Source organism: Gobio gobio (genome assembly GCF_949357685.1).
Source record: "Gobio gobio genome assembly, chromosome: 7".
Taxonomy (NCBI): Eukaryota; Metazoa; Chordata; class Actinopteri; order Cypriniformes; family Gobionidae; genus Gobio; species Gobio gobio.
Genome location: NC_137103.1, coordinates 47,019,253 through 47,163,431, shown reverse-complemented (window position 1 = coordinate 47,163,431; position 144,179 = coordinate 47,019,253). Strand labels below are relative to the sequence as shown.

General features: G+C 37.7%; 1 protein-coding gene across 1 annotated transcript; it reads right to left on the bottom strand.

Moving 5' to 3' along the window:
• Positions 1 to 53,252: 53,252 nt before the first annotated feature.
• ube2e3 (ubiquitin-conjugating enzyme E2E 3) lies at positions 53,253 to 114,675 on the bottom strand. The gene is made up of 6 exons (XM_079821593.1): positions 114,540 to 114,675; positions 112,792 to 112,998; positions 111,717 to 111,767; positions 63,869 to 64,001; positions 57,590 to 57,737; positions 53,253 to 54,051 (listed from the first exon to the last, which is right to left on the bottom strand). Exons 2-6 carry the CDS (start codon positions 112,989 to 112,991, stop codon positions 53,954 to 53,956), a joined length of 630 nt encoding a protein of 209 aa, XP_079677719.1. The 5' UTR covers positions 112,992 to 112,998; positions 114,540 to 114,675; the 3' UTR covers positions 53,253 to 53,953.
• Positions 114,676 to 144,179: the final 29,504 nt, after the last annotated feature.

The window sequence follows — 144,179 nt, the reverse complement described above, 5'->3', positions numbered from 1 at the left end:
TAATATTAAATAAAACATGGACAAATGTTGTATTTTGTAGGGGTTGAAACTATTAAAATATACTAAATCCAGCGGTGTAGAGTCATCATTATTTGACCGCTTTGAAGTGATGCTAAAGCGAGCGAGGATATATCATTTCACTTCATTCAATTCCTCCGTCCTCGCGTCTTTTCCTTGCGTCCTTCCCTCCCATCCTGAAGGGGTGGAGATAAGACGCGAGGAAAGGAAGCTAGGAAAGGAAACGAGGATGCACAAATAAGAATTGAGAAGCACCCTCTGTGTGTTTCGACCGCAGGAACCAGGGTCTAAATAAAGTTTGGGGTAAAAATGTCCCCCTCAAACCGGCCCTGCTTGCAAAGTAGTACTTTTTCAAAGTTCAGGAACTTTCGATGGGTGGGACTTGGGCACTGAACATGCTGATTGGTTCAAGCAGTATTTTATTTCAACCTAAAAGTTGTTCGCTATTCGAATCAACAATGGAGTTAAAAAAACAAAACAACCAAAGAGGAAGTTCAGACTTTATGAAGCTTATATGTGGAGGACGAAATGCACTGGGCTCTGGAAAGTCACACACAGTCCTACGTCACCCGACTAATCTTCACAGTACTTTAGACCGCGATGGAAACACAGGCAGCAGCAGGTCTGGGGGGAAAAGAGTTCCTGGGAAAAAAGTTCCTGGGACAAATTGTTCCGGGTCATTTCAGTGGAAATGGGGCTTATGTTGGAGGAGCATTACAATAAAGTGTTAGCAGATATAAGCAGACAGTCTACTAAACTCTAATTAGAGTTAGTTGACATGTAGGTACAACGTTACTTATAGTCAACAGAATGTCTAAAGGGCACCATCAAAATAAAGTGTTACCCAAAACCTTACTACATTGAGGAAAGAATTACAAAGCAACCACAAAATGGAAAGAAGAGGAGGATCAGAAAATGATAAATAACAAATCTGTGGAAGCTCCTAGAGATTAGCTCAAGAACATGATGCTCAAGTATTTCTACGCCATTAAGGTGAACAGGGCATCTAATAGCTTTCTGCAGTTGTTTTAGACATCCTTTGTCAGGTTGTCATTGTAGTGTGTACATTGCCAAAGTGAGTAAGACAGTATGGGTCACAGGGCTATAGACAACACGCCTCATTTATAATCAACCCTGCAGGCACTGAAGGAAAAGAGAGAGAGGGTTTGGAAGAGGAAATAAGTGGACGCATAGCTCATTTAGCACTCCTTCCTCTCCACCACGCTTTAGTGAAATGGTATATCACAGGAAGGAGCAAGACATGCCCAGTGGTGCTGGGCAGAGCTTGGGTAGGGCTGGGCTCAGGGTGGGCCATCTGCCAGCTAAGAAACATGATTATAAGCCATTTATATTTGGCACGTTGTCATCTCTGCAGACAATCTCACTGCCATTCAAAAGACTTTAGAAGCAAGCTCACATCATACATCATAGATGTCCCTGATATAAATGGAAGCTTTAATTGTATTCCAAATTCTCTCTTCCGGTTGGAGACGGTTCCCATGCTTTTTATTTCATGCTTGCTTGCTCTGCAGTGTATTTTCCCACCAGTTATTAAAAGCTTGTTCTATTCACAATGTTGTCTTATTTACCCTAAATAATCTCCACTTCCCTGTTGATGAAATTTAAATGACGTTTTATTTGGACTAAATAGAATTACATCTGGATCGTCTCCAATGTGAATCTAATGTGATACTGCATTATGTGACAGTCTAAATCCAGATCAGACTGGCTCAGACGTTCAGATTGTAAATTCTCTGCTTCTCCATATCATTGATTGACAGTTTATAGGCTCTCTAAATAGAGCCTTGCATATTGATGCTGACACGCATCTGTATTTAAAGCATTTAATGACATCCCATGTGCCTCATGCTATTGATTCTGTTGAAATGTATGTAAATTTAAATGTAGATAATTCATAATTGAGGTATTCTAAATAGTCCAATTAAAACACACCTATTCATAGCATAGCATGCCACATGCATTTTATAAAATGGATGCTGACTAGTCAATACAGTGTTTCAGCCATACTAAAATACAATAGTAACAGATAGTTGCAAATATGTTTCAAAAATAATGCTTATATATGTAATGCTGATCAAACTTATAAAACATTATAAAACGGCCTGCTCATGGGAACACCTTTTCAAAAAACAAATGCATTTTGATATAACATCCTGTGTTTTAATGCATCGTAAAGATTTAACCGTGGATAGGTGGAATGTATCATAAACATATGGTTGAAAACATGCAACTAATTATAAAGTGGATTATAAAACATTATAAGTACATCCATTATGCATTAGGCAAGTGGAAAGTTGCATGCATGTGAATGTCTGAGCCTAATTGGGTGTTTGGGTGTTTAACAGTGTACATAACGGCGTCTTCTAGCCTTGAGTGTTGAGGCAAACAGTATGCTTATGGGAGGTGCGTGCGAGCATGTGTACATGCACATGTGTTTATGTGTGCATGTGCATTTGTGTGCATTCACGGAGGACGCGGTGCAGCTGTTAGCTCGCTGATGCTGGAGGATCTGGGCTCTGGCCTCTGGAGGGGGGAAGTAGAGCATTAAAGCTGATGTGACGTGTTCGTCTCTCGCAGGCAGAGCGGTTCCAGCGGGGGCTGCCAGGTGGGAGCAGGGCTGCTGACTTCATGAGCTTTGTGCTGAAGAGCCACTGTCTTCTGAACCTATTTCAACCAGCTGCAGCCATGCCGAATACAGTGCCACCACCATATCCTCTTCTGCTGCACAATACACTCACACATCAGCCAAGCGTGAACACACACACACACACACACACACACATCAGTAATTGTTTCAACACAATGGAATACGCATACATTCAAGTCAATGTTATTTTAGTATCACTGATATACTATTATAGTTATCAATATTTTATTAATATTAGTTTAGTTAACATTATGTTTTCAATTTCATTCAAGTTACATTTTTAGTAATTGTGTTGTCTGTTTTTGTCATTTTTATTCGTGTTTTTCTTCTTGTATGTCTGTATGGTTTTTATTCATTATTATTTCAGTTTTAGTTATTTTAGTTCAACTTAAACTAAACAAAAATTTGAAATCTTGCCTTGGTTATAAGTTTGAAAGCCTGTGCACACCGGGACGATTATCGCAAGCTTATTGCCAGCGTTTTTCGGCTGTGGTAAGTGGCAACCTCCCGCAGTTTCTCTTGAAGCCAATACGGAAGTGACATATACTGCAATTCATCGACTGGCCGCTAGGGACAGGCTCCAGAAGGGAGCAGAATCTCATTGAGCCCCATGTTCAAATGCCCAACTTTACAGCAGATTAAAACATGTTTACAGCCTGGAACAAATTGTGGTTTTGGTCTATACGGTTACTATTACTGCCAGGGGGTTGAATTTCCATTTGAATTTTCATTTTTCAAGAATCATTTGTTTACATTATATAAAGCATTAAAGTTCTGCATAATTAAGGGCGTGGCCACTTGGAGTGACAGGTGGATAGCCATTTATCTGCTGTCTGTTAGACATTGCGTCACTTCAGCTCCGCCCACGTCCCGCCTTTTTGCCCATTTTCTGTTATCCGGGAGTGACGCGCGATGACACGTTGCCAAGATGGCAACGGCCATCACGTCCATACTTTGCGCTTCAAAACTGCTCATCAGAATCCTATGGGTGATGTCACGGACATTATGTCCATATTTTTTTACAGTCTATGGTTCACACCCAATCGATTTTTCACTGGCGATGCGCCGAGTGAACGTGCAAATTCAGTAGATGGCGCTCCCGGTACACAAGGTGGTGCTGCGCCACGTTACGCTTCTGACACTCGCTTGTCACACAGAAGAAGAAGAGAGACAGTATTTACGTGCTTGCCAAAACCATTCACACACTTTTAGCAGCTCACACATTAGCAGCTCATCTTCTTTTTTGTCTACTTACTTCCTCTTCGTCGTATCAACTTCATCTGCACTTTCAGTCTTGTGGACTTACAATGTGTCCGTTAAGTCCACGAGACCGCAGGGTGTCCCACTTGTCATTTTAGGTCTCATAAGGGTGCTCGCGAGCGCCCCCTTTGAGGACGATATGCGCCCTCGATGCGCACTTCTGCCGAGCGGATTACGCAGCAGACCTCTTTCCGTTAGTCAAAGCGGCATTTCGTCGTGAAAGTGTGGACTCAGAGGAAGACCGCAAGGTTTTAGGGTGTCATTTGGGACAGGGCCAATGTGTTTTTTTGTGCTTGAGCACCACCAAGTGGTGTTTTACTGTAACTTCCGCAGCTCCAGGCACGTGAACAAAAGCACAGATCTCATTGTTCGGCCTAGTTTTTAACGTCCAGCGTCAAAACAAAAAGCTTTTTTTTTTTTATTATTACACTTTTACGCTTGCCATTTTGCGCGTTGGTGTGCACACTCAAATTAGTTTAATAATAATAATCTTTTACATTTATATAGCACTTTTCTGGGTACTCAAAGCACTCAAAGGGGGTGAGATATTGCGCCAGAATGGCCACCACACACCAGCTTATTGGTGGAGAGGAGACCGAGTGATGAAGCCAATCAGTATATGGGGATTATTAGGAGGCCATGATGGACATTATAAATGAGGCCAATGGGCAAATTTGGCCAGGATGCCGGGGTTACACCCCTACTCTTTTTCCGAAGGACATCCTGGGATTTTTTTTTTTATGACCACAGAGAGTCAGGACCTCGGTTTATCGACCATTTGTTTAGTCACAAGGCATTAAACGTCGATGATAAACGTGCGCAAATATGAAATCATTATGAAATCATATGTTCAGTTGAAAGATTCTATCAACTGATTAGTTACACAGACAAAAAAGTATATTAATTCAATAACGAAAAGATATGTATGAATGAGTCAAGTCAAGTCACCTTTATTTATATAGCGCTTTTTACAATGCTGATTGTTTCAAAGCAGCTTCACAGTGTTAACAGGAAAATAATGCAACAGAATTTGATTCAGCTGCTCTGGAGAAAACAGTGATGTCATCCAGCTCAGTTCAATTATCATATAGTGACAATGCAGGCAGATCAGTAATATAGTTGAATATTTAGTGTCCCCAACTAAGCAAGCCAAAGGCAACAGAGGTAATTGAATCATTCATTTGACTGATTTGTTCAAAATATGATTCTTTCAGGAACAAAACAAGTATGACTGAATTATTCAAAGTTTTAGCTCAAATATAAGACAGTTTTCAATTGTTTAACATTTGTTGGTCATTGGTTCCCATTCTTCTTCTTTGTGCCATTTCTTAATTTATATTTTCTACAGTAACACTTTATTTTAAGGTGACGTAGTTACACACTACTACATGTACTTATAACAGTGAATGATGCACAAGTAACTAACTTTAAAGGTGCACTGTGTACATTTTAGCGGCATCTCACCCCTCCCTTTCGAAGCACATAAAGAAGCTACGGTGGCGGACACAGGACAAAGATGTCGTCGTCTGAGACAGCAGGGAGTAGGCTAGCGCTCTGTAGAGAAGTTTGTCCGTTAAGGGCTACTGTAGAAACATGGCGGCACAAAATGGTGACTTCACTGTAAGGGAACCTGCGGTGTATGTAGATAGAAATGACTCATTCTAAGGTAATAACAACATAACGGTACATTATGTAAGGTGTTTATACTCCACTGAAAACATAGTTATGTATATTATATTGCATTTCTGTCAATAGATCCTCATAAATATTACACACTGCACCTTTAAACCAAACCCTAACCATAACTCTACAGTAATTACATGTAGTTAAATAATATTAATCAGTACTTATCTAAGTAAGTGCAATGTAAAATAAAGTGTAACCTTTTCTATTAATCTAAAATGTGGAAAACTGGAAAGCTGTAGAAATAAAGAATGAGTAGAGTAGATGTTTAAAGTTTTGACTGGTTCATGAATAACCTTTCTAATACAATGCATGTGAGATGAACCAGTTCAAGATTTTCATCTACATCTCTTGTTCTTTTTAATATGTGTCAGACGACTTCCCCACACTGATCGTAGTTTCAGATCAGCTTCCAACTCTATAGTTTGCAATGCACAAAGAGATGATGTGCTTTCAGGGCGTGTTCATCACAGACACATTTTTGTATAGATGCCTTCATGCAGCTCCTTTCTCTTCTGCTTTTCTGACTTCCCTTTCCTTGTAAGGGTGTGCTGGACCTCCTAATAAGGCGGGTTTGTGAGAGGACAAGGGTCAGAGTGTTTTCCCACGTTTGCCTACAGTGAAATAGGCCCAATTGAGGAAACCAGACAACCAACATTATACTGTGACACCTCATTGCCAACATCAACATGATTAGTCAAAGCTTTCATGATCAGCTACCATTCAGAAGTTTTGGGGTGGGTAATTTTTTTATGTTTTTGAAAGAAGTCTCTTCTGCTTGCCAGGGATGCATTTATTTAACCAAAAATACAGTAAAAACTGAAATATTGAGAAATATTATTACAATTTAAAATTACTGTTCTGTATTAATATATTTGAAAATTGAATGTTTTCTGATATATCAAAGCTGAATTTTCAGCATCACAACACCAGGCTTCAGTGATCATTTAGAAATAATTTGAATATGATTCGGTGTTCCAGAAACATTTCTGATTATTATCAATGTTGATGCATCCTTGCAATAAAAGTAGGCCTATTCATTTCTAAAATCTTACTGACGCCAAACCTTTGAATGGTACTGTGTATATGAAATCCATATTTATTCAAGAAATATGTGGCCTATTTGTTTTTAAGGACATTTTTTGTTTAATAATACAAAAAAAAAAGACTACAGAAAATGTTCTGTGTTGATTGATGTCCAACGTAAAATATGGTCTAAAAGCAAAATCAATTCAGAACCACTGGAATAAAGTCTTAAACTCCTTAATTCTGGTAAAAATCACTATTCAATAAACGGCATTTCTGCCGAATAATATAGTTCATTATATATGTAGGCTGTTGACAGTTGCAAAACAATGTAGGAACAGGTTTATATGGGCATTATAATGTTTTTCGAATGTGGCTCATCTAATCAAAATTTAGAGTCAGAATGATAGTTTTTATAACCAGTTACAACTGGATGGCCCTGTGCAGTAAATCATAGAAACTTGCTTTACATTTGTGGAATGGAAAACGTTTGAAACCGGCATGTGATATACATTACTTTGGTATTGTGTGCAGCACAGCACATTGGACAGTAACCAGGTCAAGTTTTTTTTTTCTTAAGAAATCTGCACTTGATCAGTTTTATGCCTCTGATGACACTGTCAGGGGCCAGTTCTGTGTCAAAACCTGGGAGAAACGAGCCTTAGGACAATACAGAGTGCATACATGTAGTATTTAGGATAAACCAATCACACAAAACTTTCTGCATTTTCACATTTTCAAAAAAAGCTTGTTTCCTCACGGGGACCTCAATTTAGGTCCCCACAGTGGTGCATTCAGGTTGAAGTCCCCACCAGGACAGAAAAACATGAACACACACACACACACACACACACACACAAACACTGGCCCTTCCTGCATGATTCCACATTCTGCCACGCTGTGAAACTTACTCATTTCATACTTTTGTCTTTATTCTAGCACATTTTAATTGTATGCTTTGTGAGCTGTGCAATATTAAAATGAACAGTTCGACCATTTAAAAAAAAAATGTATCAACCATTTTCAGTTATCATGTGGTTCAAAGTCTATCATTTTCTTTTGTCTTGCAGGTGCCGGAGGAGGAGAAAACAGTGGGAGAACTTGATATCCTTCATAAATTGTTATAAAACGTTAACTTTCAAATGGTAACTTTCCTACTTTTCCTCTCTTCATGAATACATATAGGTACAGTATAGGTTTAATGTTTGAGCTGCTATTTTGTCTTTTCAAAATATTTCCAATACAGTAAATGGTATTGGGGGGTAAACAACTTGTCCAGTATATTTCATGTCTTCTGAAGTCATACAATAACTTAAGGAACATGCATTTGCAAATGAGATTTGAGAAATACAGTAGAGGAAAAAATGACCAATGAGCACCTCAAATTGTGGTCTGTTCAGTCTCACATAGCCTTGAAATATATTGTGCACAAGTCCTACGCATTACATGTATGGTGCTTTTTGGATTTTGGCCATATAAATCATCCATTTTCCTTGTATGGAAAGGAGCAGATTCAACATTTGGCCGAAGACTTACAGAAGATGAAAATAACACAATGAGGATAACAGAACCAGGTTATTATCATTAAAAATAAAATATTTACTTGAAATAAAATGAACATAACTGAAATCAAATAAAATGTATATGTAAAAAAGCTTATTTTATTCCAGCTAGTTGTCAAAGCAACATTTCTTATTGTTATTTAGTTTAAGTTGAAGTTCTAATATATATATATATGGGACCCAGAAAAAAAAAGTCTTTTGAATTTAGTATTTTTTTTATGTCATTACATTGTTTGGAGCATAAGAAAAAAATGGAAAAAAAACATTTTTGAAAAATGATATTTTATTCATATGTTATGATATGTCCTCTGTAGTTGACACCAGGACTGAGTTGTTAAAAAAATTTAATGACATGAAATTGCATGTATAGGCAAAAACAATGGGATTTATTTTTAACTCATCAATCAATTTTTAGGTTTCAGGGTTTTTTTTTTAAACAAACTTTATTTAAAGATGATTCTGAACTATGTTATGAAAGATATAATGAAATGCATTCATATACCATTTTACTTTATGAAATATGTGGGTAAAATGACAATACTTGGATTTTCCCATTCAATACAATGTATCTATTCACTGCATCTAATTTGCATATTAATGTGTTCTTGGTGCAACATGTAATGAAAAAAGAAGTGTAATAATGGGAGGAAAAATTGGCAACATTTTCAAAATAATAAATAAAAAATTAAATCCTGGTGTCCACTATAGTGGTCATTTATGAAATCAATGCCCTGTTCTGTAACAGAAAGTCATATTTTGATTAGAAACCCCATAACATTTTCCTGAGATGTTGATTTAGTATAACAAACAATTTGAAAATTAATCAGATTTAAATTATAATTAAAAAATATGATCATATTTCCATAAGAGTGCTCAACATTAATGTCAGCCATTTTTAAAGACCAAGAAGAAGTTGTTGTCCTGGTGAAACCTCCAAACATTTGGTATCCCTGCAAAGCCCCGAATGTGCTCTTTACTGGACATCCAGACTGTGACATGTGACATGTTTGATGTCAGAGAAATTCACTAAAATATAATGTCCACTACAGTGGACAAAAGTCTATTCTTGGGTCCCAGGAGGATATATATATATATATATATATATATATATATATATATATATATATATATATATATATATATATATATATATATATATATATATATATATATATATATATATATACACAAAAATACAACAAAAACACATCAAAAACACAACATAATTACTACAACCTTAACTAAAATTTAAATTAAAACAGAAAATATAAAACAATAAATCTAGTTCAAAATATTAACAAAAACTAAAAACTAAATAGTAGTATATCAATTATGCTAAAATAGCTCTGGACTGAAAGATGACATGTTTTTTTTCCTTTTTGGGTGAATTATTACTTGAAATTCACAACATTCCAATGGAAGACACTGACCATCGCACCGATGAGTGATGGGTCTGTACATATCGTTTTGTTTATTTGGAAACTGAGGAGTAATTCATTTCCTACTTCGATTTGTCAGGGGGGTTATAAATGAGCTTCTTGTGAAATGACAGCAATAACATAAACAAATGAGGGGTCCTGAGGCAAGGCACTGAGACATGGCAGTACAGCGCACACCCAGGTCGGCCCCAGCTGTTCTCGGGAGGAGCCGGAGGAGGAGAAAAGAGTGGGAGAAAAGAAGGACGAGGAAACGACGGAGGAACATATGGAATGTGCTGCCGACCGCTGTGTCCCTCAGAAAAGCCGCGAGCCATCACTGTTCCGACAGCTGGAGGTCATTAGCCGGAGGGACCAGTGCTACACACCACTACACTCACATAAAGCACACTGCATCTGAAGTGTGCATGGACAGAGGAATGCTGTAGTGTGTGAGGGTGAAAAACAGAGAAAGAGACTCGTCTACTTGGCCGACTACACTAACTGTTCCCTACTGTTTTAGTGGAAGACTGTAAATATCTGGAATAGTTTTAGAAGTTGTGGCGAATTGGGGCGAAGGAACTAGCGTGGCTCATGAATATTAATTAGATGTTATTTAACTAATAGGGCTGACTGATACGCTAAAAGGCAGGCAAGTATATGCCAGTACAAGGCAGGTAAATGTACACATCTCCTTCTGAGGATTTTTTTTTTAGCCTAACTGCTTAAAAATTTCACTTCTAGACAGAACTTTAAAATCAACACAAAATCGAAATTAAGTTTTTTGGCTTTTAGTATGAATATGTTAGCCTTACTGTTATTTATAAGCTAGTGTGCTCCAAAACAATGACAAAATGCGCATTTAGAAGCGTTCAAAACGTACAGTCACTCACTTCCGCCAATATGGATCAATGATTCTGATGACATCACTCTGCACTTCTAGCCTAGAAATCTAGACGCACCCTAGCATCAGCAAATATAATTTGCAGCCGCGTCTAGCAACTCTCCGTTGGCTTGCGAGCTGGAAAAACCAAACTCTGGTCAGGCCAATCACATCGTGAAAAGAGTCGGTGGGCGGGCTTAACATAATGACGGCAGAGTTGTGGCGATTCCATGTGCTACTTGTAAACAAAGAAGCTGGTGAACCGCGGTCTTTCGAATCGGCTTTGGCCGCGACTCTGGAACACTTGGAGTTAAGCTTTTCTTTGAGAAAAGAACAAAGAACGGCACTGAAGTCATTCTTAAAAAAGGAAGATGTGTTCAAAGTTTTGCCGACCCGATACGGCGAAAGTTTAAACTATCAACTAGCTCCGCTTCACCTTCTTCGTTGCTCTGGTTGGTTGTAGCGCTATCCTATTGCGTGCAGAGGGAATTTGAAAGACAGCCGTTTATCCCGCCCCTCGGATTGAGCCCTGCCAATGGTGAGTTCCCAGACCCAACATCTTGATGTGGGTCTGGCTTGTCAGGCTACTGCACTTCAGCTTCTCATCAGATTTTCTGTCCAATCAAATGCTCTCTAGAATCTGAAGCGTCCTGACCCCTATAAATAGATGCTCAAGCTGAGGCTGAGATCGGTCACTTGTTCACACATTTACTATTTTATATATGGTGAATGGCACATAGTGCAGTATATAGGGTATAGGGAATGACTCATAAAGTGTAAATATGCTTTCCAGTGTGACGTGAACCGCTGCAGCACACACACAGTCTTCTCTGGTCCAGAGACACGATAGCACAGAGAGGCGCAGACCAACGTATTGGAACCATTTGAATTCTGCACAGAATGCTAAATTTTAAAGCAATATGGAGGAGATTAAGAGGAAAAACGGTAACACTTTACAATAAGGTTGTATTAGTTAACATTAATTAACATGAATTTAACATGAACAACACCTCTGTTCAGCATTAGTTAAAGGGTTAGTTCACCCAAAAATGAAAATTCTGTCATTAATTACTTACCCTCATGTCGTTCGGCACCCGTCAGTCCTCCGTTCATCTTCGGAACAGAAATTAAGATATTTTAGTTGAAATCTGATGCCTCTGAAAGTCCTCCATTGGCTCAATGGCACTCTACACTCTCAAGACCCTTAAAAGGTACTAAAGACGTCGTTACAAAGTCCATCTCACTACAGTGGTTCTAAAATAACTTTATGAATCGGCGACAATAGTTTTTGTGCGCAAAAAAAACCTAAATAATGACTTACATAGTGATGGCGATTTCAAAACAAAGCATCATGAAGCTTCGAAGCGTTATGAATCACTGAGTCGATTCAGTGGTTTGAATCGCCAAATTTCAGCAGTTTGGCGGTTTGACACGCGTCATCATTCGGCTTAGTGATTCATAACGCTTCGAAGCTTCATGATGCTTTGTTTTGAAATCGTCATCACTATGTAAGTCGTTATTTAGGGTTTTTTTGCGCACAAAAACTATTGTCGCCGATTCCTAAAGTTATTTTAGAACCACTGTAGTGAGATGGACTTTGTAACGACGTCTTTAGTACCTTTTAAGGGTCTTGAGAGTGTAGAGTGCCATTGAGCCAATGGAGGACTTTCAGAGGCATCAGATTTCAACTAAAATATCTTAATTTCTGTTCCGAAGATGAACGGAGGTCTGACGGGTGTCGAACGACATGAGGGTAAGTAATTAATGACAGAATTTTCATTTTTGGGTGAACTAACCCTTTAATCTTTGTTAACATTAGTTAATAAAAATCCAGCCTTTTATGGTTTGTTCATGTTAGTTCACAGTGCATTAACTAATGTTAACTAATGAACCTTATTGTAAAGTGTTAACGGAAAAACGGTTAGATAGCATTGGCATTAGAAACAGCACTGCACACTTTTCAGAGTACACAACCTCAGCATGATTATGTCCACTGTTTTGCTTTAGTAACAGTTTTATATTAAATCTGAAAGGAGAATCTATTAGACTGAGGCTGTCAAATGTATCTTTGCCGAGCTCAATGGCTCTGGCCGAGCTGTTATTGACGTAATGCTATTGGTTATTTTAGAAAGAAAAAGAGCTGAAGAAAAAGAGAAAGAGAGCTGCTCGATATGTCCCGCCCTGTCTTCTTGTTTCAGTGTCAACACACGGAATAATGCTGCGCGTTTCAAGGCACTACAGTGGACCTTTAAGGAAAATGACACGTATACAGTAACATAATATAAATATAATTTCACTCACTTAGTCTATCACTTGAAGCAAAAATCCATCCCTCTGCCCTTTTAAATGTCTGAGTTAATAAAGCATGTCTTGGCCGTTTAGTGTAGCTGATCGCTGTAGCCTATGTATATCCAACTTAGGTATGGGGTCTTCCTTCATGTTTATTTTGTAGCTGCTGTTTGAATGGCAGCTTGAAAAATGTATTGGCGATCAAATATTCAATATTAGTACCCTTCATAATTAGGGTAGTTGGTACATTATTAGCATTAACAGTTCAAACTATTATCACGTAATTTACGTCTTTGCAATGATTGGTTGATATACCAAAGGAGGTTGTTTTCTCAACTGCTGAAAGTGAAATACTCAATAGTGATTGGCTGATTTTATTTTTTTTTCACCAACAAAAACAAACCTGAAATCGCCCCTATACCCCCAAATAGGTCATTATTTGAAGGGAAAGCCATTTGAAGTGGTGTCCGAAACCATAGTGGACGTAATCGAGTGCACTCATTCTATCCCACATTGCACCGCAATAACGTGTGTACAACCAATGTACGCTCAATGGCTGTCTAAATTCACTCCTTCAAGTGAACTGCATTAGTGGTCTAACATAGGGAATAGTGATTAAGGGTTTAGGAGGCGATTTCGGATTCAGCCATGGTCTTCTTATTGGGAGGTACGAGGGTCTGTGGATCTACCATTGGAGAAAGCATAATGGCTAACTTAACATGTGCCTTGTAATGTAACGTTATTGAATTTCATTCAGAGTTGTGCAACAGTCAGTGAGAAGTGCCGTAAACTGAATCATACCACACTGATTTAAAGGCTGATTTGATCTTCCTTCTTCCGTTTATTTTTTTTTTATTTGTGGGTATTTTAAAGTGATTTTAACATCCTAAAAGATGAAGTGTCCAGTAAGCCAATTTAGTCACAATCGGCGAATGAGGACAATGAGGCTTTAATGTCAAAGCACGAGCTCCTGTAACTATCATCTGTCGGACTTCACACAAATCTTTCGCACAAGCAGGGGATTCATAGAGCTGTAATGCGATATCATGCATGTCCTGACTCTAAGAAGGTCTTTTCACTCCTAATTACTTCTCTTTCACGTGCCATATGATCAAACAGACACGAGTCTGCTCCCTGTTTAGAGGCTGTGGTCGATAGCCCCCAGCTTAAAAAGAGAGGAAATGCAAACCATGCCCACCTCCTCCTTCAGTGCCCACTGGGGTCACCCAGCAGGGGAACGGTCCGGATGGGGCCCACAGCTTGAATCTCAAACAAAACTGTGAATATACAAACAACATAAACCTTTCTGAGATGCAAATGTTCCAACTACATATGCTACAATGCAAACTGCACAGGCCCAACAATATGCACAATTAATAACATGACATACTGTGTTTTCATGCCATCCGTCCTCCATACCGCTTATCCTCTGTAGGGTTGCAGGAGGGCTGGAGCCTATCACAACCTTTTGGGTCGAAGGCAAAGGGAAACATCAGTCCGTCATAATATAATATTTTAGAGTAATATTTAATCAAATTATATAATTTCATAAAATGTAAATAATAAAATATCCTCTTTTTTTATTACAAATTATAATTTTCTCAGACAGTCCTGAAAACACGTATTTTCAACCCGTCTAAGTTGACGTTTTTTCGAATTGATTTAAGTAGCAACAAAAGTAATCTTTGGTGCCACACTGATCTCATGGCTGATTTATGAGCATTTTAAAGATATTAAAAATTGTACTAGAAAATACAAAATTGTGTCCAGCAAGCTTATTTAGTCAAAATCAGCAAATGTGTACAATGAGGCTTTAACATAAAAGACATCTCGTACTTATATATAGATACAGTATATATATATGTATATATTTTTATGCTAGGTAAGACAATAAAATAATATCAAATAAACAATGACTAAAACAGGAAAGGTTTCGGTCCTTATAAACTATTTTCAGTGCTTTGGTTTAAGTTGATGTGTCTATTTATTTTTCTGTTCAAACAATGGATGCTTATATGGTTAGTTAGCATCGTTTTTCCCCGTGAACAGAGCAGACCCATGACCCTCCACGGTCATGGACAATCTATTGGTTTGGAGGTCTCAGTTTTAGGCAAAGAACAACTTTGAGCAGCTTAAATGAGGCAGCAAACACTGTAATTTCATGTTGTGTTGACAGCATGGCTTGAAGGCAAGCTTATCTCCATGCAGAAGGAGCCCCATCTGAGCCCATGATGGAGTTCCAGAACCAAAACGGGGCATAATCCGGCTCCACGGGGAGCCACAGTGGGACTGATTCACTTAACATTTACTTCCATTCAAATGAGGTCTACAGCCACTGCTTTAGGAGATGCCGTCATTAAGAGTGACTTTCTTAAATATAGAAACTGTACGACGTGTATTGTTGCAGGTGCAGCGAAACAGGATGAAACCGGACGAAAGGGCGAGAGAGCCATACTGAGTTTGCTTTGACCCTGCCTCAACGCGAGGTGTGAAATGAGGTCTTCGGGTCTGACCCCCTCATTCCTCCCTCGGCCTGGAATAATAATCATAAAAAAGGGAAAAATGCAGCCAAAAGCAGCAGCCCTGACAACAATGTTCCATTATCCTGTCTGTTTGTTATACAAATGTACCACAGGGACATAACAAAACAATGCTAACCTGTACCCACAGCGTTTCCCACTGTCAGCGGCCCTAAAGTAAGAGTAATCTAAATGAAATACCCCTGTGTGGTTGAGAACCAACGGCTCATTTATCACGGCGATCAAAAAGCAGGATGGCTGGCGCTGTCAGGGCCGCGCCACTGTACCGCCTGCTCCGTAATGACGGCAATAATGTGTTTATTTTGTGAAGAGAGCACGTGAGGGCACAAGTTTATTAATGTGCACTCAGGTGAGAGATCGATGAGTAAGAGAAATACAAAAGAAGCGCGGTCAGGCTGACGCTAAAATAAAGGACACCGTTTCTAATTCATCAAACGGGAAGATGAGTAGGCGGAAGAACAAGAGGAAGCCGAAGGAGGGGAGCGCCGCTCCGTTTGTGTACTCGCCAGTGTGTGTGCTGCTAATTGGTCCTGTGCAAAAGCACAGCTGGGGAACGTCTTCCGAAAACAATGTGCATGGAAGTCATAGACTGGTACAGCAGGACACACCAGCGGTTCCCAGGGACGGTGCTAAATCTGTCCCCTGCACACATTAGAACGAAGTAGATCTCTTGTTTGGGAACAAATGTTGTCCACCCACACTCTAATTTGAGACTCCTGCTGTATTTAGACTTAATTAAATGACTTTGCCTTATTTAAATAGTATTAAAATATCCCCAGAAGCTATGTTTGGATAAAAAATAACACCGCAAAACAAAACAAGCGTCTTTGTTTTAATATATTATCATCATCCCCTCGGCTTAAAGTGATAGTTCACCCAAAAACTAAAATGATCCCATAATTTACTCACCCTCAATCCATCCTAGGTGTAAATGACTTTCTTCTTTCAGACAATTTATATTAAACATATCCTGCCTCTTCCCAGATTTATAATGGGAGTGAATGGTACCATAGATTTTGAAGCCCAAAAAAAGCACATCCATCCCATTATAAAAGAAGGGAATTTTTTTGTTAGAAAAATGTCCATATTTATAACTTTATAAACTATAATCACTGGCTTCCAGTCACGGCCATATGCGAGTCTAGTTCCGGCATAAGAATGACCTCTGACCCGACGCAGATCAGAAATGCATGGAAGGCTTTGTAATTTTGCATATTACATTCATTTTGTTTGTAATAAATAATTATTGCTGGAATTCCTCAAGTATTTATGTTGCAAAAAATGACAGAAAACACCAGCTAATATGTAAACCTTTTTATGTCAAGCACACATTTATAAACGTCAGAAATCAAGGCAGCCATGTTCATATTAAAATGATGAATACACTTTAAGCATTAGAGGCACAAATCCCATGTTTTTACAGCGAGAATTATGTTAGATTATTATGTTAGAACTATTATATATCAAAGGATTAAGCATGAAAATGTCAATTTAAGCACATCAAATGTACATTTCCTGTCCTTGAACTTTCAACTGTGTCCAACATTTAATATTATCCAAAAATTAAAAATAGTGCTGTCAAATACATACGTGAATATTATATGTATATAATATGTGTGTGTGTGTGTGTGTGTATACAGTATATATATATATATATATATATATATATATATATATATATATATATATACATACAGTATATACTATATTGCTAAAACTTTTGGGATGCCTGCCTTTATATGCACATGAACTTTAATGCCATTCTTAATCTGTAGGGTTTAATATGGAGTTGGCCCACCCTTTGCAGCTATAACAGCTTCAAGTCTTCTGGGAAGGCTTTCCACAAGGTTTAGGAGTGTGTTTATGGGTATTTTTGACCATTCTTCTAGAAGAGCATTTGTGAGGTCAGGCACTGATGTTTGATGAGAAGGCCTGGCTCACAGTCTCCACTCTAATTCATCCCAAAGTTGTTCTATCGGGTTGAGGTCAGGACTCTTTGCAGGCCAGTCAAGTTCCTCCACACCAAACTCGCTCATCCATGTCTTTATGGACCTTGCTTTGTGCACTGGTGCGCAGTCATGTTGGAACAGGAAGGGGCCATCCCCAAACTGTTCCCACAAAGTTGGGAGCATTAAATTGTCCAAAATTTCTTGGTATGCTGAAGCATTAAGGGTTCCTTTCACTGGAACTAAGGGGCCAAGTCCAACCCCTGAAAAACAACCTCACACCATAATCCCCCCTCCACCAAACTTTACACTTGTCACAATGCAGTCAGGCAAATACCGTTCTCCTGGCAACTGCCAAACCCAGACTCGTCCATTGGATTGCCAGACAGAGAAGTGTGATTTGTCACTCCAGAGAACACGTCTCCATTGCTCTAGTCCAGTGGTGCCGTGCTTTACACCACTGCATCCGGCGCTTTGCATTGCACTTGATGATGTAAGGCTTAGATGTAGCTGCTCAGCCATGGAAACCCATTCCATGAAGCTCTCTACACACTGTTCTTGAGCTGATCTGAAGGCCACACGAAGTTTGGAGGTCCAGAAAGTTGGCGACTTATACGCACTGTGCACCTCAGCATGCACTGACCCCGCTCTGTGATTTTACGTGGCCTACCACTTTGTGGCTGAGTTGCTGTTGTTCCCAATTGCTTCCACTTTGCTGTAATACCTCTAACAGTTGACCGTTGAATATTTAGTAGTGAGGAAATTTCACAAATGGACTTATTGCACAGGTGGCAACCTATTACAGTACCACGCTTGAATTCACTGAGCTCCTGAGAGCGACCCATTCTTTCACAAATGTTTGTAGACGCGTCTGCATGCCTAGGTGCTTGATTTTATACATCTCTGGCCATGGAAGTGATTGCAACACCTGAATTCAATATGTGTGTGTGTGTGTGTGTGTGTGTGTGTGTGTGTGTGTGTGTGTGTGTGTGTGTGTGTGTGTGTGCGTGCGTGCGTGCGTGCGTGCGTGCGTGCGTGCGTGCGTGCGTGCGTGCGTGCGTGCGTGCGTAATATATACACATATTTTATATATGCAAACTTTTATGTTAGATGCAATTAATCACTATTAATTAATTTGACATTCACTAAATAAAATTAATAATCAGTTAGATTACTTTACAGTTTAGGTACATTGTTCAGTTGATAATCAGTTATATGGTTCTTTGTATCACATGTTATGTGCAACACTGTTAACATATGATTTAACTAATACAAAAATTAGAACATTATTCAAAATTGTTACACTCCGAATAACAAAATTAGGAACCCTGTTACAGATTTGGCCATTACCCATAATTTTATTTTGATACATTTTTTATGTTTATTGCTAGAAAATAACAAGGTTAAAAAAAAAAATAGGTTAAATAAAAACAAATATTTAACTAAAATGAAAATCAGGGTTTTAAGCTTTATTTATATAAATATAAAAATAACTTTTAAAAAAACATTTAGTAGGACCTTATGAAGACGATGATGATTAACATTTCCTAAAGTTTAAACAAATCCTTTCACTGACCATTTCCTAAAAATGAAGAAAATATAAATTTGTCTGAGATTTATATTTGACTGGTGTTTTCTCTCAGAGTGTAAAGTTAAACCTGATAAAATCATAAAAGAATGATAACAGCACCCACACATTTTCTGATAAACAACTGAATTTATGATCTTCAGCAAGCGCTTAACCTTTCATTTGAGCACAAGCATATGGTGGCCTACATGTTTGGCTTGTTTGTATTCAAGGTATGTGTAATCTTAACAGTGATAAAAGCAATCTTATCCACTTCTGATGTCATTTTCCCTTGGGAGTTCGAGCTAGATGGTTGATGATTTATAAATGGACCAGAGTGTACATAAGCAAGCTCATATTACTGTGAAAAGCTGCATCAGATGCTAATATAAACATGACTCAGGGCAGGCCTCGTCCCTGAGAGAGCTGTCCCACAGATGCAAGATGTGCCTTATCCTGCTGCGAGCGGGGATGGGAGTTTGTCTGTATGGAGTAAAGCTGGAAGTATGTGTGTTCATGGCTCTGGACAGCATATCATTACACATTCATAACATACATAAATGCTGGGAAAACTCCTTGTAAGACTCTAAAAACAACAACAGCAACAATCCCAACATGACTTGAACATTAAGTCATTTTAAGTCTCTGCTTTTTTTAAGTTTATAGTTTACTCTGAGACATGTTTTCTTTACTGGGAGAATTTGTAGATATTTATGAAATGGTCCCAGAAAGATGGGACACACTTCCTGTCAATTTCCACCCACCTCCAGCTATATTTTCTTACCAAGCCCACCCTCACCCCACGACAACCCTGAGCTCCTTTCCTCATGAGAGAGTCTGAAGAAGAGGTCTGTGAAGGGAAAGACAAAGTCAATGAGAAATAATGATTTAGATCACAAGGCAAAAAGAAAATGTAATACATTTATTTGCAAATCAGATATTGTTTTATCTAAAAAAAAATAAAAAAATCTAAAACAAGATTAATTTACTTTGATAAATAATAATAACTAAAAACCTTTGATTTCAAAGAATATATCTTGAATTAAGTTTATTTTTACTTATATTTAACTTAGGGGTAATTTACACCATTTTCAAGAATAGAAAGCTTTTTTTGCGGATTGGACATTTATTTAGACAACAACTGCATTTTACGGTCCTGAAAATGCCACATTTTGAAAACAGCTTTCAAACTGCAAGTTTAAACTACAAAAACGTGAATTTGTGAAAATGATTACACCATGCGCATGCATATTACGTATAATTATCTGTCTGTCTTGGCCCTATTTTAACGATCTGATCGCACGGGTGTGTCCGAATCCACTTTTTCTAGTTAACAACGGAAAACATTGTGCATGGTCCATAAGGGCCCTATTCTCTTAATGAGTCATGGGTGTGTTTTGGGCATATATAAACCAATCAGAGTCTCATCTCCCATTCACTTTAAAGGAACACTCCACTTAAAAAAAAAAAAAAACTGGCTCATTTTCCAACTCCCCTAGAGTTAAATAGTTGAGTTTTACCTTTTTCGAATCCATTCATCTATTTTCCTATTTAAAACTTGACTCTTCGCCAGAAAATTGGCTAACTTCTGTCAACATAACCAACATGACAACCTGGGGACATAGAAGCTGGGGACTATTTTCAGGCGCTGTGTAATATCATTGCACCTGCTGCACCCATGTACGGCACAAAGTTCTTTGATTATTACGCAGGAATGAGAGTATAGTTCCTAGCCATATCGGCCTAAAAAATCGCAATTTTTCATTTTCCGTCGGTCTTAGTACACGATGTAACTACACTCTAAAAAATGCTGGGTTAAAAATAACCCAAGTTGGGTTGAAAATGGACTAACCCAGCGATTGGGTTGTTTTAACCCGCTGTTAAAGCAATCCATTCGCTGGGTTAAAACAATCCAATTGCTGGGTTAGTCCATTTTCAACCCAACTTGGGTTATTTTTAACCCAGCATTTTTTAGAGTGTACAGAAGAGTCGAAATGCTAACGGTCTAATCAGATTCAATGATCTATAAGCTATGCTAAAAGTGCTACCGTCAGACCCGGAGATCGGCTGAATGGATTCGAAAACGGTAAAACTCAACTGTTTAACTCTAGGGCAGTTGGAAAATGAGCCTAAGGGTCGAAATGCTAACGGTCTAATCAGATTCAATGATCTATGCTAAGCTATGCTAAAAGTGCTACCGTCAGACCCGGAGATCGGCTGAATGGATTCGAAAACGGTAAAACTCAACTGTTTAACTCTAGGGCAGTTGGAAAATGAGCCTAAGGGTCGAAATGCTAACGGTCTAATCAGATTCAATGATCTATGCTAAGCTATGCTAAGAGTGCTACCTCCAGACCCAGAGATCGGCTGAATGGATTTGAAAACGGTAAAACTCAACTGTTTAACTCTAGGGCAGTTGGAAAATGAGCCTAAGAGTATAAATGCTAATGGTCTAATCAGATTCAATGATCTATGCTAAGCTATGCTAAAAGTGCTACCGTCAGACCCGGAGATCAGCTGAATGGATTCGAAAACGGTAAAACTCAACTGTTTAACTCTAGGGGAGTTGGAAAATGAGCCTACACTGTAAAAAATGCTGGGTTAAAAACAACCCAAGCTGGGTTGAAAATGGACTAACCCAGCAATTGGGTTGTTTTAACCAAGTGAATGGGTTGTTTTAACCCAGCAATTGGGTTGTTTTAACCCAGTGAATGTGTCATTTTAACCCTGCGGTTGGGTTAAATGTTTGCTTAAAAGAACCCAATCGCTGGGTTAAAACAACCCAATTGCTGGGTTAGTCCATTTTCAACCCAACTTGGGTTGTTTTTAACCTAGCATTTTTTAGAGTTTATTTTTAAAAAAAAGTGGAGTGTTCCTTTAAAAGTCAGTTGCGCTCGCACCATGGCAGATTCTCTATTTACATGGCGGAATTTGCGAGCAGAAAGACTGGACGCTTCCTCCATAGAGGAATCCTTTTATGTTTAATATTTAACAATGTCTGTGTGCTGCTGTGTGTCCCTGTATGTGTAATGAGCAGTGTAAGTACGTTGTGCACCCGCCTATAGGCGCATATTACTAACACACACTTTAAATAACACAAAAAATCCTGCACTATTGACTTATAGACCAGGTTTTTATTGGTCTATCTATCTATCTATCTATCTATCTATCTATCTATCTATCTATCTATCTATCTATCTATCTATCTATCTATCTATCTATCTATCTATCTATCTATCTATCTATCTATCTATCTATCTATCTATCTATCTATCTATCTCTATCTATCTATCTATCTATCTATCTATCTATCTATCTATCTATCTATCTATCTATCTATCATCTATCTATCTATCTATCTATCTATCTATCTATCTATCTATCTATCTATCTATCTATCTATCTATCTATCTATCTATCTATCTATCTATCTATCTATCTATCTATCTATCTATCTATCTATCATCTATCTATCTATCTATCTATCTATCTATCTATCTATCTATCTATCTATCTATCTATCTATCTATCTATCTATCTATCTATCTATCTATCTATCTATCTATCTATCCATCTATCTATTCATATTAAATTGAATAGTTTAGCATTCAGTTTTTTTAGGATTAATTTAGGGAATAGGGAATAAGATATAGGGAATGTCTTCACTGTTAGGAATAGAACAGCTTGTTCATTTGGCCTTTTATCTCCTTTTGTGTCCCACTGCAGTAAGATAATCATATGGGTTTGGAGCTTCATGAGGGTGAGTAAATAACCTTCACCTCCCTAGGCGCAATATTCTCATGTCCCACAGACACATTACTCCATTTGTATTTTTATTTTTATTAAAAGCCTACTTTTTTGTACTCTTCAAAAAAAAGCCTCTCTGAGGGGTGTTACCCCAATCCCACTGAGTCTGTTTTCCCTTCTGTTCATGCTATTGTGTGTAAAACGCCTGTGGAAACAGGGCCACCGGAGCATTATTTATGTGGCTGTTGAAATATTCAATACCTCAGAGGCTGCGGTCTGTACAAACATATTGAAATCAAATTGTGTTTTTACATCTGAGGAGCAGAAACATTAAAATTCACCGCATCTGACTGCGGTCATGCAAAGAAATCAATAAGTGCAGAAATTGTGTTTATGAGTTTGGTAATTATACTCGGCAAATGGTTCATCCGACTGAATTTGCATACACGGAGCAAAAAGCAACATGGGATACCGTGCAAAATTCAGCATTAAACATCAAAACAATGATCCATGTTACATTTAATTTGTTCTTCCGCCATGGTCCATAAAATTACAAAATGTCATAATACAAAACTTGTTCATATTTAAAGATCAAGAGACATTATTAATTCAATTCAGTGCAAGTCAAAATCATAAATTGGTGAAAAATTAAAATTCTGAAACAGGCTGTGAAGTGGGAGCGAAAGACAGATGTCTGAGAAATCTGGCTCAGGAAGTCCAGTGTTCCCTCACAAATGGACGTACATTAAGCCTATCTTCAAATGGCAGGCATATGTAAAGGGAGTGACCACATGTTCAAGTGAGAGTGGAAGGATATGGGCCGTGGACGCTCAGGGTCAGCAAGCTTTTGTGAACCTCGTCTCCTTGGCACTTCCTGTTTGATGAAGAATGCAGGGCTAAAGGAAAAGCCTGTTAGGATGACTTCAGAAATACCATATAAGAGTTTCCAAAAAACAAGTTATGTCAACCAAAGCTATTCTATGTTAAATATGCATGTTTACACATACTCATGCAGCATTAGGGAGGATGAACCCTCGCGAAGATAAGGGTGCAGGGATCTGGTGCAGAGGTCTGAAGTCTGATAGCAACACTTGTAACATTTTGCAACATCCTGCACAAATAAGATACTTTTTTTTTTCAACACAAAGACTACAATTGAACTGGTTTTATTATATATATATATATATATATATATATATATATATATATATATATATATATATATATATATATATATACAGATCAAGCATAGCATTACTCCTTATATAAAATTGTGTTGGTCTCCCTTTTGCTGCCAAAACAGCCCTGACCCGTTCAGGCATGGACACCACTAGACCCCTGAAGGTGTGCTGTGGTGTCTGGTACCAAGATGTTAGCAGCAGATCCTTTAAGTCTTGTAAGTTGCGAGGTGGGGCCTCCATGGATTGGACTTGTTTATTTAGCACATCCCACAGATGCTCGATTGGATTGAGACCTGGGGAATTTGGAGGCCAAGTCAACACCTCAAACTCATTGTGCTTCTCAAACCATTCCTGAACCATTTTTGCTTTGAGTCAGGGAGCATTATCCTGCTGAAAGAGGCCACAGCCACCAGAGAATCCCGTTTCCATGAAAAGGTGTACATGGTCTGCAATAATGCTTAGGTAGGTGGTACGTGTCAAAATAACATCCACATGGATGGCAGGACCCATGTGCCAGGCCACCTTCTTCCATTGCTCGTGGTCCAGTTCTGATGCTCACGTGCCCACTTTTGCCGCTTTCGGCGGTGGACAGCGGTGCACCTTTCTATCAGAACCAGCATTAACTTCTTGAGCAATTTGAGCTACAGTAGCTCGTCTGTTTGATCGGACCACACGGGCCAGCCTTCGCTCCCCACGTGCATCAATGAGCCTTGGCCTCCCATGACCCTGTTGCCGGTTTCCTTGGAGCACTTTTGACAGATACTGACCACTGCAGACCGAGAGCACCCAACAAGAGCTGCAGTTTTGGAGATGCTCTGACCCAGTCGTCTAGCCATCACAATTTGGCTCTTGTCAAACTCGCTCAAGTTCTTACGCTTGATCGGAATATATATATAGAATATCATCAAAAAGTTGATTTATTTCACAGACTGATATATTTCAAATGTTTATTTCTTTTAATTTTGATGATTATAACTGACAACTAAGGAAAATCCCAAATTCAGTATCTCAGAAAATTAGAATATTGTGAAAAGGTTCAATATCGAAGACACCTGGTGCCCCACTCTAATCAGCTAATTAACTCAAAACACCTGCAAAGGCCTTTAAATGGTCTTTCAGGCCCTGTCCCCACGAACACAAGTATTTTCAAAACCGCTTTTTCTACGCGGTTTGGCTGTTCGTCCACACGCAAACGCAGTATCCGGTTACTGAAACTGGACTTTTTTGAAAACTCCGGCCAGGGTGAAGATTTTTAGAAACTCCGGTTACAGCGTTGTCGTGTATACGGTGAAACCGGAGATTTCGGCTTGTTTCGACAAGTCGAAGTGTGCGCCGTTCTCTCCTTTGTTTGATGTCAGATTGTGCGCCGTTATCTCTTTTATTTACATGAGTGGAGTCTATGCAATGGCGGACGTAGCTTTTAATAACTCTGCTAATAGCGCTTATCACATGTATACAGATACATGCGCAGTTATCTCATTGTATTGCAGAACAGAGGCGTCAGAATGCAATAATCCAACATAGTAAGGCAAGTGTGTGAAGCTATTACAGTCCACTTGGGCCCTGCCCCTAGGTGTATATACAGTTACCTGTCCAGTAAAGGAACTTGTAGAAGGGTTTCACTGAGCCCATGGCATCCCTCAGTGCATCAGTGCCGTGGATGGGACCCATGTGGAAATCAGGCAGCCAATCATAGCGTGGTTTTGCGTTTTCATGTGGACAGAGATTTTTTTTAAATCGTGCTTGTGTGGACGTGATTGTTTTTTTTTAAACGGAGGAGGAAAAACTCTGGTTCTAAAAATACCCGTGTACGTGTGGACTAGGCCTCAGTCTAGTTGCTACACAATCACAGGGAAGACTGCTGACTTGACAGTTGTCCAAAAGACGACCATTGACACCTGGCACAAGGAGGGCAAGACACAAAAGGTCATTGCAAAAGAGGCTGGATGTTTACAGAGCTCTGTGTCCAAGCACATTAGGCGAAGGGAAGGAAAAGATGTGGTAGAAAAAAAGTGTACAAGCAATAGGGATAACCGCACCCTGGAGAGGATTGTTAAACAAAACCCATTCAAAAATGTGGGGGAGATTCACAAAGAGTGGACTGCAGCTGGAGTCAGTGCTTCAAGAACCACTACGCACAGACGTATGCAAGACATGGGTTTCAGCTTTCGCATTCCTTGTGTCAAGCCACTCTTGAACAACAGACAGCGTCAGAAGCGTCTCGCCTGGGTTAAAGACATAAAGGACTGGACTGCTGCTGAGTGGTCCAAAGTTATGTTCTCTGATGAAAGTCAGATTTCCTTTGGAAATCAGGGTCCCAGAGTCTGGAGGAAGAGAAGAGAGGCACACAATCCAATTGGGGTGCCATGTCATCTGCTGGTGTTGGTCCAATGTGTTTTCTGAGGTCCAAGGTCAACGCAGCTGTATACCAGGAAGTTTTAGAGCACTTCATGCTTCCTGCTGCTGACCAACTTTATGGAGATGCAGATTTCATTTTCCAACAGGACTTGGCACCTGCACATAGTGCCAAAGCAACCAGTACCTGGTTTAAGGACCATTGTATCCCTGTTCTTAATTGGCCAGCAAACTCGCCTGACCTTAACCCCATAGAAAATCTATGGGGTATTGTGAAGAGGAAGATGCGATATGCCAGACCCAACAATGCAGAAGAGCTGAAGGCCACTATCACAGCAACCTGGGCTCTCATAACACAGTGCCACAGACTGATCGACTCCATGCCACGCCGCATTGCTGCAGTAATTCAGGCAAAAGGAGCCCCGACTAAGTATTGAGTGCTGTACATGCTCATACTTTTCATGTTCATACTTTTCAGTTGGCCAAGATTTCTAAAAATCCTTTCTTTTGGTCTTAAGTAATATTCTAATTTTCTGAGATACTGAATTTGGGATTTTCCTTAGTTGTCAGTTATAATCATCAAAATTAAAATAAATAAACATTTGAAATATATCAGTCTGTGTATAATGAATGAATATAATATACAAGTTTCACTTTTTGAATGGTTTAGCTTAGCAATGCTTTTTGAATTAGTGAAATAAATCAACTTTTTGATGATATTCTAATTAAATGACCAGCACCTGTATATATATATGTGTGTGTGTGTGTGTGTGTGTGTGTGTGTGTGTGTGTGTGTGTGTGTGTGTGTGTGTGTGTGTGTGTGTGTGTGTGTGTGTGTGTGTGTGTGTGTGTGTGTGTGTGTGTGTGTGTGTGTGTGTGTGTGTGTGTGTGTGTGTGTGTGTGTGTGTGTGGGCATGTTTTTGTGAAATATCAGGACACAAATGTGTATAATGACATGGGTATGACATGGGTATTACAAAAAGAGGGTGAAATATGAGGACGTCATATGATGTCCTCACTTTTCAAAATGCTTATAAATCATACAGAACAAGTTTTTTTTCACAGAAAGTGAACTGCACAGTCTCCTGTGAGGGTTAGGTTTAGGGGCAGGGGCAGTGTAAGGGGATAGAAAATACGGTTTGTACGGTATAAAAACCATTACGCCTATGGAATGTCCTCACATTTCACAAAAACAAACATGTGTGTGTGTGTGTGTGTGTGTGTGTGTGTGTGTGTGTGTGTGTGTGTGTGTGTGTGTGTGTGTGTGTGTGTGTGTGTGTGTGTGTGTGTGTGTGTGTGTGTGTGTGTGTGTGTGTGTGTGTGTGTGTGTGTGTGGTGTGTGTGTGTGTGTGTGTGTGTGTGTGTGCAGACTTCACAATTTTAAAAATAACAGAAACGAATCTAAAATTGATTTGGGAAGTACAAATAAAATTGAAATTAAATGTAAAATTTCTAAACAATTGCCACAGTTTTACATTAACATTCTATGTTCATAAAGAGTTAAAGGGATATTTGACCAGTAAGTTAACTGCTAATCAGATGACAGATGTTATGTGCAAAAATGTAAATGATTTCTGAGACAGGTGTCAGCGTGCAGCAGGACTGATCGGAAGGGGGGACGTAGATCGAGGACAAGTGGTATGATGACAGATTCATGACAACATGTCTAGCCCCTCATCTTCCACCCACCCACACGCCCAGAAAGGTGCCAAGGTTTGCACCTCATCTCATCTCTTTTTTTTCTGAGCACTTTGGCACGTCTTTGCCACAGCCTCTGATAGCGGATAGCTTGCTGTTCTCATCACTTTATTCTCACAGGAAGGTGTCAAGGTTCCCACTGACGCTTTGACAGGCTTTGCCATTAGATGGGGGTGTGATCAGGGCGAGATCCAGTCGGAGGTGGTAATTAATGTACCAGTGCAGTTATTTATACCGTAATGTGCAGAGCTGTTCCATCAGTCATTTGCAGGACTCGGTTGGCTCCAGACTTGTACAAGAGGGAGAAACAGCACGCTTCGACTTTGGAAATGGATTCCGATGGAAGAGAGCGTTTTCTTGTTAATTACCCACAGAATGTATTAAGCTTGCTAGTGTGCATTAGCAAGCAGCAAGCTCTTTTCATGTGAAGTTTCTTCTTCATAAAGAAAAGTTCTGAGCGACAAATGAGGAAGTCTATTTCACCTGAAGAGTATCCACTAGTATCACATTACGCTACGATTTTCTGATCTCTGCAAAATGGACTTCAGGATAGAAGATGGGCTAAAAATTAAGTCCCAAAACTTACTGACTGACATTTCAAACAGTGGTACAAGAGGATGTGGGGCTGGTCCTTCAAGAGTCACTCTCAACCTGTCTCAAATATATCTATAAAGCCTATAAAAAACAGTCTTCATGTATGTCATGTAACACTTCAGCTTGTGATTCTTACTAAGTGGGGGTGATTTTTTAGGATTCTTTACCTTAAGTCTCTGAGATCCTGACACCTTGCACTTCTGGAGACTCCAGGCAGGTTGCAGTTCTGGAAAATGGTGGCGCTGAAGACTAAAGCCGCGTTTTCACCGCTGGAACTTTCCCCAGGAACTAGGAACTTTGGGGTGGTACTCGGTGTGTTTCGACCGCAGGAACCAGGGTCTAAATGAAGTTCCGGGTAAATATTTCCCCCTCCAAACGGCCCTGCTCCCGGGGTAGTACTTTTTCAAAGTTCGGGAACTTTCGGGGGTGGGACTTGGCCGCTGAACATGCTGATTGGTTGAACTCACGCAGCATTTTATTTCAACCGGCATTTTTAAAAGTCTTTTGCGAGGTTCGTTCTGCGTTCAGTAAATATCAGTCTTGCTCTTTCTGTCTGATGGCGCGCGTTCATCTCAGCAATTGCACGGTCAATGTCCGTAATAGCTGATAATAACATACGTTGTCTTATTTTAAATCTAGCTTTACGAGATTTCAGAATACTCTTTAGTATCAGTTCTTGTTCTTTTCCACCGTTTTGTTAATGACCTCTTTATTAAACCAATACATAACCAGCAAAAGCAGCGCTGCTTGCATCTCCTCGTTTTTGTTGCAGACAGTATCGTGCAAAAATGATTACTGTCCGTCACTGACTGGGAGGAGCAGCCGCGCGCAGTCCTACATCACCGGACTAATTTGGGGGGGGGGGGGGGGGGTTCCTGTAAAAAAAGTTCCTGGTACAAATTGTTTCGGGTAAACACGGCTTAAAGGGTTCCTGATGGTTTCACACTTAATTCTTCACCTTAAAGGATTAGTTCACTTCGAAATGAAAATTCACCCCATCTCATACAAGATGTCCGTGTCTTTCTTTCTTCAGTTGAAAAGAAATACATTTTTTTGAGGAAAACATTCCAGGATTTTTCTCCCCATCATAGACTTCCATGGCAACCAAAATGTTGAAGGTCCAAATCAATGCAGTTTCAAAGCGCTTCAGAGGCTCTGCGCGATGCCAGACGAGGAATAGGGTCTTATCTACCGAAACTATCAGTCATTTAAAAAATAAAAATGAATATAATTTTTTACCTAAATTGCTCATCTCCGCGACGTGCCAAGGATTACACAATCACGTCGGAAAGGTCACGCTAGACGTAGGCAGAAGTAGCGCCCCCGTGTTAACAAAGCGCTCGTGTGAAGACTAATACAAACGCCCTTTAGCAAAAAACTGTAAAAAAACGATGTTGGACGATTTTGAAGTTGAAGATGGAGTGTTTTTTGGTAAAGGGCGTTTGTATTAGTCTTCGCATGTTTGCTTTGGGCGGTACTTCCGTCTACATCTAGCGTGACTTTTCCGACGTGATTGCGCAATCCTTGGCACGTCGCAGAGCAGGGCAAGATGAGCAATGTAGGTTAAAAAGTATATTCTTTTTTTTTTTTTTTTTTTGAAAATGACGATGGTTTCGGTAGATAAGACCCTATTCCTCGTATGGGATCGCGCAAAGCCTCTGAAGCCCTTCAAAGTCCTTTGAAACTGCATTGATTTGGACCTTCAACATTTTGGTTGCCATGGAAGTCTATGATGGGGAGAAAAATCCTGGAATGTTTCCTCAAAAACTTTATTTCTTTTCAACTGAAGAAAGAAAAGCATGAATATCTTGGATGAGATGGGGGGGTGAACATATCAGGAAATTTTCATTTTTAAGTGATCCTGACACCTTGCACTTCTGGAGACTCCAGGTAGGTTGCAGTTCTGGAAAATGGTGGTGCTGGAGACTAAAGGGTTCCTGATGGTTTCACACTTAATTCTTAATTCCTTTGCAGTTAACATGTGTCTTTTCTTCGCCACCTGTTGTTGTCTGACCCTGCTGACCCAATGAGCATTTCACTGTCCAACGCTTATGCCTTAACTGCAAATTCTAGTATTGCATTAGTATTGTATCATTCTCATGGGTATTTCATAATTTTATGAAATTAGTAAATCTAGTAAATCTGAGTTAAATCTATTTTTTGACTCATTTTATCTGTAAAAGAAAACGTGCCTAATAATTCTGCACACCTGAATATAAGGTGTTTTTCATTTCCAGCCTTCATGAACAATTATATATCACTTATAAATGATTAAATACAAAATGAATAGTAGTTATTAAGGTGGTTTGGAATTGGTAAAATATGCCTGGGAAAAAAAATATGATCAGAAAATCAACGTGCCTAATAATTCTGCACGCAGTGTTCATCAGCTATACATTTCATGAGAGTGCAGTCTAACATTGACGAAGAGAAATAACATTTTCGGGGAATATGAATAATATAATATAATATGATATAATATTTTTACAGTATATATTATGTTTTATTTTTATTTTTTGTTTATGTTCCACAGAATAAAGTCAAAAGTTTAGAGTAATTGATAACAGAATTTACCATTTGAATATTCAGCTCAATTCTACAACGTTCTATGACTAAGAGTTTATGACAAAGTGTTTTCTGAGTGTTCCTGACACACTTCACACCATGTATCTCTTGAGATCAACTCACATGAATCACTGAGAGTGAATCATCTTGAAAAACAAGACATATCAGAGAGGAGCTTGGAGGAAATGCTGCAGACACCACGAATCCATCATTTTTTTCCCCCTTCTGCTCCCTGGATTGATTTAGCCTAACTGCAGAGCCCCAAATTATTTCAGGAGCAATTAAAAGGAAGCTCATTTTCAGCGAGGAGACATTAAAACTATCAGGGAAAATACGGTCTGACGTCTAGCAGAGACTTTTCACTTTCTGTCTCAGCAGCCGACTGAATCCAGCAGCGCTGATGACTTTGAGAGAGGAGGACGCGTGTCAGGACGTCTGGAGCCTGGAGTTTCAGCCTCACATTACTTCTGCAGATTGCCAATCTTTATGTGCTGCACGCGGGTCCCATGGCTACTCTTGCGATAAATGCCATTGGCAGGCTGGCAGCAGAGGGTACGAGCCTTAAAGTTAATGCAGATCACTGGGGAGACAAAGCAAACTGCAGCCTGTTTAGTAAACAACAGCATATTACAATAGAAAGATGCATTCCCAAAGAACATTACGGTGTAATAGAATTAGTGCAAAACGCTTAGAAAAACATTGTCAAGCAGTGTCAGAAATTGACTTCTTTTCTTCAGGGGCAACATTTGCTCCCTAGAATTGATTTTACAAGCATTTTTTTTTTAAAACCATTACCTCTTCTTTTCTAATTATGTAAAAACAGTGGCATCCATGTCAAATTAAATTCAATCAAATCACTTAAATTGATATGAAGACAAGTGTTGTACAAAGTTAACTAATCGGGTTTATTTCTCCCCAAAAAATTAAAAAACAGTGATATATTTTAGTTTTTTTTTGCTGAAAAATAACCAACAAATATTTTATATTAATTATATTATATTATACTATACTATACTATACTATACTATACTATACTATACTATACTATACTATACTATACTATACTATACTATACTATACTATACTGTATTGTATTGTTTTTTATTGTATTTATTATATTATTTCACAAAAATAAATTTTTGCTTTTTTGCAGAAAAATAAACAAATATTTGTATCAATTATATTATATTATATTTATTATATTATTTCTCAGAAATACATTTTTGCTTTTTTGCGGAAACAGTAAATAACAAATATTTTATATTAATTATATTATATTCATTATTATATTATAATATATTATATTATATTAATTATATTTTTATATTATATTTATTTATTTATTATTTCTCCAAAAATATATATTTTTTTGCTGAAAAATAAGCAACAAATATTTTATATTTATTATATTATATTTATTATATTACTTCTCAAAAAAATGTGTTTAACTTTTTTGTGGAAAAATAAACAACAAATATTTTATATTAATTATATTATTTTATATAATATAATATTTATTACATTATTTAAAAAAAAATTTTTTTGCTTTTTTGTGGAAAAATAAATAACAAATATTTTATATTATTTATATTATATTATATTTATTATATTATTTCTCAATTTTTTTTGCTTTTTTGCGGAAACAGAAAAAACATATTTTATATGAATTATTATATTATATTTTATTATATTATGTTATATTATGTTATGTTATGTTATGTTATGTTATGTTATGTTATGTTATGTTATGTTATGTTATGTTATGTTATGTTATGTTATGTTATGTTATGTTATGTTATGTTATGTTATATTATATTATATTATATTATATTATATTTATTATAATATATTATATTAATTATATTATATCAACAACACTCGGCTCAGTGAGAGACAGTAAAAACAGAAAATAAAGAATATGACTGACAGTTATGTCACTATGAAGTCTGCAGAAGCACAAATCTGTTACCAAAATCAATTAAGAAATATAGAAAATATTAGTTAACAGATAAAATGGGAGGTATTTTTTGCCCCTAATATTTAAAATATTTTGGGAAATTATATCACATTTGTTTCCATTTTTTCCCCACATCCTTATTCATTTCTGACCCTATTTTCAATCTACTTAAAGTAGAACACTTATAACACTGGCCTTGGGTAAGTTTGAGAAGTGAATTCAATAAAAGTCTTTGGTGAGGTTTTGCCTTTTTTTGACCACTCACAGAACATTGGCCGATTATTCACGTCTCCATTTGTGTACATGTGTAGAGTATAACTTAATAGGATATATTAGTTGGATGCATTGTGAATAACTTAAAGCATCATAAGCAGTTGTTCTGTTTGATGTTGTCCTCATTAACCCCAGGGATAATCGGTGTCTTTGAGGTTAAACCAAAGGTTAGGCTTGGGCTAATATGCCTCGGCTTTAATCTTGACATGCTTAAGAGGGCAGAACCCTGTAAAACTGCTCCACCACTGTTCTGGACTCTGTAATTCACCGTGACAGGGAAGCAGCGCTGTGTAATGTCCCGCCTCAAGTACTCGCTCTGAGATATCTGATAAGTCAGGTAGACACTCAACAGAAGCCAGCGAGGTGGGGTTTCACAGAAGTGAGAATTTTCACATTCCAACAGACCTCTCCCTCGTCGAACTGCTTTGGACGAACTTCAACAGTGAGGCCTTGTGAAGGGATTGAGAACTTTCTGTTTTGTGAAGGGCTCAAGGTTTGTATGAACAGGTTACTGCAGCTCCTAATAGATGAAATATCATCAGAAAAAATCTACAAAAGCCATCACTGGGGTCGTACCCCTACTAATATGTACCATGCAGTAGTAATGTGTACACTTTAGGTATAATATGTACCTTTTAGGGGTAAATGGGGTACAAAGGTATACATTTTTGAAAGGGTTTTATACCTTTTTTTCTGAGAGTGTACAGCATTTAACATAAAACTTTGCAAGCAACATATTAATATTACATTAATATACATAAATATTGAATTATATTATAGTATATGTTTAGCCAGTGGCTATTTTTTTCGAAGAGCTCCTCGAGGCTTTTTTCCATCTGTAGTCTTTGACGTGACGGCTCGGGATAGCTCATTACTGAAGCTGCCATCAGTCAATCATTGTTGTCAAGATGTCATTTTATCCAGTACAGAGATATAACAATTTAAAATGTTTATATATGTGTGTGTGTGTGTGTGTGTGTGTGTGTGTGTGTGTGTGTGTGTGTGTGTGTGTGTGTGTGTGTGTGTGTGTGTGTGTGTGTGTGTGTTACGAGGACACAAATTTGTTTAATGACAAGGGTATTACACTGGTATTACGACGTAAACATGAAAAATGAGGGCATTTCATATGTCCTCATATTTAAAATAGCTTTAAAAACATACTAAACAATGTTTTATTAAAAATGTAAAAAGCAGAATGTTTCGTGTGATGGGTAGGTTTAGGGGTAGAGTAGGAGGATAGAATGTACAGTTTGTACTGTATAAAAACCATTAGGCCTATGGAATGTCCTCACTAGATGGCAAAACAAACCTCTCTCTCTGTGTGTGTGTGTGTGTGTGTGTGTGTGTGTGTGTGTGTGTGTGTGTGTGTGTGTGTGTGTGTGTGTGTGTGTGTGTGTGTGTGTGTGTGTGTGTGTGTGTGTGTGTGTGTGTGTGTGTGTGTGTTTTAATCTGCCTCACACTAAGTTTTTTCATTTTTATTAATTAATTATTTTCATTAAAATGATTTAAGTTTCAGTTTAGTCCAGTTATTTTTATTTTTTTTTACCTCTTTTTACTTTATAACAATATAAAAACATGCCATTGATGTCAAACATTTAAATTCAGTCAAATAATATTTTTTTCTTCTGAAATTATTAAAACATTAATAATAGCATAAATATTGTCATTATAGTAATAATTATAATATATTTTAGCTTTTTTTGCTGAAAAATCAACTATATTATATTTATTATATTATATTAAATACCTCTTTTTACTAATGATATAAAAACATGCCATGTCAAAAACTTAAATTCAGTCAAATAATAGTTTTTTTTCCCCTGAAAAACAAACACTTAAATTAAAAATAGCATAATTATTGTAATTATAGTAATAATTATATTACATATTAATAATATTATATACATTTATTATTTCTCAAATAATACACTTTTGCTTTTTGGCGAAAAATCAACTATATTATATTAATTATATTAAATACCTCTTTTTACTAATGATATAAAAACATGCCATTGATGTGGAAAACAAACACATAAATAAAAAATAGCATAATTATTGTAATTATATATATTTTAATATATATATTGTATATATAATATAATAATATGCTTAAATTGCATACAAACACAATTGCATACAACATTTGAATATAAAATGTACATATAATGTAACAAATGAAATATAAAAATGTGGATAACATGTATTATTTGAATAAACAATTTAAAGAAAAAAAAAAGTGCCCAAATGTAAATGTCAAATAATTTTTCGTATTCGACAGAAGAACATCAAACCGGTTAGGAATGACATCACATGAGGGTGAGTATATGTTCATGTTCGGGTGAACTATCCCTTTAAAAACCTGGTCATAAATGACTGAGGCTGACGCATCTGGAAAGCTGGTATTGCTGATGGATCCTGCACATGGCTGAGGTAATCCATGAAAACCTGTTCTCTGTAATTGGCAGCATAGTGAGCTTCTCTCAGTGCTAAGCTGTGTGCTGTGGGTTTATTTATCTTCATGTGATTATTTTTTATAATCCAAGCTATTCTGGGGCATAGTGGCTCATCCAACGTTAAGTACAGCGTGAGTCACCTGAGAGCGGGCCGCACTAATTTAAAACACAAGCTCCAGTCGACCTGAGGGTGCAGTCGGATACTTCCTCTGAAGTTTCATGAGGTGAGGTCATGAAGAGGTCAGAGCATCTTCTCTATGTATCCCCTGTGGGTCTGCATCATGCACAGTGCTAGTCATTCTTCAGTTAAAGTCCAACACAACCTTTCCCCCGAAAATGGCCCAGTGGTGTCATTCCTTGTGATGAAAACCATCTGCTTTACTTGGTTTGATGGGGCCACGGTGGTTTAGTGTGCTAATAGTGCTGACTTATTTGGCAATAAGCATTTATTGGGGAGGGGGAAACCCCCTTCCGTAAGAACAAAAGCAGGCGGGGAACAGCCAGACGGACGTTTCTATCCTTATTTGGACATGCAGGCGATTCCTCTTCCTGCTGGCCTCGTCTGGATCTGAGATTCCTGTGTGATCTCTGCTCGGCTCACACGCTCCCAGCTCTGGATTACTAGACACTCAGGATCGTTCAAATGAACTACATAAAAAAGTACTTATCTTTCACAGGATGACGGACTGCAGGATAAGCTCACGTGCAAGACTATTTCTGAGAGAAACCTTACTTTGTCTCACTTCTCTTCCTGTGTTTCGTTTGCCTATTTTAATCCCCTTTTCCCAAATGTTGACACTGTCCACTCTTAAAATGAATGCTTCCCAAAAGGGATTTTCACAACAATGCCAGAGAAAAAACATTTTGGGTTCCTTAAAGAGCCTTTCAGTGAGTTTTTTTCTAATAACAGCTTTTCTAATAAAGGACATTTTAATAAAAAAACCAAGAACTATAACCTTTTGTGTAATTGAAAGAATCCAAGGATGTTAAAGCTTCTGTCCGTAACTTTTTTTGTGTTCAAGATTTACAAAAAAATTATATAATGAGAATGTACAACATGAATCCATTTTCAAAACCGTGTTTTTGTCTTACTCTGAATCATTATGGTACACGTATAATAAGTGTTTATATTGGGACTATTTCAGACCGGTCTGGTAGGAACCACTGCGGAGGAGCACAGTCCCTGCGTGACTCGCCATAGACATAAACAGAGAGAAGTAGCTCCGGCTGCAATGTCCATCCGCAAGACGCATGCAGTTCTGTTTATTAACCGCTAGAGCGCAAAAAGTTACGGACTGCAGCTTTAAATAATATTTGCTATATTGAGAGAAAAAAAAATTGTGCATCATTTGTTTATAATTTATTTTAAGTGCTTTAAAATATATCTTCCTGCTTAAAGGGACATTTCACCCAAAAATTCAAACTCTGTAATCATTTTCTCAGCCTCATGTCGTTGCAATCCCATAATTTTTTTTCTTATCAAATTTTTTTTTTTTTTTTTTTTTAAGAATGCCCTGGTCAAAATCATTTCTAAAATAATTCATAAAATAATTCTTAATTTAATTTTCAACAATTTAATTTGATTTAATTTTTAACAAATTTAAACTGAAAAAGTTATATAAAAATATAAATATTATAATAAATATTATACAGACATGTATAGCTACACTCTTAACAACAATGGTTCCAAACAGATTTTTTTAGCGATGCCATAGAAGAACCATTTTTGCTTCCCTAAGAACATTTTTCTTAGTGGGAAGAACCTTTTAAAAATCTTAAAGAACATTTTTCCACTATAAAGATTTCGTAAATGCTAAAGGTTCTTCATGGAACCATTAATGCCAATAAACAACCTTTATTTATAAGAGTGCACCTTGTAGTTTAACATTTATTTAAATAAATGTTCAATAGAAAATAGGGCTTTTCACACTATGCTTCACCCCAGGTTATTGCCGTTCTAAACCCAGCTTTTTAACCCTGAGTAAAGGAACATGTCACACTTGTAATTTAGTTTAGCACTGCTTTTTACCTAGGGTTATGAAACCCTGCTCTGCATGCAACAGCTTATGAATACCCAGGATTAAAGGGATAGTTGACCCAAAAATGAAAATTAGCCCATGATTTACTCACCCTCAAGTCATCCTAGGTGTATATGACATTCTTCTATCAGACGAATACAATCAGAGTTATATTAAAACATTTCCTGGCCATTATAAAAGTAATCCATACGGCTCTGGGGGGTTAATAAAGGCCTTCTGAAGTGAATCTGTGGGTTTTTGTAAGAGAAATATCCATATTTAACACGTCATAAAGTAAAATATCTAACTTCCGGCGGACCGCCTTCTGTATTCAACTTACGGAAAAAGCGTAACTGGTGCGTCAATGATGTCGGACGTAGCGTAAGCATTTTGAACTGCGAGAGGCGTTACACTTTCTGCGTAAGTTGAATATGGAAGGTGGTCCACCGGAAGCTATATTTTACTTTATAACGTGTTAAATATGGATAGTTTTCCTACAAAAACCCATCGATTTTGTCTGGCTATCAACAGACCAAGCTCAATTTAAGATTGAACATTGGTCTGGGGAGTCTGCTATGTATTTTCTACTGCACAAGAGGCGTGATAAACAAGCATAAATTAAATGACTCTGTATGCAATTGGAAAGACCTTCAACCAATCAGACTCTATCCGTCATCATGTTAAACCCACCAATAGCGCGCCAGGTGGATAAGCCAGTCTGTGATTGGTTCCCGCAAAACTGTAACAGAAGCAGTAGAAATTAATGTACAGGTTTCCAGACTGGGTTGCAGGGCGAAATCAAATTGCCGGCAGATCAGGCTGGGTTTACCCAGTCTGCATCGATTCACTTCAGAAGGCCTTTATTAACCCCCCAGAGCCGTATTGAGCACTTTTGTAATGGATAGATGCACTTTTTTGGGCTTCAAATTTTGGGCTGCCATTCACTGCCATTATAAAGCTTGGAAGAGCCAGGGCATTTTTTTTTATATAACTCTGAATGTATTCGTCTGAAAGAGGAATGTCATATACACATAGGCTTGAGGGTGAGTAAATTATGGGATCATTTTCATTTTTGGGTGAACTATCCCTTTAATTGTTAACCCTGGGTAAATTATAAACAGAGCAAAACATAACCAACCCAGGACTCTGTTTCCCTGGGGTTTAGAATGACCCAGGGTTATTTCAAGTGCGAAAAGCCCTAATGTGGTGTTAATTTTTGATTGAACTGTCGCTTTAAGTGGCGACATTTGAACATAATACACTCAGAATTTATGGAAAGAAAAAGGCATATTGCAAACGTTAAAAATGAAAGAATCCAGAGTGATCTCAAATCCTCATCCTGCATGACACTTTGACTTTTCCACTTTATGATGGATGCCATAAAAACACACAGGCTTGGAAACTCCCACCATAAGACACAAAGACAGCAAGAGAGAGAGAGAGAGAGAGAGTGAGAGATGGTGTTGTTGCCTTGTTTTGAATGCCAATTAGGGGCTAAAATAATTAGGAGGCGACTGTCTGCCGACTGGTTCCTCACACCAGCAATCTGTGTGTTTGAAGCCCAGATGAGCCTTTTTACAAGTTCTCACAAAGAGCCATTGTTAGGGACATTCTGGACAAATGTGTCCTGGCTAATTTGAAACATACTCTTTTAGGAATAAGATGCATTGGCTTTGAGTCTATAACAATGGAATCTGACCACAAGAAGTCACTTTGGTGTCAGAGATGATATGTATCATCAACACAGATACTCTCCGACAGTCGAAATTCCTCAAAGCCTGAGTGGGATGGGTGAGACGTGGTAAGGTTATGCAGACAGACAGTTCTGTGTTCTGTGTGAGTGGAGAAGTGAGAGGGGAAGGGTGTTCACTCTCACAATAACTATCTCACAGAAGGTGACATGCACAACATTAGGCAATGGATATGTTTTTAGTGTAAGCAAAACAGTCTGAATCTGTATTTTGTAATTTTTACAAGATTTTACTTCATCTCAATTTTTTTCATTCACAATACATCAGGTCATATTTCACCCTAAAAGCAAACTAAAGACATGTGAAATTATTTAGATCAAATAAATTAATTATTATAATTATTATTAATTAATAGTCACACACACACACACACACACACACACACACACACACACACACACACACACACACACACACACACACACACACACACACACACACACACACACACACACACACACACACACACACACACACACACACACACACACACACACACACACACACACACACACACACACACACACACACACACACACACACACACACACACACACACACACACACACACACACACACACACACACACACACACACACACACACACACACACACACACAAACACAATTACACTCCATCAAATCGATTAAACACATCCACAATAAAAGTTTGTGTTTACATTATATGTGTATGTATAATTATTATGTATATTTGAATACACACAAATACGTGTATATATTTAAGAAATATTTGCATGTATATACTGTTTATATCATATATATTATATAGAAATATACTGTAAATATTTTATATATAAATATAAAAAAGTAATATATACATGCTGTTGCTTCATTCATTCATGTCACACAGTCTCTCTCTCTCTGTGTGTGTGTGTGTGTGTGTGTGTGTGTGTGTGTGTGTGTGTGTGTGTGTGTGTGTGTGTGTGTGTGTGTGTGTGTGTGTGTGTGTGTGTGTGTGTATTTATACCCATATATATTATTATATATAAGTATTCTGATAAAACAAACACTGATTCAATTAAAAAATATACATTTAAAGAATACTTATACACTCTAAAAATGCTGGGTTAAAAACAACCCAAGTTGGGTTGAAAATGGACTAACCGAGCAATTGGGTTGTTTTAAGCAAACATTTAACCCAAACGCTGGGTTAGTCCATTCTCAACCCAACTTGGGTTGTTTTTAACCCAGCATTTTTAAGAATGTACTTTATACTTATAAAGTATACTTGTATTTAATATATAAGTGTGAATGTATGTATGTATTATTATTATTATACATATAGTAATGTACATATATTAGCACGTATATATTAAATATAAGTATATAAGTAAAATCAACTTTTAAAAATGTACTTTTATTTTAAAAAAAATTGTATTACAGTGTTTGTTTTATCAGAATCTAATTATAGGAATTAAGCTTTTTACTGTTATGAAAATTGGTACAAACAAGTCCTAAAATAGGTTGTGTGTATTTTATTGTGTTTATTTGTGTAAATTGGGGTGAAATGTGAGTTGGACACATTCTTGATGGGTTTTGTGCGATTCACTCATTTTCTCTTTGCAGTAGGCCTAATAAAAATGTCCTAAATAGATTCATCTCGTTCAGTTAAGACCTTCAATGATAAACATCTCTGGCGTCGAGCATTTTGCCAAGAAACTGAAGGAGGATTTCTAATAGTTGCACTGATGACTTTTTCCCTGGCATCTTTCCTGCAGATATAGAGAAAGGGGATCGCAGGCACTTCTTAAAGTTGACAGGTTAACAGTGCAGTAATCCCAGCAGCAGCTGCGATCTGTGGAAGCATCTAGTGTTGGTGTGTGACTGCTAAAACTGCCATTACAATAACCTCCCCGAGGAGCTACTTAGCGAGCTATCCGAGCATCATCATGAAGACAAAGGCTCTCCAATTTGTGGGCCAGGAGCCTCACGCATGTGGAATCAGTGCCATCTGTTGGCTGCGACAGCTTTACACTTAAAGCTCACCATATCAGCCAGGGGGAAGTTAGGAACAAAAGCATTAAGAGTCTTAACACTCATGCCAATAACAAACTATATTAAGAATTTTATTAAAAATATAAGGAATTTGGTGAAGAGGTCCAGAATTCCAGTCCAAAATATTTTTGAAATAGCTGCACCATAAAGACAAACTCAGCAATATGCACACATTTACCAAGCGATAAATGGGAACATAGTAATAAAGATCTTTCTATTTTCAAAAAACAGATATTTATAACACTTACCCAAACACTTCACGCTTAAAATAAAGGTTCCAAAAGGGGGTTTTCACAGAGATGCCATTTTGCCATTTAGTCAACAGTTCTTAAAAGAACCATTTTTGTTCTCAGTGTAAAGAACATTTTAAAAAATCTACAGAAACTTTGGTTACATTTCATTTTAAGGTGTCTTTGTTACACTGTAATTATACATTTAAGTGCTGAGTTATATAACATGTACTTAGGGTTAGGTTTATGGGTTTATTTTAAGGTGTCATTGTTACAGTGTAATTATATGTTATAATATTAGGCTATATGTTTATATTAATCAACTACATGTACTTACTATTGGGTTAGGGTAGGATTAGGGTTTGGTTTGTGGATAGATGCATGTAATTATGCATAATTTATAGTTATTACTACACTGTAAACCCGAATAAGTTGGCCCAACTAAAAAAAAAAAAAAACGCAATCTGTTGCCTCAAATTTTTAAGTTAAGAAATGTAAAGTTTAAGTGATTTTTATTTTGTAATCATACATTTTAATTGCTCTGAACTTGAAATATTTGGGTAAGGTAATTCATACATTTAACTTAAAAACATCATGTAATCTTAACTTTTTAGTAGTGGAACTACTAGCTAATTCAATAAATGCCACCTTGCTAATTGGTTACACAATGCTTTGGTAGCATTAGCATAGCACTTGCTGAATGAGGACAGCAATATAATACATTTAACATAAATCTGTTATCAATCTAAGCTCATGCTCTTAGTTTGAGAACAGATTCATGATGGAAAAAACACATAACACAAACTCTTCTAAACTAGCATACAAAAAAAAACATTAAACACTGCTAAATCTCCCACTTAATGTTAATCTTGCACAAAAAAAAACATAATATAACACTTGATTTTGGCATTTACTGTCCCTTTTGAGTGTCATGGCAAAGCATGCTGGGAAATAGAAATCCCAGCCCAATTTCGATTAAATTTAAGTTAGTCTAAATTAAAAGAAACAAGTTCATATAACTCAAAACAATGAAACAATTCAAATTACTTCAAATGTGTCAGTTTTGAGAACTCAAAAGAAAAAGAAAGTTCTAAATACTCAAAAAAGTTTATTTTTTTGAACTAATCTGTTAAATTTGAGTTGGCTCTACTCAAACCAATATTTTTTTTTGAGTATTAGGGTTTACAGTGAACACTGTAAAATAAAGTGTTACCAAACTCTTTTCCACTATAAAGAACCTTTTGTGGAATGTTCCATTGATGTTAAAGGTTCATCACGTACCCATCCATGTCAATAAGGAAACTGAACATCTGAAAGAAAAGTTAACGTTTTTTTACAAACCTATTTTCTTTTGAGGATGTTCTAAGAAAGAGGTTTAGTCAGATTTAGCTATAGTTTACGAACATTTTCAGCATTTTTGATAAAACAATTTTAGAAACACTAACCCTCTGTGCGATCAGCTGTCTTAAAACACACGGTTGGTCTAAATATTATGATTCTGGAACATACTGGTTTGAGTGGGAGAGTTTCACACCTCTCAGTGCCTAAAATCAGAACAGTTGTTAATGAAAGAATGTGCCGAGACCTAATTGGGGTCTACAGGGATTGTACTTCATCTCAAATTCCTCGAAATGCTTGTGTCGTGTATAAAAATAGAGAGTGAGGAGTATTACCGATGGAACACACAACTTTTTAATGTGTTAATACAATATTATGTAAAAGCCAGCTATACTTACATAACCTAAAAAGCAAAGGGCATGTTAAGTTTAAAATTCTGAAGGCTATATGAAAAAACCTTAAAGTCTTGACTAAATGAAACCTATTGAACATTACAGTATGCGGTTCACTGAACATCATAACAATTTGACTGAATGTTGCAACAACTTTGGGGCATGTTGTCACATTGGGAAATTAATATGCTGATCTATAGCAACATTATATCTTAAATCTTAAATATCTTAAACACAAAATTCCTGTTTTTTAATTTATTATTTGAATGAATACATTCTATAAAATTACACCAAAACATGTTTTTAAATATTTATGAAAAGCAGCCTTGTGTTTCTAAGTTTACCCAAAACTTAGATTTCCGTTGAATTATAATTTTTAAACAGAATTCAAAACAATTTGATTTATTTTTTGTCACTATTCAAAAGTTTGGGGTCAGCAAGAATATTTGTAAAGAAATTAATACTTCTATTCAGCAAGGACACTTTAAATTGATGACAAAAGTGACAATCTTTTCAAACATTCTTCATTTCTTTAGTATTTCAAATAAATGCTGCATGCCTTTTGAACTTTTTATTCACCAAAGTATCCTGAAAATTAGTTTCCACAAAACTATTAAGCAACTATAAACAATTTTCTGTTACACTTTATTTTAAGGTGTCCGTGTTACAGTGAAATGATGTACTTACTATAGGCTTATGGTTAGGATTGGGATTTGGTTTAAGGTTCGTTACATGTAATTATGCATAATATATAGTTATTACTATAGTAACTACATGTAACAAGGACACTGTAAAATAAAGTTTTACCCAATTTTCAACATTGATAATAATAAGAAATGTTTCTTGAGCATTCAATCAGGATTTTAGATCCCGTGATACTGAAGACTATGGAGTGATGGCTGTTTTTACTGTATGTTAAAGGGGTCATGAACTGGCTTTTTTACTGTTGTCTGAGGTCAACTTATGACGTTCGCGTGGTTTTTACATTCAAAAACATCATAATGAATAAGTAATGGGCTATTTTTCTACCCTGGTTTTGAGCCTCTCTCATGGAACGCTCTGTTTTTATGGGCGTGTCGCACTGAAGACTTGGAAGTAAACGCCCACTGCTATGACTGGATAAGCTTTGCATATTATAGTGAGCGATCGGCTCCCCCGTGATTACAGGTGAGGAATTGTTTTGAAAGCGTGTGGGAAATGTTTTCCTTCAAATATCAGGTCAAGAGAGTGAACAACGCACATCAAGAAAGGAATGTTATTTCACGCCGGCAGGCGTTTTGGTAGCCCGTCTGGAAACACATAGACCCGGGACGTTGGGCTTTGCTCTGACAGCGTGGTAAGTTATGTTCAGTTAGACATGTACACATAGATATCAAACGATCTGTAACAATGCAATCCTATCACATATAAAAAAACATGTTTTACTCACATAAGTGTTGCTTCATGTAATCTCATCCCGTCTGCAAATCGAGTCTCTTGTTTACAAATGAATCCGTGGTGAAATGAAGGAACAAATGAGCAATGTCTTCCCCACGTGAGCGGATATACATTAAAAATAAAGTTCATCCATGCATTCATAATATTGGAATCCAAATGGAGCTTCTGCGGTATGTTTATTGCTTAGAAGTTTGATCCGGTTTAGCTTTATGTAGGCCTATTATCATCTCAGGCACGAGTCGGTGGGCGGGGCTACAGAATAAGGCGTTGTTCTTCTTGTGTTGAGGCGGTGTTTCACCACACTCTGACTTTTATAAATCAAAGGCTGAATGAAAAGTTGATTTCTCAATTCATGACCCCTTTAATCAAATAAATGCAGCCTGAGACTTCTTTCAAAACATTTGAACAAACTTTTCGAATGTTTAAAACCATCAAAGCACAACAGCTGGACTGTCTCAATCCCTTATAGCTGAAATCTGATTCTCTGTGTGAGAACCAGCCCCTGTACAAATTCTGGAGGTCAATTATTAATATACCTTTTCCGCTTGTGAAGTTGCATTTGTCTAAACAAAAGTAGATTTCATATCTTGAGGAACACTGAGTTTTTGTCCCCCTGTTTGCTTAATGAAAAACAAACAAGCCAAATCTGATTAACACGCTCACTCACATACAGCCTATAGTTTAGACACGGTTACAACACTTAAGAATCGTCTGCTGGGCAAATGCTGTGTGGTTTTGGAAGAGGCAAACACACGGGTCCTTGAAAAACAAAAGAGGAGGCAGGGTAGTCGCAGCCGACGGCCCCTGTCAGAGGGCCTCTATTGTCAGCCAGGATGAGGGCACCCATACTAATCCACGGCTCACTTCATCTCAATTAAGCCTTTGTGCTCTCCACTTGTAAGCGCACACAAGAGGCATGCGACGCCCCTATCGCTGCGGCTCGCGTTCATAGGCCTATACACACTTGAACTCACTGACGGAACGCCTCCACCCCCTTCCTTTGTCTCAGAGGTATTAACTAACACGGGAAAAGAGGGGTTAATAGCCAGAACACTGCTTATGAGAATGTAATAATAGCTTAAGGAAATCAGCTTAAGGATGTTAACCCTTCTTATAAAACAGATATTTCGGACTCTGATTGGATGAGCCATCATAAAATAGGGTTAAGGCACACTTGTAACTGTAAATTAATGTATCAAGTCGCTAGCTTTTATTCGGCTAATGAACTATAGCAGAAGAACTGCTTACTCTGATGATAATAATAATAATAACAACCAATTTTTATATAATTTAAATCAATACAATTTATATTAATAAAAACAATAATATTATTAAAAATAACAATAATAGTATTGACGATAAACATTCATTAATAATAACGAATATTAGTAATAATAATAAAACCATTTTTGAACCAATTGAGTCCATTAATAATAATATTTTTTTTACCATATATAGTTCATTAATAATAATAATAACAACATATTAACAATAAATAACAATAACAACAACAATAACCTTTTTTTAATTCAAATCAATATACTCCATTAATATTAATAATAAACTATTTCAACTAATATAGTTAATTAACAACAATATTAAAAATAAATAATATAACAACAATAAACAATCATTAATAATTATTAATAGTAATAATAAACTATTTTTAAATCAGTTGAATTCATTGATGATAATAATAATGATATTGATAATAATAATAGTATACTAACGATAAATATTAACAAAAAAATTATATAATAATAATAATAATAATAATAATATGAATAAGAATGTTTTGAAACTAATCGAATCCATTAAAAATAATATTTCACCAAATATTTTATTAATATCAATAATAATATATTAACAATGAATAATAATAACAATAATAACCTATTTTTAAATCATTCAAATCAATATAATCATAAATATTAATAACACTAATGAAATGAGTATAGTTCATTAAAATAATGTATTAATAATAATAATATATCAACAATAAACAAGCATTAATATTAGTAATAATAATAATTAACCAATTTAATGCATTCATAATAATACTTTAAACATATTTAAGCAATTGAAATGTCAAAACATAGCACACAATTTTGTAACAGTTGTAACAGATGGGAATCAAACCCGCAATCTCTGGGCCAGATGCCTGTCACTCATCTCGTTGTGCCACTGGGTAGACGTGTGTTCACACCATAGACAGTAAAAGAAATGGACACAGCGACCATAGACTTCACGGAGAAAAAGTGAAGTCAAGTAGAAGCACACACTTCCTGATGGCTGAGCGTACTGCACAGCCTCAGACTGAGCTTGACCACATAGATGTGACGTGATCATCAGCCTGTCTGACAGTGGCAAGCCTTCTAGTAGTTGTGCAAAGTGAAATCTGAATCACGTTGTTGAAATATTTTGTCCTGTTGATTTTGACTCTCTATGGGCTTCTCCCTATGCTTCTCCCTTGACTTTATCAGACTTTATGCCTCCACGTCCCCCGATTGCCTCATAGACGGTAAAAGATTGCCTGCAAGCTTCTCCTTGGGTATATACGGTAATTTCTCTACTGCGCGCCAAGAGACGCGTGGTTATGATGCAATCGTTAGCCTATTTTTTACAAAAACGCTTCTACGGGTCGATAGTGTAAGATACAAGGTAATGGAGCCTTTTATACATTGTCGTGTTTGTTTAGAAATAAACAATGGACAAATGGAGTCTTTAAATGCCTCAGATGCAAAGTTATTCGCTGTCAAAGTGACACCAAAATGAATGGGAGTCAATGGGATGCTAACAGCAGGTGATGGCTTGGTTAGCAATGGCTGCCCCTATGGAAGGTACGCTTTCCGGGTGCTGGATTACCCCCTAGCTCAAAACGGCCCTGCTCGCGAGGTAGTACTTTGTCAAAGTTCAGGAACTTTCGGGGGTGGAACTTCGGCGCTGAACATGCTGATGGTCGAGTTCATGCAGCATTTTGATTGGTCGACTCCACGCAGCATTTTATTTCAGCCACTATTTTGCAAGTCTGTTGCGGATGCGGTGCATGCAGTAAGAGTTGATTGCTATTCGAATCAACAATGGAGTTTAAAAAATACGACTGATGGGCCGACGACGAGGTTCAGGCTTTATCAAGTTTATTTGCAAAGGATGAAATCCAGTGGGAACTGTAAAGTCACGCTCAGTCCTACATCACCGGACTAATCTTCACGGTACTTTAGACCGCAATGAAAACGCAGACAGCAGCAGGTCTGGAGGAAATAAGTTCCTGGGACAAATCGTTCCTGGTAATTTCGGTGGAAACGAGGCTTTACAGTGCACTTACTACAGGGACAATCACCCTGGAGCAACATGGAGTAAAATGCCTTACTCAAAGACACACTGGTGGTGGCGACTGCTGGGATCGAACCGGCAACCTTCTGCATATCAGTTCAGAGATTTAACTCACTAGACCACCAACTAATCATTTACAGCCCCTCATACAAATGTTTTTATTAACTCACATTAACATAGATAATAAATGCTGTAAAATATTGCTCGTTAGTTAATGCATTAACTAATGTTAACAAATGAGATCGTATTGTAAAAAGTCACCATGTCAGTTAATGTATTACGAAAAACGAATGCATTAATGTTAAACTGAACAATACTGTAAAGTGTTGCCAATACATTTGAAACTATTTAACAATGTCTTATCATCCTTCTTTTTAGTTTTCTGTCACAGTAACGCTCAGTCTTGAGTGGGTTACTGCTTTGGACACATCTGAGCACCAGCAGCAGAAAATGGGTCTACGTGCAAACCATCCCACACACTAACATCAATAACGCCACACAGAAAACATCTGATAAAGAAAGCACACTCAGGAAAATCCTCATTCATAACACCTCAAGGCCTCAAGGGGATTTCTGTAGAGATGAAGCGAGGTTAGAGAGAGATCTCCGGACTGACATAAATCATAACGGAGGTCATGTCTGTCCTCTCCGCCCTGATCACAGCAGAGCATCCCATCTCATTATTCACCCAATCCGAGGCTGTTTATGACACACCGCTGGTTTTGAAGTAGGTGTGTGTGGGAGCTTAATCAGTATTCCAGCCCTCTCACCATCCACGGACATGAAACTAATCTTTTCCTTCAACATTCTACCTGCCGCAGGTCATTTAATGAGACCGGTCCCTGATGGGATCAATGAAATGAATAAATAAATAATCAAAGGCAAAATAAAAGCTCAAATAATATATATATATTTACACCCGGGAGGGCAGGGGAATGCGAAACGCTCTCTGACCCAACTTGAATGTTTGCAGCCCCCTGGTGGAACCTTTCTTAAGCACACTCAGCTGGGAGGGTGATAGAGATCGGTCCAGTGTCTTGTAGGGATCGGAATATCGTCAGTGAGAGGACTGGACGTCATGGTTTGTCTCCCTCGTGTGGTCATGTGATGAAGACCTAGTTCTGGCTCTGAACATGTTCTTCATTAACAATTCATTACCATTTTCCATATTTTAGAAAAATAGTGAACTCATTAAAATAAAAACTCACAAATGGAAACAGAGGAATTCACTGCTGGACACGTTTTGACTTTTTTTTTCACTATCCAATCTAATTTATCTACTAAAAACGAATTTGATTAAATAAGACATAAATGCAAAAATAAGTACAAATGTATATAAAGTGTGTAATAAAAATAATAAATGTAAATAAAATAAATAAATAAATAAAAATAATAGTATACATATAATTGTATTTCTTCATATTTAGCTTATATTTGATTGTTTAAATTAAAAGATCTTATATTTCCATTATATAATTCGATATTTTTAAAGATTTGTGTGTGTGAGTGTTTGAGAGTGTGTATGTGTTCGAGAGTGTGTGTATGTGTGTTTGAGTGTGTGAGTGAGTGAGTGAGTGAGTGAGTGAGTGAGTGCGTGAGTGAGTGAGTGTGTGTGTGTGTGTGTGTGTGTGTGTGAGAGAGTGAGTGAGTGAGTGAGTGAGTGAGTGAGTGAGTGAGTGAGTGTGTGTGTGTGTGTGTGTGTGTGTGTGTGTGTGTGTGTGTGTGTGTGAGAGAGTGAGTGAGTGAGTGAGTGAGTGAGTGAGTGAGTGAGTGAGTGAGTGAGTGAGTGAGTGAGTGAGTGAGTGCGTGCGTGTGTGTGTGAGTGAGTGTTTGAGAGAGTGTTTGTGTCAGTGAGTGAGTGAGTGAGTGATTGATAAAAACAAATGCTGTATAATATTTGTGGAAAGCATGATATATATTTTTTACAAGATTCTCTGATGATAGGAAATTTAAAAGAATAGCATTTTATTAAATAGATTGAAATTGTTAGTTACACTATATTAAATTATATTATTTCTATAATATTAATTAAATATAATATATAGATATACTTTCTATAATACTATTATTAAAAATAATGAAATGTAGGCCTATATATAAAAATAGGGCACAATGTATTGTATTAATCTGAAGGAAGTTTCTGTATTTATTGATTTTTACATGTGATTACCTGTATTTTGAATTGTACACTGCCTTGCATTGTGTTTCGGAATTAATGGAAAGTTCCGTAAAATGAAGGGATAATGTAATAAAGTAATAAAGCCCGGTAATGAGCTGTCAGTATTTTTTTGTTATTTTATAGATTTATTTATTATTCCGTATGTATGTTCATATTCTTTTTGGTACTACACAAAATGCACTAAAAATTAAGAAAAGAAAAAAAAGATGATAACTGGACTGCACTCACATGCAACAGGAGGCCATGTGCATTTATTGTTGCATATAATGAATAATAGCATATACGGTTTAGGATTCAGGTAAGCAAGCTAGTACGCCAAGCACAGCTTTAGGGGTTCCATTGGGAATCACAAAATTATAAAAACATCACAACATATCATAAAACGGATGAGCAACTGACAATTGACAACCAATAAAATAATCAATCCCTACAAGACACTGGACCGATCTCTATCACCCTCCCAACTGAGTGTGATTAAGAAAGGTTCCACCAGGGGGCTGCAAACATTCAAGTTGGGTCAGAGAGCGGTTCGCATTCCCCTGCCCTCCCGGGTGTAAATCTGACACTATCAACACAGGTCAGAATGAATCTCAGTTCACTCACAGCCAAAGAGAAAGCGAGTCGAGACCAATGTTCTTTTGGGAGCGACCCTAAAAAAATCCCATCTCGCTCCGACTACAGAAACATCCAGAAGGCAGAGCCAATATGAATGTGAGATGTACACAAGAGACCAAGTGACCCCTTCATGGATGCCAAAAATGACATAACGGCGCTAATGAATGTCATACCCACGTGTTTTGTGGAGTGAGCAGATCCACAAGTCAGCTGTGGACTAATATGACCCTAAATGAACAGGAAGTATTCTCAAAATGGTCGTTTTTGATGGACAGCTGCTTGCGTCAGTCACACACGAGTGGAAACTAAAGAGTTTGGCTGGTTAGTTTTGGCTCCATCATTATGCAAGATTGTTTCTCCATTGTTGGCCATTTAAAAAGAACCACATACTCTGATGAAATGTTCTGCAAGCAATATACAAACTGTACGCAAGCATTTCATTTTTACAGTAGATATTTCCTAAAACCAGAACTGAGAAGCCATCAGGTATACTTCCAGGGACATAGCCAAATATATAAATGAATTATAATAACAAATTATAAAGATAAGAAGAGTAAATGTGAATGTCCCCGCAGAACAATCAACTTATTTACAGTTAACAATTATTATTATTTTTTTTATATAATATTACAATTTAATGATTTGTACAGAAATGCCTGTGTACTAAAACTGTGTATAAACAACTATTTTTTTTTTATGATTATAGAGATTTTAAAGCTGTGGAATACATCCCCCCACCCCCAAATTTTCAGTTGGCCAAATTGAATTTTTATTGAATTAAATTGCATCAATTCACAGAAATTCAATTTGGCCAACTGAAAATTTTAAATGTGATCGCTCACTTGAACATTTTAAATTGGAGAGCTGATTTTTTTTTACAGTGTGGCCAGTTTACAAGTACACTGTAAAATCCAACAGTAATTCTAACTAACACTTTTTAGTTAACTTTACTTAATATCTTAACTTAATCTAGTAATCTATAATTCACATATATTCCTTGTTTACTCAGAAAACCCAAATTAAGATTAATTGATTGGTTTGAGTGCCATTTTGTCAAGCAAAAAAACAAAAAACAAACTCGCCATTATGATATTTCCCTTTATGTCGTATAATGATCGTTCACAATTTTATTGCTAATGCTTACGTCTTAAACACCTGTGAAACTTGTCATTGGGTTGATCTAATCCCTCTATATTTGTAACAATATCTTGCAGTTGATCATGTTTGAGTGTGTTGATCACACACTTCAACATTCAGCATCAAAATACAATGCTAACAACAATAGTAGCAGCAGAGAGAGCTACTATTGAAAAAAGACCAAGTACTCTCTACAGTTCTTTTTTGGTTACATGAACTATACTAACTAAGCATTTGTTAACACTACATACTATTCCGATTTCACTTGACTTGGATTTTTAAGTAAGTCTAACTAATTTGATTTTACAGTGTAGGGCCTGTTCAAATGCATAGCAAGGCTACATTTATTCAATCAAAAATATAGTCAAATCAGTAATATTATGAATAATAATAACTATTATCTCATTACAATTTAAAATAACTGTTTGAATATCTTAGAAAAAAGCCATAATCATCAAAATGATAACAAATAAAGGCTTGAAATATCTCACTTTTCATGTAATGAGTCTATAGTTTCAGCTTTTACCGAAATAAATGAACTTTTTCACGACATTCTAATTGATTGAGATGCACCTGCACGCACACACACATATACATTTATACTGTCTGTCTGTCTGTCTCTGTCTGTCTGTCTGTCTGTCTGTCTGTCTGTCTGTCTGTCTGTCTGTCTATCTGTCTATCTATCTATCTATCTATCTATCTATCTATCTATCTATCTATCTATCTATCTATCTATCTATCTATCTATCTATCTATAATATATTCCTGTGATGACAAAGCTTAATTTTCAGCATCATTCCTCTAGTTTTCAGTGTCACATGATCATTCAGAAATCCTTCCAAAATGCTGATTTGGTGATCAAGAAACATATTATCAATACTAAAAAAAAATTGTTGTGGAAGCCGTGATGCAATTTTGGGGGGAAAAAAACCCTCTTATATAACATTATCAATGTCTTTACACTTGAACAATTTAAGGCATCCTTTGCTGAATAGAAGTATTAATTTCAAACGTTTGGACGGTAATATATTCAACACAGTCCACCACGAATGAGATGATCGGATCTTAACACCAGTGTAAGGAGTGCAGTAGACGTCTTCTGAGAAAACAGAACACACAAACACCTCGCCCGGGGGACAGTTTTTTTTATTGTGTTGTTTGAGGGGATGTTACAGTGGTTGCTCACTTCAGCTGAGCTACAAAACGTTCAATGAGATCGCTTCATTACAAACTGACAAAGGTATAACAGATTCACAACAGCATGTACCACAGAACTGGAAATGAGTGTGGGTCTCATATAAATGACATCATTTCTAATAATCTACAGCTTGTTTTTTTTTCTTTTTCTTTTTTTTTTTTTTCTTTTGACTTCATACAGATAATGAATTAGGCTAAAATGCACCATAATATTTGGTTGACTTTAGGAACATTTTCCTTATTACATCACAAAATACATTTTTTTATATCCCAAAGAAGCAAGACTTGCAAGTAGGCTTTTAAACAGAACTAAATCTACAGCTACAAAATTCTACTCCGGCAGCCTTTACACCTTGGCGGGTCCTGTCTGCGCTCCCAGTCCGTATCGGGTAAAAACACGGGGTAGAATCAGTATGACATTTACACAGAAGTCCGTATTGTAAAGGCTATAAAGATTTGTTGCACGTTGTAAAGTTGCCTCTCTCCTGGATCTTTACACTCCTGCGGGTGATGGAAACTGGCTGGGGCGGCGGTGGAGAAGAGTGTGGGAAGGAGGGGTGGACAAAGGGAAGCTGGGAAGAAGGGGGTGGGGAAAGGGGTGAGCGGGGTGTAGGTGTCAGCGGCCCGCCGTCTATGTGGCGTATCTCTTGGTCCACTGTCGAGCTATCCTGTCATGCTCTGCTCTGTTGGTCAGGTACTGAGTAGCTATGCTTCCCACCAGAGGATCCGCTAAGAGACGAGAGGGGGGAATGAGAGAACAACGGAAAGGAGAAAAAAAGAAAAAGTGAGACATTCTTATACCCAGGAGTTAGCGAGAACACAATATTCTGAAAGACGCAGACAGGCGCTGTGAAGGACACAGAGAGAGAGAGTGGGAAGTGAGCCATCTTCGAGAGTAAATGAAAGAGCTGTGTGGGATACAACAGACACATCTGTCATGTGCTGACTCAGCTGACACAACAATGTCAGAGATGTTTGAGACAAACAGAGGATTCGGATCTGTAGGCCTGTTCCGAAGGGTCCGTTTTCCCTTACTTCAAGCAACACAATAATGAAGACCTTAAATGAACATGGCTAGACACATACAGCATCAAGCCTACAGTTTAATCGTCAGCTTCAACATCATTCATAAATAAATGTGATCAATCTTTTCTAGATTCAAGGAATTCACTTAAAGGGATAGTTCACCCAAAAAGGAAAATTAGCCCATGATTTACTCACCCTCAAGCCATCCTAGGTGTATATGACATTCTTCTTTCAGACAACGAATACAATTAAAAATGTCCGGGCTCTTCAAAGCTTTAAAATGGCAGTGGATGGTTAAGTCGTTTTTGAAGTCCATAAAAGTGCATCTATCCATCATATAACTGCTCCACCCTTAGCTTCAGAAGGCTTTTATTAACCCCCTGGAGCCGTGTGGAGCAGTTATATGATGGATAGATGCAATTTTATGGACTTCAAAAATGACCTAACCATTCACTGCCATTATAAAGCTTTGAGGAGCCAGGACATTTTTTAATATAACTCTGAAAGAAGAATGTCATATACACCTAGGATGACTTGAGAGGGTGAGTAAATCATGGGCTAATTTTCATTTTTGGGTGAACTAACCCTTTAACAAAATATCAGCATTTTGTATGCACTATTATAGTATTTATGATTTTTTTTTTTTTAGCCTTTATTTTTATATTTTCATTTTAGTTCAAGGTAATAATTTTATGATGTGCTTTGTTTCTTTTTTTTTTTTTTAAATCTTTGTTTAGCTTTAATTTATTTTTAATAAGTTAGTTGCCAAGAAAATATTTTGACAAGATAAGTATTTTTGAGTTCATGCGTTTCATCTAATATTTATATTTTATTTCAATTAATGTAGGACATGGTTTTGAACATGATTATTTGCCATTCAAACTATTATTTTTCATTTGATTTTAGGCTTCGTCAACACTCAACTCTCTGCTGGCATAACAGAAAACATATTAAATAAAAACAATTATTTAATTTTCATTTATCTTTTTTTGCCTATGTACAGTAGTGGCCAAAAGTGATAATTGTTTTTTTAATTATCTTAAAAGTTTGCTTAAATGATCAAAATATGGAGATAAATATTTTAAATATGAAGGAAAAAACACTTATATTGGTTAAGGTATTTTTAATCTGACAAAATGATCTGGATAAAAGGCAAACTACAGCTACAGGTTTTAATGCAAAAAAAAAAGCTCACAGGAAAAAAAACAACAACATTGACAATCACTGATTAAAAATCCGTTCTCTATTGTTTTTGCATGTGTTCATAATTTCTTTGTATGACAGCATGGCCAAAAATGATGTCCGCATAAGTTGGCATGTTTCACTGAGTTATCAAAAATAAAAACTCCAAGCACAACTACACAATATCTTAAACAAGTTAAATGGAAGATGTCAATTTTCCAGGGCCGGACATCACTTTTGGACAATGCTGTATTTTCGATCACTTTCTGCTCCCTGTGAGACATTGTCAGTGTAAAAACATGTTCCCGATGTTCCTTAAGACCGCACTTCAGGACATGACAGAAGAACAGGGTTGTCCAATCCTTCTCCTGGAGGTCCACCTTCCTGCAGAGTTTAACCTTAACCATAATTTAACACACTGAACCGACTGATAAAGATAACTAGAAACATCCAGGTAGGTGTGTTGAAGCAGATAGGAACTAAACTCTGCAGGAAGGTGTCTTTCCAGGAACAGGATCGGACTTACCAAGCCTTCAGTCAAATAAATAAATAAATCTATCAAAAGATTTTCACATGGTCAGATTCATGTCATGGTGAGGCCTACTAGCGAACGCTGTGACAGTTGTCACTGATTGATTCGTTATTTTACTGTTGAGTATATATACACTGGAAACCAGGTATGAATTTATTTAAGAAAGTGATTGGGTTTGTTGTTCTCTCTCTTTGTCGGGCGAGCGGGTTATTCCCGGTCACGCTAGCGGACGTGTTGAGTGCAGTTGGAAGGTTGTTGTAGCACCACTCGGCATTGAAAATGCTCGGCATGCTGCTAATGCTTTATTTAATGCTGTTTTTTTTTTACTTTTGATCCTTATGATTCTTATTTTGAGGAATATGTTCTCTCCTCATTGAATTTCGTAAAGCATCAGAAAGTTGTGTTGAGAGCGGTTCACATGTAAATGGGTCGTTTTGTGAAGGAACGTTTTCCAGTTCTGTAGTGAGGGTTAAATGCCAATTCAGGGAATTATAAATTGTGTGTTTTTGAGGTTTTTATTATGTATTTTGGCACTTGAGTTGCCGATTCGTTTAGTAAATATTGTTTTCACTGCCGCATGCAGAATATTGTGTGATGTTTTGATTGATTTTTTCCAGGCCCAGTAGTTCAATGAGTGACACAGTAAGAAGATGAATGTTTGTTCTTTGAATTTGTTTGATTAATATTGCCTGTGTTTAAGAATTAAAGTTTGCTAAGTATTAAGGTATTAAAAGGTAAATGTTCTTGGGACTGGAATTAAAATGGACGTGATTTAAGTTTCTCTCTCTCTCATTTTCCATTTTTTTTTTATATGATAAGAGTTGAGTGAATTGAGAAGTGTTGTGATCTGAATTGAGCTTGTTGTTCCTTGTCCTATTTGATTTCCATAATAGAACTGATTAAGCGTCATCCCTATATGAACTAATTTAATAACTGTGGCGTTTTTTACCCGGTACCCAAACTCAACCTTTTACGGCTAAATACCTTCTCAACGTTGCAAAACATGCATTTGCAGATAAACAGGAAAAGTCAAATAATTCCATAATTGCGTTTTTTGGAAGTTTTCTAATTTGCTAATTGCTTAGCATGTCAGAAGCCTCTTTGATACCATAAGTCGGCTGTGACAAAGAATGCAATCTACAGTGTTCATAGGTTGTCCTATTCTGCATAGAAGGGTTGGATTTTGACCCAAAAATGACAATTCTATCATCATTACCTCATGCTGATGTCATTCCAAACCTGTTTCTGTCTTCTGTGGAGCACAGAAGATGTTTTGAAAGTCATTTGGGCCCAAACAACACTGGTACCCATTTATTTCCAATCACAGAGACATTTTTCAATTTTATCTTCTTTTGTGTTCCACAGAGGAATTTCATACAGGTTTGCGGCAGAGTAAAATCTGACCGAATTTTCCTTTTTTGGTGTTATGGCTCGAACAACACTCCTATTAACCAATTATTTTCCTCAGATTTTAGTGGTTAAACTAGGCTTGGAACATTTTCCTCAGCCTTGGGTTGCTGTACTCACCTGGATTGCAGTCTGTCAGCAGAGAACAGATGGAGAGCAGGACCTTCGAGATGGTCAGAGCTGGGCTCCAGTTATCCTTCAGGATGTCCAGGCAGATCACACCCTGACTGTTGATGTTGCAGTGATAGATCCTCGTACGGAACGTGACCTGCACAGAAAGAAACCAACACGATCACAAAACAAGCCTATCTAAAAGGGATGATGTTAGCTTACCAGTCCAGAACCACGCTTTAATACTCTGGATGCGTTTTAACAGGGCTTTCGTTATAGAGGGGGCTTTTGGGAGCTGGATCACAGCTTTCACTCTCATTAACAGCACTCTCAGAAACCAGGGCTGAATCCTGAAAGCTATTGATCCAGTTAGACAAGAGAGCCAAGCAAGCTTAACCTGACCCAGCTTCCCAACTGTGTGTCAGTAGCCCTTATCTAGAGTATTGATGACTTGTAGCCCTGGCTTACAGGACCAGCACGACACCTCTGGCTGCAGTATTGTGGGAGGGTTCGAGTCTGTCAGACAAGGGTCAAGAGGTAGTCCGGGTCATGCTTTAGTCTGCTCCCTTAGCACATAAATAGCGCTTCTTGTTTGTTGACGGTGTCTCACTCTGCCCCCTGCAGCAACTACTAAGACATCCGTCACATGATGCAGCATAAACCGAGCGACCAAAATAACCATGCCTGCCTGGCACAATGTGGGTATTGTATGAACACGGTGGTCCCAGAGTCCAACTCGGTCGAAAACACAAACCGGCATGACACGGGCAGCCAGTGTGAGGCCTCACGGACAACGCTGGGAAACACAACAAGAGAGTGTTCATGACACTCCCCTATAAAGAGAAAACCTAGTGAGCTGCCTACATAGCACACTACCAATGCAAAGACTCTTCCTGAAGGTGGGCAGCTAAGATGGCTTTTCAGTCACATTTAGGCAAACAATACAGAGAAATACCTTGCACATGCACACCTGAAAAAAACCTAAACTAAACTAATATCATAAATGGACAATAAAAATGCCCACACACTAACATAGCTTGAAATAACATAATATTTACTTTGTGACGGATTTTTGAGCTGAATTTAAGCAGAAATATTAAATCCAAGATTGCTGGCAAGTCAACAGAAATGTTGTCTGTAAATATACTTGCATAAGAATATTTATATAAAAATAAGCGTATAATGTTTTACATAAAATATTTACTATATTAAGTGCAACACTTCCAAATACTTGTCTTTATATTATATTGAGAAATTGTATTGAATTGATAATACATTTTATTTTTACTACTTTTTCTAATATTGTATGTACTGTAGTGATGCGTCAATCAAGTTTTTAGGTTTTAAGAGGGCTAAAATTTAGAATTCGCCATAATTTTTGATCAAGGGGCCAGTTGTTCAAAAGATTGGATCAAATCTTGAAAATGGGTTGTTCAAAAGAAAGAAAGAAAGAAAAAAGGGAATCTAAAAAATCCAATCTTGGTTTTAATCTGAATCAAATCATCAGTTTGTGTTGTTTAAAACCTTTTAGTAAGATCCCAGCAGAAGGGTGGATTTCAAGAACAAAAAATTTTAAACTGGTCAAAAACAGCATTTATATCATGTAATATATAATATAATTAATATGCTCTTGATTAGTTTAACTGTTAAAGTAAGAAATTAGGAGTAGACATTAGGCTACCTATTAAGCAGTTCAGTAACCAACAGTAAAGTAAAAAAGAGATTTTGGCGCCATGAAATAATCCCCAAACAGCTGTAAATATCAAACAAAAATATTGTATTTCCTGTAAAGTGTTTTTTAATCACTGTTTGTAAACCACATTGGCACAACCATAAGAGATGAACCAGTCAAAAGTTCTTTGCGAGTGACTGTAAAACAGTTCTTGGGTGAACGCTACACAAAACTTTTCTGAGAGAATGCAAAAGCATTGAAGTATGCCCAACACAGATTTGGAAATCTGAAAAAGTGTGCTTGTATCTGGACGAGGGTGATCCAATCCAATTTTGCTTTGAAATCCCGTCACAAAAGAAAGATGGATAGCAAAACATGAGATTTCCAAAATCAAATTTTTGAACAACTGGCCCCTGGTGTCCTTTTACAATACATTTATAAGAAGTTTAAAAATCAAGACAATTCTTCAATGTATTTTTCTAAGAACTTGTATATCTAATATGAATCATAAAAATAATAACAATAATAATGCAATATTGTTATATTAATATAAAATATTAAAAACAATAAACATGTTTATATTATTTGATATTGCACTTTTTACAATTAACTATCCACAATACTCCTCTCTACCATAACACACACACACACACACACACACGATCAGTCATTCTGATAACTATTTATTTTTTTAAACTAACTTTTTTCTAAATCTCAGGTTTTACTATCCTTGTGGGGACATTTGTTCCCCACAATGTAATATAAACAAACACACACACACGATCAGTCATTCTGATATCTATTTATTTTTTTCTAAGTTCAAAGCTATAGGACTGCTAGAGAACTTGCTGAAGGTTGAATCCATTTGAAAGTTGATCAAGGCCATGATCAGATCTTTATTGAATGATCACCCTTTTATGCTTAAAGAATAACAATGAGCTTAGCAACAAAGTCGGCGATCTGTGTAAGAAGTAGACAGACAGGTGGGGTTTTTAGAGATTCTATCAGACAGACAGAAATAATAAAAAAAGAGACAAGACACAAACTAAGAGAGAACTAGCTCTTTTTAAAAGGCACATAATGACCCAACCAAACTGCTCTGTAAACAAGCCAATGCATTAGAGCCTTTTACAGCTTGAATGAATCGATGCTCTTATTTCTAGATAGACTTTTAGGAAGAAACGCCTGTCTCCCTTGTCTTTTCCGCTCTGCTTCCAAACACAGAGAGACTCATTCACAAAAGTAGATTAGTGGACCAAGCCACACCGTTCAGCGAGAGAGAGCGGGCAGCGACTTCACAGAGCACCGACCCTAAACGAACGTAGGCGAGATCGGCCCCCAAGTTGCCCTGCGTTTCATCTGGTGACAAAAGAATGAGGGGGTGTGGGCCCGCTGGCTCTGCCCGGCATCCACCGCAGAGGATGAATCCTGTTTATAATTAGTGGATTAGAGCTTTGCAGTGGCTTGATCTGAACAAAGAGCCCCCGCCAGCCCATGAGCTTTATATAAACTTGTTGTTTATAGATGCCACTGACGGTCGAGATGAGGGCCAGACTGAGGCGAAGAGCCACTCAGAGCGGCGCAAATTCTCAAACAAGCTGAGGAAGGAGATTCAGATGCTAATTAATCCGAGATGGCGCGGTTGACAATTTCACCTTTATAGCCCGGAGCAGGAATAAACCAGCTTCCATAAACCACATTGCGGCCTGTCGCCATCTCGCTAGATGCTTTACGCTGGAAATAGTCGGTGCTTTGAAGGAGAGCGTACAGCCATCCGGCACACAAAATAGCAGACAAACACAATCGTTCAGCATCACATTATCCTTGAGGTATTTTAACAGAGGTCAATACTTGTTCTGAATGATCCATTACAGGGTGTCCTTGGTAGACCTAATAAATCTTAATTAAAGGCCACTGCTCTTTTGTGACTAACTATAGGCTAATAATAGCAAAACACACATACACAGATGGGCTCAAATGTCTGGAGAAAATGCTTCTATTTTGTATTTAACTATAATAGTTTAAAATATATATGATGTTGACCAAGGCTGTATTGATTTGATACAGTAAAACAGTAATATTGTGAAATATTAGAATAAAAAATATATATTTCAATATATTTAAAAATGTTCATTTTCAGCAGTATCAACCCCAGTTTTCAGTGTCACATGATCCTTCAGAAAACATCTCAAGAAACAAGAAACATTTCTTATGATTATCAAATGTTGAATACGGTTTACTATTGCTTAATATTTTTGTGGAAACCGTGATACACAAAAGTTTGGTAGTCTTTTATTCAGCAAGGACAGATTAAATGGATAAAGTGACAGTAAAGACATTCATAATGTTACAAAAGATTTCCATTTCAAATAAATGCTGTTCATTGAACTTTTTTTTATTTCTATTAAACTAAAAAGAGGTTTCCAAAAAAATATTAAGCTGTTTTTAGGATTTTCAACACTGATAATAATAAGAACCATAAAACTGAGCTGAGCACCAATAATAATTGAGCACCACATCTAATATCATTAGGATTATATAATGCTTAAAGTGATAGTTCACCCAAAAATGAAATTTTGATGTTTTTCTGCTTACCCCCAGGGCATCCAAGATCTAATGAGGCATCTATGTATATCTCTATGACCGCGCAGGTTATGGCGGTCTGGAAAGCTGATGACATTCGTCTGATAATAGATGAAATAATAGCATAAATACTGCTCGGTTTCTCGCAGAAACCGAACGTTTTGTGTCTCAAGACATCAATGTGTCGTCACGAGCCGCAGGGTTTAATTTGAAATTGTCTGTGCATGGTTTTTTTACTCTAATAGAATTGGACCCCATTCAAATGCATTATAAGACTGACAGACGGCAACGGTTGGAGTTAAAAATCTTCATTTGTGTTCTACTCTAGAAACAAAGACACCTACATCTTGGATGCCTTAGGGGTAAGCAGAAAAACATCACATTTTAGTTTTTGGGTGAACTATCCCTTTAATTGACCGTTTCCATTCATACATGTCAGAAATGTCATGAGACTTTGATTCATGAATTTATAATCTCAAGAATAGTTTCAAATGGCTGATACAGCGGTTTTAAGTTCTGTCCCATATTCAAGAACAAGTTTGAAGTATTCTCTCTGAAGTGCTTCCAAACACATTCCAATCCACTTGATTTTGCATTTAGATTGAGAGCCTGTTGTGAAGCCTAATGAGCTGTCTATGCAGGTTCTAAAACCATGATTAAGCTGCCTTCTAATACGCCTTCTTTTTCATGTATCATTCCCTTATGAAGAAGTTCCATTTCAGTCAGGATTCTCTCTTAGAAGGCAGCAGCCTATGTACGCACTAAAGTGCTGAGTTTAATTCCAAACCTCTGCCCTGGTACTCTTGCCTGTAATTTTCAAGTGAGCTCAAAAACGTAGATTAGGGTTGGAAGAAACCTTTACAGGAAGGTAGATCTATTAAAGCAGGATTGAGAATCCCCCGTGTTAAAGGTACAGTAAGCGATTTCTGAAAAAACACTGTTGAAAGTGCATTGGACTGAGCACCACAACAAACTTGCAGCCAGTAGGGGATGTATACACTCATGATGGGGGAGGAGAGAGTGAGATTTGGAGATTTGAAGACAGACAGACTGTAGAAAGAGAGGTGGCTGAGAGACATTACAAAAGAGAAAAGGTCAAAGGAATATCACTGGAAAAATATCACTGGGCCCACGGTAATATTAGAAAAGCTTTCCAGCGCTGGAGAGACCCAAGCGGAAAAGCCTGAAAATACACATGTAACATTGGTTGTGAGTATGTGCTGCTGGCGACTAACAACCAAATCTTGCTTGTATACACCAACCCTGTCACACAAGACCTGGAACTGAAGCCGACGCGTCACGATCACCCCCAGGTGACTGGAAGCAGTATAGGTCATAAGCCCAACCCTCTCCACGTATTCTAATTGGACATAAGACAAACTAAACAATCAAATTACACTTCAAAATTTGAAAAAAAAAAACGGTGGTGTGACATTATGATTGAGAGCTGAGTTTGACAGCTTCTTTGAGCGAAGTAGTCCCTGAGGCACTAACAGAAATTTTTCGGGAACTTCGGGAGGAGATTGGAGCTTTAACTTTAATCTCCATTTCCATAACTGTTTATTTCACAAAAAGTTATTGATTAGGCGGGACCTGGATATCACGGCTTCACTTCACACTCACTACTGCGCAGACTCGGGTTCCAAGATGTCAGCGCCATATTTGAACACTGGCGGCTTCAGCTATGTCAACGGAAGAAAGTGAAGGTGCGTCGTCCATCTTTTTTTACAGTCTATGGTATATACTCGTGTACTGTATATTCATTTTTTGCTCTTCCTTGTTGTTCATTCATCCGTCATCTTTGCTTTAATTTTCACAAAGCTTTATTTTATTTCGTTTTGCTTCTGCTATGATAAATAGACATCCAATCTTTAACTGCATGTTTGAGCATTTTGGGGGCAGAGCAATGAAAGGAGGGGTGTGATTGTTTGGGCTGGTTTCAAATATCAACAGTTTAAAGAAAGACTTTCAGAAATCGCTAACTGCACCTAAAAATAGTGAATAAAAAGGGAAGAGATGTTTCCATACTGTACCTTTGGCGGCTTGAAGGGGTAATCGGAAGAGAAGGTGATATCCAGAAAGAACACGCCCCCCTCATAGACTGAACCTGGAGGGCCCAAGATGGTGGATCTCCACTCATAGATATTGTCGCCCTTGGGTCCCGCACTGAAAAAACACAAACAAACACAGGCCAAGGTGATTTAGTATCTTACACCCAGACTAAAACATCGACCGATATTTGGCCACTTTGAGAATACAGCACTGGCCGATTGACAGAAGAATCCCTTATGTCAATTCCAAAGTCTACCAACACCCAAAAGGGTAATAATAACAGATGTTGTTAAATGTTGTTAACAGACTCTAGTATTGCATGCATGACGCCACAACACACTTTTTAATGCAGCACAGAGGCAGCATGAATATATTTACAACAACAGTCCCAGAACACAATGCATCACTTGAAAGTTGATCATATTTACAGGTCATCTATATGTAACAGGTTATTAAAGTCAGAAGTTGTGGAAGTTTCTTCCATATCGGTGACATGTGAAATGGCTTCCTGAACAAGAAAAAAAAATAGGGCGGGACTTTATTTTATCCATGGATAATTGATTGGACGGTTGTTGTTTGCTATTGCTGTGATCTCATGTGCGTGACAGGTCGTCCCGCCCTCACGCTAACAAACACATCATCAGAGAAGAGAAGAGAAGAGAAGAGATGTCGCTCCAAGAAGGAGGGAAAGCTTATATTGATTAAAGATTACAAGGGCACATAAATAAAAAAGGGTCCAATTCTCACTATTAACTAGTAAAATTACCTAGCAATATAACTAGGATATTGGCTGTTTATTAGTGCTTATAAAGTGCATATTCATACCTTATTCTAAATCCCTGAATCCTACCCAATTCCTAAACTTAACTGTCTTACTAACTATTAATAAGCAGTAATTCAAATTTAATTAAAGTGTGTCCAAAAAAAGAAAAAGATGTGAACGGGAGAATCACTTATAATAAATACTGCAATATTCCATAAAAAAACAAAAACAAGAATTGTCCATATATAAAATCCTCTTACACTATTTGTATTGACAGGTCAGAGCACACTTATGTTAGTACGACACAATCTTCTGACTGAAAATGTATAAGGGATTGTTTCGAAATGACCTGAAATCGGATCAAATTGTGTGGTGCCTAAAGAACAAGCCAAATATCTGCAACACAGGTTGTTGACAAGGAGAGTCAGATTAAGGTCAGATTTAGATAAAGGGACAACCACACAAACATGGCTAATGGAGGAAAATAAGGGCAATGAAGGAAAAAATAAAGGCCTACTGAGAGTGCTCCTCTGCTGGAGAGACCTGCCTCTAATGGAGGAGACAGGTGAATGTAGCAGGCACTTATCCCCGGCATCTATTGCTCAATTAGCATGTGATGAAACGCTCATCTCTGCCAGCAAGTCACCAGCCTACACACTGGATATCCACTCGTGCTTTAGAGGAGACGGCTGTCCAACCCAACTCAGCATAAAGTGGAGGGCCAAGAATAAGCAGGATTACAGCGAAGCTGAAAGATAATAGGAACGGACGGCGTGAAGAGTTACAGAACAATTCATTGCCGCCATGTAGCTTACTTAATTCTTTGAGCCAGATAAATTATTCGGGACTCTCTCGCACTGCAGCGAGGTTGGAAAAATGCTCAGAATACAAATGGAGCAATAAATGGCAGATTAAGTCGGAGAAACCTGCTACATAGATCATTTAACTGCACAACAACATGCAGGGTTGTCTTTGGCCATCGCTTATCGCCATAAAATCAACACATGACATTTAGAGAGGCTTTGGATCACGTCAAAGTGAATCATATAACTGTAGTTTACAAGGGGGGGAAAAATGAGGGAGAGATTGAAAAATCTCTTTAACGCCTCAAAACATCAATCTGACAGGCCTTCAGTAGGGTGTTTAGTAAAAAGCGAGGTGAGCTTCAAGCCAGCGTAACGCTTTGCACTGGTCCTGTCAGGGGTTCTCAGCATTACCGCAGAGCAAATTCATGTGAAAGGAAGTGTACAATCTCACCATAAGGATGTGGGAAAACTACTATATTTCATAATCGATTGGTCGGTGGATTGCCTGAACCACTAGTTGACAAACTGAACAAAAGTTCATCCAACCCCAAGCAGAAGCATTTCTTGTGCACAGAGTGAAACTGTCTCAAGAAGTTGGAATAATGAACAATGGAATAATGATTTTATACTAAAAAAAGCATACATATATAAACATAATGTACTCAAAAGTTCAACCATTCAAAAGTTTGGGTTCAGTAATAATTTTTATAAAACAATTTTATACATTTTATAATAATTTTTTAAAATAAATAATTTTATTTATCTAGGATGCATTACATTTATCAAAGATATTACGCTAAATATTTATAACATTATGAAATATATTATGTGTTTTGAACTTACTATTCATCCAAAAATCCTGAAAAACTATCACCGTTTCCACAAAAAAATGTAGGCGCATGAAATAGATGACAGTTATTTTAGATTGTTATAATATTTCATAATATTACAGTTTTTCTGCATTTTCAAACAAACAAATGCAGCCTTAGTGAGCATACACATTTTTTGAATAGTACCAACCCAGAACTTTGGAACAGTAGTGCATACAGTATTTTGTTGAAATAGCCAGTGAATCATTTAAATGAATTAATAAAACTAACTTTCCAATGATGTATCTGAGAGTTATCAGTGGGCCTTTTAAGATTTGAAGTCACCCCTGAACACAGCCTGATTCCCAATTGTACATAAATACTAACACAGTTTGCGTTTTACTAATCTGCGATATGCAAAATTGTCTGACATGGATGACAAACCAAATCTGGTGAAAATCTTGGGAGAGACTGTTGCTGCTGCATCTGTCAATTTACTTTACAAGCTGATCGTGACCCCTTCAATATGGTGAATGCACAGACGTATCGCAGTAATGAGCAGCTGCTGCTAATGTGGCTCTGTATTAACATCTATGGTAAAGTGTCTGTCTGCCCTCTTGTTGCTGGACTGTGAAGATTTGAAGCAATTATGTTGACGTTGAAGAGCCACTTGTAACAGATTTAGCAAACTCTTAACAGGAACATAACAGTGGCAAATGATTGAAAAAAGCCACTGTTAATAACCGAACGAGTCCTCTACACTCTAATGAATTCTTGGCAATCAAGTGGACAATCGTGTTTGTTGAGGCCAAGGCTGACACATGCTTCTCGGAAACGCACAATCACCTCCACATGGTTTCCAGAATATACAAGAGATTCATACAAGAGATGGCAAGATAAAAAGGATCAGAACTGAAATTAGACAGCGTAAAATGATATAGGCTACGTTCACAAAGCAGCAGAACATATTGCAAGTTCAATTTTAGAGTGCTAAATATGGTTATTAAGTTTAGTTAATAATGAGGATGGTAACCGCATTCTGAACCGTACTGAACTGAACTCTTCAATATACCTGGAAACTAAATTAAAACACTGAATGAAAACATTTTTATTAAACCAGTGCAATTGGGGAAAAAAACGAAATTAAACTAAAATACAGTTTCATGATTCCAAAACGGAGAAAATTGTAAAAATTTAATTAGAAAATAATTTAATTCACTCTTATGTGTAAACATTTTAAATTTAGAAGAAAAAGTTGAAAACTATAAATAAAAAAAAAACCTGGTCTTGGTGCAACCCTACGGTAGCCTGGTTTTACCAGACTCTCGTACATTTCATTTGTACATAGAAGCTGTGTCCCAATTCAAGGGCTGCGTCCTTTGAAGGCCGTGTCCTTTGAAGTGCGCGGCCGACGCGGCCTTCAAAGGACGCACCGAGACTCGTTTACAGTGGAAGGTATAGCGGATTGCGTCACCGCAGCGCGACGAAGGCTGTCCCAATTCGTAGGTCCTTCGAAGGCTCCTTCAAAATACGGCCTGCAAATGCGTCCTTCTTTTCCCATGAAATGAAGGATACTCGGATGGATGCTTCGCAGCCTTGCCTACCCCAGAATTCATTGCGCGCCGCGACGTCAGATTTTTGAAGAGAAATTGCCAGATTACACTTTTAAATGCAAGTATTGGGTTTCAATTTACTCCAGTAATCTAATGCATCTACTGATAAAAATAAAATGTTGACTAATATGTTACCAACATACGATTTTATATAGTTTATCCTCTTTATTATGTGCATAAATGGGCTGAGATGGGCTGCATAAATGGGCTGAGGTAAACATCTTTAGTTGTTTTGTTTTTAGGCAGTTGAATATAACTTTAAAGTCCAGTATAAATGTTCATTTCAGTTCTCTTCAATGGCAGCTGTCAACAGTTGCTAAATAGTACAAATAATGTAACGAAATACATTTACTCTGTATTTGAGTAAAATTGTGAAGTAGGCTACCTCATATTTTTATTCAACTTCATCTCAGAGGCAAATATTGTGGGTTTTATGAAAAACTGAATTTTTACACATGGATATTACATTTTGATATTAGTTATCGTTTAAAAAAGAATCTAAAAATAAAATACACTAGAAATAAGTCTTATAGATCAGGGATAGGCACCGTTGGAGTTCAGCTCATAGAAAAGTTATGCATGTTAAAATATTTTATTGTTTGATTTGAGAATGTGAGTTAATTTAATTTATTCTTTCTCTCTTTCTGAAAACATCTTAGCAACATGGCAGCCGTCAAATAAGTCAGCACTGCAAACCTGTTGGTAGACAGTGGAAATATGCCCTGATCCAGATGATGTCCCGCTGACAGAGGCTTCACCAGGGTCAATAAAGCCCAGCTCAATAAAAGACTACATAAAAACATTTTCTTCCATCTGTTTTATGTACTGTTAATTTTAAAATGTATTTAGTTTTTCTAATCTTAAACGTAACTTATGTAAATAGTTGTAAAAAGTACTGTAAATAAAAATGTATAGAACAATTTATTTTTTCATTTACAAATTAATTGACATGACAAAAATAAATGTACAGAATTATTTATTTTATTTACAAATTATAACTTGCATAACAAAAATAATGTGTAGAACGGTAATATTTCATTTACACATTTTAATTTACAAAACCAAAATTTTAGTTCTCAACTATCTCTCAAGAAGAGAAAACAATCAGTCCATTCTCTCCCTGCTCTCCTCTGTCTCTCGCTGAAACTTCATGTCCTCCCTCAGTCTCTCCATCAGCTCATCCTCTTGGTCTCGTCTCCTGTTGGCTGGAGTTGCTCCTCCTCATCTCGGTCATCCACTGCTGAACTTGGCCCTGGTGTGTCCTCAGGGATGGAGTGGGGTTGTCCCAACACCTCAATCATGAAGACAAACCATGGCCAAGTTCCCCACTCCCTCACCTGTCCCAGGACACTTTCAATCCTAAGGCAGAGAAAATAAACATGTCTGTCAACAACAAACACAACAGCACAATACATTAAAGATGTGTCTATTAACTTGCATACTTTTTATTTATTTTTTAAGTTGTAATAAGTTTATTTTTTTTTTACCTGCAAGGCAGGGGTGCAATCTTAAGAAAATTAACAAATATGATGCATCAGTAGCCTACAAACATACACAATACTCCAGAAATCTTATTTATAGATACTCAAATTCTATATTCTCGATTTTTCCGGCCTGGTAAATAAATACTCATTTGCTGCCCTCATTTTAATAAAGCTGCTAAAAGTAACTTGATCCATAAAACAAAACGAAATATTACATCAGATCACCTAACGAATAAAGCTGTGCCGTGGTAACACAGAAATAAAGACCACCGGCTTTTAAAACGTTTCGTTGGTTAATTAAAACACGATAGGCTACTTACATGTATAAGTGTTCCTCGGCCGCGGGATGGGCAGAGGAATACACTGCTAAGGATCCACTTGTTCTGGTTGGTTCTATCCTTCGCAGCCGGGGAGACGGATGGGTTGGGTTGCCAGGTCTCTGCAACAAAAGTAGTCCAAAACTCCCAATGCGGTTTTCTCCATCGAGCGGCCGAATTCTCCACTGCAGTTGTACGTTTGGGGGTGTTGGAGCGGCGAAATCGTACTTAAGGGGTAGAAACAAACCCGCGGAAATAATTTTTCACCCGCGGCAACAACTGAAATAGGAGCCTAATTCGGATGAAAAAACGGGGACTTGGCAACACGGACGGCAGGCTGCATTTGAAGGCCCCTTCGAATTGAGACAGCCTTCGTCGCGCTGCGGTGACGCAATCGGCCTTCAAATGCGGCCTTTGAAGGATGCAGCCCCCGAATTGGGACACAGCTAGAGTCTGGCCACTCTCCATTGACAAGCGTTTACTTCCTTGAAGGCGGGTTCTCTGTTGAAGTTTAAAACTATTGGATCTGCCAAGAGTCACTCTGGATCTGCCTAACCAATCACTAACGTTTGGTCGTGACGTACGTCACGCGCCGTTCGCCTTTGATTCTCACGTTAACTGAGCACACCACCTCAGTGTCAGTGATAAAACCTCGTGCATTCGGATTGTTATTTATTCACGGTGGAGAGGAGAGTTTTGTGATCGGAACGCGCTGCTCTCGTGGTGCATATCTCGTGCAATCAATAACATGATTGTATGCTGTCAATAAAATGTCATATGCTTAGTATGATAAGAATAAATGCTGCCTTGAATAACAGCCCAATTCAAATGTTTACGTGCTTTTATTTTATTTTTTGAGCGGTGGTGAAATATTTTGCTCTTGTAAACACTTGCCAGTATTTAAAGAAATACAAGTCTAGAAATGCAAATTACAGCTCACGCAACCGTACAGTGCTCTGAGAGGGTCTATAAAGGATATAAACAGTGAGTTTTGAAGTGATATATTCTTGAAAACTCAGAGATGTGGATTCGGAGAGCAATTACATTACCACACAACCTTGGTGTTTGTCAAAAGTCGATAATTCAGCCTGGGGTTTTTCTCGCGGGTGGTGGGAGACGGACGGCTTCAGCAACTCCTTCACCACTAACGGAGCGAGCTGGAAAAGACTTTTCCCGGACCACAACATCAGCAGTACAGCAGTGTTTGTTCTTGCTCCGTGTAACGTTAACGGGAGTTCGTTTGTTCAGGGAAGAAGGAGGCGGGAACCGGCGAACGTTTAACAACTTTTAATCAAATAATAAACACAAAATGAAAGTAAAAGCGGCAGCCCCTCACGGACGACTGCCGCGCACAAACATAACAAACCCCAACTTAAAATCCAGGCCTAGTCCTCTCTCGTCCTTCACCGGTGTCGCTCGTCCTTATATGCCTCCGTGCTCCCTCATGAGAGAACTCGAGACCGGTGTGTCTCAATCACGCACACCGCTCTCGCTCGCTCGTCCACCTCGCCACACTCTTAACTTCTGGACATTCGTCAGCGCTGCCACACACTCGCATCTTTCACCGCCGCCATTACTGAACTACAACTCAAACTAGCGCATGACATCAACGTCATCGCTCTCAGCCACTCCCTCTGTTCGCTGATTGGACCGGTAAAAAATTGTTCGGGGGAAAACCTAAGCATACACCGCAGTCCCAGACGTAGTACTGAAGGAAAATGAAAATTGAGCGGAAGTACGTAGGAGGGCGGAGCCAGGCTAACCCTACGGAGCCCCTAATGGGACATGTTAATGGTTAAATGCAATTGGAGAAAAATGTTCATCCAATAAACTTTTGCATTCTCAGAGAAACGTTGCGCTCGCTCGAAAAACTTTTGTGGGAAGAAAAACAATATATTTAAATGCTTCTGGAAGCGGATGCAAAGTTTCAAGGAAACGCAATTCTTCTGTGAAAGAACACAAAAGCATTGACATATATATTATTTATACTTTATATAAAATATATTTTTTCTTCTAATTTCATAATTTTTTTCCAGCATTCCCCATGTCCCCTTAGAGCAGGGGTTCCTGCCTCAGAGGCTCTATAAAAACCCAAATACTGTTCACAAATTGGTTTCAAAGGATTTAAAAAAAAAAAAAAAAAAAATGGTTAATTGTGTCAACCCAGAAAGAAGCTCAAATTCATTCTGGAAATTTCCCTCTTTAACAGACTGTCACCATCTCAAAAGTTTTTTTTGTAGGGGTTTCAGGTAAACCAGGTACGAGGAGGAACGCTGGCGTTCCATAACCACATTTATGATGCAATTACAACAAATACCCTGTGTCGATGTTATATAACCTGGAAAGTATGTTAGCGGTGAATTTCAGGCAGTAATCCTGCTCAAAAACAGGGGCGACCTCAATAATCCAGCGACCCTATGGAAGGCAGCTCTGCCACCGCTGCGATTGGCTCTGGGCTCGAGTATTGTGTAATCCAGCACTCCCTCGAGGCGCGCACACACTATAATCACCTCAAATGTGTTTGCAGTTCGCCCACTTCCTGTAGCACACATTTCTCTCTGCAGAGACTGCTTTAATGACCAAGCAAGGACTTGTTATCCTTTAATGCTTCAGAGCAAACTAGGGGTGCTCCGATCGATCGGCAACCGATCTCGATCGGTCGATAATCGCTTTGGGATGGTTGATCGGCGGTCTCCAAAAAGGCCGATCTCATGAACCGATCGCAGCTGACGACACATAAAACCCGCACCTGCCGTGAGAGCTAGGGCATGATATGCAGCGACACCGTCTCATTCCCTTTCCAGCGCGGGTAAAATAATTATAATGCTGAAGGTGAGGTACAATTCATATTTCTATATTAAATAACTTACGCAGTCATTTGAAAACTTTCTGTGGGATGTAAGTTCACAAACAGCGCAGGTGAAATCACCGCGTGAGCGCGCGCTCTCTCTCTCCCTTTGCAAATGCTCAAATGGCTTCACATCAGCGCATCGCATCTGCAATAAAATCAAGCTGCACAGTTGACAGGATTTGCCACTTTGCACAATCGAGGCAGTATCGCATGGTCACTAAAGTTTATCATTTGCATTTATTTTTAAGTCTTGCCAGTGTTAAAAAAAAAACGTTAACTCAGCACGCGCGCGCACGGTCTGGAGAGTCACGGTCACACACACACACACACACACACACACACACACACACACACACACACACACACACACACACACACACACACACACACACACACACACACACACACACACACACACACACACACAGGCCATCTCACAAAAAGCTTGCGAGTACAAATTGCGTTGAAATGGTCAGATACACACAAATGTATGTACTCCTTGTTCGCTCTTAAAGTGACAGCTGTCGAATAAACTGCTGCTGTCTCTGAGTTTCTCTTTGTCTTGTGTTGAACCTTTATGACACTCACTGCTCTTGAATGACTTACTTTTGCAACCTTAAGTGTAAGGATTAAACTAATTTAATTTATTCAGGGAAGACCAATATTAATTTACATTTGATTTCTTATTAAATGTCTTTGGTATTTCTTATCTTAATACTAATGTTAGACCTACCTGAAAAATAGTTTTTTAAAACAAAAGTGCACTGCATGATCAAATATTTAAGTGAGATAATTATATACATTTAATATATACATTTATTTGGGAAAGATGGCCTAAGTAGCCTTAAGTTCTCATTTTCTAAAATAAACACTTGTTGGTTCTTCAAGATCTTGACTCAGTTAGAGTTAGTTATGATGCAAACTCTGCGAGATTATAGATAAAAGTTTGCCATTCTCCTGCCATTCTGTGATCGGCAGTGATCGGCAATCGGCAGATCATGATCTTGATGATCGGTAATCGGTGATCGGCCCCAAAAATGCTGATCGGAGCATCTCTAGAGCAAACTCCTACCATTTAACAAAACAAGCTTCCGTTCAGATTCTTACACACTCTTGAAAGGACCAAGCCTTTATGATATTAAGCTACGGCTGTGGCGGGGGAATCCAAGCCTGCTGGCTCACCGATCTATCAGCTTGTCTATGAAGAGCTCCGGGTGTAGCGGATTACACAGAAGATAGTCCAGAGAAACTAATTAGGTTAACATAAGCGCAAACATATACCATTTATCAATCTCCATCTATCATTTCAGATAACCCAGAAAGGCGGCGAGGGCAAGCGAAGCACTGGAGAATGGAGTCAATTCTTATATTAAATTATATCAGAAGTCTACCTGAGAAACTCCTACCTCTGTACACACAAAGAAACCACAGGTTCCACTAGCAGGGAAATAGTTTGCTTATTAAAAAATAAAATGAAGGCCTGTTCGCCTCCCACAGTTTGGCATGCCTGCACCACGGTTCATCTACTGTCCACCGACGCCTCTGAAAATACAAAAGTTAATGGTTTATGAACCTTAGAGTGTCAATTTTAAAAGGTAATTATGGTAATTCCCAGTAAAAAAGCCTTCCTGCAGTTCAAACTATAGAGCATGGCGCTAGCAACGCCAAGGTCATGGCATGGGTTGGATTCCCAGGGAAAGCAAGGACTGACAAAATGTGTACCTTGAATGCAATGTCAGTGGATTTGGATAGAAGCCTGCCAAATGCACACATGCAAAATATAAATTGGATGGGAATTGAACGGTTCTAATTCCTTAGAGGATGGGAATGGAAAAGCAGTACAAACTCGTACTCTGCCTTGCAGTCTTCTACCAATTTACAGCATAACATTTAAACAAAAAACATATGATGTTTTATTTAATAAATGCTATTTTCAAAACGCAAAGTGTATCTTCAGTAAATACACAGATTTCACAGACATTCATCTGGGTTTGGAATAATCTGGCCTGGAAAAAACAAAACCTTGGAATAAGGCTTGGTTCCCAAATGTGTTGCTGTACAGTTACAGATAGGAAAAATACACTGAAAAGGGATTGAATAACTTAAATATCTGAATATAAATCTAAGCAAGATGCAACATGAGTAAGAAACAGTATGTCCGCACCAGAGGCTAAATAGACATTTGCATTCGGACAGGGTCGTAAAATTTGTCATCATAATCCATTATTACCCATCCTTTTAATTTTTATATTTTATTAAGACATTTAATAGGTTTCTTTTTCGTTCACATTTTCATTTTTAAACATGGATTTACAGGACTAGAATATAAAGCTAGATTATGCATTCATTTATGAAGAGAACAAATTAACAGAGACTGTGCATCACTTTACATGCTCAACGCCACAAAAAGCAGATGAATGTTGTGACAGCGGAGGCCACTAAAACATGACCTTTGTGTCTAAAAAGTCAAATAAAAACACTAGGGCTAACTTGATTTTAATAGATTCTCATTTTTGTGAGCCAATATCGATTCTTAAATTAAAAATCTATTTTTTTTTAGTTGGTGAATAAACAGAACATTGTAGCTTGCCTGCTATTCATTAAATCACAATAAGCTTTGTGTTTTGGTAATTTTGATATGAAACAAAGACTTCTTGTAGAATTTTGTCCATTTTATAATAAAATTCAAACAAGAAATTCCATTTTGGCGCTCTTTAATGTGCCTCAGATCAAGCGAAGAGCTTTACTACTTGTTACAGCACATAATAAACATGAATGAACATCAGAAGGTATGTTGAAAGATACAGTAAAAATTACCGAAACCTATCATGTCTCATGTAATCTCTCAATCAGTCTTTCCACCATGGAAAGACGTCAAATAAAACCGCTTTTGAACAAGGTCACATTATTTTATATTTACCTCAGAAAAGACATTCGGTAATCATAAACTTTATTTTTATTACATATTACATACATTTTTCTACTGGTTTTCAGTATTTAATGTATCTTGAAAAAAAAGTTATGACAGCCACCACTTAAATGTTTATAAAAAACTGAATTGGAACATAATTGGGTGATTATGACTTTTTTAATAACAATTACGTGATTATGACTTTTTTTTCTAACATAATTATATAATTATGAATTATTATAAAATCGACTTAAACTGGGTGCTCGCCTATGTGCAATCAAATGCATCAAGGGTGACTCGACACACCACTTCTCGTTTTATTTCGTTCTGGAGGCGAAACCCGCGCTCTGCTGCCACACTGGAATGAATTACCACTAACTGGACAGGGGTGGAAATTACAGTTACAACTTACAGTAGATCATCCTCAGTGTAATCAGTTAAAATGACAGACGACCTTCAGTCAATGGTCAATGACAGAATTGATTTGGTTAACGTGACCTGTGGAGTCCCAGTCCTCCCAGTCACTTCTCACAGTGCTAGTATACAACATAACCTTTTGTAAGAGATCACCGGAGATATACGTTCATCATGATTAATAGTAATATCAGCAATTAGTAAAATATGCAAGCTGAACTTGAACCCAAAACATCCACAATAACACCACAGTCCAACATGTCCGTGCATGTGTGAACCACTAAGCTATAGCGCCAATATCAATGAATTCTATAAAACGGCAACTCCAACAAAAATCCTCTTCATAGTCATAAATTTGAAACATTGATCCATTATAAATTTGAAAGCAACCATTCAAATATATGTTCTCACACTTCACAGCAAAGCACAGGGGAATATGCCAGCTATTAAAACATAATATTAATAAAACCATACTCGCTTACATGCTGTACTAAATCACACACCACTCGACATTACATTTCCCAGCGAACACACACAGAAATGTCAGGTAATAGTCAGCGGCAGAGTCAATGACCTGATGCTGATTTTAAAATTAGCCACAATTAATGCACTAACCTCTGGGGCTGGGCTTTATACTTTCTCTTTCAGCTATCAACCCCCCGTTCCTCTGCTCCTGCTGGCATACACAACTATAATCAACTGCCTGCCAGTGTCCGACTCTGTTATTTATCTGACAATTGGAATAAAGTCCTGGTCAGACCTGTAATTATGATGACATTATATGAATAACTATAATTTCAGCTCTTAATGTCAAATTCAGGGCAATTTATTACTATACAATGAGAAAAAGAGAAGAATCAAACAGGACAACATCATTTGTCAACAACAGTATGCTATGAAAAAGAGGGAGGGAGAAATGTACTATCAGGGAAACACTGTTTTATATCAATTGTTGATACATTTCTGGCAATGTGCCTTTTTAGACTTTTGTTTGCATTAAAGCCATGAACTATGATTTGCTACTTGATATTGTTAGTTAGATGCCGTTAGCAGGTATTATTAGGAGGAGGGACTTTATTTCATTTGGATGTCAACTGATTTGTTTACGCCCACAAGTGCAAGATGAGTCATCCATATTTTTGGTTTCAGGAGAGAAATTTTGTTTATCTGCTAAATGTTAATTTATCATTGTTTACAAGTACACATGCAGAATACACTCAAACGTTTGGAGATTTTAATTTTTTGAAATAAACACTGTTATTCAGCAAGGATGCATTAAAGTGATCAAAAGTGACAGAAGACATTTATAATGTTCCAAAATCTTTTTTAATAAACGCTGTTCTTTTCAACTTTATATTAAATAAAATCCTAAAAAAGCTGTTTTCACAAAAATATGAAGAGCACAACATTGATCATTTTGTACAACATTAAAGAAAATGTTGAGCATTACTCACAGAAAATGCCAAAATTAAGTGTTATATTATGTTTTAGTTTTTTTTTTGCAAGATTAAAGTTAAGGTGGAGATTTAGTAGTGTTTAATGTTTTGTGCTAGTTTGTTTTTTTGTAGGGTTAGCATCATGGTGATGGGTGGAGCATGAGCTTAGTTTGAGAAAAGATTTACGTTAAATGTATTATATTGCTGTCCTCATTCAGCAAGTGCTATGCTATGCTAATGCTACCAAAGCATTGTGTAACCAATTAGCAAGGTGGCATTTATTGCATTAGCTAGTTAAAGCTAGTCAAGTTTCCACTACTCAAAATTTGAGATTACATGATTTTTTAAGTTAAAATGTATGAATTAGCTTACTCAAACTTTTCAAGTTCAGAATAATTAAAATGTATGATTACAAAATAAAAATCTGCAAGTTCTGCTTGAACCCTATCTTTCTTAACTTAAAAGAATTGAGCCAATCAGTTGCCTCAATTTGTTTGAGTTTGAGCCAACTTATTCGGGTTTACAGTACAGGAATAAATTACAATTTAAAACAGAAAAAAAACTATTTTCAATGGTAATACTTCACGTATTGTAACAGTTTTACTGTCATAAATGCAGCTTAGGTGAGCATAACAAGCTTCTTCCAAAAATATTTTTAAAAATCTTGTCGAGCCCAAACTTTTGAATGGTAGTGTAGATCGCATCAAAGCTAACATACAGAGTAAAACCACAAACTGCCCATTTCGATTTCATGAAACACAAATATTTAGTGACAAGCAATAACAATGAGGCCTTGTCCCAAATAATGTACTTGATATGTAGTTGTGGTCTTTGCTCATGAAGTTTACGAAACCACAGTATTTACCATTTGTCATAGTATGATTCAAACGGCTTCTAACAAGCATCCTCTTGTGGTTGCATGGCCTCTTTTGCTACCTGACAATCTATTGGGCATTATGTTACCAAAGTAAGGGACAGAGGAACACAAGAGCAGCATTTAGCACACAGCTTGACAACTACTTCATTGCAAAATATGCATAAAAACTCAAGAAAATACATTAGGAAGTTCACAGACATTAATAACATTTTCACCAATGCCTTCCTAAGGATCTTAGTGTCATCGCACATCCTGTTCATATTCATGGTGTTATAAACACAAACCTCTTTGGAGGATAAGTGCTTGTTCATATGCTAATTCACTGCTGAGGATCTGAGTGGGATGTTTCTTAAAGCTTTTGCTTTCCTCTGAAGATATAAAAGGATAAAGTGAGGAACAGACTATAATTTAAGTCTTTATTCGAAATGGAAGTCCCCCCCCCATTTTCAATCTCATTCGCATATATTCAAATTTGCCAGGTGAAGATGCAACGCATCAGGCTGGATATCAGTGAAACCATAACTCATTGGTTCATGTGTTGCAAGTTTGAATATGCGCAAATGAAAATGAGATTCAGTGCTTTTTCATATAGGGCAAGATATTCAGTTAATAACGGTTAAAATTTTGCTTTCAGAAGAATAAAGCTCATTTTGCCTTTTTTAGATCTGGACAGATGATTGAAGCATATTTTTCTCCTAGTGTAGGTTACATTAAATTTGCCTCATTTCAATACTGCATGAAACAAAGACAGCATTAAAAATGTAACACCAAAGACTTCAATACACTAGAAAAATACCTTAAAGCAATACAATTACTCTGCTATAGCAGACAACAGCAACTCAAAGATAAAAGATGGAGCTTATCAGTGATGCTTTCAAGAAGAAGCATAACACAATCGCATAAACCCATCAAACATCCTGTGACATCAAATATAAGCGGAACCACTCGCACACCCTGCACACACACACGCACACACACGTTATATCAATCTGGTCCATTTATCAAGCAGAGAAAGCATGAGATCTTGCTCTGTTTCAACAGTATTCCTGCAGACATTGATTTAGAGCAGGTTATTGAAATGCAGCACTGTACTTGCTAAACTGTTCAGTAGGAATTAATGAGATACCCTCAGCGTTTCACTAAGACGGAACGCACACTGATGGTTGTGCTGTAATCTAATCAGCTGTGAATGTACGTAGCAATGCTTTTCAGATGCGGTCGCAATCTTTCATTCAGACCATGACTGAGTTTATATTCCCTTTTTAATCGCCGTACATTATTTACCGGTAGACGCATTGTTTTACATCAACGAGCAAATGAAAAACTGCTCAGAGAAAATGAATGTAGGGAAAAGAATATAATGAGCATAAATGGGGGAAAAAATTAATCAATACCGACTGATACCTTTTATAATTTGTCAGCTTTAGCGAGAGCAATCCAAGTATGAAGGTGGAGAAATAACTTTATATAGTGACGTATATTTATATATAAAATATATATATTATTATAAAGTATATATTATTTTAATTAATTATTTTTTACATGCATTAAATATATATATAAATGTATGTATGTGTGTATGTATGTGTATGTGTATGTATAAGTGGTGGGCATAGATTATTTTTTTTTAATCTAGATTAATCTAGATTAAAATGGCTCATTTGAATTCTGCCAAAGGCATTCATAATATGTGTGCTCGATAGTGATCGTTTGTCTTTTTGTAGTTTGAATAATAAATAACTTCTGTCCCTTTAGGACCTGACGCACGCATGGATCCCAAACACTGTTCCTGTGAGCTGGTTACGACCAAGATGGGCATTGAGACATTTTTGAGTGTATTTGACAATTAATAAGATGGAAAAGGGAGCTCATTTTTGCACTTGTATGTCAGAGGCGGCTTTATTACGGTATGTGTGTGTGCGCAATTCAGATGCGAGCGCGAAATCTACGGGAATTAGTAGAATTAACGTTATGTGCAACCCCGCACGAAATTCAGACTGGTCACACCAATACTAACAAAAGACAGTCCAACAGAACACCCGTTCGCCGTGTTCAGAGGATTAAACGGACTGAATGAGAGGAGGGTGTGTGTCAACTCGCTGTCGGTCGGAGAGCGCAGCTGATATCGATACTGTAGAAAATGAGTATTGTATCGTTTCAGAAATTTCAGTATCGATACATAGCGAAATATCAATATTTTTGACAACATTAGTAGGCATACACACAGGTTCGAAGACTTGTTCTCTCGCCCCTACAGTGCAATTCGGCTTGGTATAAATCCGCGCTAAAATATCAAGGTGAAAGTCATCATAGCTTGCGTAGTATAGACCCAGCTTCCCAACCCAAATTTGAGAATAGATTAACGGCGATATTTTTTTTATCGCCGATAAGAGTCTCACGTTAACGCCGATAACGGCCCAGTATATTATATTATATTATATTATATTATATATTATATTATATTATATATTATATTATATATTATATTATATTATATTATATATTATATTATATATTATATTATATATTATATTATATATTATATTATATATTATATATTATATTATATATTATATATTATATATTATATTATATATTATATATTATTATATTATATTATATTATATTATATATTATATTATATTATATTATATTATATTATATTATATTATATTATATTATATTATATTATATTATATATTATATTATATTATATTATATTATATTATATTATATTATATTATATTATATTATATTATATTATATATATAGGAAAATATGCGGGGCTTGCATGATTTCATAATCCCCGCATTTTCGTTGCAAAAAAGTCACATATATCTTAGCAGAAAGTTGAAAATTTTGTGTTTACTTCACACAAGAGCAGCCATTTCCCCCTTTTGCCATGGGAACGCTATGACATGACGTGACGTAATTACGTGACGTGAAGATCATCGAAAAGCTACTTTACAGTTGTAAGATTACACTTTTTTGTTACCAGTGGGTTAAATCATGTTTCAAAAACCTTACAGTTGTAAGTATATTAGTAGTATGTAAATTTACGTTACAGTAATATTGCATTTTGTGCATTGAAAGCACTTATTTTAACAGAAGATGTCTGTTTTGTAGATACCTCTGTAAAACAGGAAGCACACATTTTATTTTTTTATATTTGATTTATTCATTCTTACAGAAGTTGTAGCATATTCATTTTGTAAAGCATAAATTAATAATATATAAATTGTTTGACTCAATGTTTTGCAAGTTTGAGCCATGTGTTTATTAAGGTCTGAAAAAAACAAACAAGATGAGAACTTAAATATTGACAGCATTTTCTGTGATATAGTATGCTTGCTTTTCATAGGAAGTAAAAAGAAATTACTCTTTACATTAAGGTAGTAGCCTAGAGAGAACGGTGTTGGGGGAAATCACTTTTTTTTCTCTTTTTCATCAAAACGCAGTTTTTGCAAGTTTTCCGCAATTTCATAGCATAAAATTGCATAAATATTCAGCATATTCCATCACATTTTCAAAAAAAACGTGCCGCAAAATCAATGATTTTTGCCCGCAACATCACAAAAAAAATCTGCATTTTCCTGGAAGGACTGGTAAATACAGTTTTATCTTTAAAATATTTTACTATACATTTTATTTGTATGTCTTTATTAGACAAACTGTTATATGAAAATAAAATGTATAGTAAAATACTATATAATATAAGTATGATGTATGAATATAAAAAAAATATGACTGTTGCTGATAATATTATATATAAAATAAATATGATTATCGGCAACATTCAGGTTTCCAATAAAGAGGTTGTTAGGTTGACACCAATGCCAATGTTGTGTGCCCTGGAATCCTTGCTATTGGTGGAGATGGGCCTATTGATTTCAGCGGTCTGAAGTGCATTGATACAGGACCCCTGGACGAGCGCTGCCTCTCTCTGCTCAGCATGAAAAGCCACTAAGGCAAAAATAAGCCCTGAGTCAATATGGCCAGTGTGTATAAATAAACCTGTGCTGAGACATCAGTAGGCAAAGCGTCAGCCCGCCGCATCTGCTTGTGATGATGATGATGTAGAGCAGATTGATGAAGGCTGACAGCTCAGATAAGCAACACGCTGGCTGGGATGCCCATGTTACGTAGAGGAACAGGAAGTAGAATAAGTTCAGCATTTACCACTCTGTATGTACAGAGAAAGAAGCTGGCAATTTTATATAGGGGATAAAAAAGAGGACTTGAGAAATCATCTGCAGTCTCTTGTCCGTTTTACTGGTTAATTCTGCTTGATTTGAAATGTTTAGAAAACGCCCCTTTCCGCTGATTTGTCAACCCGTGCCGCTTTCAGTTCTTCCACGGTTCTGTGCAACAGAATAATAGTCCTCCGCTGCGGTGCAGATTTTTTAAGCGTTTATTACAAATAATCTCTCTCTCATCCAACAACCAGACTAAGGAATGCTTTGACACAAATCGCCCTGGGCAGGGCCTAGAAAGGGTTTTCTTCTCTATAGGCACATTGAACAGATCACAGAACCGTTGCGCGGCTGACTCACTGCACAGTGCTGTTCATGAATGAATCTGATACTTTGAACGAATCGATTGAGTGAATGATTCAATGCCCCATAGCCACTTGCGTCATTCCTGAATGAATCAGCGTAATGAATGAATCGGTTGAATGAAGCGACTCACTGACTCAGTCACTCATTAAAGGAACACTCCACTTTTTTTGAAAATAGGCTCATTTTACAAGTCCCCTAGAGTTAAATAGTTGAGTTTTACCGTTTTTGAATCCATTCAGCCGATCTTTGTATCTGGCGGTAGCACTTTTAGCATAGCTTAGCATACATCATTGATTCTAAACAGTCCATTAGCATCTCATTCAAAAAATGACCAAAGACACTTTCAAAATTTTTCCTATTTAAAACTTGACTCTTCTACAGTTACATCGTGTGCTAAGACAAACTGAAAATGAAAATTTGCGATTTTCTACACCTCTATGGCTAGGAACTACTTTCTCATTCCTGCGTAATAGTCGCGGATCTTCGCGGCCGTACCATGGCAGCAGCGCCGCAATGATTCGTTGGTATTCTGTGAAACATGGTGGTAGTATACACCTTCGACTTACTATCACAGCCCTTTACAACACACAGAACCATGGCTAATCACACAGGTAAATCCACAACACAATTTGTCGGCTGCAAGCCTGAAACTTTCTCTGCAACTACACGAACTTAGTGCCGGTCACATTGAAAGTTACCTAGCTGGGGGCTACTTTCAGGCGCTGTAATATCATTGCGCTGCTGCAGACATGGTACGGCCGCGAAGATCCGCGACTATTACGCAGGAATGAAAGTAGTTCCTAGACATATAGGTGTAGAAAAATCGCAACTTTTAATTTTCAGTTTGTCTTAGCACACGATGTAACTGTAGAAGAGTCAAGTTTTAAATAGGAAAAATATTGAAAGTGTCTTTGGTCATTTTTTGAATGAGATGCTAATGGACTGTTTAGAATCAATGATGTATGCTAAGCTATGTTAAAAGTGCTACCGCCAGATACAAAGATTGGCAGAATGGATTCAAAAACGGTAAAACTCAACTGTTTAACTCTAGGGGACTTGTAAAATGAGCTTATTTCCAAAAAAAGTGGAGTGTTCCTTTAAGACCAGTACATGCTGCCACCTACTGTCTTACGCTCAATCAATTTTTTTCCAAAATGTATATATTTACACATACATATATATACATATATATACACATTTTATATTAAAAATACTAGTTACACATTACACATTCAACAACACTCGCCTTAGGGAGAGTGAATACAGATATCTGACAGCTACAACACTACGGAATCTGCCAATAAAACCCAATAGCCAAATAGGCTTGAATAGAATAAAAGTGTCAAATTTTAAATAAAAATAAAGAAATACATAAACTAGGACTTGCTGCAAAACCTTAGATAACCCCATTTTTATATTTTATAATATAACATACATACACACACACATAAATAAATAGGGGTTATCTAAAGTTTTGCAGCAAGTCCTAGTTAATTTCTTACTCTACTATGGATGAAGTTTATCCAGCTAAGCATAAAGACTCCTCTGCTGCTGCTTAAGAACTAGTGGGTGATTTGATGAAGTTGTTCTGTCTGAGCTGAACGCTGACAGTGATTCATTACACGGAGCGTGAGTTTGCTATGCGATGCTTGATTGTGAGGTCTGGGAGCGCATGATGACTGGACTACCGTGTGGTTGAAAAGACAAAAAAGTTGGTTATGTCAAAGGTTTAATAGAATCGCTGTCATTTAGGAATGAGATTACGTTTAAATCGATATTGCGACCTTTTAGCAATAAATATTGCAGCTCTAATAAATAGTAATAAACAACATTTTAAAAAAATTATAATTTTACTAAATGTTTTGAAGCTTGGTAAATGCCCAAGAAACAAGTCCACCAAGTCACCATGAAGTCAAAACGACAATTCTTTTTTTTTGTGGAAAATTGCAATTTATTATAAATTATTGTGCACATAATCTTTAAATCAAAAACATCCTCTTCTCCTCCCACTTCCGACGACTCGGCCTACATTATTCCTGTTCAAGTCGTTTTACTCGGATCACAATTTGTGTTTCATGCCAAATTTAACTTTATATTGGAAGCAAAACAAATGTTGAATATAAATACTGATATCTCCCAATCCCAAAGAGCAAAAGTCAAAAGCAATTATACAGATCAGTTTGGATGCAAAGGACTAGACACCCCAGATAATCACAGCGAATGAGTTTATGTAAAACAATAACAGTAATCATAATCTGTTCACAGAAATTAAAACATTCCTCTGCCATTATCATAAATACACCAAACCCCAGCATTAATCTGTTCAGCCAATGTTTTGAGCCCAGAATTATCACGTTATCTTTTATATTTTAGAAGACCAAATAGGAAGATTTTAATTTCATGCAGGCATTACTCAAACACTTATGAATGAAGAGATTTCCATTGTTAGGCTACAATGAGCATTAAATGCAATTATTATGAAAATCTGATTCTGGATAACATCTGTAATAAACATCCTAGACCCCTGAGTGAGAGGTGTGTCACCTCTATTATGATGCACTTGCTACAGGAAGTGGTTTTCTACTCCTTGCAATATTTACAGCAGCTTTTAAGTGCTTACCACATACAGTCCATGTCAGAGTCATGTTCAGAGCACACACCACATAATCGTGAGAGAGAGAGTCACTGCTGCAAATGGTCTACACGTATTAGTGCTTATTGTAGTCATCTGTTAGCATAATCTCATAATAGGCTGGGCGGTATGTCCACAGTCTTATATCGCAGTACGAGTCATATTAGAAATCACAGTAATGGTTTAATCACAATAGGATACATTTTCCACAAAAAGCAAATAAAAAAGTGTTAATAAATTAAATAACCATGTGCTAATGACTATTATTGAATAATCCAGTCAGTTGTTGAGGAATATGTATGTATATACACACACTCCTTTCATATCCACAAATTATTGGTCAGGACATTAGCTAAATTTAAGCAAATGCACTACTTAAAAAGGCATTACAGTCTCATACAAATAAAAAATAAATCAGAAAACAAAAATTATGTTTCACAGTGTGTTTAAACAATGTTTTTTCATGCTCGTTCATTGAACCATAAACCATTGTTACACATGCAGAACAATCCTTAAGGCACAAACGGTTTACAGGTAGAAGAGAATTAATGTCCAAGTTCCAATAACTTAGGACACTAAATATACCTTTCAAGTGACTCTGAAAGAGATCAGATGCCCAGGGTGTGTGCGGGCGTGTGTGTTAAGTAAACATATATTTGTATACACATATTACATATTGTTATTCATCACATAAATCACTCGGTTCATCAAAAAATATGAAATAGTCAAACAATAAATAAATATTTGTATATAAAAAAAAATGTATCTACAATGAATAAAATCAGGTTTTGCATACAGAGTTTGTTTGTATTATTAGATAATCCAGTGAATTGAGCATCTAAATAAAGCAAATGAAATGCTATAGTGTCACAATGTAGAGCAGATGGATAACCCTATACCGTTTAAACGTTTGGGGTCAGTAAGATTTTTTTTTTGGTCACTTTAGTTTAGGGTCCAATTTTCACTATTAACTAGTAACTACAACTTTTGACTGGAAAAAAAAAACTAATTACTGCTTATTAATAGTTAGTATGGTAGTTGTTAAGTTTAGGTATGGGGGTAGGATTAGGGGATGTAGAATAAGGTCTTGCAGAATAAGGCATTAATATGAGCTTTATAAGCATTAATAATCAGCCAATATCTTAGTAATATGCATGCTAATAAGCAACTATTTAAATGAAAATGTACCAAAAATAAATGAACACTTATTGAGAAAACATTATATTTATCAAAAGTGATATCTAAAGACTTTTACATGGCCACAAAAAAAAAAAAACTATCAGTTTTTTTTTTTTTTACTGTTTTAAAAATCGGCATATTAGAATGATTTCTTAAGGGTCATGTGATTGAAGACTGGAGTAATGATGCTGAAAATTCAGCTTATCACAGGAATTAATTAAATGTTTAAATATATTCAAATAGGAAATAATAATAATATTAAAAAGGCACAATATGTAAGGTTTTTGGATTAAAATATCCAAAAACCACAAGAACAATGTTATATATTTTGCTGACTTGTGTACTTACATTATCCTAAATGTTTCCAAGAATATTTAAATCCAGAGAAATAAGCGATTTTAACCAGGACACGGACCGTGTGCGTGCGTCGCCTATCGATTCCCGTTATATCACCCTCAAAATATAGTTTTCTTGATTTACAGCGAGTACCATGTTTTAACATGCCTAATATTGATCTAGCTCACTGCAGTGTGCAACAAGTGTCTCATAGTAGCCGCCGAGCAAACACCCAGAGTAGCATTATAACATAACTTTCAACACTCTCAAATAATGTATCTAATATGATCAACAGTGCTGCGTTACCCCACATACGCTTGAGCGGAAGAAGCGGAAGTGGTCGTCTGCGGCATTATAAAAGCTCAAGGTGTCATCAAGCTATGCCTTTGTTTTGAATAAGCGACCTATAGCGGCAAAAATTTTCCTTTTGTGGCTTTAATAATATTTCACAATATAAATAATTATTTTTACTGTATTTTTGTTCAAAAACATTTTAAAACTCTTATCAATCCCTGCACATAATATAGCTACTAGTACATTTATATAAACGGTATAGCAAACATCTCTAGTGGTTGCATATCCCGCTCAGCCCTCTCTTGTAACATGCAAAACATCCACATGCTTCATGAGTGAGAACCAAATCCCATCTGTGGCATGAAACCTTAGTGGGTTATGACATGACAGAACCTATGTGTGTTTTCCTGGGCTTAAAGGACACGTCCTGCTCCAGCGGTGCGTTTAAAGGTAGCTTCACCCCGCTGAACACGTCAAGCCCACCGCCAGCCGAAGATCTCACAATCATGAAATCACCAGAGCACTAAACAAGCAGACTTAAAACAACCACATTTCCATCTAAGAAAGGAGAAGAGGAGAGAGAGCGAGAAAGACAGACAAAGTATCACGCTTTGAGTTTGCTCAGCTGAGACATTGGGCTCTGTTGAGATTTTTATCTTATTTTTATCTTATTCTGTAGCCCCGCCCACCGACTCATGCCTGAGATGATATAGGCCTACATAGAGCAAAACAGAAGTTTGATCCGAAGCAATAAACATACCGCATAAGCTTCATTCGGATTCCAATATTATGAATGCATGGATTAACTTGATTTTTAATGAATATCCGCTCACGTGGGGAAGACATTGCACATTTGTTCCTTCATTTCACCACGGATTCGTTTGTAAACAAGAGACTGGATTTGCAGACAGGATGAGATTACATGAATGAATGAAGCAACACACTTATGTGAGTAAAAAATGTTTTTTATATGTGATAGTATTGCATTGTTACAGATTGTTTGATATCTATTGATTATGTGTATGTTTCTAACTGAACATACCTTAGCACGCTGTCACAGGCTGGCAAAGCCCAACATCCTGGGTCTATGTGTTTTCCAGACGGGCTACCAAAACGTAAGCCCAGCCTGCCGACGGGCTATCTTAAATAGTGAAATAACATTCCTTTCTTGAGGTGCGTTGTTCACTCTCGACGTGATATTTGAAGGGCTTGTGTGCGTGCACACGTGTGTGTGTACGGTTCGCGGTTATATCCACCGATAGGGCGTGCCAAGTAATAAAAAAATAACATTCCAATTAATCGCGGGTGGATGAGAGATAAATCATTGTTTGTGTTTGATAAAGATATTTTGCAAGCCCTGTGGGCGATTCATTTCGGTTGCCGTTTTCCCACACACTTTCAAAACAATTCCCACATGCACTGACAGGGGAGCTGAAGCTCATTAAATATGCAAATCCTATCCAATCCTAGCAGTGGGCGTTTACTTCCAAGTCTTCAGTGCAGCACGCCCATAAAAACTGAGCGTTCCAGGAGAGAGCCTCAAAACCAGGGTAGAAAATAGCCCATTACTTATTCATTATGATGCTTTCGAATGTAAAAACCACAAGAACATCACAAGTTGACCTCAGACAACAGTATTATTTTTTTTATTTTTTTTAAACCAATTCATGACCCCTTTAAAATCAAAGAATGCATTTTTTTTTTAAGATTTGTTTATAAAAGCTAATTAAAAAGATTAATAAATAGTATAAAAGTATACATAATAATAAATTAACACTGATCTAAAAACGCAGTTTGCAAAATATTACAGAATAGGGGAGAGAAACAGGTAATTTTTGTGTGAATTATTCCTTTAAAATCTGCATGTAAAAAAAATTAATTACAAAAAAACCCCAAACAAATTCTTTAAAAAAAACATGAAAAAAAAAACCTTGATCTGGTCACACTACACATGCTATTGACTCAAGTATAGAAACCTGTCTGAAAACCAGTGGCGTTTTGAAGGACATCTCCTTGACAAGCCACTTTGAGCTGAAGAAAGGGACCTTTGTGGAGTTCAAAGGGGAGGACTGTGATAATGCCTAATCGATTTGAGCTGACATGCTTTGAAGGCGATCCTCCCTTTGTGTGTGCGTTGGAAAGAGACTGCGCTCGGCCTAAGGGCCTTCCTGCTTTTGTCCCAGCCATGCAGAGCAGCGAGGCTCCCTTTAGGACCCATGGCTGTCCTTTGTCCTACATGCACGCAAGCATGCTCGGTGTCAATGGTGTGCGAGCCTGTGTGACACTCAGTCAGGTGAGAAAAACTCAAGCGTGGAAAAAAAAAACATAATATTTGCTTTTGTTTTGTTAAAGCTATCCTAACAGTCCTGACATGCTATTCAAATCCAATGGAAAAATCATACACAACCATCCCATCCTCAAGACTAAAATTGAATTTGAAAATCAAAGGATTTTTGGAGAAGCGCACTGAAATCATCCTTAAACAGAACCGTTCACCCCCCCCAAAAAATAGAAACTGTCAACACTTACTCACCCTCATGTTGTTCCAAACCTTTGATGACTTTCCTCTTTTTATGAAACACAAATTTCACAATCTATAAGATTAAAATTATATCAGCAATAAAGCATTGAACAGTCTCAGAGTTGTTGTGACTCCATACCAAGATATCTGATAGGAGTTTGGCTAAATATTTGCTGCTTTTACATAAGGACAAGTTGGCGGACTTCCTGCAGCGGTCTGAAATAGTTCCTACTAAACCCGAGGCGTTTTATGTCACAAGACAGCAATAGAAACACACATGCACAGTAAAAATCTCATGATTTGTTTCTCCATTAGAGCAACAGGGGAAACCCGAACATCACAGGAAGATGAAGAGTTGATTTCTGACACAGAAAATTTACACTACAAGCTAACAATAATTCATATACATTTCCTTCTAAATTAATGTCTTAATGCTACTCTGAACGGTCATTAACAGCTACACATACATTTAAAGCACCTACAGTCAAGTTAACCTTTTGGGAAAAGTAGTTACTCTACAAACAACTAAAAGAGAGCTAACTAAATGTAAGCATTGTGTTATAAAAATGACCCACAGGGACGATCGGATTCAATAAAACGAATCAAATTTCTAAATGGCATACTGTATGTGAGGGAGAGAGGAAAATATTGGAAGTGCGCAATTAATTCTCGTCTCACCTCGCTATCCTGTAAAGCTGCATGACAAAAGACATACCAATGTTTAAAAGTTGTAGTTAAAATGAATGATTTTTATTCAGCAAGGAAACATTACATCAATTAAATTGCTGTTCTTATGAACTTTCTATTCCTCAAAGATTCCTGGAAGAAAAAGAAAAAATATGTATACGGGCTGGGCGATAAAGCTATAACGATATGTATCGAGATAGACACGTAATCAATATCAATAAAAAAATGCGTTCGATAATTTTGGACGAGGTTGCGAAGCAAGTTTGGTTGCATGAACAAAGGCAACGTAGGGAGTGACACGCTAACAGCCAATCAAGTAACAGTATCGTTGTCTCGTGTTGGATTCTTTAGTAACTGAACCGGCGTGGAGTAATAAGTGGAAAATGAGTGCCGCAGCGAGCGAGGAAATTGTTGATAAAACAGGAAAACAAGCCAGCTCGCCAGTATGGCAGTTTTTGGATTTTTTAAGTGTGACCGTAGTCAGACCAATCTTGTTTTACCACCTTAAGCCTGGCTCCGCAGCACGAGCCTCTGCTAACTCGTCCGTTTGGGGATGTGTTTATACCAAGCGGCAACCTCAGTTTCTCTTGAAGTCAATATGGAAGTGACTAAAACTACAATTAATCGACTGGCCACAGGCTCCAGAAGGGAGCAGAATCTAATTGAACCCCATGTTAAAATGCCCAAATTTACAGCAGAATAAAACATGTTTACAGCCTGGTACAAATTGTGGTTTTGGTCTATACAGCTAATTTTGCCCTTCAAAGCCATTTATCTGCTGTCTGTTAGTCATCGCGTCACTTCAGCTCCGCCCACATCCCGCCTTTTTGCCCATTTTCTGTTATCCAGGAGTGACGCGCTGCCAAGATGGCGACAGCCAGCTCGTCCCTACTTTACGCTTCAAAACTGTTCAGAATCCTATGAGTGACGTCACGGACACTACGTCCATATTTTTTTACAGTCTATGGTTTATTCTCTACGCACTCGCCGTTGTGCTAGTCTTTGAAATGACATGGAGAGGTACTCTACATCAGTGCCTTATGACAAAGCATCTAAACGGTACAAAGAAATAATGGGAGGCACACTGCACCTTAACGTTAAGAGATAATTGTTAAGTATTGTGATTTTAAACTTATGCTTACATTTTAATCATTTGAGTGTTTTCCATGGTTGTGTTGACATTTCTGCCTTTATAACTGAGGGGATTATAATCAGAGGAAGGTTAAGTTTAAAATAAAAATGTTTAAATGTAATATTTTTCTCCTGGTCCTTATTTTAAATAGGTCATAAAAATATCAATAATTATCGATATCGACCGATATGAAACACTTATATCGTGATACAGTTTTCAGCCATTTCGCCCAGCCCTAATATGTTTCCACAAAAATATTAAAGCAGCTGTTTTCAAAATTCAATTTTGCCATAAGGAATAAATTATATTTTTTTACAAATATTAAAATAGAAAAATTTATTTAAAATTGTAATATTTCACAATATTACTGTTTTTACTGTTTCTGATCAAATAAGAGAATTATTTCAAAAACACAAGGACCATAAACTTTTGAAATGTAGCTCTTGAAGGCAAAGCTAAACTATTTATTACACTAGTTACTTCCCAAATCTGCTCATTAGCCTTCATCTAAAACACGAGCCATTAAGGAAAATGAACAGTACAGCTCTGAAGAATGAAGAAATCACTGAGCTTTATTGAGCATTTAAGTCTACACTCGAGATAATTGTGAAATCCGTTGAATAGAAGCTAATTTCATGTCACCACGGTGCAAATAACCCAGCAGCCAGCGGCAGGCATCATAATACACGGCCCCAGAGAGCCCAAGCGTCATGGGGGCTATATAGTTCAGTGGTAATGGCCTAACAAGGTTACGTCTCCATAGGAGACACAGCAAATGGGGGGTTGGTTTGAGAGCAAACAACACAGAGGGGCTGACACCCCATATTAAACCAGTGTGTTCAAGTATCAGTGGAGTTATAAATAATAAACGACTTTAACGAGCCTGAACGCGAGTTGATTCTTGCTTTATAAGCCTTTTAATCATCTTCAGCCCTTACAGAGAGCTCTATGATTTCTGTGATGTGGAAAATGCGGACCGAATTGCAGATTCCAGGCATAAAAACGGAATTTACAGTATAATGCGGAATGTCACGGATGTCCTCATGTCGTTCCAGACTTTTGTTCATCTTTGGAACACAAATATTCTTAATGAAATCTGAGAGACTTCTGTCCCTCCATTGAAAGTCTATTTACCCAAGACCAAGAGAATTAATCCATATGAATAGAGCGGTTTAATCGAAGTCTTTGGAAAAGACAATATTAGCCTCAATTGAGGCTTTTATTCACATGTAAACATTGATCAGAAAACATATATAGAGCATAGTGTTGGGCGACATCTACCAAATTGGCATCAGACGATGTCTACAGTGAAACCTTGCGATGGACGATGACATCGGGGGGGTTGCGTTTGAGCGTTAAGCTCTGTTAATGTGACGCACGTCTGGAGAAAGGGAGAACGCGTACAGAGATGAAAGCGATTGAATGAAGAGTGTTTGGCTTTAGATAAAACTACTAGAGGACTGAAATATAAGCTGAAATATTACCACAAACGATCCTGAGTGCTTGTGGTGCGTCCGCACCACTGTGCTCACTTCAACTAGAAACAGGAAAATGGTGCTAGAAAATGGTGCTACCATTCTGTCTCGCGGTTTAGTTCGTGTAAAACATCTAGTAGCCTATCATTTGTTTTGCTTTTTGCACAATAAAATATTTAGTGTTTAAATTTTGTGTTCATTGAACCGTTTTGAACGTAATTAGTATTGTGATCGGGAACAACAAAATTTTTTGCGTGGAGGGAATCATGATGCCGGCTCAACATTGTGATGTCTGTCAGCCCTCGGCGATGGACGATGGCATGGTCTATCGGCCCAAACCTAATAGAGCATTCAAACATGCTTGATACTCAACAAACAGTGAGGTTTAGTATTAAGTGGTTCTCTAGCATTTTTGATCTTCCACAAGGACCAATGAGGTTTGCTGTTGCGTGTCAAGCAAGTACGGTTGAACTTCTGTTTATGTTTGTATCACGGTTTATTAATTGATGACAGAATTTTCAAATTTGGGTAAACTATCCCTTTAAATCAAATCATTATACAGACTAGTGTATGTGAATATTATTAACGAAGTGTCTATTTACACCAAGTGCCTGCCAAATCCGCCTTTGGCCGAGCTCACTCTTCTCCCTTTTCCCCATCACATATCACATTGGAAAGGCATTTACTTTCAAAGTATTTATTAGGTATGTGTAGGGATAGCTTTTATTGTCCCATTAAGGCGCCATCCATTATTTGAATAAATATATGTTATTATTGCATCCTGTCAATATACAACAATACTGAGGTATCTGTCAAAATAAAGTCTAAATGGCATCTTATTACCGTTTACACATTGCAAAAAACTGCTACCATTACGTGGCGTAAATAGAATATATTGCTATTTGCACTTAGCCTATTATTAAAGTGCAAAAAGACTGCTATTTAAATATGAAGTCTGCTATGTGTCTCAACATGAATAAGTGCCAGAGTTTTCATCTACTACACATACGTGAATATGCTCGTGTTGGTTTCAGCGTCTGCTATCTCACTATATGAGGGCACACCACATGAACAATCTACAAAGCTGAAATCCAGAAAAATAAAAAAAAATTAACGATTTCATAAAGGCCCTAATCATACAGGTCCGCAAAGCCCTCATTCTCGCATACAGATGATACAACACGCCTTTACACATTCCGACAAATCTGTGAAACACAGAATGTGTGAACAACCATATAACAGATGTATAGGGACAGTTGATGTAATTGCGCCAGAGAACAAGCCGTGTGTGTGTGTGTGTGTGTGTGTGTGTGTGTGTGCGTGAAAAGGTTCTGGTTATCACAGTCACAGTGTGAGGTGCAATGGGGTGGTTATCTAAAGACCAGGCCAAACAGTCGAGCCACGACATGACTCTCCTGTCTTATCAGCCACGGGTGATGGAGCGATGGCCCTCGGTGGCGTGGGGGTGGGGGAGGATCATGCACCATTAACAGGCAGGGCGGACACAAGAATCCAAAAGCCACGTTTAGCTTATATACAGATTCATGCTTTGGACATCCAACATTAGAATGGTGCTATATTTGCATTTCCAGAGAGAAAAAAAAAAAACGGATGTGGACAGGGATGTGCAAAACTACATATTTTAAAAATCAGCTATTCAGTGGGTTGTGTGAATGATAGCAATTGGTTAAGGAAACCCTGAACAATTAGCCTGGTTTCAGGTTCAACTGACACAATTCTGAAAATACATTCTAGGGTTAATATTGATTGATACGAAGGGGCTTCAAACTTGTTTAAATATGGCTTCTTTACCCTTAAGAATGTTTTATTTTCCATTGCAATGCATGAGGACATTTCTCTTAGCCAACAAATTATATGACAGGACTATTTTAATTGAAACGGCAATGTTTGTGGAGAACAGCTCAAAACTTATTGGTGAGGATTCTCATTTGGAAGTCAAAAGGGATTTTAAAGTCCCAAGCTTGGTTTGAAGATGAAAAACTTACCAAACACAATGTTTTCTCACCATTCCTGATTTCTAACATGCACTCACCGCGTTCGCCGTGGTCTTGCGGCATTCAGAGCAGAAACGAAAGCTGCTGCTCTCCCTATGATTTTCCTTCATCTCTGTGCGTTTATATGTAAATTGCGTGAGCTTGTGTCCATTACATCTAAAGATCTGAAAAAGAAAACATTTACCTGCCCATAGACCCTCCCCTTGAAGATATCACGACTTAAGTGGTCGAAAGTGAAAAAAAGAGACGGATTAGAACACCAGGTGTAAACGGGTATGTGTCTTCTTCGTCTATGTGTGATCCGAGCAGGGATGAATCTAAAAAGATGGAATTTTTCCAAGAAGAATTATGCCCACACTATCATTATGTTAATTAAACCTAAAAATACAAAAACAAAACAATACAATTCAAAAAAGAGGGAGAAAACCCTAGAAAATAACAAAAACAAACTAGTTCTAAAAGTAAAAAATATGATTGTATTAGGTCACATTTAAAATGGTTAATAACACACTTATGATTGTTTTTCAGTTGAATATTTCACAATATAGATATTTTCAAGACATCGAGGTCCCAAGACTGAACTCTGTGTACTACAAATACAACCACTCATCTAATCTTTTTCAAGATATTGCCTCAATTTTAGGAAATCGGATGACAAGCGCAGGGTTTCCTTCATCAACCTTGGTGTGTGATATTCCATCCCTCCTTTTACTTCAAGAAACTGTTGGTGCATTACAGCAAACCAAGGCTTCAAGCAATCTGATAAGTGATTATCACAGTGAGAGCAGAACATTCTAAATGTTCTAAAAAAAATAACAGCTTCAACAAAGAGCAGTCAAAGCATTAACACCGATCTGCAGAAATAAACAGGCCAGCTTCCTCAGGCAGTCTCAGAGACAGGGGCAAGGGATATCGCTGACTATGGATAGAAGCGGCTCAGACCATTTCGCCTTTGTGAGAACTGACACAATAGGAGAACGTCTGCAGTTCCAGTCAAAGGAAATGACTGCCCTACCATTCCCTTTATCAAGCACAAAAGACTCAGATTACACAAAACTGCCAACCAAACTATTGCAACAAACAAGTCAAACAAAATAGAAATCTTCAACATTCTAGCCACTTAATTTAATAATTTTAATGTTTTAATTTTATTTTAATGCAGAGTTCTGTTGATACTAGGATTTAAATATGGTAAAATATGTAAAACAGACCAGAATGCACTGCAATCTTATTGATAGCTGAAAGCATCATTAATTAGCCAAAGTATATAAAATAAACACACAATCGGACAAAGAAAAAATACGGCCAAAAATAAGTAAAACAAAATAAATACTCATATTTAATTCACTTTGCATAAGAGTGTCTGTTAAATGAATAAATGCGAGAAGATTGCGTTTTTGACAAAGACTATGTCCCGATCGGATTCAGAAGGATGATCAAAACCTAGATGGAGTAGATCGAGTCCATCAACACTCCCAAAGCGTGCATGATTTATATGCAGTTTAATGTTGACAATAGCATTATTTTATATACGTAACACATGCATCTGTTTACATATTCCATCCCTCGTTTCTGCTTCTTCAAGTCTTTCTGTACCCTTTCAGAAGATGCCTAATAGCGCCCTTACCATATAACAGTGAAAACACGGAAATCTGGAAAATTCCATTCATACCGGGGAATCGCTGTCTTAAACTACGGAAATGTCCATCATTGGCGGGGAAGGAGTTAAAAAGAATTTTGCCCAGCATTTTAACTAAACCTACATAAAAGAATCAAATATTAATCAAATAAAACATGTAAAACAGATTTGATGTTCAAAACCCATTTTACATAATGTTTAATGTCAAGTATATCACATGAAAGTGAACCAGGATAGTCTATGGAAAAAAAACGATTTTATGCATCAAGTTATTTGTTGACATTATCCAGCAGCCTAAATGGCCTAGAAGAGGTGGAAAGGGATAAGTAAAAAAAAAAAATAAAAAAAAAAAAAAATAAAAAAAAAATCACAATTTGATAAAAGAATACAAAGATTTTTCATTGAAAATGTCCACCGATGATTCATTCACAATAAGACCAGAAATGTGCATAAAGAACATAAATCGGGTTAATTTTCGTGTTGACTTCAATATACCACCTCCTTGAGCGTTACTGTTCTGTTTTGTGTGAAAGACGGGTGTCTTGTGATGGCTGCGAGGCTGTCCGCAGGACATTCTCTGACACAACACCAATAAAAAAAAAGCCCCACAGTGAATCTGACAGCTGGACCAGAGCCAGGGCATGATAAACGCTGTCACTGTCACAAGCCTGTAATAAATGTGAGCTTCACCGAGGGAAAGAGGAAAAAAAGAGAGCGATACAGATAGAGAGAGACAGAGAAGAAAGCGGGTTAAGGAAGACCCCCTGAGAAAACGAGGCGTTACTGAAGGGCTACCTTTCAATTTAGACAAAGGGTTGCTGAGCATTGAATACATTTGCAGGATTTTTTTTTAGTGTACAAACTGCCTGCAGAGAGTCTGACCTGTGTGTAATAGCGCTGAGAGTACCATCAGCACAGGCTACGAGAGAACCCAGGCCATAATTGGCGACGTGATTGCTTTCTGGGATTCATGAGTATGCATCAGATCTCAATTACACAATCTTGCCAAGAGTCCTCTTTAAATATTTACTCAGAGCGTCTCAGCACGCAGGCCCTGGACTTGCATCGCGCGCTGCTTCCATCCATTGTCCTTGCGCGTCTTTATTCAGGCATAATGAAGGGGAGTTACTGCGGCAGTCTGCAATAATAATGACGATGATGGTATGTTATGCCGTACAGGCTGCAAAGTTCCTGAACCTTACATTTGGAATGAGTCTCTTCATTAGTCTAAACACCGTAACTGTGGGACTCAATTCATTTAAACTGCGTTTCTGTGTTGCAGTGTAAGGACAGATATAAAAATACAATTGCTTTCGGTTTTAATATAAGATCTAGCTCTTCAGTCTATAAATTTGATATTATTGTTACAATATTTGCAGAGCAGGACAAACAAGACAGTGTGTGAAATCTACAGCAGTGGCCAGAATTAAAAATCAATAAAGAAAACAAGCCAAACAACACTTCCAGGTCAATAGATGAATCCATCTGTATGGCTTGGTTCTTATTGCAAGTGTAAAGAAATCTTATTAGATATGATATGGCAGAAATCAGTACAAGTAATTTTAGATCACAGCAATAGCATATATCAAGATAACTTAAAATATTTTTTAAATAAATGGTTTATATTTTACACAATTAAATAAATATTTAATAGATTTTGGATAATCTAGTGAATTAAATATTTAACAAATAAAAAGGTACTCAACCTCATATTATTTTTTATTTGGAGACGCAAACCAAAAGACTATAGTGCTGCTGTTCAAAATGTTGGCATAAGTAAGATTTTATTAATGTGTTTGTCTCTTAGGCTGCGTTCACACTGCAGGCTGAAACGACCCAATTCCGATTTTTTTGCCCTTATGCGACCTGTATCTGATCTTTTCATGACAGTCTGAACGACACAGATCCGATCTTTTCAAATGCGACCCAGGCCACTTGGGTATGTGGTCCAAATCCGATACATATCCGATCTTTTGAAATGCGTCTTCAGTCTGAACTGCCAGGTCACATGTATCCGACCCGCACGTCGTTGATACGCGACAAACGTCATCATTGTACGTTGAAGTAGGCGGGAATGAGAAGATAAACAACTATGGCAGACGATGCTGAGACCAGTCAGTGGAAGGGAAGCGAGATTTCGGAGTTAATTAATATTTGGGGGGACAGCTCTATTCAGGCCAAACTCGAGGGCTCTTATAACAACAAGTGACGTCGTTGACCGTTGAGTACTCTTCTGCGCATGCGGGTCACTTCTGGGTCATTTCACGTTCACACAGGAGATCACAAAAGGTCGCATTTAATTGGAAATGTGAACGGCAAAAAAAAAAAAAAAAAAAACGCATTTTTTCAAAAAATCGGAATTGAGCATTAAGCCCTGCAGTGTGAACGCAGCCTTATGCGCACCAAGACTGCACTTATTTGATAAAAAAAAACAAAAACAGTAAAAAATATTTAAAAAAATTGCTACAAATTAAAATAACAGTCTTTAGTGTCACCATCAGATCCTTCAGTTGTGCTTCTTAATATTTTTGTGGAACCCGTGATACATTTTATAGAAAGTAAAACATTTTTTTAAAAATCCGCTTTTTTTAAAAGGATGAGTTCACCCCAAAATTTACATTTCCTGATCATTTATTCACCCCCCATCTCATCCAAGATGTTCATGTCTTTCTTTCTTCAGTCGAAAAGATATTACGTTTTTTGAAGAAAACATTCCAGGATTTTTCATCATATAATGCTTTTCAATTGCAACCAAAATGCTGAAGGTCCAAATCAATGCAGTTTCAAAGCGCTTCGATGGTCTTCAGAGGCTCTGCGTGATCCCAGATGAGGAATAGGGTCTTATCTAGCGAAACCGTCGGTCATTTAAAAAAATAAATAAATAAATAAATAATATGTGATTATATTTTTTTACCTAAATTGCTCATCTTGCGCAGCCCCCGTATTTACAAAGCGCTCGTGTGAAGACTAATACAAACTGCATTGATTTGGACCTTCAGCATTTTGCAATTGAAAAGCATTATATGATAAAAAATCCTGGAATGTTTTCTTCAAAAAACGTAATTCCTTTTCGACTGAAGAAAGAAAAACATGAACATCTTGGATGGCATTAGGGTGAGTAAATTACCAGAAATGTTCATTTAGGGGTGAATTAATCCTTTAAAGCTTTTTTTGTTCTTTAGAACTGTCTACTCTATCTTTTGTAAACTTGTAAAAGTCTGTATACTGTCACTTTTGATCAATTTAATGCATCCTTGCTGAATAATAGTATAGTATATAGTATACTGTAAGTCAAAAAGAGATCTTACTGACAACATATATCACAAAAATATTACAAAACAAACAGTACAGACTCACAGAATGAAGTCTGAATGTAGTCATCTTTTTTACAACTTTAAGACTGAACACCCACCAATGTTAAGGGTGCTCCGATCAATGATGTTTGGGACCGATCACTGATCACAAGGGGGGGGGGGGGGGGGGGGCGACTCACCCCTTAGTTGACTCTTTTGTGGAGATTTTTTTTTATTTGAGGGAGCTGGGTCACAATGCATTTTTGTTTATACAATGAAGAAATTGTTGCATAATAGCTTACACACAGCACAACTGAATTTACAAAAAAGACAGTGTAAATTAAACGGTGTATTTGGCCATTTAAGAACAAATCAGCCATGAAAAGAGCTCAATTTGGTACTGGAGCTGTTTGTGAGGCGGCGTTATGTGTGTGCGACGCGCACCATGTCTCAGAGATCACACGAGTGCTGAACGGTTTAAATAAGCCAGACTTTTAATTTAAATCCAAATTATAATCTTTAGTGACAATGCGACATTTGCACATTCTGAGATAGAGAGCGTGCTGATTCACTCATGCTGTTTGTGAAGATACGTCTCATAGAAAGTTTTCAAATTACTGAATTGTCAAAAGTTATTTAATAAAGATGTATGAATTGTAGCTCACCTTATAATCATTTCACCCCCACCAGACAGAAATTGAGACAGCACTGCTGCAAGCATGTCATATTCCATATCTCTGACGGCATGTGCGTGCCTTTATGCATCATCGGCATGAGATCAGCAAATGGAGAGATCGCTAATCAAGTCCTAAGTTACGATTAAACGAACGATAGCAATCAGTAGCCGATCAATCGGAGCACCCCAGCCACATTCCTGCCTGATTCAAATCACACACTGGTGAGATTGTACACCAATGATGCAGAGGGTTGGGGTAAAAGATCAAATTAAAACCGCAGAGTAAATGGTAAACATGAAACCAAATCACATAGCTCACTCTTTAAGAAGAAAAAAAGAAACAAAGAAATCCCGGAACGGATTGTCTACAGCGGGTGTTTCAAACTGTTGCATCAGCACCGTGAAACACCTTTATCCACGGCTGCTGACATGTTCAACAAGTCGAATACTGTGTCACTGTAGCCACAGGTCACGTAAACTCAACTACAACACAGAGAAGAAAACAGCACAACAGAGGCATGAAAGCTCAATTCTCAATTGAGAGAGCTTTGATAATGAGGGCCAATATGGGAACTCATTACTCTGAGGATTTCTATCAAAGACAGAAAAAGAAAAAGAAAAAAAATTCCCAGAAAATGTCACTTTTAATGCTTTAAACAGCACAAACACACTAGGGCTGCCAATAAAAAATGTAAAAAATGTCATGGTACAATATTACACATATTTTTGAGTAGTTTTTAAGGCTTGGTTTCTTTAATGGAATATCTGAATATATCATGTAAAAATTTGTATTTAGTCCATGTAACAATTAATTTAATATTTTTAGTGAAATGTGCTTAAAGAAAAAGAAAAAAAAAGTATAAAGAGTATAAATATAGTATAATAGAGTATAAATTAGAGTGAATGGAAATGACCTGTTTATATTTGATTGAGTTACGTTATGCAATTAATACAGGGGTTTTCAAACTTTACGATGCCAAGGACCCCCAAATATATGATGAACCTTTATGAGGGACCCCCTTCCTAAAATACATCTATTTTTAATGTTAGAAAAAAACATTTAAACCATTAGATAAATACTAAGTATGGCATTATAAATACAACTTATTGTTTTCCAACTTAAATTTGCTATACTATAATAATACTATACTACATAATGTTGGATTTATAAACCTGAAGAAGAACATTTTCAATTAAAAATTATTTGTATAAGCAACTTTCACAATAAATGTATGTAAGCAGTTTACTACTGCGTTAAGAATACTGCCTTACAACCCCAGTGAGCGAGATAAAGGGGACTATAGTGAGAAAAACTTAGAAAGATACAAAGCAATTAAAGCTGCAAGTAGCGATGAAAGGGCCCTCACACCCGGGGCCACCGCCACCCAGTGGCCTCAGGAAAACAGCGAATAGTGGGCGACATGCATTTAAGCGGGTAAATATAGAAGAAAATTGGCTAAGTCATTTCAATGTACCACACTTCCTGCTGCCAGCAGGTGGTGCTTTGACTATAACTGAATACTGTCATGTAGATGTGTTCAGGCCAGGACTCGAATAAAACATGTGTGAAGTTTGGGGAAGATTGGAAATTGTATGTCTGAGACAACAACTTCCTGTTCATGGCGAAACATCAGACTTTGTGAGGCCGCCACGGACACGCCCTTCAGGGAAAACTCAAGATCTTCACAATGTAACATTGCAAAGGCCTTTAGATTAGACTGATCAAATATGATGATGATCTGGTTAAATTTCTAGGCGGAGTTGATTAAAGTACAACGTCTGGAAATGGCAAAATTTGCAACAATTTTGCAAAGAAAATTAAAACCAACAGGAAGTGAGTTATTTTTCAGGTATTGGGCTGTTGCATGTGTGTACCGAATTTCATACCTGTACGTGAAACGTAGCGGTAGGGGCACTTCGTTGAAATTTTGTAGGTGGCGCTATAGAGCCATTTTGCCACGCCTAATTCTGAATCCCAATAACAGACGTAAATTGTCGCCACTTCTGACGCGTGTGCAAAGTTTTGTGAGTTTTCGAGCGTGTTTAGGCCCCAAAAAAGTGATTCATTTGGGAGAAGAAGAATAATAGACTGAGAAATTCCAATAGGGTCCTCACACCATCGTTGCTCGGGCCCTAAATATACAATTCTAGAAAGTATGTATACGGCAAGAAAGGAGAGAAACATTTAGAAATAAAACAGTAGACTTTATTCATTTTAGCTTTGTCTTTTTATTCTCTGAAATTTTCTGGGGACCCCTTAGAACTTTCTGGAGGACCCCTGGGGGTCCCCGGACCCCAGTATGAAAACCCCTGAATTAATAGACTGTATGCTAGCACAGCACAAGTAGAAACAAACGTGTTACTGCACTGGCATTAGCAAAGTCATTGCTCATTGAACAAAGCATATTTTGCTTCATAATAATACTTGCAGTTATTCACATCACAACCTTTATGTTGAATTTATTCAACATAAAGAAACTCTTTCAAATGTCAAACATAACTGAACATTAAACATTAACAGATGTTTCCCTATACTCAAAAACACATAAAATAACACTTAATTTCAATATTATTACTAGACCCATGATTCATTTTTTTACAGTGTTGTCAATACATAATATTATATGTTATATATATGCATGCAATACTAATATGTAGGAAATTGTACTATAAATCAACTAACATTGTGATTATTTCATTGTGCTTTTTATTTGCCCACTCAGTTTCCTAAAAAACACTTCTTGGTCACAGCTGACAACTATCGAGTATGAGAGCATTAAAACATCAGCAGCAAAAATGCAGAGTGCAATGAACAAGTAACTTACAGGATAAGATATATTTGATATTACAAAGGTTGAAAAATATTAAGATATTTTATAGCTATATAGCCCAGTCCTCCAGGGATAAACACGGCTGAACAGATGTACTGTAACACAGCAAGAAAGCTCATATCAAAGCCGCTTACGTCCTCAAACATACACACTCTGGTTATTAAGAGCCTTAGGGGAATTATTTACAACTCATACATGTTATATTCTCACAAATGTGACAATTCAACCACTGCAAAAGATACAGAGCGGTCGTTGAGTATATAAACAAATGTACTTTCATTCGCAAGTAGCTTCGCTGGGACTATAGTGCGGGATCATTTTTGCTTCCTTTTTGCACAGCTTCCTCTTTCTGCCTGTTTAGCATGGACGCAAGGCTTCAATAGCACTCATCATTCATCTTTAGAGGCGATTTGAGTTTTACTGTTTATTTTTATGAAGACATGCAAATTCGTGCCAGGAAGCAGTCGGCCTCCTGCTCCACGGCATGAATTTTAATAGATTGCTTAAAAACTCAGAGTGCTCTCCACCTCACTGTTAAAAATCTGCTTCTTAGAAAGAATCTAGTTGTAAATCACAGTGACAGGGCAAGTGGATGGACAGAGATTTGAAGGAAAATGCAGAAAATCAGGCAACACCTGAAGCATTCGAATGCGTCTCTGGATAAGTGAATCACCATAACCATTTTCCCCTTTAGTCATGCTGGAACACATCATTTCAAACACGTTAGCGTAACTGCGCCTGCCTAAACACTTATCACAACAGCAGCGTGAAACCAGTGACAAAAGCGCAGTTTACCCTATCAATCTCTGATGGAGAGCTGACAGAAAAAACAGAACACTGCCTGATTAAAATAATCTCTCACCCAAAAAAAAATGGTGAGACGGCTGTACACTGTGCACATGAGCTGGTCTTGAACATCCAATTAGCTATAATAAATAGAGGTGGGAATCTTTTTTTTTCTAACCGACACTGAATATCAAATTTGTGTAAAATTTATGTATTTTTCTTAAACAATTACATAATAATGAATTAAACAATTGTATGTTAAGAATTATAAGCGAACTAAACACAGCTTCAAAGCAATACAAGCAAATGCACTCACCTAAAGGATTATTAGGAACACCGGTTCAATTTCTCATTAATGCAATTATCTAGTCAACCAATCACATGGCAGTTGCCCCAATGCATTTAGGGGTGTGGTCCTGGTCAAGACAATCTCCTGAACTCCAAACTGAATGTCAGAATGGGAAAGAAAGGTGATTTAAGCAATTTTGAGTGTGGCATGGTTGTTGGTGCCAGGCGGGCCGGTCTGAGTATTTCACAATCGCTCAGTTACTGGGATTTTCACGCAGAACCATTTCTAGGGTTTACAAAGAATGGTGTGAAAAGGGAAAAACATCCAGTATCCGGCAGTCCTGTGGGCGAAAATGCCTTGTTGATGCTAGAGGTCAGAGGAGAATGGGCCGACTGATTCAAGCTGATAGAAGAGCAACTTTGACTGAAATAACGACTCGTTACAACCGAGGTATGCAGCAAAGCATTTTTGAAGCCACAACACGCACAACCTTGAGGCGGATGGGCTACAACAGCAGAAGACCCCACCGGGTACCACTCATCTCCACTACAAATAGGAAAAAGAGGCTACAATTTGCACGAGCTCACCAAAATTGGACAGTTAAAGACTGGAAAAATGTTGCCTGGTCTGATGAGTCTCGATTTCTGTTGAGACATTCAGATGGAAGAGTCAGAATTTGGCGTAAACAGAATGAGAACATGGATCCATCATGCCTTGTTACCACTGTGCAGGCTGGTGGTGGTGGTGTAATGGTGTGGGGGATGTTTTCTTGGCACACTTTAGGCCCATTAGTGCCAATTGGGCATCGTTTAAATGCCACAGCCTACCTGAGCATTGTTTCTGACCATGTCCATCCCTTTATGACCACCATGTACCCATCCTCTGATGGCTACTTCCAGCTGGATAATGCACCATGTCACAAAGCTCGAATCATTTCAAATTGGTTTCTTGAACATGACAATGAGTTCACTGTACTAAAATGGCCCCCACAGTCACCAGATCTCAACCCAATAGAGCATCTTTGGGATGTGGTGGAACGGGAGCTTCGTGCCCTAGATGTGCAACCCACAAATCTCCATCAACTGCAAGATGGGCCAACATTTCTAAAGAATGCTTTCAGCACCTTGTTGAATCAATGCCACGTAGAATTAAGGCAGTTCTGAAGGCGAAAGGGGGTCAAACACAGTATTAGTATGGTGTTCCTAATAATCCTTTAGGTGAGTGTATAAAGTAACAAAGGGGAACAAAAGAAACATTAAAAGCAATAAACCATATCTAAAAGGTGCTTAAAGTATCTGAAAGTTTTCCCGAAAAGCACAGTGATGGATTTTTCTCTCTTTCTCAGCATTATTGCTGATTATTATGACAGACAGCAAGTCTAAAGCCCCTTTCAAACAGAGTGCTTATCCCAGAAAATTGAAATAGAATTGCAAGAGTGCCTTCTGTGTTAACACAAACACGTCCCGGGATTGATCCTGGGATCGATCACGGGATGGGGACTTAGTAACATTGCTGGGATCAGTCTCGGTAGGCACCATGTGTGAACAAAAGGCAGGACCAATGCCGTAAGGGGAGTGTCGTAGTGATGACGCATGTGTTGTGGCAATGACGTAGTTATCGTGCGACTCTTTGACCAGGGGTTTTAAATGCAGATAAATGTTCACGTTGCACATTAACAAAGAAGAAAGTTTGTGTTCATCAAGGAACAAAGGATGGAAAAAATGTCTGCAAACTGGAATGAAGCAGAGACCAGGGAGTTCCTTACCATCCGCGCTGAAGCTGAGATCGTTCGACCAGCTTAGAGGAACGGTACGTGATGTGCTAGCGTTTATGACGTGTACATTACACGTTACATCTTTACGGGATGTGTGTGAACGCATGCACAGATTACAGAAAATCACTGGCAGCGTGAATAAAACTAAATCAAACAATCCTGGGACACATTAGTAGTGTATTTTCCAGAATATCTGTGTGAAAGGGGCTTATTAGGTTGCATTCACACTAAAGTACAGATCTATTCTAACATAGATTGTTTTGTGTTTACAATAAATTCGCAACATAAAAGCATTTTGAGATGCAAGTGTGTTTAAAGTGCCCCATCATGCTTTTTCGGATTGTACCTTTCATGTAGTGTGTATTAGAGCGGTTTGTGAATGTAAAATATCTGATCATAGTGCACAACATGAAGTTATTGTCTCCAAAAAGAAAGAACCGATTCTGAACTCCCTGAAATTAGTCGTCAGTCTTACTTCCTGCACAACCTACGTATGTTTGTAACAAATTTGGATAATAAGGGGCGATTCTAGGATTTTCATTTTAGGGGGGGCTCAGCCCCCAGTGAGGGTATGAAAAAAAAAAAATGGGTAAGACTTTAGTTTAGGGTCCAATTCTCACTATTAACTAGTAGCTTATTAGTATGCATATTAGAATATTGGCTGTTTATTATTTAGAAATAAAGTATTATTTCGCCACGGCATGGCCCCTCGAGAAAATTTGTGCATATGCATTTTAAGATGTTCTGAACGCCAAAAAATTAGATAACAATAGCTTGTAAACCATGTCAGTGGGCAGATATGACTGATAACGTTTTTCCATTTTCGTCAGGGAAGAAAGTAAACACATGTTTAACTGATATTTATGTTAATTTACTGAAGGCTACCATGAAAGCTAGGTAACTAAATGTATTAAATTAATTCACAATATGCACACATTCATTACTAATCTTATGCCCAATACAGGCTGAAAAAAGCTGAACATTTTTTATTTACTGAGAGCTACAAATGGAACTATTAATTTACAATATGCACACATTCATTACTATTAATCTTATGCCTAATATGAAGAAAACGGCTTTGTTAATATTTCTTGTTTGTTAATTATATTATAAATTGCATTACCTATTTCAAATCAAAATGGTGAAATTAGACAAAAGTTTATTAATTTGGCTGACTATTTTTGTCATTTGTTTAACATTTCTGACTTAAAGAAGCAGCTGTGAAATATGAAACGTTTAGTTTAGCTACATTTCTCGCACTTTACGTCGAGTCCTGCTGCTAAAATTCATGCTTGCTCAGCCTCAGCAGTTTCTGTGTGAACATAAAGCCCGCCTACTCTGATTTGATTGGTTTTCTCAAATATTTTGGCATTGACGAGCTGTGACAGACCAATGAGGCTCAGATCAACGCACACACCTCTGCTTCTGACGTGCGGCCTATTCGCCGCCACAGCGGATTGAAAAACACGCTGATTAACACAGATTAAAAAACGGGATGAAGCCTCCCGCCAGTTTCATATGTTTGAAAGGTTAATCACACATGTTTTAGGGGGGCTAGGCAGAATTTTAGGGGGGCTGAAGTCCCCCCCCCTTAAAAGGGCCTAGTGACGCCCATAATGCCAGCCTATTTTTTTCATTGGCTGCCTGCAAACAATGTCCTCTTTGATCTGCACTCAAACACTGCAATTTTAGCCGAGGCCTGGAAGAGTTTGGTTCATGTTGTCGACATGTCATGAAGACATAGGGCTCGAATAGATACGGAAAAAACCAATGCCATCGTTACCGTTCGTGTCACTGTGCATCAAGTGCGGAGAAAGCCTCCAGAGCTGCAATTCAGATATGGTAATGGGCGTTTCGTTTCCGATATGCGCTGTAAGTAGTAGACCAATCACAAAAGACTGGGCCACCTGACCAATCAGAGCAGACTCAGAAACTCAGAAAGAAGGGATTTAGAGAGAGTGGATTGTTTATCGAACCATTTCAGACACTGTGAGAAAAGAGGCGAAGCTGCAATGTATATAATGAGAAAATTATAATGTTTTTTGGCCTTGGATGCATGTAAACCTATTGTAGGAGACCTCCAAAACTAAAATAGGAACTTCCAAATTACCATTAAAGGGGCACTTTAACCGCTTACATGGAGCCAAGCAAAGCTGTATACGGTATAATAGAGTTTCGCATATTGAATAAATACTGCATTCCAAACGGCATAAATGGTGCCTTCATAGAGCATTTAGAGGAGAAGACACAGAAATTATTACAGCGCATTGATCCTGCGCAATTTTGAAGTTTCATAATCATTGAAGCCAGAATCGCGATGCAATGGAGAATCGTTTTTTTCCCTCCCACCCCCAATAATAGATGCAGAATTTTAGTCTGTTCCTCACACCAAGCTATGGTATGGCTTCAAAAGAGTTGAAATACATTACATGAGGGAGTCTACTTTATAATGTTTTTTTGGTGTTTTTAATCTTTCATGGCACTTGATGGCATCTGGTCACTATAAACTTCACTGTAAGGCAGGAGCTGTGTAATAAAATGCTTCAAAAATGTCGGTTTTGTGTTGCCCAGGAAAAATAACAGCACACATACAGGTTTGGCATGACATGAAGGTGAGTAAACGATAGAATTTTCATTTCATTCAAGTAATGAAGCCCAGACCTACCGTAAGAAATAAACCCAAAGCCATATGAAAGCGAAAGTGATATGCGATATGTTCCCACAGATACTATGTGATGTGGCATATTACCAACAAATCAGTATAATATGTCAGCCTCCAGGTAAACTGTGCTCGAGGGAAATGCTGTCTGAGAAAAGAGCCAGTGAGGGAGCTAATGATGAACGTTACGGGATAAACATCTCGGTGTGCTGAACTGTGTGGCTGCACAGATCCGACCATGAAAAGCCACCAAATCCCTGCATTGTCAATTACCATTATCAGCATCTCTGGCTCACGGCTCCAAGCTGCTGAACTGATCTCACGGCTGGCAGAGCGCACGCTGTGTTGTGCCCTCTCCAAAAAAGCATGGCATATTCGTTTCTGAACATTTGCACTTAGGAACAGCTCACCCAAGAATGGAAATTCTGTGTTCTTTTACTTTACCTCGAATCGTTCCAAACCCACGGGACTTTCTTTCTTCAGTGGAACACCAAAGGGGGGGAAATTATGATACTGGCTGCTATTTTTATTGTGAGTACAAATAACTCTACTTTGTTAGACATCAAACCTGGATTTAATTTATAGATAATTTATAGAATGAAAGAAAAATCGGTCACAATGTAATGAATCTCATGCTTAAATGCATTACTTTTATGCTTCACGTCACGCTGGCTAAACTGTACTAAATAGCAGCACACGGACATCGGGGTACATTTTTTAACCCTAGTGTGCAGTCTCAGTAGTGCAGGACCTGTCAACCTGATCTGAGACCAGTTGCTGGAGGGTGTTTTTGACATGACGTTGGATCAAATGAATGTGCTGTATTCAATGCCTGCTTTTGGACATTGGACTTGCACTCAGCTTTATCTGATGTTGGGTAACTGAGACACTCTAGCGCTCTCCTTGACTGCTAAATTAACAAAAAGCAACAAGGCCAAATGCATTTGTTGCACAGCAGGTATAAGATTTTTGGGATGGTTCAGATTCCACCTAAACTGTTCCTTTACTGTACAACAAACATCAAATAACACTTGTCAACCAATGTGAATATTCCAATGCCAAAAACTGTGGGCAAGAAGCTGTTCAAAACGTTGGGGTTGGTAAGATATTTCTATTTTTTTTTTTTTTTTTTTAAATAAGTCTATTATGTTCACCAAGGTTAAACCTATTTTAAAATGTCATTTATTCCTGTGATGAAAAAAGCTGTATTTTCAGCATCATTACTCCAGTCTCCAGTCACATGATCCTCCATAAATCATTCTAACACACTGATTTGATGCTCTTTTTTGAGGATTTATTGATGAATAGAAAGTGTGAAAGAGCAGACATTTAGAATATTACAAAAGATTTCGGTCCCTTTTGATTAACGTAATACATCCTTGCTGAATAAAAGTATGATTTTTTTACTAACCCCAAACCTTTTGACATTCGTTTGTATTTAAGCACCTGAGATCAGACATGCATTTAAAAGTCAAGTATGCCATTTCTGTGCCATGACCAAACTGAACTGCAAACTGCCAAATGTGCAGTTGACAACCAATGCTGATAATCTCAAAATGATCAATATCACAAAAATATGATCCCAATAAATGCAATCTCCTCAGATATTGCCAATACAAGACACAACGTCTAGAAAATCTTGTTTGAGAGGCATAAATCAATAAGCATAAATCTGCCAATATTACAGAAAGCCAAAACACATATCCATTATATACTTTTCAAAATTACCAACCAGAGGAGATTCTTCCAATAAAAACCCAACTAATGAAAGGAATTTAAAGCAAAACTGTTTTCTGCCAAATGTGCGGTTGACCAACCAATGCTGATAATCTCAAAATGATCAATATACCAGTCTATCATAAAAATGTGATCTCACATTATTAAACCACCTCAGATATAGTCAATACATGACAACGTCTATAGAGGCATAAATCATAAGCATAAATCTCTGCCAATATTACAGAAAGCCAAAACACATATCCATTATAGACTTTTAAATAGATTACCAACCAGAGGAGACTTTCAATAAAAACCTAACTACTTTAAAGCAAAACTGTTTTCTGCCAAATGTGCAGTTGACAAATCTCAAAATGATCGATTTATCAGTCTAATAAATGCAACCTCACACTATCAAACCTCCTCAGATATTGCCAATACAAGACCCAACGTCTATAAAATCTTGTTTTAGAGACATAAATCAATAAGCATACATCTCTGCCAATATTACAGAAAGCCAAAAAACATATCCATTATAGACTTTTAAAAATATTACCAACGAGAGGAGACTCTTCCCATAAAAACCCAACTAATGAAAGGACCTTAGTTTAAAACACCAAGAAACAATCAGAAAACTGCCGTCCTTCAAAGCAAAAAAAAAAAAAAAATTTAAAAGCTCCCTCGTCTTGTTCTGGCATCTCTAGGTCAGCTCATTAAAACAGATGGGGGTTCAGCAGTAAGTTCAGCATGAGGATGTGAAATCAAAGCCATATGCTTCGGAGCAGCATCTGCCATATTATTAAAAACACAACAGCGGCAAGACCACAGGAACATCAGTAACAATAATGCTCGGAGAAAAAAAAAACTCTATCCTTCCTAACTCTTTGAAGCCGAGGAGCAAAATGCCACATCCGTCCTGAGCGCGTCCATCAGTTTAAAAGCAGTCGAAAAACTCCAACAGTTGGTGCTAAAAGTCAATTCTTTCCTACAGCGATTCCTTTTTCAAACCATGCCGTAAAGAAATAAAATATGACAGCATGCCTTAAATAACATACCTGCAGTTGGGTGGAGGATCCAGAGTGATTTCTGCAAGCTCTTTCTGGATTCTGCGAGAGGGAAGCGAGGGAGAGGGAGAGAAAAGAGAAAGGGAGAGATGGTGAGAAAGCTGGGAGAATTGCAAGCAGCCGGGGAATTACACTGCCCTCTACCTCTGCTGCGTTTACTGCACGGCTGGCTCTCCCTTCAGCACAGCTAACATGGCTGCTTCCTCTTTGTTCTCGGAGGCATAACCCGAATCCCATAACAGGAAAACTTTGCCGTGCTCGTTTCTGCCTTTCCCTCCAGTGCACACCGTTGATTTCCACCTCAGCTCAAAGCCCTCGCCCCTTAGCTCGCACCCCACCCCTCGTCGATGCGTTTAAGTCACTTTAAGCACAAAAGATTTTCTTTTAAAGCTTATATGCAAATGAGACAGAGGGAGGGAGGGGGGTGTGCTTGGGCATATTTGACAAGAGCTTTAATGCACAGCTCGGGAGCTGTTACTAAAGCATTATCAACAGTGTGTAAGGGAGCCAGGGCAGGATTTTTGACATTTTCTAAGAATAACTGTTTGATCTGTTATTCCTCCCACATTGAGAAAGTCTACAGTGTTTCAATGAGCACTGATGTGGATTGATTGTTTAACGTTTTTTTCAGCGCCAAATCCACCTCGCTGTGAAATTTACGGGTAGAATCGCTGTGTTTTCAAAAGAAAGCATCTTGGTTAAAACAAGAGACCACGAGGCAGACACATTTGACTCACCTCTCTTGCTCCTCACCATAACTTTAAGTTTTGCTGTGCCTCGGGAGAACTTTTGCTTAGTAAACACAGTGTGCTTCATTGATCACACATCATACGGTTTCTTTACTCAGGCAGTTAAGTCATTATCTAAGCTTAGTGCTTTTGTTCTCAAGTACGGCGCGCAAATGCCAAAAACCGTTAATTGGCACATTACAAAAATAAACTTGAATCACTTATGCACAAAAAGGAGCATGAATTTTTTTTTTTTTTTTTTAAGTGTTGACGGAATACACGCCTGACTTACAAAATGACATTTAATCCTCGAAATAGATAGCGAATGGCATCTTTACCTCTTCGCGCTGGAGGATAATTTGGCTGTTGTTTTGCTGGACAGTTTGGTGGATTTCTTCTGCTGTTGTGGAGGCGTGGGTTGTTTTCGCTCCTCTTGTTCCTCTGGTTCTGGCACCGGAGGATCTCTCTGATCCGCATCGGAACTACCGCTGCTGGTGCTGGGACTTTCATCATCTGACCGTTGTCTTTCACTGGACATTTTCCACCTTTGTAAAGGACAACAAGAGGTCGTGAACAAGGGCAGACCGTCATCACAGAACAGCCCAAAGTTCATCTGGGATTTAAGCAAATCTCAATTTGCTCAGTGGAAACTTAAACCATAACCTCAACGCTGCCTGGAGCCCTAAGTTTCAAAATACAAAAAGTCAAATTCAAAGTCATATTTGATGAGTTTGCCAAGGGGGCATATCACAGAAACTTCTTTTAGACTATTTCTACAAACAATCAGATTAGCATGGCAAGCTCTTTTAATATTTATTTCTAGATCTATATTTTATCAGTTTCAGCTTTACTAGTACTTATTTATTAAATACAAAAGTAAAGTCATAAGTGAGCACTAATCAGAATGGCTCAAGTTCACTTAAAACGTACTAGTAAGATTAAATGTTACTTTAAAACACCTGGAACACACAAAAGTCTCTAATAATAAATAGGCCTTTCGTGGAAGCTAAAATAGAGAATGGTAATTATTTGAATAGTTATAGGAAACTAAATAAGCACAGGTATGTAATGAACAGGTACAAGTAAAACTTGTATGCATTCCAGCTGTTGCTAGTACCTTTTCTAGCTGGAAGTGAATAGCTGATATGTGAATCACAGATTCTCATAGAATTTAATTGCAAAAACATGGCACTGGCAACAATGAAATAGTTACTTGTCACTATTGGAATGAATACTAGTAATGAATAAACACTAGCAACTAGACACTGCTACTTAAAAGTACTACTGGAAAACGTTTAAAAATAGGTATTCGTTTAAGGAATAAACGCTTAAACTGCTCGTATATTTGGCCCAATATTTGGACTCGTATAGATCAACCGATCCGATCCAATTACATCAAACTGTTGTCATTCTGAAGGACAAAACGTCCACGTTTTCACACGTTAAGCCACATACACACCAACTTAATCCATTAGCGACTGAGCAGATAGTATTTGTAAATAGCGCAGCGGCAACATTGTTGCGACCATTATGACGGTTCACATGGATCCGCGATACATTGTATCAGTTTTGCGCTTAATGTTACAAGCTGCAGCGACCATCACACGTTCACAAAAACCCTCCTCTGCGAAAACAGCCGTGAGTTTTTTCGCTTTCCATCTGCTGAATAGGTGCAAGTGGCTGAGCTTATGAGACTAAACGAGAAAAACACACGGCTGTTCCAGCAGAATCTATCTAACACGGAGAAGGAGATTTCAAGAGCTGCAAAGGAAAGCAATAATTGCACCTATTCGCAGCATGTCCACCCCCTTCACTTTAGGAGAACAAGGCGATATCGCGAGCGGATTGCGAGGAAAAATCGAGTCGTTTAACGCACGCCGGGGCGAAAAGATTCAGATTGGATCTTTTAAAATCCTTTGTAAGAGGTTTGTTATGGTAGGAGGCACTCCAGTATCAGCATGGTGTACCAACTGATGCGTGAAGTCAGTTTCGAGCTCCCCTCTCTTCAGACCTGAAAACACTAAGAAAGGACGATGTTACCCCGCCTAACGTGGACTCTACAGCACCCTTAGCGCTTCTCCTTTACCTTAGACGCGGTCCTGTCCTGATCTGGGGTGGTTAGGAGTGTTAAAAATCCAGTTGAAATGGAGCCGGGAAGACGACGGGCTCCGGCCGAGCTGTGAACATTGGAGAGTAGGAAGGAGAGGAGGTGCTGCAGTTTTACTCGGGACCGACGGGTGGCGCTGTACAGCGTGTGGACATAAGCGTTTACCGCGTTGGATGGTCCCACACAACCTTTAAACCAACGTGAAACTATCACCTCACGATATGCTCCACCTGAGCTGGATTTAAAATTGTGACACCATGCATGCATGCGTGCGAAGAAGCCAAGAAGACATCACCGGCGACCGTCGTGTCTCGTGTTGTCGAGAGTGATGGGATGGTGTGGCGTCAGGAGGAAGTTTTGACATATTGTTGTTGTGAGGGCTCCATGGTGAGAGCAATCAGCTCACGGAAACTTTGAGCGTGGGTGAGAAGTTTGGCTGGAATTCCAGTGCAGGTGGGAGTCCCTGTACAGCACTGCATGACTTGGGCTACTGCATGACTTCTCTATTGTCTGCTTCACTACAGGCTGGACGACTTCTCTATAGTCAGTAGAGTGTACTTCTTTATTCTGTAGCCTATGCTGTTTTACCTCCCTATAGTCTGTATTACATTCAGCTCAATAGTATAGCCTGCATGAATGTTTTTATAATCTACAATACATTTTGCTTCATGTTGACTGGGACACTTTTTCCAAGTAATCTCAATGGCAAAAAGTGTCCCAATCACCCTGAATTCACCCTATATATTATATTACTTATCTATTGGTGCTATACATATAGTCACTTCTAGTCTAGATTACATTGTGCTCTACTGCATGACTTTGCTCTATAGTATGTACTGTATGACTATAGTCAGACGAGTGTCCTTCTCTATTCTGTATGCTGTTTACTTCTCAATGTCTAGATTTCTGCTGTATGCTACTTCATGACTTAGTCTCCTGCTTCTCTGTTGACATTGAATATAGGCCTATACTTCTCTAGTGTATGTCCTGTCTGCAAAGTATATTGAGTAACACTTTATTTTAGGGTTCAATTCTCACTATTAACTAGTTTCTTATTAGCATGCATATTACTGGGATATTGGCTGTTTATTAGTACTTCTAAAGCACACATTAATGCCTCATTCTGCATGACCTTACCATACATCCCTTAATCGTACCCCATACCTAAACTTAATCACTACAAAACTACCTTACTAACTATTAATAAGCAGTAAATTAGGAGTTTGAGGCAAAAGCTGTAGTTAATAGTGAATATGTTCTCCATACTAAATTGTATTGAAAACCGTATGATTTCTCTGTAGTGTTATATTATATTGGCTACTGCTGAACTTTTCTAAAGTCATTAGTTTAACTTTGACTTATTACTATATGCTCACTATAGTCTATATTACATTCTGCTCTACAGTATACTTCATGACTTCTAATAGTGTATTCTGCTTTATATTAGTAGTCCACACTTGGCCATAGTATGTAATGTATGGCTTCTCCTGCAGTCAGTACTTTTATAGTATACCTAATTTGCCTATTGTGAAGAAAAAGTACATACTGTGTGTGTAGCAGAATAGTAGGCAAGCTTTTGGACATAATGCTTCGTCATAACTGCATCTTTAAAGGACAGCTCTGCCACTTAGTTACGTTCATACTGTCACCTTTTAAACTGCCCTGTCAATCATCTTGTCACCGTTAAAATGCTCCACATTCAATCTAATTTAATTTCCTACCGTTTCGGAGAGAAATGTAGCAGCATGTTGATCTGCGAGTTGTGGGTCTTTCATGCAGAGAGCTCTCCTCATGTGTTTGAAATTTGCATAATGATGCATTTAATAGCTAATGACCAAACAAATCTTTATAAAAGTTCACAAAGCTGTTGCACATGAAATATAATGTGGATAACATTGAATAAATATCTCTAGGTCAGGTTAAGTACTGATTATTAAAGGGTTAGGGAAAGGGAAAATTGTAATTAAAGGGATAGTTCACCCCAAAACGAAAATTTTATGTTTTTCTGCTTACCCCCAAGGCATCCAAGATGTAGGTGTCTTTGTTTCTTCAGTAGAACACAAATTAAGATTTTTAACATCCGACTGTTGCCGTCTGTCAGTCTTATAATGCATGTGAATGGGGTCCAATTCTATTAGAGTAAAAAAAACATGCACAGACAACTTCAAATTAAACCCTGCGGCTCGTGACGACACATTGATGTCTTAAGACACGAAAGGATCGGTTTCTGCGAGAAACCGAGTGGTATTTATGCTATTATTTCACCTCATATCAGACGAATGTCATCAGCTCTCCAGACCGCCATAACTTCCTGCGAATAAGGTCAAAATACATGCGCGGCCATAGATATATACGTAGATGCCTCATTAGTGCCTGTGCGGATCGGTAGAATGAGGAATCTACATATATATTTCTATGATCACGCTGGTATTTTGACCTTACTCTCAGGAAGTTATGGCGGTCTGGAGAGCTGATGACATTTGTCTGATATGAGGTGAAATAATAGCATAAATACTGTTCTTGCAGAAACCGATTCTTTCGTATCTTAAGACATCAATGTGTCGTCACGAGCCGCAGGGTTTAATTTGAAGTTGTCTGTGCATGTTTTTTTACTCTAATAGAATTGGACCCCATTCACATGCATTATACGACTGACAGACGGCAACGGTTGGAGTTAAACATCTTAATTTGTGTTCTACTGAAGAAACAAAGACACCTACATCTTGGATGCCCTGGGGGTAAGCAGAAAAACATAAAATTTTCGTTTTTGGGTGAACTATCCCTTTAATTACTCACCCTCATGTCGTTCCAAACCCGTAAGACCTTCGTTCATCTTTGGAAAACAAATAAAGATATTTTTGATGAAATCTGAGAGCTTTCTGACCGTCAACAGTGTAAGAGTCTGACACAGGGTAGAAGAAAATTGTTGAATAAAGTCATTATTATTTGTTTTTTGCACACAAAAAAATATTCTCGTTGCTTCATACAAATAAGATTGAACCACTGGAGTCACATGGACTATTTTAGCGATGTTTTTGCTACCTTTCTGGGCCTTGAAAGTGTTAATTAAATAGCTGTCAATGGAGGGATCAGAGAGCTCTCAGATTTCGTCATTCATTTGTGTTCCGAAGATGAATGAAGGTCTTACGGGTTCGGAACGACATGAGAGTAATTAATGACAGAATTTTCCTTTTTTGGGTGAACTAACCCTTTAATCATTCAAAACCTCTCTACTTAACCGTCCGACTCGTGCATCTGTCATGTTTGTATTTAACACTTTTTATTTGTGTTTGTAGTTCTAATCGAATACTCATCTAATGGGTTGTGGACATTATCAGCTGTTAGAGTGTGCACAGATCTGCACTTTGGATTCTAACTGGAAAAGGAAGACCATCCGGGTATCTTTTGGAATACATACTACGATTTGGGACACACTAATTCTAATTTTGAATACTGTTTAGGACGGGTAGTAAGCGAATTGGGACACAGCATATATTTATAGCAGATGTCTCCAACCTTGCTCCTGGAGAAGTCCTGCATATTTCAACTCCAACCCCAATCAAACACACCTGAACCAGCTAATCAAGCTGAGGTGTAAAATACTGTCATTTCTTTCTTACTTCGCAATCTAAGGGTTACTTTTCTAAAAAGAGACCGCCTCGATGATGTGTGCAGCCTTCAAATGCGACCTCCAGAGGACGCAGCCTTTGAAATGAGACGCAGCTTGTAGCTCTCCGGGAGGAGGGTTGGAGATCCCTGCTCAATAGTATGCTTCATGACTTCTCTGTTGTCTGCAATCTGTTTGGCTGTATAATACTGTAGCTACACCCTGGCTTCTCTATAGTTTATAGTAGGCCAACAACTTGCTCTATAATGTGTTGACCTTTCTATAGTGACTAGTGTACTGCTTTATATAGTAGTACAATGTGTTCTGTACTAGGCTAGCATATATTTCCATACTATAGTACTATAAATGTTCTTTATAGAACATGCTACTCTGAAGCATATACTGTTTGAGCTATGTGTAATGTATTGCAGACCTCTGTATTGCTCTAGTTCTCAACCAGTTGGTCTGGACGGACTTGTGCAGACAACATATTCTACATTTTTAATAGTCTATCCAGTATATAGCGCTTGTCATAGTCTGTAGTATATAGTAAATGACTTATGACTTATAGTATAGAATGAGACAGTACATTCTGTTTTCCCTCAATGTAATGAGCTGAGTATGCACTGTAGACAAGTGTATTCAAGTGTAGCCATTTCCATTTTAAAAAGCTCATAGTTCATTCATTATATTTAATCTGTATAGCTATTTTCAAGACACTCCACTGTAGACGATACTGTCTGTTTTTTTTGTAATAAATGATTTGACATGTTAAGGAACATCGCCTAATTATTTCCCTTGCTGGATTGTTAGTCATCCTTCCTCTGACAGCTTTTAAAAATAGCTCTGAGGATGCATGTGTATTTCTGTACAGTAAGGCCACTCAGGTATCTCCAAAATGTGCAGTTTGTTCTGCATTACTGGTGACCACCCATCTAGCTTTAGCAAGCGTTGCTTTTTGTTTTCAGTCTAAACGTAAGATGTGTACTGGCTTAAAAAATCCCTTTTGAACATGTTCTGTGATACACTTTAAAGGGTTAGTTCACCCAAAAATGAAAATTCTGTCATTAATTACTTACCCTCATGTCGTTCGACACCCGTAAGACCTCCGTTCATCTTCGGAACAGAAATTAAGATATTTTAGTTGAAATCTGATGGCTCTGAAAGGCCTCCATTGGCTCAATGGCACTTTACACTCTCAAGACCCTTAAAAGGTACTAAAGACGTCGTTACAAAGTCCATCTCACTACAGTGGTTCTAAAATAACTTTATGAATCGGCGAGAATAGTTTTTGTGCGCAAAAAAACCCTAAATAACGACTTACATAGTGATGACGATTTTAAAACAAGGCATCATGAAGCTTCGAAGCGTTATGAATCAGTGAGCCGAATCATGATTCGGATCGCGTGTCAAACTGCTGAAATTTGGCGATTCAAACCGCTGATTCGACTCACTGATTCATTACGCTTCGAAGCTTCATGATGCCTTGTTTTGAAATCGTCATCACTATGTAAGTCGTTATTTAGGGTTTTTTTGCGCACAAAAACTATTCTCGCCGATTCATAAAGTTATTGTAGAACCACTGTAGTGAGATGGACTTTGTAACGACGTCTTTAGTACCTTTTAAGGGTCTTGAGAGTGTGAAGTGCCATTGTGCCAATGGAGGCCTTTCAGAGCCATCAGATTTCAACTAAAATATCTTAATTTCTGTTCCGAAGATGAACGGAGGTCTTACGGGTGTCGAACGACATGAGGGTAAGTAATTAATGACAGAATTTTCATTTTTGGGTGAACTAACCCTTTAACCTTGAACTGTGTTTGTGCGCATTGATGGGCATCTTGAGACAAACTGGTTAAAATTGCTGCTTTTAAAAAAAGGTCTGGCATAATTTGTTTGCAGGTAGCTTTGATATTTAGTTATCGATGCCATTCAGACGTTTTTGAGTATGACTTCAAGTGTCTAAATACTTTTTCAGAGCCCTTATCTGTGATAAACTCTATTGTTCTTTGTCAGCGGACTGAGATGTTAATCTCTGTATCATTTGTATGGCTCGTAAGAGCTAGGTTTCAGTTTCGCCCGCTTTGAAATGTTAGATTAAAGAACACTTGAAGCAAATGATGTCACGCTTCACTAAACTAGAGCGCTGTGAGAGCAACGCTGTTTTCCCCGTCTGCTACAAGGCCGTCACTCTAAGCACATTCTAAGTGATAATCTCCAGGTGAGATGGGAGCAGGGCAGGTTTAGGAGGCTGTATTCGTTTTTTTTCTCTTTTTTTCAGAGTCTCGGCAGAGTGATGTGTGCGGGTGTCTCACTTCTTGTGCTTATTGTGTGTGACAGCGCATTGACAGCAGGGGAAAGGAAAAGAAAACAGAACCGTGTGGGTTTGTGCTTACCGCTGGATGTCAAAAAAATGACACGGGAGCTCAGAGTGAAATACAAAAGCCATGATATGAATCAAATATAAGAGGAGAGATAAAACACTTTAGATGGCTTGTGAGGACAGGAATGTTGATATTAAGAAACGACAGATTAGACGTGGCTACCCACGAACAATGTCTGCTTTGACCCGCCCTAAAAAAAACACGGTAGTTGTAGCCGAAGCCTGGAAGAGTCTGTTTCGTGTTGTTGAAATCTCAAAAAGATGCTGTTTACTGCGCTGTAAAAGTAAATACTCTTTGCATGTACTTCCAAAAGTTGAGGACTCCCACTCAAATTGATACGGTCAAACTGACGTCATCGGTACTGTTTATATCACTGTGTGTACAAGTGCTGAGGAAGCCTCCAAACATGAAATTCAAATATGGTAATGGTCATCTGTAGAAATTGCCCCCTATACCCTTAAATAGGGCACTATTTGAGGGACAGCCATTTGTAGAGGTGTCCAAAACCATAGTGGACGTTACTGAGTGCACTCATTCAATCTCATGATGCACCGCAATAACGAGTGTACAACTGATGTACACTCAGTGGCTTGAGAATACCCATAATGCACTGTGAGAGTCACACCCAATGAATTCCCACGTCTCACCAGAAGATGGTGCCCGCAGCGGAGTCAATCATTCATCCATTTTCCAAACCGCACTGGTCCAGCGTAATATCATACAGGTATAAATTCCTTTTTAATTGCTTATTACATTTTTTAATTACGGTTTATACATGCTAGTTTCCATGACTGAGTTCAAGATAAATCTTTTCATTACTACTAGAGCTGCCAGTTTACTATGTTTCAAATAATTATCAAAGAGCAAACAGAAACTATAACAAAGCAGCAGCCCTTCTGGCGCACTCAGTGTCCAATTTACTCACTGGTTTTAATTCACTCCTTCAAGTGGAGTAATGTAGGGAATAGTGAATGAGGGTGTAGGGGGCAATTTCGAACACAGCACAGGAGTGTCCAATCCTACTCCTGGAGGACCACTGTCCTGCAAAGTTTAGCTCCACCCCCAATTAAACACACACCTGAACCAGCTAATCAAGGTCTCACTAGGCCAGGGGTGTCCAATTCTGCTCCTGGAGGGCCACTGTCCTGCAAAGTTAAGCTCCACCCCAATTAAACACACACCTGAACCAGCTAATCAAGGTCTCACTAGGCCAGGGGTGTCCAATCCTGCTCCTGGAGGGCCACTGACTGTCCTGCAAAGTTTAGCTCCACCCCCAAATAAAAACACACACTTATACCAGCTAATCAAGGGCTGAATCCGAAATCGTCCCCCTAAACAACATAATATAGTTCACTTGAAGGAGTGAATGAAAACGAGTGTCGGACAGCCGCTGAGTGTACATTGCCTGTACACTCGTTATTGCGGTGCAATGTGGGATTGAATGAGTGCACTCAATAACGTCCACTATGGTTTCGGACACCACTACAAATGGCTGTCCCCTCAAATAATGCCCTATTTGAGGTTATAGGGGGCGATTTCGGATTCAGCCAAGGTCTTGTTAGGCAGAATCTCCCAGACAGGTGTGTTGAGGCAAGTTGGAGCTAAACTCTGCAGGACAGCGGCCCTCCAGGACCGACTTTAGACACCCCTGCACTAGGCATAGAAACTTCCAGGCAGGTGTATCGAGGAAAGTTGAAGCTACTGTAAACTCTGCAAGACAGTGGCCCTCCAGGAACGACTTTGGAGCAATTACAACAGTCTGGGCCAATCAGAACAGAGTAGGCTCTCAGAAAGGAGGGGTTTAGAAAGATCGTTTACAGACACTGTGAGATGCTGCAATGCATATTATGAGAAAATGAAAGTGTTTTTTGATCTTGGATGCATGTAATCCATATTGTAAAACTAAATTAGGAGGCTTTAAAATAGAATATTAGGGGTACTTTAAATCTCTTTATTGGGACCGCTGTCTTTAAAGGGGTCATATCAAAGGGGTTTTATATTAGTAATGTTTTAAAAACACTTAAGTGCATGAATATTTTTTTTTCTCATGCAATTTAATCCTGACAGGCCTTAAAGGACACATCCCCTAAAACTGATCATTTTGGACAGAAGGCTGCGAGTCAATCAAGGAACATAATGAAAAAAAATTAATAATATTATTATTATGTCATGACCTCTTTGAAAGTCAGAATAAAATGAAGTTTGCAATCCATTTAACTTCCATACTTTAACATTTCGGTGTGAAGCAAGACAAAAAGTAGGATGGGACTTGATTTTATCCATTGTGAATTGCTTGAATTGTGAAGAGTGGACACAGCCGAAGAATTATGGGCATTTAAGGCCCGTTCACTCCAAGAACAATAACTATAAAGATAACTATAATTTAGCGTCCATACCAACAGATATCACTCTGTTTGATCTAAACGCGTGCTTGTCTGCCGCTTTAAATGCTCAAGCTCGTTACAGCAGGATTGATTCTGATTGGCTATCAATGTTTTTATCGTTCATCAGCTGGAAAAAAAACGTTCTGAAAGTGATTTCAACGATATCGTTTCTCTGTGCCGTTATAGATATAGCTGTGGTATGAACTTGGCTATTCTGAACGATTTTTTGAACTTTATCGTTATCTTTATAGTTATCGTCCTTGGTGTGAATGGGCCTTAAATGGATAGTTCACCCAAAAATTAGCCCATGATTTACTCACCCTCAAGTCATCCTATGTTTATATGACATTCTTCTTTCAGACGAATAAAATCGGAGTTATATTGAAAAAATCTTGGCTATTCCAAGCTGTATAATAGCAGTAAATGTTGCTCTGTTTTTGAAGTCCTTAAAAAATGTATCTGTCCGTCAAATAACGTGCTCCACACTGCTCTGGGGTGTTAATAAAGGCCTTCTGAAGCGAATCGATGCGATGAAAAATATCCATATTTAAAACTTTATTAAGTAAAGTTTCGGCCGATGTCTTGAAATGTGCATTAGGAAAGTAAAAAGAGTAATTTTTTATATGATGTCTCTAAAGGGATAGTTCACCATGAAAATGAAGTCATAATTTATTTACTCACCCTGTTGTTGTTCTAATGCCGTAGGCTGTTCTTTCTTTTTCAGACCACAAAAGGAGAAATGTAAAAAAAATGTCCTGCTCGTGCTCATTCATATAATGGCAGTGAATAGCAACCAGCATCAAGCTTTTAAAAAACATGCAAGAGTATCACGGAAGGATCCCATGCAACACATGCCATGTATTCCAAGTGTTGTGTATACGATAGGGTCTGGTGAAAAACAAACTGAAATGTAATGTAGGATATTATTTAACTAAAATGCTGACCCTGGCCGTTGGTTTTCTGTGCTCCACTGCATGTTTGTGAGACTCTATTAGTGCTACAGTTCACTCAGACTCGCCCAGAAAAAACATACAACTTGGCAAAATCTAGATTAATGAAAACTGAAATGTCGGAGTCTCATGAACGCACAACGACGAGGTCCACTTGGAGTATATGTGTCTGTGATACTTTTGTACCTTTTTTAAAAAGCTTGATGCTGGTAGCTATTCTCTGCCATTTATATGTTGTTGTTGTTTCTCCTTTTGTGGTCAGAAAAAGGGTGAGTAAATGATTACTTAATTTTCATTTTAGAGTGAACTATCCCTTAAAACACATGAATTAAGATTATTTAATTTCCTTTTCTCTCTATATTTATAGCACAAGATGGCCTATAAATGCCATATTGCATATATGAAGCTGTTTCTGATTGAATATACTTGTGTGTACTGGAAAATGCGCTGAATGACATATACAGGAAGGAAAGAGCATTGGGACAGACAATAATAGTGCCTATAACAAGAGAGCTGTTATGGATATTGTGCTTGCCAAGAGAAATTCACTTTAGAGGTTTTTTGGGGGGTCTATAACAATGAATGATGTAGTATTTTGGAAAGGGAAAATCCATGTGGGGTTGTGGTTGACCCACAACTGTTTGTGTAAACGGTCTGAATGCAACAAATCCTCTGCCTCTCAAAGTCGTTTAAAACCCGATATAGTGAAAAAAAGAGCCCTGTGGTAAAAAATCATCACGTTTACTTTACCCAGAGCATCGCTAAAAAACATACAACGCTGCCTCTGCTAAAATCCATGTTTTGTGCCTTAAAGGTTAAACAGGAGTACATTTCGGAATTGCTTTAACCCAAAATGATTGTGCACTTGAATATTAATGAGCTCCTAATTAGGCTATCAGCATACAGAGGCGGAAATGGACATTAATATTTCAAGCACAGCTGGTTGCTGTTCCTATTGCAGTGAAGTTTTACTGATTCATGACAGCACTTTATAATAGCACTAGACTGCTTTTGAAAATCGGCTTTATACCATGTGCATTTTGCCTGACACACAGTGCATGAGTTAATGAGATGTGTTTATGCATATTCAGGAGAGTCTCTATTACTAATTCAATTAGCATTGTTTAAATACCCATTTCTTGCAGCAACAGGGCGTTTTGCTCCAGCGGCTTTTGTGTGCAGATACTAAGAGAGCAGCTGTGTGCAATCTGTTCTGCATTTCCTGACCTCACAGGTTCAACAATGGGCCGCTTTTTCCGTAGATACGGTGCTGTAGATGTGCTGAAGTGCGACACTGAGGACCTGCTCAAGTGTAAGAGACCAGTCAGTGAGGCTTTTCACGGAGACCCTGTCTGAATAGGAGCTTGTGTGAACTTATGAACACATGTCTGATGTCAGAGGGAGGAACAGCACACCGGGCTCCACATTTGTCACACAATACTGAGCTTATTGACACTGGGTCGGAGCTTCGAAATGTCCAAAATTTTTAGTAGTAGGACTAGGAACACTGCAAAGCATATGCTATCTATCTGTCTGTCTGTCTGTCTGTCTGTGTCATCTATCTATCTATCTATCTATCTATCTATCTATCTATCTATCTATCTATCTATCTATCTATCTATCTATCTATCTATCTATCTATCTGTCTGTCTGTCTGTCTGTCTGTCTGTCTGTCTGTCTGTCTGTCTGTCTGTGTCTGTCAGTCTGTCAGATAAACAACAGAAATATATAAATCTATCCATACAGACAGACTGTTTGTTGTTTATCTGTCTGTCTGGATAGATTGATATATGTCTGTTGTTTATCTGTCTGACTGTATGATAGATTGATATATTTATGTTGTTTGTCTGTCTGTCTGTCTGTATGGATTGATATCTGTATGTTGTCTGTCTGTCTGTCTGTTGTTTATCTGTCTCTATGGATAGATTGATATATTTCTGTTGTTTATCTGTCTGTGTTGTTTATCTGTCTGTCTGTATGGATAGATTGATATATTTCTGTTGTTTGTCTGTCTGTCTGTATGGATAGATTGATATATTTCTGTTGTTTATCTGTCTGTCTGGATTGATTGATATCTGTCTGTTTTTTATCTATCTGTCTGTCTGTCTGTCTGTCTGTCTGTATTGATATCTGTCTGTTGTTTATCTGTCTGTCTGTATGGGTAGATTGATATATTTCTGTTGTCTGTCTGTCTGTCTGTCTGTCTGTCTGTTGTTTATCTGTCTGTCTGTATGGATAGATTTATATATATCTGTTGTTTATATGTCTGTCTGGATTGATATCTGTCTGTTGTTTATCTGTCTGTCTGTCTGTCTGTCTGTCTGTCTGTCTGTCTGTATGGATTGATATCTGTCTGTTGTTTTATTTGTCTGTCTGTCTGTCTGTTGTTTATATGTCTGCCTGGATAGATTGATATATTTCTGTTGTTTATCTGTCCGTCTTTCTGTCTGTATGGAAAGATTGAAATATTTCTGTTGTTTCATGACCGGGGCCATGTATTGCGAGATTTTGGGGAACAACCTCCTTCCCTCTGTCTGTCTGGATTTATATCTGGCTGTTGTTATCTGTCTGTCTGTATGGATAGATTGATATGTTTCTGTTTTTTGTCTGTCTGTCTATCTATCTATCTATCTGTCTGTCTGCATGGATAGATTGATATATTTATGTTTTTTATCTGTCTCTCTGTCTGTCTGTCTGGATTGATATATGTCTGTTGTTTATCTGTTTATCTGTCTGTCTGTATGGATAGATTGATATATTTACGTTGTTTATCTGTCTGTCTGTCTGTCTGGATTGATATCTGTCTATCTGTCTGTCTGTCTGTATGGATAGATTGATATATTTTTTATGTTGTTTATCGGTCTGTCTGTCTGGATGTCTGTCTGTCTGTCTGGATTGATATATGTCTGTTGTTTATCTGTCTGTCTGTCTCTCTGCATGGATATATTGATGTCTGTCTGTCTGTCTGTCTGTCTTGATTGATTGATTGATTGATTGATTGATTGATTGATATATTTATGTTTTTTTCATCTGTCTGTCTGTCATTTATTTCCATCAAGAGATAAATACATTTTTGGTCAAGATCTTGTACTGACAATGCTAGAGTCCAGCACTCTGTAAAGTCTCCTCCAGCACATCACCAAGACGTTCAATGAATTTTAAGGTCTGGACTCAGAGGTGCCAATTCATGTGTGAAAATGATTCTTCATGCTCCCTCCCAAACAGTCTTTCACAGTTTGAACCTGATGAATCTTGACATTGTCATCCTGGAATATGGTGTGTCTTCCTACATGGTTGTTTAAGAAGTGAAAAGCTACACACTCTATCAATTAGGGTTAGAAAAACTGTTGCCAAACATATAATATGCTAGAAACGTAATAATCACTGCAATAATGATCCAATCATTGACTCTTAAGCATTTGCCTATTTAAACAGACTTTTTTTGTCCGGGCAGTGTATAACAATGATACAAGTAATCCTCCGGATTTATTTTATTTATATTGTTTAGCAGATTAAGCATTCCCAGGCTTTGCTTTATGTCCCTCCCTGCCGTCAGGAAACCCAATTCCTGGCCACATGCCAATGTCCATGGACCACTTGTAACAATAACTGTCGAGTCCAACTGCCTTTAATTTAAGCAGATAATCGTTTTATTTTACTCCCGTTTTCGCAGTTTCCCCTACCAAAGCCAGTCATGTTGAAGGATGTTTTGCCACTCGGTCCGACTGAGGGGGCGTGTCCCAGCAGGGAAAATGACATCAATGCATACCCTCTTTTTCCAATCATGCTTTTAGCTTGCGCAGTTTGTGAAGAGCAACTGCAGTGCTTGGCTCTGAAAACATTGCTATCATGAAAGTATTTCATTGTACATACCATCACAGCATTTGTACCCAGCATGCACCTGGTTGTGATGGTTATGCGTAGAGCTTGCTATTCTCAATTTCAAAAAACCTTCTGTGTCAGCCTTATAAATAAAGCATTTAAGTATATGAATATTTCTTCAGATGATTCCTCTCTAGTGTTCTAATAACAACTGTCTTTCTGATGCTGTCACAGACAGGCACGCACTCACTCACTGCTTTTGTAAGCAAGAAATGTTATGTTAACAGTAAATATATTTCTGTTACCAACAGAGGAGGAATTGAAAACTGGCCATTAATATATTGTCTTGCCTTTGTTCTGTCTGTTCAAACTGCGCCAGACTTGTGAGCGAGTGAGTTTGTTTGTGTTGTGCAAATTTACATGGAAGTATGCCAGACACTTGCAGCAGAGATAAGGCCTCATTGATTAATGGGATTCCAGTGAATGGTGCCCTGTAAGCAGTGGAAAAACACATAGTGCCTTATCTGTTGGAAGCGACTGTTTTGATGTTTGTGTTTTCTTTCAGGAGTCAATGAAACATCCCACTGGGAATTTTTGTCATTTGGTCTACCTAACTACTCAGATAATCAACCAAGGTCTTGAGAGTGGGTTGGTAGTGAACATATTTTTCCGAGCTCTATTTTTAATGGTTTGGTTGATGTACATAAGCATCAGATGGAGCTTTTTAACCGTTCCACTGTGCCTCTTGTGACATTCAGACGGTGTGTCATAACTTTTTACAGGCATTGTTGACACCTCTGCAAAATGTCAAATGGGTCATGGTTTGGCTGGTTAGCATGGTCCAGTTAGCCCCTGCATCCTGGGTGATGGCGTAATGTTTTGTGGTCAAAAGGCTGTTTTTCCATTGACACTCAAAAGTAGCAGGGCATTTACATTTGATTTTTTTGCATGTAACACAAACCACAAGTATTTCATTATATTCTTGCAAATGTTGTACCGGTAACCAATCATTTTTGTAGGCCTTTGTGAAATGGACTTATATCATTTTTACTATCTGTTTTCATTGACATTACAGCTCAGGATAGTGGTTATAGTGAAGGCTTTGGGATTGCGCTCATTCCAGTGTTATTTTATAATTATGAACATTCTATTATAGTATTTATTTATATTTTGGAATTCACTTTTATTTTTGTATTTTCAGCTCTCATTTTAATTTTAGCTTAAGTTTTAGTCATTTTATGTGGTTTTGTCATTTGTATTAGTTTCTTGTACATTTCATTTTATCCTTAATTTATTTTAATTTCAGTTTATTTTAAGTACCTAAACTTATTTATTTCATTTAGTTGCCAAGGCAAATTTTCTAATTTTTGCTTAAGGTTTTCATTTAAAATTTCTTGTGGTGCCATCATACCAATCAGCACCGTTTCTACACCTAATTGAAAGTTTCGGCATATAGTGTTGATGTCAATTGCCATCAGACGAATCAGAGTGCATGTTAAACCACAAAATTACATATGAGGGCCATTTTGGAACGTCTGTACAGTATGGATACAAAATCTGCAACTAGGGGTGTAACGATACTAGTGGTGGGCCGTTATCGGATCGGACGATAAAAAAAATATTGCCGTTAATCTATTCTCAAAGTTGGGTTGGGAGCTGTGTCTATACTAGGCAAGCTATGATGACTTTCACCGTGATATTTTAGCGCGGATGTATAACTAGCCGAATTGCACTGTAGGGGGCGAGATTTTCTACAGTATTGATATCAGCTGCGCTCTCCTCTCCGACCGACAGCGAGTTGACACGTACCCGCCTCATTCAGTCCGGTTACAGTGAGATTAATCTAGATTAAAAAAAATTATCTATGCCCACCACTAAACGATACCCTCATGTCATGATTCGATACATATCGCGATAATAACCCCATGATACAATATTATTGCAATACTACAAGACATATGGTAAAAGGTTAACACTTTTTTTTTCTGTTCAAAATTTTTACTGTTGATTAAAATGCAAAGTTTGGTATTACTTGGGGGGTGGAAATTAACAGACTTGAACCTGGTGTTGGTAACCCAATGCACAGGAAAATGGTGACAACTGAATAAAAATATTCATGATTCTGAAGCTGAAAATACAGAATTATTTAGACGCATATACTTGCGTCACTGACTAGATATATTTAAAAAAAAAAAAAAAAAACAATTCTGGCCAAAATGTTTTTTCTGGTAACAAAAGACATGTTTGGCATTATCAGGACCCACAAATATTCCCCCATTGCATTATTATACATTTTATTCTACATTTTAGTAGTTTAAAGGTCCCGTTTTTCCAGATTTTTTTGAAGCTTTGATTGTGTTTACAGGGTGCAATATAACGTGTTCATGTTTCGCGTGTAAAAAAACACCGTATTTTTCACACAATTTACTTATCTGTATACCGCTGTTTTCACTGTCCTAAAAACGGCTCGAGGATTTCCTTATTCTATGAAGAATCTCCTTCAGAAATACGTAACGAGTTCTGATTGTGCCAGCGGTTCCCGTGTTGTGATTCGACAGCAGCTTAGCGCACGTTGCCCGGAAAGGTCACGCCTCTTACCATAACGGAGATGCATACGCTCAAAGTACAGCGTCCCTGAAGGCCAAACAAAGGTGATTTGACTCCGGGATGAAAATAACAGCGTCTGGAGGACATGGTGACAAACTCACTCTACAAACGCAACCGAACGCAACACTTCCTCTTCTCCACCTGGGGGAGCAACAAGACCACGCCCCCTTTTTTGCGTATTCTTGTGGGCGGAGGTTAGTCAACAAACTGACGTCATTAAAGCAGGATGTACAGGGATGTAGTCCAAACCGGCCGTTCGCTGTAGGCTTTGAAAGGGATCTTCTGTTAAATAAAATATCTCGCTAGGTATTGAACTTTGAGCTTTATAATTTTACAGGTATTATTTATGCTCTAACAGCAACATTACACACTAACTAAAGTTTGAAAAATGGGATCACGAAGAACAGGACCTTTAAGGTTGTACTGACACTAAAACTCTTTGAAATTGGATTTTTTTTCTCACTCTGTAATTTTTATTTTTGGTGAACTGTTTACAATACAGATTGTCACTATCCACGATACATATTGTCATTATCCATGATACATATTGTCACTATCCACGATATTGTTGCATTTTTATATTGCGATATATTGTGACACATTATATTGTTACACCTCCACCTGCAACACTTGTGGAGTGGAGAAATAAAATAATCCACTTTTTGTTGGTTTTGTGAAATTGCACCAGAATAACTCTACAATACTTCTGTACAGTTGTTGCTGATTTCAATAAGTGTGAAGCGTTTTGAATTTGTAAAACACTCAAGCGGCTTAAACTGTTTAAATGATTAATCGTTGCTGTCACACCCGAGTACTTGAACTTTTCTCTAGAATTTTTCTGTATTTATCAGAGAATGCGAGAAATAACTATGCAGTGAATTTACAAAGTTGTGGAATTACTCAGATAATCAGAGCAGAATTGGGTGAGTGCACTAAATCCAAAGAGTCGCAACTCTCAGGATAGAATCCTACACTATCAGTCATTGGTGATATTAAAAGATTGGAAAGTGGTTTACAATGATGGAGTGGAAACCTGATCTGGAGGGTGCCGTCCAGGAGTGTTTTATAGTCTTTTATTTGCCTCTGGCGTGATGCTTTAACATGCCACTGAACTCAAATCATCAACACCCCCCTCCCGTTCCTCTTTTCTTTTCTGCATCTCCACCGGCTCCATTGTCCTCTGACAGCACAATTGCTACGCTGCCACCGGCTGTGTGTTCAAATGGAAATAGACTGAATTAATATTGTTACTTATGAGTGCTGAAGAATTCCGCACCTTTCCAGCCTCACAATGAGAAACAGGAATATACTTTGTATAGTGCAATAAATGTGTTGTAGCAGAATATACTATTATCTGACATTGTAGGTTAGAATATGCTCATATGTTTGACTATGGTTCTCTAGAATTCCAGAATTGCACTACGCAAGTACATAATGTGAATGCAGATTTTTATCCTTGGTATTGTACATGCTTAACCCTGTTTAACCTCATGTGTTTAGTGACCCGGGACATCATTCACTACCCTCCTCCTCATTCATTTTCTTATATAATATAGTATTTCTCAACTACTTCATCATAAACAATATAACAATAAATATAATTATAAAAGAATGTCTGTTTTCCCATTTATTTTATGTACAAATTGTATAGGGTAGCTAATGACCTGAGGTGTGTAACAGTGTAAGTGTATTTTTTTTCTGCACAACAAAAATTGAATCTTTGATGACGGAATAAGTGCAATTCAGCTTTATTCCACAAGGTGGCAAATGTTTGATATACAATGATAAAGTGACGTTTCACTCATAGTTACCGCAGGCAAAATAAACAAAAGAATAGGAAGTATCATCAGCCCTGAAATGGCTTGGTGATTTACTGCAGAGCAAACACTGAACTCAATCAAATATTAGTGTCACTGTCACTTGGTGGTGGATCTGGTGAAGAGAAGCTGTCAGCGATTAAAATATTAATTTTGAAGATGTTGAAAATCATTTTGGGAATATGTTTGAGATGACAAATATGAGCCAGATGCTGAATGTACTGGGAAATTAGCTCTGACAAGGACAGTAAAAAAAACTGAACCCTTCCAAGCTCCAAAAGGTAACAAAATATGCTTTTTATTCTTCTGTAATTGTTACTCTAATATCAGGAGAGTTTTATATCATCGGTAGAGATCCGTCCGTGTTAAATATAGATCCGGGTCACTAAAGACCCGAATATGTAATAATGATTGGTGAAGCATTCATGCATTTAAGGGTTAAATAACTTCAATGAATAACTTCAGTAGTCAAGTTAGTAGGATTAGTAAAGGTAGTAGGGCATGATAGATATACAGTAGTAGCCAAAGGTCATGTCCACCATAGGAAAATTGACATCTTCGCCCTTCAATTCAATTCAATATATTCAAATATTATTTAAAATGTGTTAAATATTTTATATTGTGTAGTTATGTTTGGAGTCAATTGTTTTATTTGTGATAAAACAATGAAACATGCTAATTCGTGGGGAAATACATATATTTTTTTTATTTAAAAAAATTACAGTTTGTTTGTCACAGATATTATGAACACATGCAAAAATGAGAGAACCAGCAAAACATTAATAACTTATTATGCTGTAGTCAATGTATGTTTTTTTTTCTGCGAGCTTTGCAAAATAAAACCTGTAGCTGTATTTGCCGTTTTTGTAGCTGTTGTTTGCTGTAGCATACCATAGATAGAGTATAGATAGATAGATAGATAGATAGATAGATAGATAGATAGATAGATAGATAGATAGATAGATAGATAGATAGATAGATAGATAGATAGATAGATAGATAGATAGATAGATAGATAGATAGATAGATAGATAGATAGATAGATAGATAGATAGATAGATAGATAAGGTGCATTCCAATTAAAAAAACTTTATTTACTACAGAATCACATATGTAAAATAAAGTAGCAGCATTGAACAATAAAGTTAATATTGAAATATTACTGATTAAACAGCAAAGTTTGTATATTACTTTATTTAAACTTGTCAGAAATCCCTAAATAAAATGTTAATATCTCAGCTTTTGGGTAAGAAAGCCTCAGAGATTTGCAGTACACTAGTGCTTCAGACACATTTCAGAATGTAGCAATGTGTGAAATCAAGCTTAGGTAGAAGCTTTTGCACTCACAGTGTTGCATATCGTACGCTTCAAGCCTAAGAATCTGAGGGGCCATTGTCCCATGTTGATCAATTTTTTTTGTGTTCACTCTCTTTGTCTGGGTTTAGTTGTGGCTAACAGACATCTCGGTGGAAGGTGTGCAGTGGTGGTTTGTGGTGACAGTGGGAAGTCGGCGCTGGTTATTTTTGTTGGCTGCCAGTGCAGGCATTTCAAGAGGCGTCCCCAAGGCCACAGACAGACAGAGCGAGCCGACTCCAGCCCCTCTCCGTATGGAAGAGCAGCTGTATTATTCAGCTCCCACAAAGTGAAGTGCAGCCCCTCCTTTCTGACTGCTCACTGGCAGAGTTTGTTTTTAATCACTGCAATCTGCGGCCACTTCTTCCCTGGCTCCCCTGATGGGTAATAGAATGTAATAGTGGGCTGATTCTAGGCTTGGCGTGGCTAGTAACATTTTTTTGAGATTTAGCTCACTCAACCATGTAGGTTTCCACTTTTATAGCTTGTTTCTTTAGTGCTTTTACTCCTTCAGTTCCTTCGTCCCTGTGGCAAAGATCTGCTTAAACCAGGATGAAGTTTCAGGTTAGTGTAGTATGCTGGTTAGTCCTGGTTGAAATGCTATCCATCAACAAAGCTTAACTTGGTGAAATGCACCAATTCAGTGTTGAGAAATATTCTCTCCTGACGAGGAGGAAAAATCCTGCGTCCTGTGTGGCTCAACAGCTGGGTTGTTGTAGTATCGCCGCCACTGTGTCGTTGCCTCAGAGGGTGGATGGGGGAGGGGTATATTGTTTTAGTGAGATTGGCCCATCCACTAACCCAACAGCTGGGTAACTCAAAACCCAACCATGGAAGAAATGACCCCAAAAAATGACCCAACAGGATCAAACCAGAATTTGGGTAAAAAAATTACCCAGCGTTTTTTTAGAGTGTGTGTGTGGACTTAATTTATATATCGTTGCTGTCGGGCAGAAACTTTGTATCTCCATATTTCATCGTTCAAACCATTACTATTGGTCACCCTTTACTTCTTTAGAACACCTGACAGATCTGAAAATATTGACCTTTTTGCCTCCAAAACATGATTTCATTTCATAATGTTAATGAAACCTGCAGATGGTTGCTCTGATCATATGAAGTGAGTCCTACTGTTTTTATCCACGTTTAACTTTAATATTTGGTATGTCCACCTCTCGCAGCAATTACAGCAGCACATCTCTCTGGCATAGTGTCAATTCCTCTGAGAACTTCAACACTAATGTCTTCTGCAACTGAAGCCAAAGGCTTTCCTTTGAATGTACAATAGATCTATCCAGTTTATTTTCCAACTCGCCCCAAATGTGCTTGATGGGGTTGAGGTCCGGATTTTGAGGGGACCAGTCCATCATTTTCAATGTTCCTTCCGTCGCAAGTTCCGACTAGCCTGACGTCGTCATACTAGTCAGAATATGAGTCAAGTCAAGTCAACTTTATTTATATAGCGCTTTTAACAATGCAGATTTTCAAAGTAAAGTTTCAAAGCAGCTTTACAGTGTTAAACAGGAAAATAGTGCAATTCAGCCGTATAGTCGTTCTGGAGAAAACGGTGATGTCATCAGTTCATTTCAATTATCATACAGTGACAGTGTGGGCTTTAGATCAGTAATTTAGTTTAGATGGTTAATTTAGTTTAATAATTAGATTTATTTGGATATTTAGTTGAAAAATTTTGAAAAATTTAGTGTCCCCAACTGAACACGCCAAGCCAGAGGCAACAGTGGCAAGGAAACCAAAACCCCATCAGGTGACCTAATGGAGAAAAATAAACCTTGGGAGAAACCAGGCTCAGTCGGGGTGCCAGTTCTCCTCTGGCCAATTTACAAACACTGTATGATTATTATTCTGGCAACTTTACAGGTCAGAGGTCATAATACATCGGAATATTCGAAGGATCGGAGGCAACACGCCGGAGACAGGTTTATTGAGGCTGATGTGTTGATTAAATAATTATTAAAGTGCAATATTCGAAAGATCAGAGGCAACACGCTGGAGACGGGTTTATTGAGGATGACATATCGATTTAACAATTATTAAATTGTAATATTCGAACAATCGGAGTCATCATGCCGGAGACGGGTTTATTGAGGATGCCGTGTCGACGATGCAATTTCAGGGGGAGTCTAATTGACACGGTCTCTGCAGACACTTCAGGGTCATGCGTTGGTCATGTCTAGGCGCAGGTCCACCATCTGATCTGGATACGGCCCGGATCCGGCTGACTGCAGTAAACCTCGGGATAAAACAGAGAGACTATCATTAGCGTAGATGCCATTCTTCTGATGATGTAACGAGTACATCAGGTGTAATGGGAAGTGTTCCCGGTTCCGGCTGACCTAGTTAATGCAGCCTAACAATCATTTCATTGAAAATGTGTTTTATGTGTATCCCACAGTAAAGAGGTGTGTTTTTAGTCTAGATTTAAACTGACAGAGTGTGTCTGCTTCCCGTACAATGTTAGGAAGACTGTTCCAGAGTTTAGGTGCTAAATAGGAAAAAGATCAGCCGCCTGCAGTTGATTTGGATATTCTCGGTATTATCAACTGGACAGAATTTTGAGACCGCAGTAGACGTGATGGAGCGTAATATGTTAAGAGCTCGCTGAAGTATTGGGGAGCTAAACCATTTAGTGCTTTGCAAGATTTTAAAATGTATGCGATGTTTAAAGGTCCCATGGCATGAACATTTCATTTTATGAGGTTTTTTAACATTAATATGAGTTCCCCTAGCCTGTATATGGTCCCCAAGTGGCTAGAAATTTTGATGGGTGTAAACCGAGTTCTGATTGTCTTTCTCTGCCTTTGAGAAAATGAGAGCTCAGACGAGCTGATCTGGAATTTTCCTGTTATGACGTCATAACAGGAAAGGTTACCTCCCCTTCCTCTGCTTTGCCCGCCCAGAGCACTCAGAGAAAATGGATTCAGTTTATGTCAGCACAGGCATATACAGCGAAATACACAAACATACTCATTACAAAGGACAGTAAACAAGCACATACACACCTATTGTCTTTTGGGGGGGTGCTAAACAAACTGTAAACTTTAAATCTGCTTAAACCCACTGAATGATGAACCGCAAGCTCTCACGAGCGCTCCCTCTTTTTTCATATCGCTCCGTAGACTGCAACACCCGTCAAAATAAAAGTCCCTACTTATTTACACAGATAATACAGACCTAAAACCTATTTAAATGCACAGAAAAGTCATAAATGTACACAAAAACAAATTATAAGATACATTACAATGAAGTCTGTTACAATAAAACTTCCTCCAGCTCTCCATGGTTCACAAGTGCCGAATCAGTCTCTCGCTCGTGCGTGCAGTGCCTCGCTAAACCACGCCCCCTCCGCAACATTTCAAATCCAAAGATGTCAGCCAATCACAACAGTGGGCGTTTTCACTGAAGTCTCAAAGCAGACACGCCCCTTAAAACAGGGCATTCAGCCACAGGGCAAACATCAGTATAGAAAAAATGCTTTTTATTTCGAAATTATGACATTTTTTGATGTAAAAATCATACTAACAATATAAGTACACCTCAGGAAACATTATAAAATAATAGAAAAATGCCATGCCATGGGACCTTTAATAGGCAGCCAGTGCAGTGTTGACAGAACTGGGCTAATATGGTCATACTTCCTGGTTCTAGTAAGAACTCAAGCTGCTGCGTTTTGGACCAGCTGGAGTTTATCAGACCAGCTGAGTCTGATACTACTCCACTGGGCTGTGATTATGGGGCGTGTTTCAACCGAACCAGGAAAGAAAATGCCTCTGCACTCAATTAGATAGACCTACAACCATTCAGAGCAACGGAGCGACGCATAGTTGTCAACAGAACTCAACTACACGCACACTAGAAGAAGTAGAAGAAGAAGAAGAGTGTAAACGATCTTTGCTGGTGTTGTTAAAATAATTTAAGGATACACGTGTCCTTACCAACACGATCGTCATTTTTGAGAGAAATAGTAAAGGTGAATGCATATACGAACAATTTCTCCGTTTAGTAAACAAATGTAACCCAATTTGTGGTTGATTCCATTCACTGCCATTATAAAGCTCGGAAGAGCCAGGACATTTTTTGAATATAACTCTGATTGTATTCATCTGAAAGAAGAATGTCATATAAACCTAGGATGGCTTGAGGGTGAGTAAATTATGGGATTTTTGTGTGAACTATCCCTTTAAGCTACCATGTTCTGCAGGAAGGGATCTTTGCATCTGCGTAGACCTCAAGGCCAGTATGGCAGGGGTCAAGACAGCCCCTCGAGGAGCTGCATTTCCTGTGAGTGGCTGAAGGTATGCGTCCTTCCATTGTTTTCCCTGCCCAGGTTTTCTCTTGAATGCTGTGTTGTGGAGGCCTTTGTGTCATTTCGCAGTCATTTAAACAATGCTGTCTGCATGATGAAGATTCTAACAGATTACTGTTCAGAACCCACGGCTCACCGCAGAGATAGAAGCCACTTAGATCACAGATTTTCGCAGAAGCTTCTGTGCTGCAACCTGAGGGACGTTTCAAAACAAATGCGTTTCTCTCACAACAAGCATATTTACAATCACCGCAGACTTCTTGCGTTTAAATCTCGAGGTGATTTCTCACATGAGAGCAGTGTGGAGTGAGAAATGGGTGTGAGCTAAGAATGCAATGGGTGTGCGCTCTCTTTGTTGTCTTTAGAGTGTCTATAGGGACATTACTTCCAGTTTCTGCGGCTGGGGCCTGAGGCTAAAAGAGGGATTACAGGATATACACAAAGACAGTTGATTTTGAGTTTCATCACCACAGTCTTTTTTTTGTGTGTCCCTTTTGTCTTCCTTTGTGCCGTTGATACATTCATTTCTATACACACTCAATTAAAGAGGGCTTCCACATGGATATTGTGCCTTCAGTTGTGTCAAGTCTGGATTGTTAGCAGCTTGTATTTCTGTCAGAGGAAACTTTTTTTTGGTGCAAAGATAAATCTTTCATGGTTTAAATGGAATGAGTTTTACTTAAGTGGGAAATTTTAACCAGTGTTATATTAGTATTATTTTTATACTATTTGGCCTATAGTATTTATGTATTCATATTTTGAATTAGCCTTTAATTTTATACATATTCATTTTAGTGTACGGTATGTTTTAGTTTTAATTTTAGTCATTTTAATTCTTAATTTAAACTTATTTCCGTTTGTTCAGTAAATAACAAATTAAATTTTTGTTCGAGTTTTTTTATATTTATATTTTTTTATTTCAGCTTTATTTAAATTACCAAAAAAGTTTAAGATTTAGTTTTAGTTAACAATAACACTGTATAACACTATCGGCCCTATCATACACCCGGCGCAATGCGACGCCAGGCACTGTTTTTTGCTAGTTTCAGCCCAACGCAGTTATTATTTTCACATCCAGCGCCACGTTGTTTAAATAGCAAATGCACTCGCGCCCATCTGTTCGCACATGAGTCTGAAGACAAGGTGTGTTCAGGCGCATTGTTGCAATTTTGAGGCAACTGAAAACGACTGCGCCATTGACCAACAAAAACAAACAAATAAAAACCCAGTCAATAGCACAGTATTTTTGTGTTATTTAAAGGGTGCGTTAGTAATGTGCGCCTATAGGCGGGTGCACAACATGCGTACATTCTTTTTATTACACACACAGGGACGGCAGCAGCACACAAATATTTTTAAATATTAAAAATAAAAGGATTCTGGAATCCAGTTCAGTCTTTCCCGCTCGCAAATTCCGCCATATAAATAGCGAATCTGCCATGGTGCAAGTGCAACTGGTTTTTAAAGGGAATGGGTAGATGAGACTGGTTTATTGCTCGTTATGCCCAAAACACACCCATGACTCATTAAGAGACTATGTACAACCCTTTTGGACCATGCGACTGGTGTGCCGACCATTTTTTCCATCGTTAACCCCTAGGAGTCTGAGTATTTTTGGGGCCCTTTAGAAGTTTTGACATGCTCTGTCATTTGTGCTTTTTTCAGTTGCTTATAAACACATTAATGGCAAAAGTGTAATTTCACTGTATTCAGCACAAACTGGGCTACCATAATATGTGAGAAACATGTATGTACATGCTTGTATTTCTGAGAGAAAAATGTTTATGCACGGTTTTTGAGAAAAAAAATTTAAATTAAGGCCTCAAAACACACAATAGATATGTGTTCACAAGACTTTTGACTCATGGGTGTATTTGCCAAGAGTTTTTGCTTTAAACTGATGTGAGAATCCTTGAACCTACTCGTTCACATAAAACAATACACTGATTTAAAATTTGGAAGACAGTTTTTCTTCACAAAGCCTGTATGTGAGGAGGCGTGATAGCTAATGAATAATGCTGGATATCACCTGAGAGGACAAAATAACATAGTAGCCCGCATAATGAGCTGCACAATGAGCTGCATAATGAATGAGCTTAATTCAGGTGTGTGACTGAGTTAACAGGACATATATTATTTAAATATTAGCAAGCAAGCAAATTAGAAGCAAGACAAAAATTACTAAGTGAATTTTTTCTACATTTTTTGTACAATTTTTTTGTTTTTGAAAGTAGTCTCATGCTAAAAAGTTAAATAATAAATAATTAAAATTAAGATACAATTTATACAAAACGAAATTCACTTTAAAGAAAGCAATTCACTTTCTACAAAAAAAAAATAACTTTCTACAAAACAAAACTCCAGAATCATTTATTTAGAATGTAGTCAACAAAGGCATATTATATTTTAAATGATCAAAAGATTTGACTACACTTAAAAAAATGCTCTTCTTATTTAGTTGAAAATTGTACTTATCGAGTAAATGCATCTTGATTTAAGAATGTTTAAACTAGCAAAAGTGGAATCGGATACACCCTAAGTGCACCTGTTCCATGCGCTTCAGACCATGCACTCAGATCGGTAAAATAGGGCCCTAACACTTTAACAACAGTGTGGATACTAAACCATAGTTTCTTTTTGTCGAGAATAAATGTTTATTAGGATTTATTATGAATGTTTGAGTTAATTAAAATATCTGACTTGTCAAATCTGTTGGTTGTCTACTGATTGTAGATTTTGGTATTGTCAAATCTGTTTGAGACAGTAGCTATGTTTCCGTCCAAGGTTCAGTGCTGATGATTGAAAACGAAGGCAGGGTCTCAAGTGCATCATGCTGAAAAAGCTGTGAGATGCAGCGCAATGGTCAAAGATGTCCATCTAGTGCATATTTACATATAAATGAGCAGCGTGGAGTAATCCTGTCACCTCCATAAGTACTTTTGCTGTGTCTGAAATCGCCCCCCATACCCTTAAATAGGGCACTATTTGAGGGGACAGCCATTTTTAGTGGTGTCCGACACCATAGTGGACATTATCGTGTGCACTCATTCAATCCCACAATGCACTGCAAAAATTAGTGTACAACCGATGTACGCTCAATGGCTAGAGAATACCCATAATGCACTGTGAGAGTGGAGTGCTGAATGAATTTCCAGATGCCTCCCACAGGCCACAGCTGAATCATCCATCCAACCATTTTTCAAACAGCTGGTCCAATGTAGCTACAGCGTAATATCATACAGGCAGGGATGGATTAATGCACACTACCCATTAATTTACTGGTAATGTTACAATTTCTCATACTTGTAAATCGGCAGAACCGATTTACAGGTATTTTTGAAAAGATCCTGTTCACACATGGTTTCTTAATGATAATTTACCAGTAAAGACTTGCGCCTCAGAGTGCGCAGACGGAAAACAACAAATGCATGTTATCTTGCATTCGGATGACAGACTTTGACTTAGGCATTTCAGAATGACCAAACTAACATTTGAGAATTGTGCAATGAAATTGGTCCAACTGGTTCATCCAGTTACCCAATCACATCCACTGTTGAGGCAAAGTCATGTGAGTTTTTGGTTGCGCATCGAGTGATTTATTCAGTAAATGTGTTTCCATCGTAGTGTATGCGTGTCTTCAATTGAGCGCATACCTTTTACATGAGCATTTTTAGAATTTATGAGCATCTTGGCGTTTCCATCCAGCAGTATCCCAAAATGCACATAAAAATAGGTGAATGGAAACATAGTGTTGTGATATCTTTTGAGACTCTTTTGAGAAAATCTAAAAAAATATATGAGCAGCTGGACTAATTCACCTAAAACTGGAACATTTGTCATCTTCCCCTCTGCTGTAGATCTCAAATCACTTTTCTGCCTGTGTTCGATTTAATATTTGTTGTTTTTGCAACAAATTTGACATCATTGTAGCCATTGGTTCTTACATGTCCTGTGAGTGATTGTTGTGCGTCAAATTAGATTTATTAGCTAGGGCAGAAAGCAAGGCTTTCAGTGACCCACATCAACATGCACTTTAATCTATTTCGGTCACAAAGCTATTGTATTGCTTTTTGATAAGACTTGAACTATGTTTGTGGTAAGGCTTTTTACTTTTTTTTGGTAATTTTTGCCCTATTTGGCACTTGACATTTTAAATCACCATCTACATTTGCATATGGACAACAGACCCTAAGGCTTTCTACCCAGAATCATATTTTGTGTTTCATGGAAGAAAGACAGTATGGGGTTTGAAACAACATACGGTTGAGTAAATAATGACCATTTTTGTGTGAAGTATTCCTTTTTGTTCTCAATCTAATTTTATTGCTGTCTAAGATAAACGTTTGAGGTAGTAAAGAAAGGAAGTGTTTTTTAACTGTTGTTTTATTCTGTCTTAGCTGACATATTAAAGGTTTAGTTCACCCAAAAATGAAAATTATGTAATTAATTACTCACCCTCATGTAGTTCCAAACCCATAAGACTTTTGTTCAACTTTTTGATGAAATATGAGTGTTTTCTGTCCCTCCTTTACAGCTACACAACTACCCCTTTGATGCTTCAAAAAGTTCATAAAGACATTGTAAAACTAATCCATATGAATTGAGCGGTTTAGTCCAAATTTTCTGAAGAGACACGGTCGCTTTATATGATGAACAGATTGAATTTAGACTTTTATTCACACATAAACATTGATCAGTGAACATAAATAGAAGCTCAACCGAAACTGCTTGATGAGCAAGAACAAAACTCATTGGTTCTTGAGGAAGCTCAAACGTACTGCATAACACGAGAATGAACCTCATTGGTTCTTGCTGAAGCTCAAACGTGTTGCGTAACACGAGAATGAACCTCTTTGGTTCTTGATGAAGCTCAAATGTGCTGCGTAACACAAGAATGAACCTCATTGGTTCTTTAGGAAGCTCAAACGTGTTGCGTAACACGAGAATGAACCTCATTGGTTCTTGATGAAGCTCAAATGTGCTGTGTAACACAAGAATAAACCTCATTGGTTCTTTAGGAAGCTCAAATGTGCTGCGTAACAGGAGAATGAACGTCATTGGTTCTTGAGAAGGCTCAAATGTGCTGCGTAACACGAGAATGAACCTCATTGGTTCTTGCGGAAGCTCAAACGTGATGCGTAACACAAGAATAAACCTCAATGGTTCTTGAGGAAGCTCAAACGTGCTGCATAACACGAGAATGAACCTCATTGGTTCTTGAGGAAGCTCAAACGTGCTGCATAACACGAGAATGAACCTCATTGGTTCTTGAGGAAGCTCAAACGTGCTGCATAACACGAGAATTAACCTCATTGGTTCATTAGTGAGCATGCTTGAGCTTCCGTTTACCACAACTAATGTGTGATTTGATGAATGTTTAAATGTGAATAAAAGCCTAAATTCAATCTGTTCATCATATAAAGTGCTTAATTCATATGGATTTGTTTTATGAACTTTTTGAAGCTTCAAAGTGTCAGTTGTGTAACTGTCAATGGAGGGACAGAAGGCTCTCAGATTTCAGAATGACAGAATTTTCATTTTTTGAGTGAACTATCCCTTTAATTTATATTTATGTCACAAATGTCAATAGCAATTTTATTATACATTCAACAAGTAGTTCTTTTTTATATATATATCCTGTAAGTTAACTTGACTTGTATATTATCAGAATTCTCCTCCATAGAGAATAAAGAGTCACCCAAGCTATGAGGCTCACTCGTCACACCTGTTACTTTAATAAGAGGCCGACGCAATGTACCTGCAGCTCTGTGAAATGTGGATCAAACTGCAGCGCTTGTGATTTGCGAGCCGGCTGGTGGTTAACGGCAGCTCCCCGCGGTCAGATGTGATAAAGGAAAGTGCTGTGCTGCTTTTGCATTAAAGAGGCTTGATGGAGCATGAACGGGGGCTGGGAGATCGTTTGTGTCAGCCGTATCAACAGGGGGATTCCACACAAATGTGGGTGGTGGCAAACAGCAAGAAGGTTTGTGGGGGAAATCCTGTGGTATTTGCATAATATATCATGAGGTTGACAACAGGTTGTCATTTTGGTCAATTTCTTAGTCAAACAAAATTCACGTGGGTGAAGTTATTATAGTAGACACTCAGATATTATTCTGAAATGTGAGAAGAATGTCGGAGAATGTGTCTAACGGAGGAATTCGCTAAGAATGAATGTCATGCACCCACTGATAGTGGCAGTTACTCACTCCCATGTCATTCCAACCCAATTATGTTTTCTTTTCTTCCATGAAAAACTAAATTAAACCAGAATGGCTGTGCTATAGCTTTTATTTTATTTTTTTCAGTTGTCATTTTAAGTTTAGTGGAATTTTTTGTAATACTTTTTTAGGTTAATTTATTTTTATTACAG

What these genes read in the sequence shown, in the direction of transcription:
- ube2e3 (XM_079821593.1), bottom strand. Translation starts at nt 112,991, where the DNA reads ATGTCCAGTGAAAGACAACGGTCAGATGATGAAAGTCCCAGCACCAGC. An exon ending in TTATCCTCCAGCGCGAAGAG is followed by an intron (nt 111,768 to 112,791) that starts GTAAAGATGCCA and finishes TCCCTCTCGCAG; the next exon opens with AATCCAGAAAGAGCTTGCAG. An exon ending in ACCCCTTCAAGCCGCCAAAG is followed by an intron (nt 57,738 to 63,868) that starts GTACAGTATGGA and finishes CTTTCTGTGCAG; the next exon opens with GTCACGTTCCGTACGAGGAT.